This window comes from Amphiura filiformis, chromosome 15, assembly GCF_039555335.1.
Source record: "Amphiura filiformis chromosome 15, Afil_fr2py, whole genome shotgun sequence".
Taxonomy (NCBI): Eukaryota; Metazoa; Echinodermata; class Ophiuroidea; order Amphilepidida; family Amphiuridae; genus Amphiura; species Amphiura filiformis.
The window spans coordinates 3,714,901-3,859,079 of record NC_092642.1 but is presented as its reverse complement, the minus strand read 5'-3'; the positions used below and the strand labels follow the sequence as shown (position 1 = coordinate 3,859,079).

Genomic DNA, 144,179 nt, shown 5'->3' with positions numbered 1-144,179 from the left:
CCAATGGGGGAATAACATAAACGTATAAACGTATAAAGTTAAAAACTCTTTTAACTTTTATACGTTTTGTGTTATTCCCCATTGGAAATCGATGTTGTGTCATATTTTCCCTGTTTTTAATTGTGAAGGGTTACTCATTCTTTCATTTCTCTTGACAATTGTTCATTTGCTCGCCCTATTCCTTTTAAAGGAATTTTTATCTTACTTACCCTGCTGTTACTGCATGAAACGAGGAATCTTGCGATTATTTTATTTTATGATCTGACTTTGCCTTTTGCCTTATTTGGAGGCTAATCCTTGTCGGAAAACTGACCACATATGATTTGAACAGCACGCCATTTTCTATTTTTCATGTAAGGTCAGATTCGATGAGACTTGCTTCTCTATTGGTCAATTTGGTAATTGGGCAAATATTCCAACAATCAAATTTCTTCTTCTATCTTCTTCTATATCGATATACCGCCCCCAATTTGGTTATAAAAATTAGTCTCGTGTACGCTAGTTTATAGCCGTCCTGTGAATGACGACTATCTATAGCTTACGTCCATACGAGTGGACCTGTAAAATTGAAATACGGGAATGAGGTGGGCGGAGCTGACTAATTTATGAATTAATTTTATGCTGATTGACCCGGAAGTGGGAAACAGCTGTTGGATTGTGTTAAAAAAATTCATGATCAATATGTGCCGATCAGACGCTTCTACGTTGCACAATGGAATGAAGAAAGCTTTAAAAACAGCCAGGAAAAGCAGTAACGTCATGTGCGCATAGTCTTTTAAATTAGACTTTACTGTTAATGAAACTAAATATTTAAATATTATGCTGTCAATTAAAAACTCACAAACTTTCAAGTATGGCAAGCCATTCGGTCCAAAAAGCGTTAGTGCAATTGAAAGAGATGAAATTAGCATTTTGGGGAGGAAATTTCCAATGTTATCTGGTTGACCCGATAGCTTTCATCAATATATGACCAAATATTTTTTTTGGAAAACATTATTGGGGTCTTGGAGTCTGCCCATTCCCCCTCCCTTAATAACTCTGATTGAGTTTGGTTTCTGTACCCAAAGGGATTTCCCCTATAGCATACCATAACATACGAACTCTTTCAGCTTGTAAACAAAGTTAAATAATTAATTTAAATTAGTCAGGGCACATCACAATGTACACTTCTTTACACCCACCTTACTTAAGGGAAGGGGTATGAACGTTTGGACAGTATTTATTGTGGGACATTAGAGCACATCAGACATATCGAATTGCATTCTGAATACGAAGAATGTCATTCTGATATCAAATAATTTGATTTTTGAAATTCGCAATGTAATACACATTTTATGGCAAATCATTAAAATTGAATTTTTGATATTTAACAGTACTCGAAGTAAACTTTATAAATCTGATGATTTATACTTAACGTGTATGTAGGTGGGATGAAAAGCCGACGATCAATTGAAAATTGTGACCTTTCGTATTGAAGATATGGATTTTTTCCCAAAACACCAAAAAAATTAGGTCTTTTGGGGAAAAAATCCATATCTTCAATATGAAAGGTCAAAATTTTCAATTGATCGTCGGCTTTTCCTCCCAACTACATACACTTTAAAATATATCATTAGATTTATAAAATTTACTTCGAGGACTGTTATATATCAAAAATTTGAAAAATATCAAATTTTTATATAAAATTTGTATTATATCGTGATTTTCAAAAAATGACAATTCTTTGATATCAGAAAGACATGCTTCGTATTCAAAATGCAATTCGATACGTCTGAGGTGCTCTCATGTTCCATAAAAAATACTGTCGAAACGCTCAAAACGCTCATTCCAGATCCCTTAAGGCGCTTCATTGAAATAAATTGAATGCCCTTGCTGCATCAGAATTTATTAAGGCTGCCAGGTCCATAATGCTTATTCACCGTAGAAGTAGTGATGCAACATGATTAATTACCATGGCAATAGATTAATACAAATTTTGAATGTTTTGCCCTGTGCAACTGCACTCATCGGGCAATTCCCACTTGGTCCAATCCCATTTGGTCCAATCCCACTTAGTCCAATCCCATTTGGTCCAAATCCCACTTTGCCCAGACCCAGTTAGTCCAATATCACTTAGTCCATGTCCCACTTGGGCCATGTCCCACTTAGTCCATGTCCCACTTGGCCATGTCCCACTTAGGTCATTCCCACTAGGGCCATGTCCCACTATGGCCATGTCCCACTAGGGCCATGTCCCACTTTATTCATTCATTCATTCATTCATTCATTCATTCATTCATTCATTCATTCATTCATTCATTCATTCATTCATTCATTCATTCACTCATTCATTCATTCATTCAATCGTTCATTCATTCATTCATTTTTTTATTTTTTCACTCATCATAAAATAGTATAAACAATAAGCCAAAAAAGAAACTTATAATTTTGCACAAGGTCATATCTTAAAATCCTGTCCATCAAAATTAACCAAAATTACATACAGGACTGCCTCGATACTCTACTCTAAACACATGTCAGTAACCAAGCAGTTGTCCAACGGACACAACAGCAAAATGCACTGATATGGAACAGTTTCCTGGACCACATTCACAGCCCAATTGGCATCCAATTGGCATCCAGCAAAAGAACGTCATAATTATTGAATCACAGGTCACAGCAAATAATAATTGTAACAGCATGAAGTTAAAAACATTAAAGAGAGTAAAAAAAAACACATACCAGGATCATCGTGTCACATGTCCAAACAAATAATGAAGTCCTTTTGTAACGGGTATGTCCACCGTGCGCTTGCACTCATGCTGGACCACATTCACAGCCCAATAATTGACACCGAGCATAAGAAATCTGTGAGAATCGTTGAAGAGATGTTTGCTTCAATGACACAAGAGAAATGGGCACTGACATGTGACATGATGATCCTGGTAAGTTTGTTTTGACTTTCGTTAATGTTTTTAACTTAATGTTGTTGAAATTGTTTGATGTGACCTGTAATTCAAGATGCCGTTCTCACAGATTTCTCCCGGGAGATTTCTTTTGCTAGGTGCCAAATGGGCTGTGAATGTGGTCCAGGAAGAATCATCATCATCATCATCATCATCATCATCATCATCATCATCATCATCATCATCATCATCATCATCATCATCATCATCATCATCATCATCATCATCATCATCATCATCGACGTCGTCGTCATCATCATCATATTTTTCTTCATCTGTCTCTGCTGCTACTACTTCATGTGCTTCTTCCGTCACTGTTCTTCTTTTTTTCATATAGTACAATAAATGCACAATAAACGTTCCTTTTCTAAAACCCACATTACAAAGTTATTTCGCTGTAATAACATTTCTTTCTTTTTTTTTTTCTTTTTTTTTTTGTTGGACTTGTTGATTTTTATTCTGGGGTCGGTAACAATAGCGAAACAACGGTGAATATCGTGCGTAATTTTAGATTGATGGGTCTAACGGAATGCGCCATAGCCCCATGTGAGGACCGTTCTACAACAGCAAGAGCCCTCTTTTTATCTATCTCTAAGATAAACCACAACAGAGGGCACGTTGGAAAATCGCTATACAAGTATATAGCCAGGGATCTATACGAAGGGATAAGCATCCTAGGTTACATAACCAAACCGGAAGATGTAGCCTAGGTCTAGACAATAGGCGCCATATTGCAGGAGGGTTAGAGTTCATAGAGGAAACGTTAAAGGTTAGTAGATTTAGGTCACCCAGGCACATCACTAATGTGTTTCACGAGTTGTAATACCGACAGGTAAAAACATTGATTTCTTTAAAATTCTCCCGATTTTTAATTACTAAATATAAGTATAGTACTTAACAAACCATTCTTTGGTGAATCTATGCAATATGACGGTAATTTTTGAAACATCTATGAATCAATCTTAAACATCTTCATGATATTTTTTGCGCATGGTCTTACGCTATCCACAGACTATCCGGTGGAAATTTCAAAGCAACGATCATGCGTTAATATTTACAAAATGGCGAATGATTTATCCTAGGTCGAACAATAGCGTGACGTAGTTTCCGGCATTGTTCCTATGCACTTTCACCCTCCTGATATAGCTATCAGATTCGACAATTTTTAGTTTATAAAAAATGACAGTGAAATAAAATTGATTATAAATTGTATAAAGCAAGTAGGACAATGGGTAAAAGTATGAGCGGGATATTGGTGGTTCGTTTTTACATTTCGTAATACTGGTTTAGGTAATTAGGTATACTCCTAAATATCCCAAACAGATGTTCGTTTGAGAGATATGCGTTTGCTAATTTTCAGAACATTCATTCAAAGTTTGTTTACAATAGCAATTACCAGTCTACTTTTGTTTCATTTATTTATTATGTTAGCTTCACGATAAATGTAAGTATCTTCAAATCTCACATAAAACTCTCTCCTAAATCTACAAAGCATTTGGTTGCATAATTTCACGTACATTTTCGACGGTTTCAAAATTCAAAAACCTGTGAAAAGAAGACCAATTTGACTGCCCACCAAAGTTGTCCCTTTTCAAAATAATTTCCCTTTTTCCAAAATAATCGCATTTTCCGAAAATGCTGTTTTCACGTTGCCCTTTTCACGTCACATAGCAAAACAATCATTGATCTATTTTATACTTCTAAACCTGAGTTATATAGTAATTGTGGTGTTATACAAACATCAATAAGTGACCATTACATGATTTATGCAGTTAGAAATTGTAAACCAGTGAAAGGTGAACATAAATCCATTGAGTATCGGTGTTTTAAATCATTTGATGAGAAAATGTTTGTTGATGATCTAACTAGTGTACCATGGAATGAGATTGAAAAATTTCGTAACGTCAATGGTGCTTTAAAGTTATGGTATGAAATGTTTGAAAGAGTTGTTGATAAACATATTCCTAAAAAGTCTAAGCGTGTAAAAGCTACACCAACACCTTGGTTAAACAAAGATATTAAAAAGAATATGTCAAAAAGGGATTATTTACATCGCAAAGCTTTGAGAAGTAATACTAGTTCTGATTGGGAAGTATATAAGCAGTGTAGAAACGAGGTTACATCAATGATTCGTAAAGCAAAAGAAACTTATTGTAAGCAAAGTGTGTCCCAAAATGCTGGTGATTCTAAGAAGATGTGGAAAGCGCTTAACGATATTTTGCCTCACAAAGCTTCTCCTAGTCCCTCATCAATTACTATTGATGACGAGGTGTGTACAAGTGTTAATGATATTGCTAATGGTTTTAATAAGTACTTTACAGGTGTTGCTGCTAAACTTGTTGATAGCAATGGTACTATTTGCAATGATGAATCTGTTTATGTTGAAGATAAACCAATTGGCGATTCCTCTAAACCCGTACTTGATTTACCATCTATTTCAAGTGAATTTATTTGTAGAGAAATTGACCTCATGAGTGAGAAAAAGGCCACTGGTCTTGATGACATTGGTAGCAAAATTTTAAAATTGGCCAAACCTGCTATTTTGAGCAGCCTTGTGTACATTATGAATTTGTCTTTGAGAACAGGTGTGTTTCCCGATTTATGGAAAGAAGCTAAAGTAGTTCCTCTTCACAAAGGTGGTGATATGTCAATTAACAACTTCAGGCCAATTGCCATCCTTCCTGTTGTGAGCAAAATCATTGAAAAGGCTGTTCATAAACATTTGTATGATTATTTAAGTGAAAACAAGCTGATTAATGAAAATCAATCAGGTTTTAGGCCTTTTCATTCTACTGAAACATGTTTGTTAAATATGGTTAATGATTGGACTAATAGTATAAATTCTGGTAAAATGATTGGTGTTTCGTTTATAGATTTGCGCAAAGCATTCGACACCGTCAATCACGAAATATTGCTCAGTAAACTTAAAAATTTGGGTGCTTCTGCCACTGCACATGAGTGGTTCAGTTCATATTTATCGTGCCGCACCCAGAGAGTGTGTTTTAAAGATACTATGTCAAACTCACGCCCTGTTTCAACAGGTGTCCCCCAGCGCAGTATACTAGGTCCATTGTTTTTCCTTATATTTATCAACAGTATGAACAAAGTAATTTCCCATGGTCAAATATCTATGTATGCTGACGACACAACACTCTCCGTCAGTGGTAAAGACCCCAAGATATATCTGCTAAATTGTCTTCTGATCTTGATTCAATAATGAATTTGTTGAATGTTAATAAATTGTTTTTGAACACTGATAAGACAAATGTTATGTTGATTGGAACTGCGAGTAAGTTAAGGAATGTTAATGAGAAAGATTTTTCTGTATTTGTTAATGGTAAACAACTTGAAAGAGTAAGAAAGGCAAAATGCCTAGGTGTTGTTGTTGATGATCAGTTAAAATGGCATGATCAAGTTAATAGTATTATTCAAAAGGTTTTCTGTAAGATTGGGCTATTAAGACGTCTGAAACCTTTCCTTGAAATTGATACATTAAATGTTATTTTTAAATCGTTTGTTCAGCCTATATTTGACTATTGCAATATCTCATGGTATGGTCGTTTTAAAGATGACAGTTCCAAACTTAATGTTCTTCATAAACGCTGTGCAAGAGTGATTTTGAGCGTGAACAACTTAACTTCATCTGATTTCATGTTTAGAATTCTTGGTTGGGAACGGCTTCACACTCGTAATGATTATTTTAAAGCACTAATGGTTTATAAATCTCTTAATGGCCTGGCGCCACATTATCTTGCAAAATGTTTAACCATGTATGTACAACTCACAATGTTAACACACGACAGGCTGCTGCTGGTCAGTTGGCTTTGCCACCTTCAATTCATGGATATGACTTAGAATGTTTTAAATCATCGTTCAGTTACAGTGGTGTAAAATTATGGAACAACATTGAAAATGATATTAGAAACTCAATAAATGTGCAAACTTTTAAACGGTATTACAAAAATGTATATTTTCACCAGTTTTAATTAAATAGTGTATAATGTAAATAACATCTTGAAATATATATGTTACTGAGTTATTATGTGTTTTATATGATGTTTTTATGGATCAATGTTCATTTAATAATGGCATGTGAGTTTTAATAATTATTGCAAACTGTACAAATGTATTTGAGATTTATATTCTTTTAATGTATCTTTTAATAATGGCTTGAGTTGTAAATTGTATAATTATATTCTTTGTAATTCTCTATAATTATATTCCTTTTATGTATTTTGCAGGGCCCCGTGTTAGACCAGCTTCGGCTGAATCGGGCTACTCTGGGTAAACATGTTGTAAATAAATAAATAAATAAAAATTTTCAACATCCTATACAATGTACTGTCAATGATGATGGACACACTTTTTGATGAACTGTGTCCTTATAATATTATGCATGTCTTAATGTTTTATAGTCTATAATGCATGTTTCTGGGTCTCCCAAACCATGACCTAGGTTTTGTGTACGTTCTTTGTGTGTGGGTGGGTGTGTGTATGTGGGGGTGTGGGGTGTGTGTGGGGGTATGAATAAAGAATGATCGACTTATTGGTGTATTAAAAGACGACTTTATTAATAAAAAATCGGACGAAGAACATTTAAGAAACGAAAGCGACTTGATTGTGTAATTTAAGATTTAGATAATGGAACCCAAAAACATTAATATTACAAGATTACATTTTTTGTCCAAATTGTAGATGAGAAGAACACTTATATGTATTCTGTATTCAGTGAAAATAAGAAGTCAAAAACAAAACGTACTTTCATTTGCTATAAGATTTGAGGTACCAACAATTTTGTTAATTGAAAATGACAAGTATACAATGTATTTAAAAAAATTTACGTATTGCTAAAGTGGTTGTATGAAGAGGTTGGATGCTATTTCTGAAAACATAATTTTTAGAACTTTAAGTTGGAAAAAACATTGTATTTAGGGACTAGTCCGTTTTCGCCTCACTTAAAACATTATCATCATCATCATCATCATCATCATCATCATCATCATCATCATCATCATCATCATCATCATCATCATCATCATCATTATCACCATCGATCATGCCACCCTCATTCACAGACTTCGTACTATGGGTGTCTCTGGACCACCCCTATGGTTTCAATCATACATGTCTAACAGACACAGTCGTGTCAACATCGATGACACTTTTTCTGCTGCTGTCTCCCTTGACTGTGGGCTGGCTCAAGGATCTGTCATGGGACCATTATCTTTTACAATTTATACTTTACCTCTTGGCATGATCATTCGTAAGCACAAACTTTCTTACCATATTTACGCTGACGATACTCAGTTATACACCGCTTTTAACCCTAAACAACCCAGGGATCAAATCGATGCTATCGGCTTCAGAACTGCATCCTTGATATTCAGTGCTGGATGACTCATGCTAAGTTGAAGTTAAACATGGAGAAAACAGAGTTCTTTGTTGTAGGCTCACCTCATAACCTTAAATCTATTAATGCTCTTAGTCTTAAAGTAAGTTCAACTACCGTTAAATCTATTAATAAGGTTCGTAATCTTGGTATTATTTTTGACAGTACTATGTCTATGTCAGATCATGTAAATGGGTTATGCCGTACTCTTAATTTTCAACTCCGAAATATTTCTCGTATAAGGCGGTACCTCAATGAAGAAAACTGTCATCATGTTGTTCGAGCCCTTGTGAGCTCCCGCCTCGATTATGGTAACTCGCTGCTTGCTGGAATCACCGAAGCCCAACTCGCGAAAATTCAACGCATTCAAAACAAAGCTGCTCGCTTGATTTTCGGTATTCGTAGGCGCGATCATATATCACCTTACCTCACCCGTCTCCACTGGCTCCCAGTCAAGCAGCGAGTTAATTTCAAAATCCTTGTTCTCATGTATCAGTGTATTAACAACAGTGCCCCTACCTACTTGTCTGAGCTAATTTCTATGTATAACACCCATTCCAGCAAACGTAATCTTCGCTCATCCAAGGACGTTACCAGACTTGCCATTCCCAAGACCAAAAGATCTGCAGGTGAACCTGGGTTCTCAGTGTACGGTCCTCGCCACTGGAATTCACTGCCCACTTCCATCAGAGAGGCCCCGTCACTGCAGATCTTTAAAAGGCATCTTAAAACCCACCTTTTTGAATTGTTGTAATTTCATTTGTTTTTCTTTGTATCGTGAAGCGCTTTGAACTGCGAAAAAGCGCTATAGAAATATTGTATGTATGTATGTATGTATCATCATCATCATTATTTTCTTCCTCTCTTTCTGCTGCTGCTATTTCATGTGCTTCTTCCGTCACTGTTTTTCTTTTTGTTCTTGACTTCTTGTTCTTCGTTAGATTTGTAAACTCTGCAAAATAAACGGTTTCTTTATTAACACACGTTACAAGGTCATTTCGCTGTAAAAACATTTTCCTTTTCTTTTTGGTTGTTGGACTTGTTAATTTTTTTCCGGGGTCGGTAACAATAGCGAGACAAGGGCGAACCATGCGTAATATTAGATTGAGGGGTTTAACGGAATGCGCCATAGCCCCATTTAAGGACCGTCTAATAACAGCCAGAGCCCTCTTTTTTCTGCCTTTTAGATAAAACACAACAGAGGGCGCTTTGGTAAATCGCTGTTAAAGTATCCATAGGATATATTCGATATTTTTATTTTATAAAACATGATCGTGAAATAAAATTAATTATAAAAATCAGGAAAGAAAGACAATGGGTAAAGTAATGAGGATATTGGTGGTTCGTTTTTACATTCCGTAATACTTAATTATACTTGTTATAGGTATACTCAAAGTAAGGTTGAAATTCGAAACACGACATTCTGAGTAAAAAGACAACAGAAACGACTATGTGTATATGGAAAATGAAAAATATTTAAATTATAACAAGCTGGCATTTAATGTTATTGAAACGCTTTTGGAAAATGTTCTAAAAGCATTTAAAACAGACATTTGTTTGACAGATGTTATTTTTTGCTTACTCATTTTTAGGACATGCATTCAAATGTTTGTTTACGATATCAGTCTATACCACTTACATACCAGTTTATTTTTGTTTCTATTTCAGTCTATTGTTGTTTCATAAGTTTATAACTTACATACCAATCTAGTTTTATTCCGTTTATATATTGTGTTAGCTTCACGAACAATGTAAGTCTCTTCAAATCATAAAACTCTCCCCTAAATTTACAAAGCATTTGGTTGCATAATTTCACTTACATTTCCATGGTTTCAAAAATTCAAAAATTTGTCACGTGAAAAGAAGACAAATTAGACTGCCCACCAAAGTTGTCCCTTTTCAAAATAATTTCCCTTTTCCTTAGATAATCGCATTTTCCAAATATGCACTTTTCAACAATGTACTCTCAATGATGTTTACCCTGTATAGTCTTCCAAACCATGACACGGTTTTGTATACGCTCTTTGTGTGTTTTTTTAGACAAAATCATTTAATGATTGAATTACTATTAATTGGTGAATTACAAGATGACTTTATTTACAAAAAAGAACATTTAAGAAATGAAAACGACTTCTTCGTGTAATTTAAGATTTAGATGAAGAAAACAAAAATTATTATACTCACTACGTGATAAAAAAAAACCATTAACTACAAGATGACTTTTTTGTCCAAATTGAAGATGTTACGAGCGTAAGAACTCTCACTATTTTTTGTTATGCGATTTGTTATGAGATTTGATTAATAAAGTTCTTAATTGAAAATGACAAGTAAATTTTAAAACAAAAAAAATTTGATATCATAAAGTATACGTATTATGAAGAGGTTGGATGCTGAAGGTTTTCTGAAAACATCATTTTTAGAAAATGTAATTAATTTGAAAAAAAAAACAAGCAAACAAAAAAAAAAAAAAAACCTTAAAAAAGGGGAACTTGGGTGCGTAGCCAAATGTATCCTCTTTTCACAAGTTTTTTTTTTAATATCTCAAACAAATTAACAATAGAACTGTACGTGAAGCTATGCAACCAAATGTTTGGTAATTATTTTTAGGGGGCATTTTTGTCGGGATTTTTGTAAAACCTTTATTTGTCGCATCGATGTAGATGTCTAGCAAAAAAGACTAATGTTTCTAATTAATGTTCATTCAATACTTTAAACCACCTTTTAAAACTTCTATCGATCCTGATTGGACCACCCAAGCAACCTCTTCACCAGGGGTCATGTCAACAAAAGTAAGTTTGGATCAAAGGAACCCACCTGTGGCCTTCTAAAATGCTTTTCTTGACGTGACATTTTCGATTAGATTTTTCATGAAGATGACCACGAAAGTGTCATCACACTTAAGCAAAATATGGTGCGAGCAGACAGGTGACATTTCTTTCTTTCATTCTTTTCACATTGACTAAAATGTCACATTTTATACCCTTATCAGGTTGCTTTCGATCAGTATCACTAGACTTCTCCGTATCGTAGTCCACTTGCCCATTGTGCATACTCTGGCTATTGCATTTAAGCTTAAAACTCTGATTTAATTAATTAATGTACACAATTGATAGATTTTCACATCTCAAGTGATTTTTAACTCGGGCTTTCGCGATTTAAACTGGTAGATTTTAAAATCAGAATTGTTCAGTATTGAGGTGCCATTATAATTATGCCATTTATATGTTGCATTCAAAAATACTAATAACTTACTGTCACTAATATAATTAAATAAACTTTTTCATAACCATTTACTAGTATTTTAATGTAATATATATCAGTATAATTTCGAGTTCAACTGAATGCGTTCATCATGATTAATAACATATTTTTCTCTATCAAAAATCGGCTATTGCATAGTCTATATCAATTGAAGGGTATATGTTAGCATCATAGGCCTACACTTCAAACAGACAAAAACTAGATTTATTTATTTTTTATTATTTTCTATGATTTCTTTAATTTAAAAACACTGTACAAATCGGAAATTGCAAAGTCGAAAATGTCATTAAAAGGTGACCACGTGTCAACGAAATTCTTATCATTTTTACGTGTATGTGGTCAAATATTCTTGATGGATTTTTTAAAAGTTGAAGTCGATAAATTCCTTGAGTTTAGGACAGTGCAAGGGCATTCAAAAGTGACAATTAACCGACTTAAGAGGTTTTAGGAAGCCCTTAATACCAAAATATTATTACGCAATTGTGTATGTGACGTTTTATACCCTTGGGGTCTTTTTATCGGTCTTACGATTAGACAGATAATAGATACCTAATTTTCTAATAATATCTGAACAATGATTTGTGTTGATTGTCATTTCATCACTATGTTTACTCAACCACAGAGAGTGTCCAAATATAAAGCGAGCCTCATCAAGCATATAGACCATGATAAGAAGTAAAAACGTGGTGATCCAAAATTCATAGCAGATGCAAATTCAAAACTTGTAGTTTGCTCCATTCGACGATGCCCAATGTGATGTGCTTTATGTGCTTCCCACTGATTGATTAGAACATTAAAATGGGCTATTCCAGAAAATAGATGCACACCCCTATAGAGGAGTTCGGATATCCGGACTTTTTGTCCAATCGAGACTGTTGGAAATCCAGACTTTTAAAGTGTCCAAAGGTAAAAAAATCCGGCAGAAAAATCGTTCAACATCGGAAATCCTCAATTTAAGAGCTCATTTGGGACATTTCCGTGATTTTTCCTTCATTTAATTGGATTTCCAAGCTTTTTCAAGTGATATTGGCAACTGGAATTCCAGTCGTTTTCAGAAAGCAGACTTGGAAATCCGGACATTTCTTTGATTGAAAATTTACTCCTCTATAGGGGGTGTGCAATTATTTTCTGGAATAGCCCAATGCAACTTGCATTCCTTATTTGGGTTTTCAATCACCGAATTCCCAACCGATTTACACAAGCGTAGACGCGGTATTGTTGGTCGAAACAGCCAAAATATCGATTTTCATTATCTAAATCAATATAGGCCTATTAGTGAAAAAATAACACTTAATGTTTTGCAAAAGTTCATTCTACAAATCATATACTTTGGAAACTTGCTTGATTTATTGTTGTTAATGAGTTATGTATACGTTTTACAAAAGTCTTGTTGTTTCAGCCCGCTTATGCTTATGCCATTAATATGTTGCATTCAATAATGTTAATAACTTACTGTCACTAATATCATTATATAAACTTTTTCATAACCATAGTATTTTGCTTACTTACTTGCTTAAGATGATTGGTGTCCTCGAACTACAACAGCACGCCAAATCGTTCTGTCCTGCATGGCCGTTCCCAAATCCATAACATCCAGTCCACATGTATGTTAGAGGGGGTCTACCAGGTTTTCTGTTTCCATGTTTTGGTGTCCAGTGGATCAGCTTGGCTACAGGCTCATTTTTGCTTCTGTATGCGTGCCCAGCGAACGTGTCCTAAAGTTTCGGTAGGTCGCCATGCAGTTCTTTGTTCGTGATGTGCTGCTTCCATTCTTGTGTAGCGACCATCAAGTTCTTTACATAGTCTGGGAGACATGGTCCATGCCTCACATTAATAGGTTAGGACGGATTCGACGGTAGCAGCAAATAAACGGGTCTTGAATTTCCTTGGGAGAGTTGACCTCCAGATTTTGTTGAGGCTGTTACATGCTCTCCATGCAGCTGCTTTGCGTGTTTTTACATCCTTTTCCGTACTAGCCAACCATGCACCCAGATACTTGAAGTCGCTCACCTCATCTAGTTTGGTCCCATTGTTTGTCTGGATAGATATCTGTTGACTTTGAAAGACATGAACTTTGTTTTTGACGCGTTCATTTTAAGGCCAACTTTTCCTCTTGTGCCTGGTGTCTGACAGTAGGGCTATGTCGTCTGCAAAGTCTAAATCCGTTAGCACTTCAGGTCCGATTCGTCTGCTTCTTCTCTTCTCCAGCTGGAATCCAAGCTGCTCTTCTTTGCCTTCAACTGCCTCCCTCAATGCATAGTCCAATACCACCACAAAGAGGTAAGGGGCAAGGGTGTCTCCTTGCAGCACACCAGCAAGTATATCAAAGAGTTCAGTTTCTCCATCTGGTGATCTTTTGCCTTGGTATCTTCATACATTCTTGCTATACCTTCCACAAGTTGATTAGGGATTCCATAGGCTTTGAGAATTTGCAGCATCTTTCCTCTATGAATGGTATCAAAGGCTTTCCTGAAGTCTATGAAAGTTATTATTGCAGGCAGGTTTTTAGCCTTCACTCCTTCAATGATCCTCCCGAGGGCCAGTATGTGGCTTATTGTCGTTCGGCCAACCCTGAAACCATTCTGGTTGATCCTCAGAACTTTGTCTACATCAGGCCTGATCCTGTTGAGAATCATTTTGTTGAATATCTTGGCTAAAACTTAGTATTTTAATGTAATATATATCAGTATAATTTCGAGTTCAACTGAATACGTTCATCATGATTAATAACACATTTTTTATTTATCAAAAAACACAGATGACCACGTGTCAACGAAATTCTTATCATTTTACGTGCATTTGATCAAATATTCTTGATGGATTTTAAGTTGAAGTCGATAAATTCCTGGAGTTTAGGACAGTGTAAGGACATTCAAAAGTGACACTTAACCGACTTAGGAGGTTTTAGGAAGCCCTTAATCATGTTAATACCAAAATATTATTACGCAATTGTGTATGTGACGTTTTATACCCTTAGGGTCTTTTTATCGGTCTTACGATTAGACAGATAATAGATACCTAATTTTCTAATAATACCTGGACAATGATTTGTGTTGATTGTCATTTCATCACTTTGTTTACTCAACCACAGAGGGTGTCGAAATAAAAAGCGAGCCTCATCAAGCATAGACCATATCGTATAAAAATGTGGTGATCCAAAATCCATAACAGATGCAAATTCAAAACTTGTAGTTTGCTCCATTCGACGATGCCCAATGTGCTGTGGTTTATGTGCTTTCCACTGATTGATTAGAACATTAAATTGCAACTTGCGTTCCTTATTTGGGTTTTCAATCACCGAATTCCCAATCGATTTACACAAGTGAAGACGCGGTATTGTTGGTCGAAACAACCAAAATGTCGATTTTCATTATCTAAATCAATATATTATTGAAAAAAATAACACTTATTATAAATGTTTTGCAAAAGTTCATTCTACAAATCATATACTTTGGAAACTTGCTTGATTTATTGTTGTTAATGAGTTATGTACGTTTTACAAAAGTGTTGTTGTTTCAGCCCGCTTTACAACATAACTCAAGAACCAGAGGACCTACAAAAGTGTGATATTTGAATTCTCCTACTCACTCGCTATGAAATGATCAATGCATTTTTTGCCAAAGCTCACTGCCATTCGCAAGATGCTGTGAACTACCAAATTGCAACAGCTTAAAATAGATGCTAACCTTAAATCAGAGCAAAATGGTACTGAGGTATTTTTTTTCCAATTCCAATTGTTTATACCGCAAGATGATTGCATGGGTGACTGTGTTATCGTATACATAAAAATTAGAGAAAACAAAAACACCATTAAGCCTATACATTGTACAGGATGTTGAAAACTTTTTTCTGAAAGTACCATTTTTGGAAAATGTGATTATTTTTGAACAAAAATTTTGTTTTTGGAAATGGGACAACTTTGGAGGGTAGCAAAAGGATTCTTCTAGTCACAGCTTTTTGAATTTTTCAAATCAACAAAATTTACGTCAAGTTATGCAAAGACATATTTTGTAATTTTAGGGGGGTATTTCTTTTGAACCCTGTAGTTTATTTATCCATCACGGTCAGGGCTATTGGACAAAGGGCAAAGTGGTGGATCAAGGGTGCAAAGTACAAAGTAGGAGCAAAAACCTTTCAGCATGTTTAGGACAAAATACTTCTGAATAAAAGTGTCTAACACACTTTCTAGTTAATATCTAAACTTTTGGAGCTGACATCAACAGTAAACCTCAGATACAATTCAGTGTCGTTAATAATAGTGACATTTCCTTGTAAAATTCGGTATGCCCAAACTAGAAGATTAAACCCTCAACTTCACGGAAACAGAGGTGGAAAACCGACAGGTTGTGCAAGACGTTTCAATATCTTGGTTGTTGTACTTATATCATAGGAAAACGCTATTAGCAATTGTGAAGAAAATTAATTTGTATATCACGTTTTCGCCGAAATTGCACTATTCAAGCAACTTTTACTTTTTGCATATTGAAGACAACAAACTTTTTGAAAGAGAAAAGTACCTTGCACCTAAATGAACTTTTTAAATGACAGAGGTCAAATTAAGATGGGTTACTTTTAAGGTGTGTTTGCCTGCTTGTAAGGTGTAGAGTCACAACCTTTGATGTCAATGTGATCCCTAAGGGCCTTGTAAGCATTAGGCCACCGTGGAGAGAAGATGCTTTAAAAGAATGAATGACTTGCTTGTTTAATGTCACCAGTACTTTTAAGAAGGGCAAGACAACGTTAACTTGACTGTATAATTTCTGGTGTGTATATACAGTGAACGTATAAATTGGACTGCCCGCATCTTAACCCACATGGACAAGACAAACAGGCGTACCCATATACAAACACACCCCCACACCTCCGACAGTCCCCACAAACAACCCCCCCCCCACCGGACACACACGATACAATATTACACACCTACATAAACACAAACGAAACTCTCAGATCCACTCATCTCATTTCTCCACAGGTCCCACTATCATGACTATTCCCCATCCGGCCACCTACACATACCCCACAAACTGCCACCCCATGGTATTATTTTTAGTCATCTCAGACTGATGTTCTTACTGGCATTCATTCGTGTCATCGCGTCCTTTCAGATACCCAGGTGGAACTGCATCGTTGTCGCCGTTTGAATCATTTAATTTCATTTATTAAGCAACAAAATACATTCATAAGCAGACGACGGGAAGACCAAAAGGTCTGAAGTTCGTGTAACCCTTCATGGCAGCCTGCAAGTGTTTATTTGTCATGTTTTACAGGTGGAAGTGCTGTGTTCAAGTGCATCAGTATAGACAAACACCTGTTCAATGTCTTGGTCTCGCTATACTGATGTCTTTCTGATGAGCCTATAGATACTAACCGCTTTCTGCAGGCAATAGGCGAGCGGATAGACCAGCTGATATCTGGCCTAGTATTTGCTTTGGCCCACCCTTGGGTGATGACCGGCAAGGATTTTGAAGTCCCTTCCACTCCCTATTTTTGACACCATTTTGGGGTTCAATTGGTCAAGGCGTCAAGCTGGAAAACTTTTCTATTGTTTTTGATAATAAACTTTTGCGCTTGTGTCAAAAAGCATACAATTGGTTGATTGAATATGTTGAAATTTATATTTTTCACGATTTTAACCAGGATACCAATACAAGTACAAGTATAATTTATCTTATCTTGGTAACGTAACGTCGCGTCGGTCACCAAAAGTAACTTTTGTACAATCTCTGTTTTCATGCCCGAAGTATTAAAGGTGGACTACACTTTAAAGGTCCGTCGGGGTTCAAACTGGGGGTATCGTTCTTATACCAATGGGGTCTTTGTACTATGGAACAAGCATTGTTTACGTAGCTGTGACTATGTACAGATTCTGTTTCCCCTTTTATATCTTTCTATTGCATGTTTACTCTGATATTTTCTATGTCATGCCTTTGTTCAGAATGGTTAAGCTGGTGGGTAATCAAGCTTCTTTTTCTCAATCATGTCAATGAAGCATACATGTGTGAGCGTAGCGGCGATATTAAACTTTGTGGCTGATTCACGTAAGAATACACACAAGTGCTTTGAAAGACAAAAAGAAAAAGAGAAAAACAAAAACCTAATAGTAAAAAATAAACAACACAAAACACGAATCGAAATTTTGAGTTACTTTTTAGACCGTTTTATGTAGCTTGATATTAAAGATCAGTGCACACATGATCGCTTTTGACAAGAATGTTTTGAGATTTTAATATTAAAAATACAATATGACATAATAGTATCATCTTTGTGAAAACAATGCAATGGTACAAAGAACCAACTATAGGACATGTATGTAGGCAGGGGCGTAGCCAGCTTTCTTGGTCAGAGGGGGCAAAATAATTTTGTTGGAGCACAGAAAATTGCAGTTGCATCATACAATACATAGGCCTATAACGGTTTTGTTTTTAGAGAGACTGTACAGGCTTTATTGTGACGATGTGCGCAATAATTTTGTATTTTAAATACACTATTTTCGCCCATGATCGGGATATATAGTGACAATATACGCGAGCAGGGCGCAAAAAAATGTATTTTACACTATTTTGGCACATGATCGGGGTGCCCTTGCCCCTTTTCTTTTCTTTTCCTTTGCCCTCCAGTTTTTATTTTTCATTTTTGTCAGAGGGGCACTTTTTTTTGGTTTTAATTATGACACATCTGTCTTTGTGTGTATGATAAACATGGGTTAAAATAACTAGTAACTTAATTGTTTTGTTATCGGTATAATAGATATATCAAAGCAAAACTGGCATAATCATGATAATGCAGGCATTTTCACCAAATTTTGCACCAAGTTGTTCATATAGCTTTTTAATTACGCATTTTGAAGTCCAGATATTTTTAACACAGATGCAGTCAACATGGTTAAACTTAGACCTGTTAGTGTTATCGTTGGGTACAAAAGTGCAAATACCGTGATTTTCAACCCTTTTCCCATCTTATTAACTTCAACTTCCCACAGTTAATTATCTCCTATCCTTATTTCAGATATAATTATTTAACACGTGGATTATCATACCGCCGCGTGCTTTTTTCAACAAATTTAGCATTTGGCTTATTCCAGTTAAAATCCATACACCCTCTATAGCAACATTAGGGCCTACCTTAATTTCCTACAGAGGGGGGACAGATTTCAAATTGAGTCACCCTTTCAGTTAACTCCATTTGGGTTGGAGATCATTAAGGTCATGCTTTCCATAGGGTGTATGGATTTCAACTAGAATAGCCCATTATCTGATTAGGAAAGTGTCTCCTATCTCTTCCACGTTGAACCAAACATGTTCCCGGTGTTTTCATCGCTCTGGATGAATGCCATATATTCTGAGTACGGAGATCGGATGAGCCAAAAAGTTCACAATATTATTATCATCATTGACCTAGTAAACGAGATGCACTTCCTTCTATGATGTGTTTTAATGAATGAGTACTCTTGTGACTTGAACTTTTAAAGAAATGAGTTTTTTGAGATAATTTTAATGATTTTGGTTAATTACATTTTCATTATCATGATTATCAGCTTTAAAAAGCCTGCACCGTAACGTTAAATCATGTTCATCATTTTTATTAAAGTTACGAGGACTTTTTTTTCCTTCAAAGGTTATTGCCTTGAATGATTCATTCCTTTTTAAAGAAGTTTTCTATCATTGTTGTGATAATTCGTTTATGGTAAACAACATCAGGACCCGGCATCAGGAAAATGCCATATCACTTCGTGTCTCGTGACCTGCGTAATTTGAAAACTTATTCGATTAGGGATTCCAAAATTACGCTTTCATCTATAGCTGTGTGGTGAACTGTCTCTTATTTCGTGATAAAGAGAGAGCTGCTGATGATTATCAGAAAAGGTTGACTCCTGCATGAATATAAAGTCCCTGGATATATCCTGTAGCCCCTGGATAATGGCATTGCTATCAAAAATCGATTCTATAGTATTTATAACTTATTGGAAAGATAAAATGGCACCACTGAACTATGTTCAGAGTAATTGGATTTCCCAATGCTATTTATCATGTTTATCGTCAAGTACAGTTTTGTCGTGAATATCAGAAGAATGATGAAATTGTTACGTGATACAATTTCATGTTTTATAATATCGTGCAAATTCACCGAATCAACATGTTCAATAAAAGGGTATTATACACATGTACCATTATTATTAGATTACCATAATAAAGATGGAAGCAAGGAAATATAAGTTGACATTTAAATATATGTCAAATTATGTTTTAAATATATATAAAAGACTTTGCTCTACTTATGCATTTGTGTCATTCCATTGCCAATTCCAGACAAAAATATCGTCTCAACATGCTCAAAGAGTATTACTATTTTGGTGTTTTTTCACTTCAAAGGTACATTGAGATTCAGGTTTCATTTACAAAACGAAAATTAACAAGAAGAACAACGACTACAATAACATCAACAGCAACAATAGCAGGAGCATAGAGCAGCAACAGCAACTTACATGTATAATACCGTGCCTCTATTCACTGTAAAATTTTTGTAACACCATACCGTTCTATATTTTGTTCAAAAGTTTGTTGGAAATATATATGGGTGTGTTCACATCACCAAGTAAAGACTAAATAGTGTGTCTTTAAAATTAAAACTTACGTTTATTAATTATTATTTTGAAAAGACGGGGACTATTTCTAAATTTGGACGTGTCTGTAACACCTTTACGTTTGAACATAACACTCAGCACGTGCTTCTTCAAAACTGAGTGTTCCAAATTCAGGTTAAACACCGATTATCACGCGTGTCATGTGTTCTAAAATCCTAAAAACATGTCACACGCGTGTGTCATATGTTCTAATCTTGTGTAGAACACGTGTCAGGTGTTGTGTTAGTGTACATCGCGTACTGATCAGTGACGAATATTGCGTCCGCGGCGTTCCGATGAATTATAACGCACTGTGATTATTTTCCATGTGCAATAACAAACCAACCATCAAAACCAGGATCAACAGTGATGGCAAACAAATTGTTAATCGTTTTGGTGGTCGAAGGAAACGGCCATTCTCGCAAAACAATATCAGTGAGTGTAGAATGAATCTTATTTTTCAGCTTGTTATTTTCCCTTGCAGCTGCTGTATACATTGTGTATATATTTTGCAGGAAGTGATAACAAAATGAAATGAGATATCTTCGACACTCACCAATATGATCTTGTAGGAAACTTTTTAACCCTCAGCTGGGTATAGCATGTATAGTCTCACATTCGGTAAGACAATATGCTCTCCCAACTTGACGTAATACACAGTATGATCTGTTTAAGGGATCTAGAATGAGCGTTTATTGCGTTTCGACAGTATTTTTTGTGGGACATGAGAGCACCTCAGACCTATCGAATTGCATTCTGAATACGAAGCATGTCTTTCTGATATCAAATAATTTTCATTTTTTGAAAATCACAATATAATACAAATTTTATGACAAATTATACAAATTTGATATTTTTCAAATTTTTGATATATATCAGTCCTCGAAGTAAATTATAGAAATCTAATGATATATTCTTAAAGTGTATGTAGCTGGGAGGAAAAGCCGACGGTCAATTGAAAATTTTGACCTTTCATATTGAAGATATGGATTTTTTTCCCAAAAAGACCTAATTTGTTTTGGTGTTTTTGGAAAAAAAATCCATATATTCAATACGAAAGGTCAAAATTTTCAATTGATCGTCGACTTTTCATCCCACCTACATACACTTTAAGTATAAATCATCAGATTTATAAAGTTTACTTCGAGTACTGTTAAATATCAAAAATATTAATTTTAATGATTTGCCATAAAATGTGTATTAAATTGCGAATTTCAAAAATCAAAATTATTTGATATCAGAAGGACATTCTTCGTATTCAGAATGCAATTCGATATGTCTGATGTGCTCTAATGTCCCAAAATAAATACTGTCCAAACGTTCATACCCCAGCCCTTAATCATATTTATTAATTGCTCTTATTCAAAAACAGTAAATATACCTGTCTCCCAAATGAAATGCAGTAGAAGTTTGTATTGTCCTTTAAGCTCCAAATTCAGTTTAATTTCTATTGTCCTTAAAACTCGTAATTCAAGGTCGGTTGGTAGGTCTGTCGGTTTACATTTTTCTTTACCACGTACAATATTAAATACGCAATTATCTTCTGAAGGAAGACCAAATTTTTTGTTTTCTGTTTCTTGTGTTTTTGATTTTTTCAAAATGGTGTTGTAAGGTATGAATTACAAACAGGCAAAATATTTTTCAAAATCTATACCAAATAATGAAAAAAAACCCTATTTTTCAGATTTTTGGGTCTGTCGGAAAAGGGCAGCACATTTTTTTCAAACAATTTCCAAAAAATTAAATTACTACTTTGTTTCAGTCTGTGGCAAAGATGCATTTAAATAATTATATTTATTATTCTAAATAGTCCGAATTCGTTCACTGCACTATGCAAAATGTTGATAAATATCGAGTCAGTGTAATAACGAATATTTAAGACTCAGACATTTTGTTTGTCCAGGTATACCGGTAGTTTCCATTAAAATTGCAAAACGGGGATGTGTAATTGCGTATACGTACATATTATTCGAATTGTTTTCTTAAAATAAAATTTACCTTTATACACTCATTTGAGGTCTCTATTTCTGGAAACAATATACAGTGGCGTAGCCGGGGGGGACACAGAAATATTCAGCGATAAAAATGGGGACGGCAAAGAATAACGACTTAATATGGAACGAAAAATTGACAAATGCGGACTAAAATTGGGCTTTGCCCCCTCACACTAAAAACCTAGTACTCTGCTGAGTGTTTATCGGTTTTAGGTTTTACCTTTGGGGTCATTGGAAGACAAATAATAATAATATATAGCTGACCAATAACGGATTAAGAAGCAGCGTTGGCCAATATGCATCAATATTATTGATAATATGAAATGAGGGTTAGCTTCATCGATGATCACGCACAATGAAATTATATGTCGTATTCTTAACGCTCAACATACCTTGATAGTTCATTAAATATGTAATCCAATTTTACTCCTGTTCACTTCTATAACTTAAATCCAGCTGATAACATAAGTTTCCAGCTTGAAAAAGGGTGTATTTGACTAAATTCGAAGTGTCAAAATCCATACTTTGACACTTTTGAACATTGGACAACAATTGATCTATTTGGCCGGTTACAATGTTAATTTTCGCGCTACATTTCACTCACTGCATGTAACTACCAGCTGCTGACACGCGCGTCGCTCACATTACGGTTCAAAGCCCTTATGGTCGGTCGGACAGATATATCTTTGCATGGACTCTTAAAATGTTACTTGTAGATATACAAAAATATACTGAATTAAATACATTTATTATATTATTAAAATACTACTTTATTCAAACATACATGCGTTTGTTTTACTGCTCGGGTTTAGTTGTTAATTCGTTTAAAAACGTGTACATAACAACAAAAAAACAACATATAGTTGAGCATTTGAGCTAGTTCCTACGCTAAATAAATGATCAACAGGGCATTACAATGAGTGCGTTTTGTGAACATAATTGAATTAACATATGGATTTCGCCACCTTAGTCTGACGGTTCGATACCCTTTCCCATTCCTAATCAGACTGAAGGGGAATAAATAGTTCATTTAAGGTGCACTCGGGCGGGGTGCCGACGTAGTGAATAGAAAAACTTGTTAACATAGGTAATGCATGGACAATAATAACAAACATGTTCGGAAACAGTAACCATATAATTCAATAAAATTATGAACTTTTTTCTTTTATACCAAATATTATCTTTGTGCATTTTGTAAGACCTATGGTGCACATGGCAGACTGCCACTTGTGTAAAAATTGGGTTTATCAACATTAAGAATTACTTTAGCACGTGTTTAGTGACACCACTGCTTGGGTCACCTGAAGGATCAATACTAGACCCCAACGCATCCTAGACAACACGGAATATTCATTCCTACCACAGTAAGGATGTAGCACCCTCCAGGGCCGTTAAAGCAACAGGTACTCCTAATAGTGGACTCAAAAGGAATTATAACCAACTTTGGAAGCGATTGGACAATGCTTGTTGTAAGTAGTATTTGAATCTTGATTTTTTGATCCCCGTAAGTTATGTATTTAGGTTAGATTACAAATTGAAATACAGCCAAAGAACTGTGCATGTATAACTATACCATGTACATCTTCAATAAAGATCGATCACCCTTTAGGCCTTATAAAGGTAGGCCTATACGCCTAGTTTGATAATTTTGGAACTGTATACGTGTTTTTGCTTGTTTTTCCTGATCATGCTGACCGAGCGAATAGAAACAAGCCTACCTAGGCTGCTGTGTCACCATAATACCACAATTCACTAAGTCTGTAAAACTAATTTTAAAATATTTAGCTCTACTTTGAAACGTGATGTTGCTGTGTCCACGATTTCAATGACATGACTTACTTGAACCATGCATGTAAAAAATGAGAAGAAGCGTGAGAAATATTGACCGATGTGATGTAAAAATCTATAGCCCTGTTACAGGACGCTACACTATTCAAGTCGTATTGGACTGCATTACGGTACTTAACACGCCATTCTACTCGGGGTATATCAAACGATAGGCACATTTTGACTGTTTGTGAAACTTATTCTCCATCAGCATCTACATTTCTTCAGGTTTGATCTTTCAAAACACACACTTTCAATTGATCACCTGTTTCATCATGTTCATGGTCTTCCTTCAGAAGATAAAAGGAACGTCATTATAGTTTCTTTGTCAACTTGATTGGCTCTCTACATAATTTGAACACTTAAATGCGTGGGATGAGGAGCATTTGAATGAGTTCATTTTGATGTCAACATAGATTTTGTGCTTTAATATGGATATGTTATCATGACAATGGGGCTGATTTCAAGCTAGAATCTTACTTTATGATGAACATGCATCAGCACATAATGGAATTACGAAAAACATGCATGTGTTTTCTGTGGAAGACACTGGTCAATGATGTCATTGAGGTAAGTCATGAGAATTAACGGCGGTTAAGATGCTAGACATATAGCTTAAATTGCATTGAGAATGTCTAGAGAGTCTACTAACATGTCCCTACCAAACGTGCTTCTTACAGGTCGCAATAACATTCCTTAATTGATATGCCTACATTTCCCGGCTACATTTAAAGTTTGTGAGAGTATGTCACGGACACATAGGCCCTAGACTTCGTTTTACTTACAACAACATGAACAATGATAACATAATTTTGCGCATCTCCATATTTGTAACTTAGGTCTATAATAATTGTACTTTGAGCGCCACCTTTGCCTGGTTTTAATACGTGTAGCCTACTCGATCTTCTTGGCGATATAAAAATCATTTTTGGTTTAATGATGCATCTTCACTCTGTAAAAACAGTATTGGACATTCTTGGCTTCACTTTATAACATATTTAGAAACTTAACTATGTTAACATTACGTATCAATGGCTAAACATTATCCATCAATACTCTAAACATGTTTAGTATTATTTTAAACACGTTACAAATTAAGTGAAGGTAAGAATGTGTTTAGAAAATTGTTTAAATGCTACACTGTTTTGCAGTGCATTGTTGCATTACATGTTCTTAGTTGTATTATGTGTCATCATAGCATGTGTATATCAGCCCAATAGTCATGTGGGTATATAACAATAGGCAACTGAGTTTATTTTAAAATGGGACTTGATTTTCACCGCTGATTTTATCGTTTTAGCAACACCAATTACACTCAGACGTGGTCAGATTAAAAATGGGAACTTTATAGGCCCTAGCCTTCAACATTTTGGGTCTGTGTGAAAAGGAGAGCAGGGCGGTAGGGGGTGTGTGGGGGTGTGTGCGATGGACTCGGATGGATGTGCCTATGTATATACATGTGATTGAAGGGAAAATATTTCAAAAATGCAGCTTGTCAATAATTTATGATTATTAGGAGCGACTCACCCTGTCTACCCATCCCCTTGTACTCAAATTAGATCAATATGCATGCTGTCAAAATAAGATCTTATAGAAGTTATACCTACAAGGTAAGCGATTCAATGGGCTGTCTCATAGCCATTACACACATAACTTGTAAGGTCAATTGTGTGTTTGCCGAAAATTAATTCAACTACAAAAAGCTTCACCGCGCCCGCTCTTATCGACCACGCTAACAGAAATATCTCGTGTTTTTTAACATTCTGAAAAACCCTGATATTGGTGGGGTTATGGTTATGGCTTGTTATTTGTGGGAGGTAATGGAACATTTTGAGATTTTGGTATTAAACTAATGATAGATAAGGGTTCTAGGAACTCAAATCAAATTGTTACCATTTTTTCCTCCCAGACCCTTGGCAGCCATCTTGAATTTCAAAATGGCCGCCATTTTCTACATATTTTGGACTATAACTTGGCTTCTGAGTTCCACATCAAGCTGAAAGTGGTGACAATACCATGTTTATGATGTCAAGGATTACAATAAAGGCATATGCAATGTTATACGTCATTTCGTTTGGCGACCATCTTGAATTTTAAAATGGCTGTCATCATCAACATATTTTGTGGCTATATCTATATTTAGCCACACAACAAGCTTAAAATGGTGGAAATATCCATGTTTATGATGCAAAAGATTGCAAATAAAGCATATATGTACAAAGGTACAGGGCATTATGTTTGGCAGCTCTCTCAGATTTCAAAATGGCCGCCACTAAATAACGTATTTCAGACTACAATATTTATCTTAAATTCCGAGTTACTTAAACTGGTAGCAATAGTAACACCCATGTTTACAATGGCAAGGATTACAAAAAAGTTCCAAGAAAGTAAAGTTTTGATGGCTACCTTATAGAATTAAAAATGGCCACCATTAGTAAAACATTTTGGCTTGTACTTCTTGACATTTTGTAAGGTGCTGCACAATCGTAGGTTCTACTGTTTCCAATATTGCAAGACTGAGACATAAACTTTAAGTAACCCATTAAGAACTGAAACGTACATTATCTTGACTGGAACACATCATTATTTTACTCTCTCCATTAATCCTCCTCACTTGTTTCTGGCTCTGTCAGTGTGTTGCAACAGTCCTCGCTAGCATTGCACTCATACACAGTTCAGTACATTCAGTTGAAATTAGTGGTTGGTTAAACCCTTATTTTTCTTAATTTGTCTGAGCTAATAGTACATAATCCATCGCTATAAACGGTCGTAACAAATTTCCTTGGAGCTTACTATCGGAAACTAAATCGAAACGGCAAGAAATGATTGCGAAAATACAATCAGTATTATTTTTACCAATTTTATGATCATTTTAATGTCTGTGAGAATAAGATCAATGGGTTATCTTCACAACAGGTGGTTACAGGGCATAGCAGCTTACCGTTATATGACATGATAGAGATTAAAACCACTTATCAACAATGTAATCCCTTAACGAAGTACTCTCATGGAAGACATTTAAGTACAGTTGAGGACTTAACGGTTTCGCTTCAAGTCGATGTTTAAGAAGTTCAACTTTCAATATATTGTTACTTGTTTCGATTATTGGTTTCTGAAATTGATTAAAAGTGGTGAAAAAACTCTCTGAAAAAGACATACAGACAGAAGTCAACCTGGTTACTTGACAAGTAAAGATATTCGGGGTGCTAATCTTATCTTAAGGGGACTCGATCTTTTGTGCGTAATTATAGAGGGCCAGGGGATTCACTCTATCATTTAAAAAATCATTTGAAGAAGTCAAAGAGCCCTAAGAATAAAAACTGTAGTGTAATTCACGCCAGACACAATTTCTTTATAAAATTTATGACAAAAATTAATTTTTGTAATCGATCAAAAACAAACGTTTTATATCAATTTTAAATTTAGCCTGAATCCGTAAATATGGTACCTCTCGCCCTTTTTTTATGTCAAGGCTGTTTTTAACATTATGCAGCAAACCATTGTTGAAGCTATTTCATATACATGTATAAAACATTCTAGAGAAAGAATGATGCCATATACTGTTGAAATATCTTTTGTTGATTTCGAATGATAATGTCATGAAGTCGTAAATTTTAAGGTCAAATTCCTAAAACCAAAACAAAACATTGCGACGCAGATATTTCCCGACTTACGCAATTTCATCATCACATCAGTGTCTTTATTATTTGTTTGAAACCTTTCCCAAACGTTCGTGCTCTTTGTGCATAAAACGGCTAATCTATCTTTACAAAACGCGTCTTTTTTAGTAAACAAAAGGCTAAAGATGGCATTATGAGATTTATCATTTATCATTACACTGCTCCACTCAACTGCCACCGTGGCCGAACGGTAAAGCGCTATACGCGTAATCGAAGGAAGTTTCGAATCGCTGGTTCGAATCCCAGCGAAGCCTGTGGAAACTTTTTTTCTTCAAAATTCATGATCGCATTCCGAAATGAGTCACTTGTCGGTAAATCATGTTTCGTATCCTTAATAGCAGGTCTATTAATAGTAGGCCTGAGTTCGATGCAAACATCTGTCAACATTGATGATATGTTTTATGTTAATTATAATCATGTTAATTTCTCACAATATGTTAATCTAGAATCCCGGACTATTAGTTTGTACCATTATTAAAATCAACATAAATATAGCTTAGGGAGTCTTTTTGGCTATAAGAGGAATGAACGAAGGAAGTAAGGAAGGAATAAAGAAGACCAAGAGGAAAATTTCGTTCTCGGTGTGGTTTTGAACCGGGGATAGCACGCTACGGGCCGGGCCGGCCAATGTTTGCAAGTCGCGTGATGACGGTATTTGATCACGTGGGATGCAGATCATTCTGATCGAATCATGAATATTTTATCGGTAGGAATGTTTGAGCTTATCATACATGTTTTAACAATGCATTTAACCACATTAATAGCTTCCTTTGATTAACAGCAAAATAAAGTAAAACGACTATGTATTCATGTATGAATTCATAAATGTTCTCAATGTTTGTTTGTTTTTTATTTGGCAAGATCATTAGAATACAAAAACAAATTATAGAGACAGAAAAATCATTACAAAGTACATCAATGTGACAAATTATTTAAAGCTTAAATTAATCAGCCACAAAGCCATTTAGGAACAAGGCACACGGACAAAAAAATGACAAGCCGGGATAACCCATTAAGCCCGCAGAAAAGGCAAGCTTATTTCCGATGGGGTCCCAAGAAAAGATGAGAGAACAAATCATCTAGGTTGATAAATATTTGGAATAAATGCTTTGCAAAAACGGTATCGTTGTAAAGAATCTAGCCTTATTCCAACTAAAACAACGTTGAATGAAATTAGTTACTCAGTGACATAAATAAATGTGGCATTAACAAAATTCCTTCAAAACAGTTATCAGAGCGCTTTACATCTTAGTATTCTGCTGCCATTATGATACAGGGTGTCCCCCAAAAAAGAGGCCCCTCATTGCGCTCTCTTTTTCTCCTATTTCTGAAAAGTTGATCAAATATAATTTGGTATGTAAAGAAACCTTGAGTCGTTAACTTTAATAAACCAAAACAATTATATCAATCGGCTCACAAGTTTTGAAGATATGCTCTTTTAAAGAAATGTACCAGTTTTCACTCTGTCCACGGAGAAGGTTTGGCTGCTTCAAAGATTGAAAAGGAGTACACATACCATGCATGAATATCAAACATTCCTCAATGATAACTTTATAAAATAAATTTATTATGGGCTTTACCGGTGGGTTTATGGGCAATGGATTTTGTTAATAGTGTCATTAACTTGTGGGTAAAATGGATGCCGAATGGGACTTCTTTTGCTTTACTTTTTCTTGGTTATTTATGCCTTTTTGTTTTATTATGTTTCTTACTTTGTTGTTTCTTGCTTTCTTTTTTTTATTTACAACATAAGTCATTTCTCTTTTTAGGATAAAAGGTAGCCCTAAAAGGCTGTTTGGTTTGTCTTTGGTTCTTCTGAAGTGAGTTTACTGTGCTGCTCTGCCCTCTACCTGGTTGCCTCCTTGGCAAATACAGGTTTCAGCTGTGGTCCTCATTGCATCAATTGCGTTGCGTACCATCCTTGTGCGCCGGATACTTGCGAATGCATTCAGTAATTCGTTTGTGATGATCTTGGATTTTGCCACAAAGGAAAAAAAAAAAATTAAGTGGTGTGAGGTCTGGTGATCGTGCAGGCCACTCCACAGCATGAGCCATCCCAACCACTCTGTTTGCTATCCGTGGACAGAGTGAAAACGGGTACTTTTATTCAAAGGGCATATCTTCAAAAGTTGTTAGCCGATTGAAATAATTGTTTTGGTTTATTAAAGCTAACGATTAAAGGTTTCTTTACATACCAAAATATATTTGATCAACTTTTCAGAAATAGGAGAAAAAGAGGGCGCAATGAGGGGCCTCTTTTGTTTTGGGACACCCTGTATAACCGTTTGGTAGCCAACAATAACGGCGGCAGTATGCCTATCACTAACAGTTTCCCGTTGGCCAAGACGGGGTTCGAACACACAACCTTGTGATCATGGATCCTAACCGTTTCACCGAAGCCACCCTTACTTGGGTTACCATCAAGCAGTGCACCGGCGGGTTTTGAGAGGGGGGGGGGGGGGGGGGGGCATGGAGATACCTTTTCTCTGTTTGTGTATATCTTTACATCTTTGTAAAGCATGGAAAGAGTAAGACAAAAAATGTTACATTGGCATGTTGGCTCCATTGATATTCCGATGGCAAAACTATGTCTGACAATGTGATCCGTGGTGATGTTACAAAGCCTGTCATACCCAAACAACATACCTCATAGTCAACAGTACAATCAAACTATGGCTCCATCAATATGAATATGTTATTATCTTTAACGATTTAGGAGTGTAATTACACAAGCTTGATCTGAGTTTCTTCCATTGGACGTGGATTATGGGGCAAGAACAACTATGTTCCCCGACAATATGGTTATTGATTTGTAGTGCATGCATCTTGATAAAAGTAAGGTCCATCACTACAAAATATGGAATAGAATCAATAGATATGGTTTGAATTTGCTTAATATAAGTAATGATCATGTTGGTGGGACATTTATCGTCGGAAGATTTTCACCAACGAGTGTAGCGTGAGGTTAAACTTGTAGTCATTATATCGAGTTAAAATGTCCTTGCTTACACCACTGACCATGCTGATTAACCGATATCTAAGCTAAATTATTCCAGCCATTCATTTAATCGATATAGTACCCAATTACTGGTACATTATCACGTCTGAGTAGCTAATTAATATTACAGCTATAAAACCAAAATATCGAATAATTGTAGCTGATCATTTGCTAAACTCTGTTCCTTTCATATTGCGTGTTAATCTGAGTAATCTCATCGGTAATATCTGCAATTTGTCGGTAATTATGTAAAAGCTACATTCACATATATTTTGTTCACGATAACATTATTGTTTGCCAACTGCTCCACGAATTGATCAATTTAAGAGCACCAAATTAGTTCAATTTATAAAGATAATAACTCATGTGTCGGACTAGCGGCGTGTGGGACTAACGCCCTGTTCCCCTTTTGGATAGGCTCAAGTTTTTTGGATTGGCTTAACTGAAATGCTAGAATGCCACAACATTGGCAATCTCAAGAATTTGTCTTACATAACCACTGTAAACGACGCTCAGCTCTTCACTATCAAAGCCAAACCTCTTGAGGGACCTTAGCATAAACAACTTCTCGTTGGCATTTTAAGCATTATCTGCAAATGTCAGGTCATCCACGTATTTCCACCAACTAGATGGATGTGGACTTTTGAGCAGCATCACTTATCATGCTTATGAGAATCTGAAAACCAATGGGACCGAGTTTCGTGCCCTGAGGGACTCCCCCGTGAAGTCTTCATTAGTCTGCTATGGTCCATTTGGCTTCCTCGACGGTAGCATCATGGTATGATATACATGTACGCGCCATCAGAGGTGGTGCATCTGGAACGCATCATGGCGCGGAGTGACTGTGCCTTACAGCTGTATCGGTGCTGTACAGATTCACATCCTTTGATCGCGCGTGTATCACCGCTAATACGCCATTGTCTCAAGGAAGCTAGCCAAATGACTATGTTGAGCCATAGACTCTGTCTTCAGAGTCTATGGTTGAGCATGATTTCCGCATTCAACTTCCTTGTTTGCACATAGTTCCTTGTCCCCAGGGACAAAGACAAACCTGAACTACCAAGATCTCGTGAACATGGTGAATAGAAAACAAAGTTTTTGACTTATTCATTTCAGAGGTCGAATTGTAACATTGTAAATATTTTTAAGTGTGAAGAAAGTGGAATTCGGTAGTGATGTATATCTCTGAATGTCTCTCTAATGTGAATAATAAATGTAGGCCAGTGCCGTCTGTCCTGCACAGAATATCTGTTTATGATCATCTGATGTGAAAAGCCTGGTTTATCTTGTCAATGTTGAGACAAGATGCATTTCCACAGAGGTAATTAGTGGTGTCATTCAAATACAATCTTAAAAGGCCATGTCATGTTAGCGCTGTCTCAATCGTGTATAGGCAATTTCATGATGGTCCTTTGAAAAAACGGCCTGATAATCACGTAGGCAATCATTGCGATGAAGTACAAGAAATATATTATCTAAAACAAAACAAATCCAAATCCAACAAAGAAATGCAACAAACTAAATCATAATTGCTGGTGGTGCGTATCGCGTACAACCGCTTTATCATGTTTTTGTTCGCAATGGTGGACAAAAGACTATATTCTATTTTTTAACTTGTTAAAAGAGGACAAGAAACAGAATGTTGACACTTTCTCCTATCAACTATGTCAACATTAAATATCAAAATTTACCCACCTGGTGATTCCTGACATGCAGAATTCGGAAGTATCCTTGCCCTTTTTATCTTGTCACAGATTAATGTATCTTGATGATACTGCTGGTAGAGTCCCGGGTAGAGTTTGGTTGCAAAAGACAGAAATGCAGAAAGGTGGTACGAGGTGCAAGTCAACGTATTGTTCGGTATCAATTTACTGATAAAGTTTTCAAAAACACTTCCGTTAAATTAATATTACACAGCTGAAATTATAGGAGCAGGTTTGTTCCCAAGGTTTGTTCAGCATGTTCAGGCCAAATCTAGAAAGGAGGGTCATTGTAACAAAATAACCATTATGTTATAGATCTGTTCGTCCAGATCTGATGTGGTAAAGTTGTGATAATAAATATTTGTGTCCAACCAAACGCATATTGTCCATACTTTGGATTTTTCAGACAGCAAAAACAACATCTAAATTCTTCCTACGTGTTTCTGTACGAAGGGCAATTCCGCCGTCACTCTGGGATCTGTAACAGTCCCGGGTAACGGTACCTGTAAATCATTATTTTTATTTTTTTATAAATTTCTACGAATGCTATACTTGAGTGTAATTGACATCAGTGATCTTCTGTAACGACGATGTACAGTGTCATGCATGAAAGATATGATCGGCATTCGGAAACGTCGACTGCTCTCGTCATCAAGGACTTATTAATTTTTCATAATTTTGAAACTACATAATTATAACATTGGCCATTCAAGGAAATCCTTGGACGTGTTGGAAGTTTAAGAGAGTTCATCCTAAAGGTAGATGGCATAGTTTGCTGAGTTTGCTTCAGTGGAGGTTGCTTTATCATGTTTATAGATAACCTATCACAGATGACCGCAATATTCGAAGAAATTAAATGTCATAATTTGTGCGCACGGATGTCCGGCTCATAAATGTATAAACATTTTGTATTCTATATATTCTTATAGTAATACCATATCTCTGACCATTTCCCTTGAATATAATGACTATGTTCATAGAAACTTGCTTGGCAAAAGAAACAAATCTCGCGAGAATTCAACGTAACAAACACGTGCAGCAGACAAAATTTTAACCGCTAAAAATATATGATATCGTCTGCTCTATACGGCATATACGTCGCTTCGCTTGACGTTCTTTAGACTTGTAATAGGTCGTTAACGAAATTATAAAATAATTAAGAAATATGTCAATCGATGGCAATTTGTTGGTAAATAAACAACAATATGGAATAAGTACACTCTTAAAACGATCAACTCGTTTTTGCATAGAATTTTGTCAAATTTGACAAGGGAAACTGTTCCGATGGGGACAAGATTTATCGTCAAACTAAATCTTATCAACGAATCGCCCCTCCCCCATCCCCAAATGCCCCAAAAGTCCATTGTTAATCATAGAAAATCAATACAGAAAAATAATAGTTTGCATTCCTTATATGAGAACCTTACATGCGTAACCATGGTAACATTGCAAAAAAGGGCCATGTCTATATAATTCAATGGACACCAAAGTACCATGACCATTGGTAACGAAATATCTTTAGCTATGGCAAACTATTCTTTTTTTGGTAATTATTTATTAGAAGACGAACAATTTCAGTATTCTTTTTTTGGTGACCGTAGACATTTCCGCTTATAACTCCTGAAGGGAATATCACAGATAAGCCTAGAAAAAAAGTATACTTTTTCTCGATCGCTACGACAAGGGGAATAATTTGGTGAGCTGTTCAACAGCATTTGAGCAGTTTTGTATTTTGACCTCTAGTCTGTACGAACTTTCCCCCTCCATATCTCAAAAATGCTCAATGCTGACAGAGGCCCAGTAAACATAGGCCCTATTTTTGACATTGGTGATCTTGAGAAGCAAAATCTATCAAAAACTAAACTATATAATTATGGACACCAAAACAACGTGAAAGTGGTAGTCGGACTATGACGTTTGCAAGATGTATTTGCTGAACCATGAAATGGTCTCAGCCTATATTAGTCTATCTTACTTCCTTACTTACTCAGCAACTGGTCTTAAATGCCAAGGTATGACCCTGCAAGTGCATCACATGATAGAGGAAGATGTAAGGATTTAATTAAAGCATTTTCCCACCCGGGGTGAAACTCATTATGAGACCTGGGTCAATATGCAAATGGGTCCTTTTTATATCTCGAAATTCCAAGAAGGTATGACCCCCTGAGTGGTGTCAAATGAAAGAGAAAAAAGTAAAAAATAATAATAAAACTAATTTCCTCACCGGGGGTGACACTCCTCATAAGATCCGGGTCAATATTCATATTATGGGTCCTTTTCATATCTCGAAATGCCAAGAAGGTATGATCCCCGAGTGGTGTCATATAAAAGGGAAAACAGTAAAGAATATAATAAAAATATTTCCACACCCGGGGGAGCCATTCATAATAAGACCTGGTTCAATATTCATATTTTGGTTCCTTTTCATATCTCGAAATGCCAAGAAGGTATGACTCCCTGATTAGTGCCAAATGAAAGCGAAAAAAGTAAGAAATATAATACAAAATAATTTCCCCACCGGGGTGACCCTCATCATAAGGCCCGGTCAATAGAATATCAGTCCACCAGGGGTGTCACTTCTCATAAGACCTGGGTCAATATTTCTTTAAAAGACAAGGGTCAATATTCATATTTTGGGTCTTTTCTGTATTAAATATCTCGAAAATTGTGACCCCGGGTGGTGTCATATGAAAGAGAAAAAGTCAGAAATGTGTGACGATGGTTCAGCTAAGGTGCGGTAATCGCTCTAGTTTATAATAGACGACAAATGCTATAATCATGTGAACAACTAGATTTGTATTCTGTTCTGCAGGTGCACAGTTGGGGTGAATGTCCAGATAAATTGTGGTAAATGTCCCCAAAAATGTAACAAAAACAATAGTGGGTAACAAATGTTATGATTGGCCTATTATCATGATGATCGTGATTTGATTATGGTCAAACATGTTTAAATCCATTTGATAAACAGTGCACACCACGTTATACCGCTCTACCACAGATATTTAAAACCTCAAAATACCTCTGTAATATTTGAAATTGTTTGATGGGTACACGTATAATAATTAATCAATGCGCATGCTTAAAGGCCCATTCAGTGATTTCCTCATCCAGACAATCGCAAAAATCATCAAAATTCAGATTTTGGTACCTTTGCCATTGCCCTAAATGTGTTAACATAACCTGCTAGTGATGGTTCAGCCGAAAATAAGGAATTTACATGAATCTGTAATTTGTATAGACTGACAGTATATAAATTAGCTACATGTATTTGAATGGGGCTTCAACTTCGTCAATAATGCTGTCTTCATATTTTGCCAAATTTGTAATTTCAAAAATACCAAATGACAATTTGAATCTCTTATCTTTCAATTTTAAGCAATTTATAAACAATTTTAATTTTTTGGGGCAGCTTATCGATTTTGAGGTTTTTACATAAAGAGCTATTTTGCTCCACAACGCCGTTTTCCTCAACATGCCCAATGAAATCGGACATTCCTAAGCGAAGATATTGAGTTCGTAAGTTATGGTATTACAAAATTGGAAATTGAGATATCGTGGGTAAAAAGTAGAAAAAAACCCCAAAAAACGCAGAACAGAACAGAACAATTTGGAGTAATGAATTAAAGAGTTGACAGGAGATTAGGAGTTAATGTTTTCTGCTGTATTCTGATGGTTTGGTGGACTGTCATGTATCATGGATGTAAGCGTGATCCTAAAAATGCCTTTCACATTGACCAAAACTAATTACAAGACCTCTTGTACATTGAGGCTGGCTTTCCCTTTTAAAGGGAATTTTTATTAATATAATTATTAATATTAGCCGTGCCTCAAGAATCGCTGTCGATCGGGTCACACACCTTTAACTACATTGATTATCATTTTTACCAATAATCAACGACATTGATTATTGGTAAAACAGCAAGATTCAAGGAAAATTAAAATAGATGCATTATGAAAACCGGATGCCTAATTTGCTTCAAACAAAAGACATATTGATCAGCGTACACAATACGGTTTAATACTTGCTTATATGCCTCATGATCCACCTTAAGACTTATTCCATGAAATCTTCTTAACTAGTTTCCCTTTTCAAGGGATATTTTTATTAATGCTTGAGTGTGATGAAGATCATTCAGTGCATCATCATAAATGGTTGAAAAATTCTCAATTTTCAAAAAAAAATCATAAAAAAGCCCGATTTTCGCCAAAATTTCAACTATTGTTGGTGCAAATTTCTCAAAGTTACGGTCAAAATTCAAAAATAAATAAATAAATAAATAAATAAATATTTAAATAAATAAAAAAACGAGTCCTAAATACTTTTATCTAGTTTTTCAAAATTAATGATTTTCTTTTACTCAAGAATTTTATTTGTTACGTGGTCCGAAAAAATGTGGGCAAAAAAAAAAGATTTTTTATTTTTTTTATTTTCTCCAAAAATGAGCATTTTGCCCCCCAAATTAATATGACCTCACAGACGAATTCATCAAATCTTTGCCATTCTAAATGAACTTTTATATACTTTAGACCAACAATTTAGCAGTTATAATTATGAGGCCCAAAAGTTTCCGCAATTCCAGGGTTAAGACCAGCCTTAAGGGATGGGGTATGAACGTTTGGACAGTATTTATTGTGGGACATTAGATTACATCAGACATATCGAATTGCATTCTGAATACAAAGAATGTCCTTCTGATATCAAATAATTTTGATTTTTTGAAATTCGCAATTTAATACACATTTTATAGCAAATGATTAAAAATTGATATTTTTAGGCCTAATATTTAACAGTACTCGAAGTAAACTTTATAAATCTGACGATTTATACTTAAAGTGTATGTAGGTGGAATGAAAAGCCGACGATCAATTTTGACCTTTCGTATTGAAGATATGGATTTTTTTCCCAAAACACTAAAAAAAATGAGGTCTTTTTGGGAAAAAAATCCATATCTTCAATGTGAAAGGTCAAAATTTTCAATTGATCGTTGGCTTTTCCTCCCAGCTACATAGGCCTACACTTTAAGAATATATCATTAGATTTATAAAATTTACTTAGAGGACTGTTACATATCAAAAATGTGAAAAATATCAAATTTTAATAATTTGTCATAAAATTTGTATTATATCGTGAATTTCAAAATATGAAAATTATTTGATATCCGAAAGACATATTTCGTATTCAGAATGCAATTCGATATGTCTGATGTGCTCTCATGTCCCACAAAAAATACTGGCGAAACGCTCAAAACGCTCATTCCAGCTCCCTTAATGTGCCTTATCATTAAAAACAATTCCAAAGTAAATCTTCTCTTTAGACCGACCCTTTCAGTTGCGGAGGAAGCGTTAATGTTTGGAGGGTACGGGCATGCCGGGTTTTTTTTTCTGGGATATTTGCGCGTGCCCGTGATGAAGCTGGCGAAAATTTTCAATTTCAGACCATTTTAGCCCATTTTAGCTCAAAATGAAGGTGACAGTTTATGGTATCTGATGGGCTAGTGAGCGAAGCGAGTACAATTATTGTGCAATTTTACCATATTTTAACTCAAAACTGTGTTTTCGGGAAAAGAAGCAAAACGCAAAAAGCAAGTATTGCTTCATTTTTTTTAATTCTTTTTGATTTTTAGGGGGACGTTCCTCCCGCTTTCGCCACATATGGACCTTTACCTTTGTATATTTGAAGATGATCATTGTATTTCTAATTGTTTGAATATTAGGGCAAGGTAGTTGTCATGGGTCTTTGTCAATACCGATATGGGGAGTGGTGGCGTGTAATATTAAATACAAATCAATTCTAGATATCGATAGCTAGCTTATTGACGTCATTAATGTAGTAACATCATGTATAATATCGCAGGTGTGAGGACGTAATAATAGAGATGAATTTCAAAGTTTGCTTTGTAAACATCCATAAATGGGTATATTGTACATTTCCAATAATGAATAAGATTATAAGTCATAATTTATAATTTTGCAGCCTTACCTCTATTTGGTAGTTTATTTTGATACTCAAAATTTAATCAACACGTTATTATGATGATGTTTAAATATGCAATTTAGGTTATGAATATTTTATTTGACTGGTATAAAGAGAAAATCACGGATTGCGTTTTACGGTTGGCTTGACTTAAAGATACGGGGGCGTTTGGACAATTAAGGTTGGGCGAGATCTGTCGTGGTCAAGTGATGTAGTGTCTACCGATCATTTTGTCGTGGGCGAAATCATTTAAAATGGAATCGATTGATAGTGCTGAAATGTGTATGTCAACGGTTGCAAGTCAACGGGTCGTTAGCAAACATGTACCCTCTAGGCATTTCAAGATTCTCTCATTTGTTTTGTTTTTCACTGGTTGGATAGAATTGTTTTTCTTTAAAGCAAATGCTTGTTAAACTTGTTGACAGATCTGTTGGTGATCTGTGAAAAACCCAACTTGAACCATCTTTTATGATCTGTGTTTACTTATAAATTGTCGTCATACGAGCTCATACGTACCTAGACGAACTGATAAACGCCTCCCTTATTACGTCAAATTGATAATTCTTTATTCAAACATTATTGTCATAAAACAAATGTACAAACATTTCACTGTGTACTTACTTAATTAAGGCTGGACTGTCAATGACAAGATACTAATAATATGAATTTAGAATGAGTCAATTAGCTCAAAAGAGAAAAATAGCACTTTTATCAATGTAGGGCTCTATTATTGGGGTATACGTCTACGGTAGATAGCATAGCGGGCATGCGGAACAATTCGTCAGATCGCGTGTTTTCCAAAATGATTTGCCATTTTCTGACAGATGAACGCAACTTGCAACAACTTATTACAAGACAAACCCGTTCATTATTTAATGGTTCGGCATAAACATGATAAATGCTCTACATTTTACATTCATAATGAAAATAGATTTAAAAATACTCATTATTTTAATAATAATAATAAAACAACTTAATGTTTAGGCCTAAATATAGGTTATTTTCATGTTTGTGTCAGCATGTTATATTATGTATGACCCTTTAAGGATGAGCGATTCCCTCTATAGATCACATCACTCACTGTTTCACATTTAGCATGTTTAGCATTTTCCTTTAGGCAGTCGCTCGTTGACTGATGCTAGCATATACGAGTAGTTCCCACGACGATAGTAACACCAAGTCTTAAATACATCAATATTTTAAAAGTGATTTCTTATGTTTAATAATGATGTTGATGAAGTCAGGCCCGTACACAGGATTTCATTGGTTTGGGGGGGTGCTCATTTTGAAAAAGTGGAGTTTTGTTCCATGGAGGGGAGGGGGCGATTTTGTGAAAAGTGGACTTTCTTCACAAAAGCGTAATAAACCTGAATTTTGACGGAAATCGTACATTATGGCTTTAAAGAAATGATCTGTTTGAAAATTGAAACACTAGCAGGAAGAGGTTGTTTGGTTATGACAGGCAGATTATTAAAAGTTACCACCCCCCTAGAGATAAATTTTCTTTCATCTGAGTTGTTTCTACATAGCATTTGAACCAGATTTGAGCCAGCTCTAGTACTATAAATATGACTGTCAGAAACAAATTTGACCTCAAGCTGTAGAGTATGGGGCTTTTGTTCAGGGGTGTAGCAAGAGCCTCGGGATCCCATGGACAAGGCCATTTTAACGGGTCCCTTTTAACATCTCTTTTATTATCCTTATTGCGATTAAATCCCACGTACACTCGTCGTACGTAGAGGGCTCCTTTTACCATGGACTTTTGCGTTTTAATAATAGTAGTGTTAATATGCGATTTCGGACAAATTTTAAAAGTTACGAATCTTGTGCGAATTGATCCCTTTGACCTATTTTCAATTTAACCATTCATCCATGGCATCGTTCGCAAAGGACCCGCTATTACAAACACTTGGAATAAATGATACCCACGAAAAAGCGAGCAAATATATACCGATATTAAAGAATATTCAATTTAGGATATGCACACACCCGCTACTGTATTACATTTTTTTTAATCATTTTATCACTAGTAGCTTTTATAAAATACATTCTTCCTTCACAATTACAGTTCCGATATCGCTAGGGCAATGCCTTAGGTGTCTGACATTGACCAAAACTAATTACGAGACCTCTTCTACAATGAGGCTGGCTTTCCCTTTTAAAGGGATTTTTTTATTTATCATTTTATCACTTTAGTGTAGCAATACATTTTCACACAAAATGGTTTTACTATACATCAGTCGGAGTATTCCGATATCGCTAGGGCAATGCCTTAGGTGTCTGATAATATCATACGGTCACCTATCACACCTGCATTTGAAGTTCAATTGTTGAATCTCTATCAGGTTATTGACCCTTTGAGACAACGAAGACGACAATGGTGACGATAAAATGCATGACATGATCATTATAGCGCACGTTGTTTCCCAGACATTTCATTTGCATGATGGATACCGTAGTTATATTAACAAGAATTGTGCAGGTTTAAGAATGCATTTTATAAAAGCTACTTTAATGCCTATTTATTTTGACGTGTCTGAAAAGGTTGATGTCTATCAATAAAGCAAATCCCAATGTACCATATTACGCTTTTCCTCATATAACCTACCCTTTAACGACATCTAATTGTCTTTAATTCGCACAAATAGATGGCTTAATTTAAGAACATTCGGTTAGCAAACATAATTAAATCAAAGAAGGAAATTAAAGGAAAGCCCCTGCAACAGACAAGCATACATTACCGTAAGTCAGACGTGGTGTCAAGTCAAAGTACAGACTCAATATCTTGTACTCATTTGTACAACAACAAATTACTTGCACGCGATTTTCTACATTCAAATCAATCCTTTTAATGCAGCTCTCCGTGAACTAGCGTATAGTCTACTGTAAAGTCAAGACCTGGATACCTATTTCAACAATTTGCTTTAAACATCATTACCTACATATCATCGAGTTAGATGAAGCGAACAACCAGATGTCAAACATCACAATCTGTTTAGCTCCTCTTAGCCTTCTCCACGCCGTAGCCCATTCTAAAATGATGTCTTAATCAAATTGTTAACCAAATGTGTCAAATTCATTGAACATTTAGACTGATTAACATAAATAGATTGGAAACTAAAATGGAAGAGGTATCCACATGGTTTGTATTAATAAGTGGTATTTCAGAAATATTACTTCATCAGCATGGAAACTACCAATGCTGTAGATAAAGTTTAGTCTTAATTGATATGTCACAATAGTGCTATCTTCAGTCGACGACATACGCTTGACGTATGTAAAAATATGTAAAAAGGTCAAACAGGAGAATGTGGATTATTTTGCTTTGTGGATTGGTATTTACATGCTTCAGAAGTATCCATCATCGGCAGTAGTAGAATTGCGCCAAGAAAACTTTCAACTATGTTGTAAAAGAAAAACAAAACAACCTGAATGGACTTTGCGGAAAGGAGCTCTCGCCAAGTTTGTCGAAGTGAAGCATGTAATAAGAATAGCACAGGATCGACGAGGTACAATTTGCTTTCCGCTTACATTTCCATTTCAGTCATTAAGGCCGGTGCAAGCCCACTCGATTGGAAAAGATTCGACATTAGAATATAGCAGGTTTCCACCCAGTGAAAAACTTTCACTAGCAATGCTCTTTGTATGAAATAAGTAAATTTAGGCTAATCAATTTGACGGAAGGTGTAATCATACGCGTATTCCAGTGGTTACAATGGGCGCAGAAGACGGAAATCCGTTTAAACATGTTAAATGCACAAACGAAGAAATTTTAGTCCACAAAATGTGATGCTTTTGCAATGGTCGGTATCAGGCAAATGGTAGTGGGAGAATGTCATGAATGTGTTGCCTGGACGACATTAGCAGCCTCGGAAGACAAAGGTCCTTCAAGGTTGGGAAACTCAGAAGCAGGAAATGTCACGTGGCTATCAAACCCAGTCCTTGTAAAGTCTGGCGTCCCACAAGGAACCGTTATGAGCCCGCTTATGTTTCTGGTTTATATTAACGAAATTGCAAATGAAATCGACAGCAGAACAATCATCAGGCTCTTTGCAGATGACTGTTTACTATACCTTGCCATCCATTCAACAAGAGATACAGGCATTCTGCAAAAGGACCTTTCATCCCTTGTGGACTGAAATCGCATATTAACACTACTATTATTAAAACGCCATGCTAACAGGAGCCCTGTACGTACGACGAGTGTACGTGGGATTTAATCGCAATAAGGATAATAAAAGAGATGTTAAAAGGGACCCGTTAAGATGGCTCCTTGTCCATGGGACCCCGAGGCTCTTGCTACGCCCCTGTACAAAAGCCCCATACTCTACAGTTTGAGGTCAATTGAATACACAACTCCAACTGTAGTAAAAGTAACATCATCCCCCCATCGCACCACTTTTTTAGCCCAATATGTCTGTATAATAATTGAATGACCTTTGAATATGTTAGGTATCAAAACTCATATTCCAAAACTTGAGGTTAAATTTGAGCAATGATTGGTATAATGCTCGTGAACGATATTAGTAGCTTTACCGAGATGGTGTCACTGTACCAAGAAATTTACAATATAAACATGTGAGGGACTGTGGTCCTATCTAGGATACCAAAGTATAGCATTTTGATAGATCAGTCACCACTAATTATATCTGAACTTGATTGGGCCGGTAACCTTCTCTGTCCAAACATATTAGGGCGGTATTGTCAGTGCGAGAAAGAAGAGATATCTGAACAGAGTGATCATAGTGCCATATCTTAATTGATAAAATTATATTAACCAGTCAAAAGTCTATATGGAACCAGATTTATGATGGAACAAGTTATACATGATGGGAACCATTCCCTCTAAGGGATTTAAAAAAAATCTTAATTACCAACTATACTCAAGACTCTGATCGCTCAAGAAAGATTAACCACGAAAGTCCACTAATCACCGCGGTCGGTCACATGGACATTCGCGATTCGTCTACTTTGCTCCATGTGAGATAATGATATTCTGAACCAGGCGGCGGATGACATGATCGAGCCGGCAACTCGTGAAACCGCCCGGCCGTATGGCATTTTCCATATACTCGATTAGTTTTGTGGGGTTCATTATCGAACCCCAACGGTTTTAGCTTGCATTTATATTATTTATCAACATAGGCCTATTTGTTTGTGATATTTCAAGCGTTTTAAAATTTCAAAATAATCCCATTCAATTACACGGTTGACGATGAAAATTTACTGAATTTAGGGACTGCACGTCATACACCACCTGTTCTGAACTGAGTCTGGTAACTAAGAAAAAATTAAGTAGACAATTGGGTTACGCATCCCCCACAATAACACATAAACACAATGGGGAACGATCGCTCGCTTCAAGAGGAAACTGAATAACTATACACAATATACCGACCCAAAGTCATGAAAGTGTTACAATTAAACAAGACAACAAATAAACACAACTCACGACCGGCACACAACCCAACTTGAAAAAGCAAGGGAATGTGCCGGCATGGGATTTGAACCCACGACCGTCCGATCTCCCTATCCATTAGGCTACCGACCTTAACCATTGACATGATTTATAAACGGTGGTTAAAACTTGGTACCAATGTGCAAAAGTACACGAGATCATTGCTAATGCTTAATCGTTTCCCCAGCATCGTGGGTTCGAATCCCATGCCGGCACATTCCCTTGCTTTTTCAAGTTGGGTTGTGTGCCGGTCGGGATTTGTGTTTATTTGTTGTCTTGTGTAATTGTAACACTTTGGGTTGATAAACTGTTCTTAAAAATAGGACCTACTCGTCGGAATATTGAACATAGGTGATAATAGTAATAGGTCGCTATTTTGATCCCAACTTTAATAGTTATTTGGACACCAGACTTCGTTAATCCATTTTCCATTAATTTCCATTTCTTTTGTTAAACCTGTCCTGATAATGAAATGTTGTCTTTTATAGTTAGTAACTTGTTTGGAAATCATTATTCAACTTCAGTTCCGGTTGTGATGTTTGATAAAGAGGAATGAAATAAATGCATTGATTTTCTGGAAGAATTGAATAAGTATTCATTTTGTATTGATTGTTAACAATGGTTAAAGGAGGAGAAAGTTGTATTAACTCATAATTCTTGTCTCATATCCCTGGTCTGAATATAGTAATGTTGAAACAAGTTTATCAAAGTATGTTAACAATGGTATTTGGTACTTAATGAGATTTTCGATGATATGATCTTGTGATATCTTCACTGACGTAAAAATCGACAAAGCCATGCTTGGGATTTCTTCTTGGAATCTACGCATACACCACATTCTGCTTGTTAGACCACAGATCCTGGAATGCAAACTCGATTTTCAAACGCGCCACGCTTGATGGATTTTGGCGGGTTTCACAACTGTCTAATTGACATACGTTAACCTTTTGACTTTATCATCGTATATCCACGCGCATGTGCAGTTGCATAACATGCATAATGAGTTCATAAGTACGTTAGGTTTAGCAACTATTTTAAACTGTTGCGATTTGGTAGATCACGACATCTTGTGAATGGTAGTGAGCTTTGGCAAAAATTGCATTGATCATTTCATAACGAGTGTGTAGAAGAATTCAAATATCACAAATATACTTTTGTAGGTCCTGTGGTTCTTGAGTTATGTAAAGAGGGCTGAACAACAACACTTTTGTAGAACGTACATAACTCATTAATAACAATCAATCAAGCAAGTTTTCAAAGTATATTATTTGTAGAATGAACTTGTGCAAAACATTAAAGTGTTATTTGTCAATGATATATTGATTTAGACAATGAAAAACGATATTTTATTTGGTTGCTACGACCAACAAAAGATCAAAATCTATCATTAAGATTGTTGGTAAAATACGGTGTATATAGTTCTACATACATTACTGAACATGTTGATCAGGACTGTTATTGAAAATAGACACGAATTTCATAGTTCTTGTCCAATAAAACAGCACTTACTGTGGACGTTTCGAAATCTGTCAGATCAACACTGATGTTGTTGTGACCACCTTCTGTATACAACTCGTTGTTGCTTAGCATCATTGACTGGGAGGGGGCAAAGAGGCAGACAAATACAAACGATGGATTAAGGAAGCAGTGAACATCCGACAACAGGGTATCACCATGAACAGAGACGAGGGGCAATACAACCTATCTCACGTCTTTGACGATGTCCTGAAGAAACCAACTGGCAACCGCGTTGCTAAGCAACAACGAGTTGTATACAGAAGGTCGTCACAACAACATCAGTGTTGATAAAGAAATCTGACAGATTTCGAAACGTTCACAGTAAGTGCTGTTTTATTGGACTAGAACTAGGAAATTCTATAGTTCTACATACAGCCTAGTCGCGAATCTCGTGTTTGGTACCACGTGTGCACTTCAGTAATTAGTACATAGCCCTTAAAATATTTGGAACTCCCGCAGGTACACCTCTAACTGATGGTATGTGTACCTATTGATTAGTATGTGCACTTACATGGGCTAGCTCACTGCAGGTACATAATTGGTATGCTAATGCATTAGATCTACACAGGTCACCACCTGGAATCTGGCTGAATTCTAACATTTTTAATGGATATTTTCTTATGAAAATAGCCAAAATCACGGGTTTTTTTTTTTTTTTTCTCGTATAGGAAATAGGTCAATAACTGTGTATTACTTGTTGCTCAAAAAGTTGTACAAACAATGTACTTGCACCGAGATGTTAGTGCGTCTAATGTTGTGGGCCGAGTCGTGCATTTGACGCACCAATATCTCAGTACGCGTGCATTACTTAGTACAATTTCATCTCAAGAAGTAATGTGCAGTTATTAACTGAGACGAATATAACTAACCTATAATAATGCACTCATTCATTTGCACTTTTGAGCAACTATACGTCGTATTCTCCTATCTGAAACATACATATATATTTAAGATATAAAATACATAGTTCAACGAGCAAGTGACCATTATAAATAAATTTATTCGATAATGATCAATATTTAATAACAAATGACCTTGGAAGGTCATTGTATATATCTCATCTTTGGTTTGCTTAGCATGATGCAGCATATACTGAATTTCATGTCTCTTTTGAAGGAATACAAGGATCTATCAAAGAGCCTTTCTTTTCAACCGCCCAATCAATTTCAGATACATAATATATATTATTAAGACATATTACCAGGTTTTAATCAATTCAAAATAGATCATATGAGTGATTAAGATTAATGGCCCCTTAACACTTGGTCGTTGATTTTATATTTCATTTGAATATAGTCGATTGTATCTGATTTTCTTTGCTCCAATGAGGACACAGGTCATGTCACCTATAAATGGGCTACCTTTTCCTGGAAGTAAATGTCGTCATGAAATACCAGTCAATGATCAATTTAGATCATTTGACATTTCACGCAAAGCTGCAACCCTGCAACGTTGAACCCATCCATGACTTTCTAAAAATCGCCTCGGAACATAACAACAAACATTTCAGATGTTTGATTGCATACTCTTGAGGATCGCAACGACTCAAGGCCACAAATACCCTTTACCAAGCCAAGAACACTTTAGAATGCACAACAAAACACACTGTTTATATAAGTTAACACAATTTGAATCTTTAATATAGATAAAAAGATATATAGAAGTATAGGCTAGTATGGTTGGACAATGTTCTTGCATATATTCAATGACATAAATGCATACAATCATTGATTTACAATGATAATGTTACAATGTTTACTTATCCGACAGTCTTCTTCTTCTCGTTGATCACAAAGTTAATTCTGTTGCTGTTGCACTCACTGTTCCGGACGACTTCTGTATATCTGCTCTAACGAAGACCACTGTTAACTTGCGTAATATATATAAACACTTCAAATAAAGAAAACCCGCACTTATGTAACCCATCCTACTCTGCAGAATCTTATTACCTCCAATTTGATACCAAATTTGCTACCAAACACTCTAAATTGACAAAGATTGATACCAGTATATGAAAGTTGGTACATTTTCAAAAGATGCGATATGAATCTATTGTTTATGCAAATCACACATTATTGCTTTAACCTGGGCTAGCTCATTGCTGGTACATCATAGGTACATGTATATTATTGCATTAGATCTACATAATTATGTTACCACCACGAATCTGGTTGTGTATTACCAGTGGCTTTGAAGAATTATGTGGCTGGTACACAATACCAGATACAACGTGGTGTATAGGGCTGAGCTAGATAAAGCTTTTGATCAAAGCTGTAAAGGTTGAGACTAGTTTTACTCATATTGTGTTAAGAATTATAACTTGTAAGAGCTGAGTAATATAATCACCAAATCATAGAATAGCTTAATAAACAATACACAATAATTGCACTCATTCTCCTATCTGAAACATGCATTAGATATTTATGATGTAAAATGCAGAGTACAAAGAACATTTATGAAAATGTCTAGTCTATTTTATTCGATAATTATTAATATTTGATAACAAATTTGAAGGTCATTGTATGAATTATCTTATCTTAGGTATACAAAGATCTATTCTTTTTAAGCGTCCAATCATTTTCCGATACATTATTAAGGCATATTACCAGGTTTAAATCAATTTCCAATGGATCATATGGTCCATTAACACTTTGGCGTTGATTTTATATTTCATTTGAATTGTCAAAAAGCGCCTCAGAACATTACAGAAACAATGGCAAGACTTTCAATCTACATTTTTTATGGCCACTTGTATATAGAGCTTACCATCTTTGATTTGAAATACCCACGATAGTTCGTTTTGAAGTAGACACACTGAAAACAAAAACTCGTATTATGTAAGTTGAACTAAGCTTTTGTTTAGTAGGACCACTAGTGTCCCCTGGTAAACTAGTTTTTAATGTCGGACTAAACGTCCATCTAGCATGCTTGGCTAGTACAGCATGCAGTGAGAGAAATTGTTAGTACGGACATGCCGAACTATGCCAAATTATGGTACTTTACTAATAAGTGAAAATTAGTTGCACCGCAAAAGTCGGTCCAACTAACTTTTCTGGCTTTACGAATTGGTAGAACGAATCATGGTTGTGGACCGTACCAAGGGTTGTACTAAAGTTGAATCACATGACATGACTCTTATGACAAATAAAGCTAGTAGAGCTAGTCTGATGCAGCTGTAGACTATATAGCACATCTAGCGTCTTGAGATGGACATTTTAGCCCCGATTCTAGCCCGTTAGAAATGGTCGAAGAAATGGAAAGGTATGTTTTATTGACATTTTTCCCAAGCTTGTTTTTGAATAACTTACAAACCGTTAGAATTTGAAATGAGATTGTAAATCGGAACACAAATGTCATGATCATGGACCGTGGGTTTGTGCATGCATGGTTGAGGCTGCCATGGTTGCCGAATTCGTGGAAACCTTCATCATGCCGTGTGTAGTAGAAAACAGGGCTCGAAAAACGGGGCCAAATCTATTTTTCAAATTCTAACCATGCTAAAACGGTTTGTAAGTTATTAAAAATACAAGGTTGGGAAAAAGGTCAATAAAACGTAAGTTTCCATATCTTCGACCACTTCTACCGGGCTAGAATTGGTCTAGTTCCACAGACTAGTTCAGTCAGCTGAACTAGTCGAACATTAGTACAGAATGCCCTATTAAAAAAAATAGTCGTACTTGACATCGTTTTTGATAGTAGAGCCCATTAGTAGAACACCCCAATATATTAGTAGAGTCCCTAGTAAGCTCTAGTAGGTCTAGTTGAACTAATTTATTATATTAGTAGGTCAAGGTTAAACTAGTATTTTGATAGTTAAGTCCCTAGTGTATCCTGACCTACTAACATATAGTTTAGTCCAGTCCAGCCGTATTAGTTACAGGTTAGTCGTACTTGACATTGTTTTAACTAACTTTTCCTTAGTTAGTCACCCCAAGTTTCGTTTTCAGTGCATGCATGCTAAGTAGTTCTAAGATTGAAGACCTAAGTTTTATATTGGCTCAAAAAAGTTGCAGATTTTTGTTTACCCTGCTCCTATGGAAACGAAGCTAATAATACCGTATCTATTTTGAGACGATGTCGAAGCGATGATCTTTTAAATATTAATATATTAACTAATCAGTTTCATTTCGAGTACCGCAACGACTATGCCCTGCTATGGACTTGGTGATACCTAATTTAGTCAAAGTTATTACTGTAAATGGGAGACACATGCAGCCCAGAATGCATCATACCCAGATCCCATTGTCCCGTTCCAAGCGTTTGTTAAATCAAATGTGGCGCCTTTGTCAGCCTCATCCACCATGTCCAGTGAACGGCTCTGGTATAACGTTCACGAGCCAAGCGCTTATTCTTCTGGGTCTCCGTGTTGTCTGATCCACAGCTTCCGACTTAAACTTCCGTTTTATTGGTGTACAGTTGGTTACTGCTTAACAACCAGGGTAGCTGCATTCAGCCACTTAAACAGTCATCCAGGCCTTCACCTAAGCTGGTTTTAACTCATTGGCTGGCAGCCTTCTCGCCTCATTTGCACAACACGCGTTTTTTCGATGTGGCTTAAATTGTTGGCTTCATATGAGATTATGGTATGGCTAATGCATTATATTCTGTATCTTTTTAGGAAACGGATTAGCACCTAGTGGTTTGTGGGAATGACGCCTTACATTCTATGGAATTATTCAATATCCCGGATCCATTTTACCCTATACTTAATTGCTCTTTTGCGATTGATACCTTGTTGCGTGGATCAAAGTGATGTTGCCTTGTGTGCCTCAAAATTGAAGCAGGAATTCCACCGCTGTAAGTACCCTTAATATTGTATTCTTTATTTAAAGTATCTAGAAGCTGATTATTTATGTAGTAATGGCACTAAATTCGATAAATTACTAACTAATCCTAATTGAAAGCAAAAAACAAAAACAAAAAATGAGATATCTTTGACATTTTGTAGTTGTTGCATTTGGACAATAGAACTGAAATTAATACCATGCTGAATTGCTGATATTGTATGCAAATGTTGAAAGTGTTACCTGAATCAATAGTTCGAATCTCGCATTGATCACAGACCAATAAGTCATGCATGACAATGAGTAAATCAAAAATGAATTTGAGACAGAATCCTGTTTCAACGATATCAACCACTAGAAATGATCGGGCTAATTTTTAATCAGTGTCTAGGCTTGCTGTGATTTTAGATTTTGGTTTTGTCAAGCAAAAATGCCAATTCGTCTACTATGATGAGGTTGCAGGTTAAACCATTTTCATGCCTTTTGTCATACGTATACGTGTTAAAAACAGGATAACATGATAAAACCACTAATGAAAGATTTAATTAGAAAATTACATTGACCATATTAGTGATATTATTGTAAGCAAAATACATGTATATAGGCATTACCAGCATTGTGATGATCAAGACACTTCACTTATCGAAGGAACTTACCTGTTCCTGATCGGGCAAGTCGCTGATGCCGAGTGAAGCGGCTGCCTGTTTGTAATAGTTATGGGGTTTACCCCGGGGTTTTGCCGGGCTTTAAGTGAGCGGACTCTATTGTGTCTATCATAGAGTCACTCTATATCAATTCAACATCAATACCCCTAGCGAAAAAGCAAATATTATTATATCTAAATCCTAAGAGACAAAGTCTAACTTGACATTTCGAAAGTTGTATTGCAACATGGAAGGATTGCAACAATTGCAGACAACAGTGAATGGTCTGTTCAATTTGCAAATTTGAAGTTTGGAGTGTAAATCTCGATGTGATACAGGTCAATTCGGGTCTGCATCATTAAGGTACATGTATTTAGTGTTGTATTTGGGATTAAGTGAGATAGGAAAGATTACGTAAAGACTGTGCCCCCCCCGACAAAAAAAAATGAAAGAAAAAAGTGCCCCTCTGACAAAAATAAAAAGGGAAAATCAGGAGGGCAAAAAGGAAAAGAAAAGGGCAAGGAGCCCTTTTCTACCGAAATTCAGTCCGAAAATACACAATTTTTTCTCGCTACGCGCGCATATTGCAAACATTATAGCCCTTTCCATCCTGATAATGGCCGAAAATAGTGTAAAATACCAATTTTTTTCCGCGCTACGCGCGCACATCGTCCCAATAAAGCCTTTTGTCTCTATACATTGTATTGTGCAACTGTATTTTTTTTTTTCGTCTGTGCCACAAAAATTTTATTTTGCCACCCCTGACCAAAAAAGCTGGCTACGCCCCTGTGTCAATCATCTTCTAGGTTCCTTTTCAGTTCTGTGTTTTGAGGGTCAGTGAATTAGTTACGATATTCGTTCTTCAATGACAGCAAATCATGCCTTTCTGCCTCTGATCCTCATAGGGAAATTCCCATACAACACGACCGGTGCTGTCTCCACGAGTTATCATTGAAGAACTTCGGAAGCATTCTGGTATTGGATATATCCAACACTTTTGCCAGTTTTGGTGTGACAATTTGGTGTGGATTGTTTTAATCGTCTGCGATGTTGCGCTCTTGCGCAACAGGTTTGCAAGTGTTGCAAAGCGTTCTGGGAAGAGAAGCAGCTCCTGGTTCAGACGTAATGGTTAGTCACCTGCTTATTGCCCCTTTGATATACACAGGTGCGTGACGTGAAATTGTGCCTCGGAAACAACCTGCTTATTCTCACCCATTTCTACTCCTTGTCTTCTAACAAGATTATGCACCAATGTTACCAAGCAGCAGATTGAAAAGGGAAACGACTCGTGACTGGGTACTCCTATTACGAAATTTCTCTTCAAATGAAATAATATTGCCTTAGATGTTGACAAATGTGGCTACAATGCTAGTGAAACTGATGAAGGATATAACATGAGTAAAGTAATTAGAAGAAACATTGGCACCGAACTATCCTGGCATACTTGCAACACGCAATGTTCAAAACCTCGATGTCACATGGACTTGCTCTGTACACGATAGTGCTAAATCTTATGTCTCTGAACTCTTGGGAATTTAGTGTTGGGATTTGAAAACTTGCGTCACAGTCGAGCACTAATGCTGCATTGAAAGGCTTTCAGACATTTTGACTAACCTTGGTGTAAAATTTCAACTACATCTACTTCTATTATGTGTATAAACCTTTTTTTTTTATCATTTTCAGAGCTGACAGTCATAGTTTCAGTAAATGTATTTTCAATTTTCGACAAGCAGACAAAGGTTCAGTATTATGTATTTCACTGATAAACTGATAATGTGATTCATATGATATGATCTAATCTAGAGCAGATTGCTATACTCAAACAATAACCAGACACTTTATTTGTTACGGACATTTTGATTGAAAATGTAGGTTAAACCAGTAAAGCACATCACGTGAAAAAAATTCACAAAACTGAACACTGATCTTTCGGGCATTTACAGAAACATGTTTGAATAAAGGATCTTTGGTTTGAATTACTGCTTCATTTTTCGGAATGGACACATCAACTCGAATTTGTTTGTTAGAGATACGATTGTAAAAGTTAAAAATCTAAAAGCTACTTGTAGTAGAGATTTTCTTTTGAACAGCCTATTTTATATCAGAACAATCACCTTTCAGCTTTATCTGTTTATGGAAGGGAAAAAATAAAAATGACGCATGGTCATGATGGAACCGAGCGAGTAACAAAAGTAAAAATCCACTCTTCAAAATTCGATGGCGAGAAAATATCAATCTTTAATGAGCATTATTGGTGGACAATTCCTTGTTTGTAATTGTTTTTTTCGCCCGAAATTCGCTGTCGTAGTTTGACGTCATAGTCGATCATTGTCAAGTCAACTGGTTCGCCCTACCTGTATTCTGAACCAGATCAAAAGCTAACACTAACAGGTGTGCAAACCACGCGCAGACCAATAACGTGAAAGACATGAAGTATTCACTATGACCGTGAATAGAGATGCTGCAATACAATTACAATGTGTCTTTGTGACAATTCATTTCAAACGGGATACTACTTGAAAAGTACTTTAGTGCTACCTTGACATACTGACATTTTCCTGTCAACTTTTTCCTGCTGGTAGAAGCATTTACCTTTGTTTTTTTCTGAAACCTATTTTGGGTCTGTTCGTTTCCGCTCTCAATCGCTATTGCTGTAGGAATCCAGATGTGTTGTAGCTCAGATTTAGGGTCAAAATCTGGATTGTTATAAGTTTGCAAGACGTATTTTATCGACTATAAGTAGCAGTGTTTTTACATCGGAAGACAGACATTATTATGCACAGTTCAGGATGAGAATAGCATTTTATAACAGGTTGTTTGTATCATGTATCATGCCCTTTACTAAAATAAACTTGTGCATGCATTTTCTTTTTATTTCTAGCACGAGCTGACATGTGTAGGAAAAACTAAAGCTTTGCAGCTTTTAATTTCGGACGTTTTCAAAAATTAATACCTATTATTTACGCATTATAATCAGAAAAATGTTGTTCATAATTATGTGCGCATTGTGTCGATTTCACATTGTGTACTAGATGGCAATGTTCGTTGCATATAATTAGTAAGATTATCCACTGTGGTGACACCATTTGCGTATTTTAGTGCTTATAATATCGGAAAGTGGCGGGAAATCCGTTTGGATGCAGAGAGGAAGAAATCGTCCACAAAATGTCAAGATGCTTTTACAATGGTCACCAAATGGTCAAATTGGTTTCTACAAGGTTTCAAGAACATGGTGGTGAGACTAGAGAATGATTCGTGGATGTGTCGGGTGTAAGAAATTACAAGAAGATATACTTTCTTCAAGGTCCGGGAACTCCATAAGGCAGGGAATGACCTTGACTCACACCAAAAACATTGTCTTGTGTTATGGACTAACCACATGACCTTATTATTGGAATTGAAGTTCCTGAGTCCCCAACCTTTACAAGACGTCTATGACGTGCGATCGCTGCCATAAATAGGCAAATTGACATATGTCAATTTCACTGAAAGAAATTGACATATGTTGATTTTTGTCCAATAGGAGAACTTGTAATTGCCATAAGTAAGCTAATGTACATAAAATCGACATATGTCATTTCCAAGGGTGGAAATTGACATATGTCCAGTATTTAAAACCACTTGTGCTGTTTGCATCAATTTTATGTTGTGTAATTGGCTGCGTGACTGCTTCCCTATACCTGATTGGTTAAAATTGTTCTCATTTTAAATCGACATATGTAAATTTCAAGACATGTGATTGGTTGCAGAAAAGAATACTCCCAAAAAGACATCCAATGCGCCCAACATAAGTTGATGCATAATGCTACGGGCTGTCGATATACATGTACGTACGTTGACCGCTTTTGGCCTCCCCAAAAATCTTTGCCACCCCTATAAATCCCTCCCCTTCAAGTACACATCATTATTGCACCACCCCAAGACCTGCACAGCAAATAAGCTTCCATCCATGTAGACTCTTACACTATGTACATGTTATGTCTAGTCGTACATTGTATTTTTAAAAACAAGTCTTATTTAAGCCATTTACTTTCTAACAATACCAGCTAATACTCAATAGGAAACGATATTTACTCATTTTAGAACGGAATACACGTTGAAATAGTTGTAGAATAATATAAGAGAATGTAACAAGCGACCGGTTGTATTAAACATACAAATATACAATGATTGATGAGGGTCATAAACTGTCAAGTGATAGAGCTCGTACTCCGAGGTGTATTTTTGGTGCATTCGTAGCGTAGTGATTTGAAATTGACATATGTCAATTTCTAAATTGGCATATGTCGATTATATTTTGAATTTTTCTGGCGGTAATTTCAGCCAATGAGGCGGAAGGCCGGTTGCAGCAACCAATAAACAGTAATAAATTCGACACTAGTTTTCAAATAATGAGCATATGGCGATTTCTCGCAAGGTAATTGACATATGTACATTTTACGTAAATTAGCTTACTTATGTCGATTACAAGTTCTGCTATTGGATAAAATCAACATATGTCGATTTCACTGAAAGAAATTGACATATGTCAATTTGTCCATTTATGGCAGCGATCGCACGTCATAGACGTCGGCCATCTGTGACTGTTATTTTCGTCCAAGCACCACTTCCGTGCAACTTTCTTCAAGGCATCTGGACATTTTGTGGCCTATAAGCATTAAAAGCGTCTTCATCCGCGTTTAAACTGATTTCCATTATTCCGCCATTGTAAGCACTGGAATACGCACATGATTTCACCACACAGAAAGGCAAAATTAAACCACGTTAAAGTGTGAACATAAAATTTGACCTTTTTTGCTGTTAAATCAATGACATTTTAGTCCACTTTGAATTGTGGGTATTTACTTAATAGGAACTTACAGGGAGACACGTGAAACACAAACGCCCACATGGTTTGTACAAACTCAATTGGGTCAGTCCGCTACTTAGCCGTGTAACCCAAACATGCCAAACGCCAGGACACTCTTTGTATTCACAATCCAAATCTCAATTTGCAATTATGTCACGTTTCAAATGAATTAAGCTTTTCCTATATGTGGTCATGTATCGGTAATATCAAGAACATTCAATGTTTTGTTCTAACATGTTTAAGGAAAGTTTAGCCTGTATTAACCTGAGATAATCTTACAGTTAATCTATGACATTATCCATAAGTAACTTAACTGCCAAATCAGTCAATATACAACAGTGTAGACGGTAAGATCATTTGTACCGCAATATTGTCTGCTAATAAAATTTTAGATACTTCAATATCAATTAAGATAAAATCTTGAAATGTCTAAACCATAGACAAACTTGCCATGAATTTTCATGATTACCTACTATTAATCAAAAGCATCTCTAGGCATATAGAATTGGTGTAGTGGTTCTTTTGATGTTATTTATTTGATGAAATATCATGATGTGCTGATATTAGTACATTCTGTAACCTGTCTTGGCGCGCGCGTGCAAAGGCTTTATCAACTACCGGTCGGGGTTCTCGAGGGGCGCTTGTCCTCGTGGGGTTATAGCTATTACCCTTGCGACTTTGTCATATGAAATGCCCTCATTTCCCCTCTTGTTAACACATCGGTTTTAAATATGGTCATACAGAAAGTACAATGCCGTACCATGACTGGTGCCTCTCTATTGGTGCATACCTAGTATAAATAGTTCAAATTCGAAGTAGAATCGCATAATAAGGCCATGTTACCGTTTTCTTAACGATCTAAATCAGAATTATGATGCTCCTCAGTATCACCTTTACTCTGGTGAATTCATCTTATCTTAAAAGAGCTTTCAGGAAATAACCCAATACAGCGCCATGTGGCCATACCTGTATTTGAACAGGATGGACTAGTGTTATTAATACTTTATCTTATTTAGGACTTATAAATTATGTTATTGAGATTTTAAAACTTAAAGGTTGTGCGGTCGGTATTATTTTGTACAACTTAGCACGCTATACTATCATGTTCTCCGTACGAATAATCCTTTTGATTTGTAGATCTCCCTAATAACCCTTACATGATATTGACCCCTATCTGTGCACATCTTATATCACGCTTGGGTCAGTGCTTCTTGTGCCCAAGTTTGATATAAAAAGATGGATTGAACAATACTACAAATTTATTGGTCGAGCTATGAGTTTTAAAATATTGGACGACTCATCTGAGCTGCTCATAGCGAGACCAATAAATTTGTAATATTGGGTGAAAAAAACATCCAATTCAGAATCTTTACTTGTCTTGAATCTCTTAAGGAAAATTTGTTTGTGTTTATCGTAGAACTGTACTAGGTTCGTAGGCATGCAGCTTCCATGTTCATGGGCAATAAAATACAGTAACATTTGGTGTAGCTGCAATATTTGAAAGATTTACCAATGCTAGTTGTAGAGTCTAGAGAGACTGACATCTGTAGCACTATGCTGGCTGGTTTACAGGTTTCATACTTTCCTGCCGCTTGCCGCTTTGCTGCTCTGACAACGATTTTACTGCACTGTGCAGTCACACCAGAAACCCATACTGTTACCAGCAGCAAAATTTTAAGTCAACTAGGGAGCTGCGCCACTCTGACGTACCGCATGAACGGTGCTGAGCAGCAACATTGGCATTCATATTCATGCCGCTGCCGATCAGCGGGGTGCCGCTCCACTTGCAAAAAAGTAAAAGCGGTACATGAAACGGCAAGCGGCAGAAGGTATGACATTATCATTGGGCTAGGCCTAAGACTAGGCTTTGGCTAAAATTCAGGCCTAGCTGATGAATGCATGAGTTTTATATTCAAGAATTAAATGCTCCCCACATGACATAGTCATAGACCTGGCATCTGCATAGGCTAGCAGTTCTACTACTACTACTACACCTAGCACTAAGAGTCATTGGGCTGATTAAGACATAGGCTAAGCTTTGAGGCTGAGGCTAAGCTTTATGATTTGTGTTGTTTAATCATCTCTAGAAATGAATAGAATAAACATACATTTCTAGCTTCACACAATGCAAATTGCAAGCACATAAGCATGTCTTATGCAACTTCCAAAAAAGCTTACTTTTGTAAGCTTACTTCCCTTGGCCTTGACTTTCTTCTATGCATTCTACTCTAAAAACATGAACAATCTCTGGCTGTTATCCTTTTTTATACTTCAATTACTAAAACAAATGATTTTTGAGTTAGAAATCTGCTGGGATTTATGTCACTGCTGCACACTGCAGTTCATTCAGCCAAACCGTTTTTCAGTTTGGTTGTAGCCAGTGTTGCCAGTTCTTCATGGTGAGTATAGTACCCAATTGAGTGGTTGTAACTCTGTGCAAAGTATATGGACTAAGATTCTGAAAACATAATAATGGTTGAAATCGGTGTAAACCTTTGGCACTAGAAGCATTTTAAAACTGGGTTTGAATCGGAAGGAGAAGAAGCAGAAGATTCGACTCATTTCCAATACTTATTATGTGGTTGCACCACATGAATATCAGGGTGCATGTTGGTCAAAACCCCGGGTCAAAACGATGTGTATTGGTATTACTATTGGTTAATAAAACCAAAAGGCATTATGACACCACTAATACTTAGGACACCGACACAACGGCTGTTAAGGTCCCATATATGGCCGGTTACGTAGTCAGGTATCCGATTATACATCACAACTGCATCAAACCCCCGGTAACCCCATATTTAACTCCTTAATATCGGTGCCTCGCATAGAGGATTATTCCAATTAAAGCGTTTGACTATTGCAATAAAAATCAATACCCCAAATTACACTTTCTTTGGCACCATGGTGGACATATATACATAATGCATACGAGCACATTAATGTACGATGTCATGGATTTTCTGGCAACAGTCGCTTTAATTATTGGAATAATCCTCTATATATGCGAGTCTTATGCGTATACGCGGCACCGATATGATGGAGTTAAATTGGGGGGATTGCTGTGTGTTTGAAGCAGTTGTGGTGTATAACCAGATTCCTCACTACGGAACCGACCATGTATGAGATCTTAACAGCAGTTGTGTCGGTGTTATGTGACCAAGTCAGTCCCAAAAAACCAGGACTATGTCAAATTTCACTTTTGGAGATTTTGATAAAGCTGTTAAGTGCAAAGATAATAGTTTACGCTTAAAATGAGATAAGATTTATTTTTGTACCATTATTTATGAAAATGTGCAATTTTGCGCCAAGCAGCAACTAATTTTCTCGAATGAATGGAAATTGTCAATTCAACATGCCATTATTGATTAACTAATCCTTCGTGTTTTGGTAAGGAATTATGTCAATCATATCCAAAGACACTACAAAGTTACTGTTAATCAATGTTAATGGTATTAGTCTTCTGTTTAAGGCATTTATCTCACAAGAAGATCTGCAGACATAACTAGACATTGAACAGGTCATGTGAACCCATATTCACACACATGACAAACTACATACAGTGTGGTAAATGGTTTCATTTGAGCAATCGATATGATTGTGTTAATACTTATCAATGAACATGAACTAGGCCATGCCTTCTTATTTTTAGCGCGACCTTAGCGATCTAGATATGTAACCGATCTACAATTTCCTGTATATGTTATCGATAGACAAGATACAGAGGGGAAACAACCTGTGAAGGAATCACCATTTGATAGAGGTAGATAAGAATTGGACATTCCAACATATATATTACATTGAGTACCCTACACAATCAGAGAAATGAGTCATTGTCTTAGGGAATTCCTATTAAGTATGTCAAAACTGTCATAGTTTCTTTTTTCTTTACAAAGTCATATCATACAGGCTATATTCATTAAACTATAGCTATACTCATGCCAATGTTCTATCATTATGACAAAATAGTCTTTGATTCACTTAAGCATGCCAAGCAACCGTAAAATCACCCATAGAATTTTTTTTTTTTTTCCTTCCCAACATTCATGAAACATCATAGAGTAGTAAAAGGGCATAGTGGTAAACCAGTAGTATTTAAAAGCGTGATCCCTTGGGAGCACAATTAGCAAAAATGGTCTCATTTCAAATGGCGTTCAGTAATATGTCCATTATTAACTTCCATTCAGAGCTGTCACTGTGTCCTAGCAGTTGAGGTTGTTTGTGGCCCAGGGATGGTAGGGGGGGGGGGCACATAAATGTTTGGTGGGTATAATCCCTCGGAATTTTGAGGTGGTGGGTCTTTGGGAGCTTACGGCGTACCGTGGGTAAAGGGGGTCTTTTTGGAGCTGCGAACAAGTAAGAGGGGATCTTTTGGAGCAACGCACAGTCAAAATCAAGGGTCTTTCTTGGCTTTCTGAGTGAGGCATGAGCAATTTAAGGGTCTAGCTGAAGTTTTCAAAATCAAGGGCCTTTCGAAGCTCTAGGAGAGTCCATCATATCTATCCTGGAAGACTCATTTGAACATTTGAAAGGTTACTACACAACAACGGGAACAGAATGTCCTAATGCGTACAACTACAAGTATCAAAATTACCTGATTTCAAGTATTACATATTGTATATACTATTGGGATTTTTTTGTCGGTTCACCTGCTTCTTCTCAGTTTTTCAGGCTATTTCTGTTGTTGCTGTTGCTAAGCTGTAGAGCTGTTGCTTGTCGTTGCTTACTAGTATGTTGTCACTCTTGCTAGAGGTGTTTTCTTGCTGTTAGTGTTAGTAGCACTTCTCCTACTACGGTTCTTAGTTGACGATCAGCATGATCAGTATGATCAGTCATTCAGTATGATCATATATCCGACCGAGGCTGAGCTTAAACAATGCTCTCAATAGCAAACACAGAAATAAGTTTTAAACACTTTTACTTTTAAATTAACACTGACTTATACAGCAATTGTCTAGGTAGATCCTCCTAAGGTGGTGTCACGTACAGGTAGTGTAGAGCAGCCACAGACTCCACTTTGTGTCCAGAGATTGAATGTGTGTTGATATCAAGATTACACCAACTGACTGTTACTGGAGTGTCCACTTTCGTACCACTGTCGTACAGGTTGGTGCCCAATCTGTCAGGGGTCATAACTATAATCGGTTTTCGCTCTTTTGTTCTTCGTACTCTTTGTAATCTTTGCCACTATACCATGTATACTGTTGTTAGTAAATTGGCAAAAACAGTAATATGTGCGACGTGCGTAAAACCATTAACTCCAATGCCGATTTTGCAAAAGAAAATGCATGAATTTCTTTGAAAACATTAATACAGAAGTGTGTTTCATTAGCCATTAACACTTTCGACAAGTCGTAAGTTTCATTTGAGTTCTGTGATTTGTGAAACCCCCATACAGACACTATATCGAAAATGCTTACAGTTTCTGTAAGCAGGTAAGCTTTAATAAACACAACCAAAATACTGAGCTCGATTATCGATATTTTCATCGAGAAAAGTGCAGTGGCTTCACTTGTGGCTTTATGACCAATTGGCTGATTCTATAGTACAATTTCAGCTCATGTTCTTGTTGATGTCATAAAACAGATAAGAGGGAACGGGAATAGGGGATGAAGATTTTAAACTTGGATCCTAGTATTATTAATGGACTCTTTCAACACTATCAGGCGTGTTGTCTTCAGTGGGTCTCGCTTAAGTCGCAATGACTTGACTCCTTGGCTAGGAAGTCAAAAATCCTAGACAAATCTCGACTAGAATGAGGCGTAACTGCTGTCATGTTTGTTGTTTAGCTCTTAACAAAATCAATAGTGGCAAAGGCAGGTGGAATATAGCGATACGTGTATGGTAGATGATTCCTTGCGCTTCACCTTTAACATGAGAATAACAAAACGTTGAACAAATGCGTATGCCAATCTTATGACATTCTGACTTTTTGCTACACACAATGACCTGTTGCTGAAGTCAAGCATAATTTTATTCCACTCATGTTTTCGTTATATCTTTTGTTTTACTGATATGATAAGAACAGAAAGCGACGCCACATCAAAAATCATGAAACACTTTTTAGAAATGGTTATAGTTGCTTTTACCTTTATTTATCTAAAAATAACCTGATTAAAAAGTTAATATGTGATATTTGTGTGCGTTGTGTGCGCCTGTGGACCAATACTGCAATAGGCAAGTGAGAAATGATACGTAACCGTCAATATTTATGAAACCAATGAATTTTACGACATTGAAAAGTGCACAAACCACACCCAACACCCCTGATCATGTGACAGTGAAACAAATCACAATTGTATTGCAACTATGGATTCTTTTTTTTATGATCATCGAAGTGGTTTCTTTTTAACACGCTTCTTTAATATAGGACTAGCACTAGCAGCCTCTACAAAAACATTGAAACTCCCGTGTGAGTTGTAACACACAACAGTAAGAGGAGAAGGGAAGTCGGAAAGTTGATTTCGGCACGCTATTTTTTAGCTTCTTGGCCACGTCATTGCTGAATGATACCATGCAATAACCGATGTAGCATGCAGTGCATTATAGCGCTTAAACATTCAAACGGTACTCTCTGAAAGTCTCTTTGTTGAAAAAAAACTATTATGGTGTGGCAAACACAGAAATAGTTTCAAACACTTCTAAATTAACACTGACGTATATTGTGATAGAGATTTTCTTAGTAAATCCTCCGAGACAGGTGTGCTGTTACGTGGTCTAAAGCACAGACCCTAGCAAGGTTTTGTGTCTCGGAGTTTAGATGTGTGTTGATTTCGAATGCGCCAACTGACTGTTACCGGGGATTCCCTTTTGGTAGCACTATACGGTATTCGGTACAGGTTGGTGCCCAATCTATCAGCAGGTGTCATTAACTATAAAGGCAAGCGTTTGCACCCTTCTTACTTTTAGTAAGGGCTGTGCAATAATTATTTACCCCCCTCTCGGCCCGCCAAAAATCTTTGCCCCCCCCTTTGAACATACCAAATTTTTTGGATCCCAATTTGCAAACCTTAAATGGTCTAGATGTATGTTGCGAGCGCAGCGAGCAGGAAAATTTGCATATTTAAGCGTTTCCGTACTGTTTTCCTAAGCCTTTTTAGAGCGTTTTATTAAAAAGGTGCCCGATGAATGTGTGCCAAAATTGCTTGCCCCCCTCTCGGCTTGCCAAAATTGCTTGCCTCCCCTTTTGGCTCGCCAAAAATGTCTTGCCCCCCCATTTTACCCTCCCCAGAGCTCATATTTATTGCACAGCCCCTAATATCTAATGTTTTAAATACAATTGGTAAAAACAGAAATATTATACGTGTGTGAAACCATTTTCATTAACTTCAATATTCCAGCAAGTTTCCACCGCCAGCAATTGTCAGTATACCCTGACCATCAGCATGTTCAGTGGGCCACGTTCCCCCTGGCCTTCAGGAGGAGAAGGGTAAAGAATACTACGGGATAAAAGAAGACATTTTTGTCTGATGGAATATAACAGCATTTAGCACGCTCCCTATCTCTCTCTCTCTCTCTCTCTCTGCTTTCTCTCGTCACGATCCGTTGCTTCTATATACCATCATCCGGCACGTTAGTACAAACACCTACAACCTGACCTCACCAGCAATCTTGTTCTTTGCAACTTTCTGACCCCTACCACAAATTTACACACACTTTAGGTGGGTTACCAGGAAATCGACAACGACACAAACCATTTTGAAACCGAGTCCTCCAAACAAGAACCTGACAGATCAATGAAACACAGTACACCTTTGAAAATGACTTAATCCCATACTAGGCCTGTACTTATCCTGTACGTTAACTGCCGACTAGCCCAAGAAATCCCTCATTTCCCTTCTGAGTATCTTCCCATCTTTGTTTCTACAAACCTTCAGTGTGAAGAAGGGCATCCGTAGTTATAACAGGTCGAAAAGTGCATCTCCTCTTGAAACTTTTTAAAGAGGTACTTGAAACAAGTGGATATTTTTAGCAGGTCATTGCTATTGCGGCATTAGGATGTCCGTTGCTACAGCTTACCACATCCATCCTCAGCCTCGTGATGGTACAACAATATTGTCTTAGCAGATGAGCTACAAAATCATGAACATACGTTACTTATTATATTTTACCGGTAAATATTTTTGGATAACATTTTTCCACTCACAACTTAGTTGATCGTGCATCCATTTTGTTTTAACCTTTATGATTTTCAAGAAATCTTTTCACTTGCAACATTAATCTGCCTCTTCTGAACAATAAAGATGGCCCTACTGGCATTTTTCCTCTTCATTTGTTCTTTTTAAGTACCATGATATTTTACCTTAAACATATTCACATTTTGAAGTGATATTATTAAACAACTTCAAGATTCCAAAAAGATTTTTAAGCGGTTATAAGATTTACAATCGATGGTGTAATTTTGATCTTTACATGATACGGTTGGTAAAGAATTTAACATCTTACTGTTCTTACATACGGCAGCTATGTAACTCAAACCATTGGAGATGCTGGTTATATTTCCATCCATTGTAAAAGGCAGCTATACGCAGTCAGTTCAGTTGACCAAGTAAGAGGTGAATGTCACACACCTTAAGTGCAATAACCGGCTGTATCTTGAGCGTGTCTCATCACTTACAGTTCGCCTATACTACTCCTGAAACTTCCGTTAATCACGAGTGGCGAAAGACTTCAATATTATTTTCATGACTTTATACAATGCTTTCATATTTGACCCAGTTTTGGTTGTCTTCAAATTTCATTCAATGTAATTTCAGAATATCAAATGTAATTGGCTGTACTTTTTATTGCAATTGCTACTTTAAAAGATAAATAATTGTTGTAATTATTGGTCGGATTTAGGACTGTTAAAATAGGAATGGTACTAATATTTTTTGACATGCAGACTTTATAGTGAAAATTGACTTGATTTCCATTATTGTTTCCCTGGCTGGCTGTAGTTTGCTGATTCCTCTTAATGTAACAGCAAAAATATGTTTTCTTATAAAATTGTACTCAAAATGACATTAAATTTCATGACAGTGCTGGTTTTGTTTTGCACTGCTAAATAGTGCATCGACCACTTGCATCATTACATGGTTAGATTGTAGGGACTCCACTACTCGGTTTAAGTATTTGCCTCAAAGCTTCGCACAATTTATTTCATTGTTCACATTCCATAACGGAATATCAAGCACTAATTCCGCGTCCAGAATAGAGAGCTGTCAATCAAATGCGAGAATTAAACAAAAGGAGTTATATAATAGTCTAAGCACCTGTTTTGCGAAACAGTTACAAAATCTGATTGGTATCCAAACTGAAAGGCTGTTCTAATTGTGAGCCTCCTCAGATAATTAGACTCGTCAGATTCACTGATGGGAATTTAGGTAGATGTAATTAGGGTTAGGGGTTTACTCTAACCCTAATTAACATAACCGACCCAGTGACCCTAATTAACATTTCGTGATGGTCTGTCTTAAAATTAAATGAGATATTTACCAGAATTTAGCACATTTATACGTAACATATTAATTAAGTGGTATCATATGACAGTAAACACTGCATGCTGGCTATTCTGCCCGCTGGAGTACACCATTGGGTTTATTCAGTAGAGTATATGGGAAGATATTAGCTGTGTGTGTATTTGTGTGGGGGAGGTGAGAGGGGTGTATAGTGTAGCTCTAGCTGGAGTAGCTTATCCTTAAAGGCATCACAGAAAAAGTGTGATGGTTAACATCTTTTCTGAAAATTCAATGTACTTTGGTAGCTTATATCGGGTTTTCATCCAGGAATTACGACATCTAAACATTTTCAAAAGTAGGCGATAATAGCTCATGGCTTTCTTTTCATATATATACAAATATGATTGACGACTGAAGAAACATTTTAATCTGATGCTAAGGGAAATGGGAAATCCACCAATACATCGAATCCGGAAAGCCAGATTGAACATGCTATAGGAGAAAACTCATGATATTAATGAATATGAGGAATAACAGTGTAAAATAGGAAATTCATGTTATCCAATGTTGCATGCAACCTTAGTCAAGGTCATAAGTACTTTTGCATTTCTGTTCATGATATAATAAAGTAACAACTTTCGTTAAGATGATATCCAGTTTGACATAATTTTTTTGCTGTTCTAGAAATAAACTTTTGGATGCAAGCATGTGTTTACCATGCTTAGTGTTACAATTGTGAATATCTGCAAAGGCGTAGAGATTATCGAATCTATTTGCTTCCATTAATTACAATATATGATTAATATAATTATATAGTGCATTTTTGTGTCTGCATTCCTTCAACATATTGTAATTTTTCATCCACCACAAAATTTATGAGTTCTCAATTTATCAAATGGCTATTATTTAAACTATGTCATATTTTATGACTATTTTCCTTAAGGCATTACATAGCACAATTTTAATTACAGACAAAATGTATAGCAACGTTTTAAAGTACGATTTTGAATACATTTCTTTCTTTGGTAGTGGAATATTTAGCATATTAGCAATATTGCTCATAAATTACTATACTAAAATTTATGTGACTAGTATTAATATTGTAAGAAATGTATGACTATTATACTTTAATCACGGACCTTTCAGCATGTTCAACATCTAGCAAGAGTCAACTTGACTAGAATTAAATTAGCACAAAGCATCACGCACCTTGGTGCCACTCAATTCATTACGGTAATGTACCCGTCCATTCTGTTACGGCCATCGCTCCTTAAGTTAAGTTAACAAGGGTTACTTAGGGTTACTAGTCAGTCATCAGCGGTTAAACCTAAACCTCACTACAACATTTTGGTGTGAAATAAATTGACACATTTATGTTGAGATGTTCTGTGCAAGTTGGCTACTGCAAGCATTAGGTATTCCGTGCATTCGCCGTAAAGGTAGTGATATGATTAATTACCATAGCGATATTCAAATGTAAAAGCAATTTTTGATTCAGTCTATCGGTTGCTATCAGTGTTGCGTCATGTCGTTTGGAGAAAATAAATCCCTTTACGTAATGGGACGCGAACCGTGGACCTACTTTCAATCAGTGTAAACAAAACTTTTAAGAACTAAAATTGTGGCTAAATTGCCCATGGAAATTCATTTGAACCCCAAAGCTGAAGCTGAAGTCAACTTGGGAAACTGATATCATTTTCAATACATAAAACGTCGCAATACCTTGTTGGCTTTATCAATGTAAAGACCCGAGTTGGTGTTTTTGAGATCAGTTTGATGCTGATGTAACGTTTGTCTGATTAAGTATTGCAACTGAACATGCAGGATAGAGAAGACAGCGACAATGAGAAGTTTATAATACCATGAATACTAGAGACTGGTAATACAAACATGAGAGAATTAACAAGTCATCAAATTTGGCCAAATCTGGCTAAAATATCATCCAAGTTTAAGTTCATTCGTATAGGAAACATGACAAATGCGTCTCATGCCTATGGAAAATACATTTGAATGAATCATGTACAGATGTATGACCAGATGTAAAGCTATCGTATGCCGATGAAATGTTGCTATCAAAGTACGATGGCCCTGCTTCTGTGTATCAGCTATGTAGAACTATCATTTCTATCTGAAAGTTGATAGACATGTTACAAAAATTGAATATAATTTTGACAAGTATCGTAACAGCCACCTGTGCTCTCCAATGTGCCCACGACTGTGATGTTATCTATCAATATTTGCGATATCAAGTTCATCACACACCGCAGTTTATTGTTACTTCGGAAATACGGCAAAGCTTACTTAAAGTCCCATTCAGTGATCCCATCAGTGAAAGTGTAAAAAAAAATACAATTGTTTATATATTGCTTAAAAGTGAAGGATAAGTCATTCAAATTGTCATTTGGTATTTTTGAAATGAAAAAATTGGCAAAAAACGAAGAAAACAGCAGTATTGACGAAGTTGAAACCCAATTCAAATACTGAGTACATGGATAGCTATTTATAATAATGTCAGTATATAAATTACAGATTCATGTAAATGTCTTATTGTGTCTTAAATACGCAGCTTTCGGCTGAACCACTAGCAATCTATTGTAGCACATTTATGACAATGACAAAGGTACCAAAATCTGAATTTTTATCATTTTTGTGATCGTCTGGATGAGCAAATCACTGATCGGCCTTTAAGATTTGAGAATTAAAATGTTATACTTTTATGCAGTTGAAAGCTAAGTAAAAGTGTACTTTTAATGACTTTGTAAAAAACAAATGATGTTATCATCACATTAACAGTATCCAAGTATAGTATCAAATTTTCTTGTATGATGGGATTTTTTACCGTTGCTTTGTATGTGGGAAGGAATCATCAGCATGCTGACAACGAAGCAACGTATAACATTAATTGCAATTATACTGACTTTGTCTCAAGACTCGATCGAAGCAACATTTTGGATCTTTAAAAGTCAATTACGAAAGACTTGGTGATTTCGATTCGTAATAAGCTTTTGACAACGTCGATGACTCTTTTACCAGCATCTTTGTTTTACAGGCTGTATCAAAATGATTAGTACCCAACTACCAATTGATTTTGGTGTTTGAAAAACCAGCTTCATTCCAAATGCTATTATACAAGATTGTCTCAAGATTTATAGTTATGTGACCTTTTATAACATTAATCTGCAATTTTTTGTGGGGGTTTATGTTGCATCTTGATGCCAGATTAACTAATCATTTTGATACAGCCTATAATTGGTACGATTATAGTGATATCTTGTCCCCTATAGGTTAGTGTCAGGGATAACTTAAAATAATATTATATTTCAGTTAAGCTGTAGGGTAATACCCTGAACACGCAATGAAGTTGAATCACAATGTTGCGTTTTACCGTTTCCAATGACAAAAGTACAGTTAGTATAGCTAATGTACTTTTTAAGATGCTTTTCCCATCCTTCATCAGTCTTGCAACACACACACCCTTTTCAAAAGGAATAGTCCTCCAAGAAGCTTTGTAAATTTTTGCGTCTCCTCACTGGACCACAAGAAAGTACAAATAAGAGGTAAAATCGGTCTCGTATAGCCTGGTCATGAATTTAGCCAAAAATTCTAAGAATAAATATTAAAAGGATTACCACTTCAGTCGTGTTAGTTGATCAGGAGTTCACGTCCTCTTCTTACAAGCAGTTTATAATGAATTCCATCATACTCATGGTTTATTTAGTTGACGGTTCAAATTCTCTCGGAAATTTGAATTAAAAAGATTTTGATCCTGTCGTGGCTGTAATTAAGTTAGTATGTGCTATTGTCTTAATTCAATTGTAATGTAAACTGCCATGTTCCATATCGTGTCAATTAGCATTTTTGCTGATCGGCCACACTCGAGCCTCCGTATTGTCACCTGAGATTATAACACACAGTCTCGGGGGCTAATTTTAGCTTTAAAATGTCGTTAGATTTAGCTAAATCATACCGCATTTTCCCCTTTGTATTTGTTATAGTCAGTGTCATAAAATGAGTAAACATTATAGCAAAGAAGTAGGTCGAAATATTTAATAACATGCGCAATTAAACACTTTTGACTTCATTCGCAATTCGCTTTGGCAAATTTGCCAAAAGCATTGACAGACTAGTTATGCAGTTTGATTTCCACGGGATTTGGCCAGGCCTCGGAGAAAGCCTTTCGATTACGCTTCTTGATCAGAGGCATACAAAAATGTTGACTAAGTACAGGCCCAAAATTGGAAATAAGAATAGGTGATTAAGCATGAGACACTGTTCAAAATAAATATCTTGACTTTTAAAAACAAACAGTAACGGAGCCATGATGTTTTTTCTGAGGGCAATGGGGAACTAATTTGAGGGGGTGCTAAAATTGGGCGATCATGGCCCAAATTAGTGCATTTTTGGTGTTTTGGGGGAGGGCTTTGGCAATAAGGGGTCCCGGGAAAGAGGTGGGGGCAAAGAAAGAGGTTGGGGGATAGCCCCCTCCAGTGCCCTTCAGTGGCACCACCACCCTTTGTCCCGCAGTGGCACCGCCACAGCAAGGAAAGCGAGTTTCATATTAAATAAAACGAATATTATACTGTGCAAATGATTCCATCCATGTAGCAAGTTCAAGTTTTACCTGATTTTACATATAAATTCACTGTTAAGAGAAAGAAAAGTTTAGTTCCAATGGCCTTTCCGAAAGTACATTGCCCCTATTGGCATGAGATTGACTTTAGTGATTTAGGAGATGACTTCGTAGTGATAGATTGCAAATAACCATGGTAACGCAAGCATAATCACTCACGATCTTGCTTTAAGGTCAAAGTCTTTATCAATTTGATATAAATATCCTACAGATAACATCAGGTCTTAAACGATACAGGTATAACATAATCCAGGCAGTTGACATATTTCACAAGACAAGAGATCAAATTAATCACTTAAGTTATAATAGTAGAAAGAAACTGCTTTCTAAAACCGCAAATAATATAAATGCACAGACTATCTATTTGTGATGCGATCAAGCAAAATCAGTCGGAACTCGGAAATATTGAATTTTCAGTTTCTTGTAGGATAGTAAAAAACATTTTCAAAGCTACATTTTGCAGATAACCCCATTGAAATTGAACAACCAGTTCTAAAGATACGAGCAATTAAAGTGTTTGCAAAATAAGAGGAAACAAAAGGAAATACTTCCTTTGTTTGGCTATATCTCAAAATCAATATTTCCGAGTTCCGACTGATTTTGCTTGTTCGCATCACATTTGACTAATTATTACTCAACATGTATAAGATGGGTATGTTCCCGCTCAGTATACGTCAAAATGACTGGACTGGTTATCTGTCAATCATTATCAGTGTAAACTCGTGTAAACTGTCCTCAACAACTTCGATGTTTCACAGATAATAATGTTGTTACAGGCATTACATGTGTACATAGCAATGCGAGATATCGACACTAGTACCAAAACTATGACGTCATAAGGTTGATCTGATTCATGGTATTTAATTTCAAACATGATAATTGTTTTGGTCGATTTCTTAATCCTAAGAATGATCTATCTATAAAGAGGATACATGCACAAAAGGCGGACAATTAAACAGCTAACAATTAAAATCAGTTAAATGTTTTAGCATGTATGATTTGTTCAGCAAAATATATGCAAAAATAACGTTCTCATCAGCACTTGAACCAATTTATTCACAGGAGCTCCTTAATCATGGTAATTATTGGAAAGGTTAAAACAATAAAATGAAATCAGAAATGACAAGAATGCGATATGAAATCGGTAAGACCATGGAAGTCGAAAACATTAGTTCAAATGAAGGAAATTGTGCATCTAACAGTGTGTTTTACAAATTAACCCAGCAAATACAAAACGTATTCGACATTATTCGCAAAAGGTTAGAAAAAGTTGCCAGAAACCGGTAAATGTCGGGTTACAGGCATAAAGGGTATGAAACTTAACATTCAAATTATTGAAAACCTACTGCAAAATATTATGAACATAATGTTATTTAACTGTTGACGAAAATTTGGCAAAAATGTTTGCAAAAAATATTTATAAATCATGACAACATTTTAAAAATGTTGTTGTCGTGTATTTTCATACAAAACTTTTTAAAAACGTTCTCATGACCTTTATAAAACCCGACACTTAATATTATAAAAACGGTTTTACCAAAACCAAACCCCAAAATATAAACAGTTTTAAACGTTCTGTTTGCTCGGTAGTCAAATTAATTAATCACAAAATAGAATACTTTGGAAATCGTTTATTTCGGACCACTTCGTATGCATTAACAAATAATTTGATTTATATCAAAATTGTATTTTCTCACATTAAGATATAATTCCTCAGAGAGAAAAAAGGTCAATGTCAGCTTTCGTCAAGAAAAAAATTATGTTGATCAACGCATCTATGGTTTGCTAATGAATAACAAACTTATTACTCAGTCAACAGGTCATATTTTAAAATAAAACTTACAATAACATTAATAAAAGTTTTATTCCATTAATACAAATGATTAGTAACAATGGCCGTCCGTTTAGTTCTGATTAAAAAATTTATTTACCGGTAATAGTAATTTATTATTTTCATTTATCAATTTCATAGAGTAAAAGGAGAAGTTGCATTTTCATACGTTCGTGATCTATCATGTCTATCTAAACAATGCAACAATGCTAAAAGATTTTTTTTAAATGTAAGCTACATTAATACCGTAAAACCTCGTCTACAAGCATAGCATGTATAGTGTTTTTGATGAAATCTAAATTAATACGACATGCGTAAATATGGCAACACAATAGATTGGTCTTACAATAATACTTGTTTGTATATATGCTTGGATCTGTAATTTATTTGCTCAAACTCCATAATGGTGCCTGGATTAATTTAGCTTCCATCAGAAGCACTCTATATGCTTGTAGACAAGGTTTTACGGTATTTGTCTTAAAATTATATATAGACTTGAAAGTAGGACAGTTTTATGGTTTTGTTTTTTCTATGCCAATACCTGAGTATCACCTGCCAGCTGTCTAGGAAACATCACACTTTTAGAAAATGCTGAAATCATTCAAGAGATCATTTTCAAATTAACACCTTTCACTCGTATCAATAAAAATATAGTTAGAAGTGGATATGGCTTTGATTTTGAAGAAGCATGATTATTACCATTTCTGTAAGAAAACCTTTAGATACTAATTTAACACCTGAAATACGTTTCCAGACGCCACTTACTCATTCCTTTCACGTAAAGCTAACTTAATAAAGCGATGATATAATATCAATTTGAAATGTAGAGCAACATTATTGAAATGCGCTTCAAAATAATTATCTAAAGCGCTTTGTCATGTAAGGTATAACCATTGTACTTTCTGGATTATATGAATATGAAAAATGAAGGGAAAAACTTCAGACATGTCTTTCAAAAGTCTTCCAATAATGCATTCCTTAAGTGATATTTCACAAAAGCATTAGATGAAGACCAAGTAGCTGTAATACGCGGATTTAGGATTTCTCTACCTGAAGTCAATTTGTGCCGAAATTCCTTCCCACAATGCAATATGCGTATTGCATAACAAAGGAGATGGATTAACCTCCGAACTGTATCTATTGTTATGCAAAACGCTTATTGCATTGTGGGAAGGAATTTCGGCACAAATTGACTTCCGGTAGAGAAATCCTAAATCCGCGTATTGTCTCACCCGGAGACGACATCTTCTCTGGTCTCACAGATGGTACACTGCTCCAAACCAGAATCTTGTCCTTAATGTTGCATGTTTATTATGCTGATAAAAGAACATTAAAATCACACAGCTGAGATGAGATGTTTTCGTCGTGTGAACTAATTATACGGTTCTATGCACATTACAGTGATAACCTGATAACCAGAATTTACAGTGTAATACAAGGTTACTTAGACAATCAATAGAGGCGAGTTAAGGGAACGTTCATAAATACCTTGGTGGGGGGCTGGAAAATGTGTAGGGGGTCAAAAAGTTTTGACCTTCCAAAAGGGGGGTCAAAAAGTTTTGACATGGCAAAAGGGGGGTCAAGAAAGTTTTGACACCCATAAAGGGGGGGTCCAAAAAGTTAAATACAAATTTGTGCCCGCTACGCGCGCACATTGTCACAATAAAGCTCTTTTCATGCCGATCATAGGCGTAAATAGAGTAAAATACAAAATTTTTGCACTTTACGCGCGCAGTAAAGCATCTTTTTAAAGCTCCGGTATGTATGTAAAGCAACTGCAATTGTTTTTCGTCTGTGCCGCAAAATGTCATCCCCCCACACCAAGAAAGCTGGATACACCCCTGATACATCCATGCAATAACTTTTGAGACCTTATTTGAAAGCAATTTATTTATATTTTATGATGTCCTGACAATTTAGGCCTAATAAGGCCTGTAAGAGTGACACTGATAAATGATTAATTTATTGCGGATCTGTTTGCTTGAATTTGTAACAAGGTTGAAACTGTATAAGTTTAATCCACTGTACTAGTAAAATAAAGCATTAGGCCGTGTAAAATTAATAATTTGGTTCTCGTCCCTTCCCTCCTCAATTTTTGGGATTTGTCAGATTTTTTTTTTTTTTTTAGATTTTTCAATTTTTTAAGACTTTGGAATGATTTATGAAATCTTCATACATATAAATAAGTTTATTAGAGAACAAGCATCACTTCCAAGTCTTTTTGTGGTACTCTAGGGGTTTATCCTCAGAATCTCACATTTGAAAAAAAAGGGCCTCATCGTTTCCTCGAGCACTGTTGGAGAAGACCGAAAACTACTGACAATGCTAATTTTACATTGAAAAAAAAAAAAAAAAAACACCTCCCTCCCTCATCAATTCATGAAAATCCTCTGGACGAGAACCAAAACATTAATTTTATACGGCCTTACCTATAGTGGAAACAAGAGTGGAGTATTTTAAGTACTAGTATACCTTCATTATGTGTGTGTGTGTGTGGGGGGGGGTAAAAAGTTTGGGTGTTTACAAAGGGGGGTCAAAAAGTTTTCAGTCCATAAAGAGGGTGGTTCTAAAAGTTTAACATACAGACAGAGGGGGGGTCAAAAAAGTTTTGACATACCGAAATCAAAATTTTCCAGCCCCCCCTACCAAAGTATTTATGAACGTTCCCTAACATACATAAATTTAAAAAAATACAAATTCAAGCACACTTTTGTTAAGTTATACTAGTCACAGATGAAAGATATTATAGGGTATACACAGATGAAGGAACTATATTCGTTTCCTCAAGCAAGTCTTGCAGATAATGGGTAGTTAATCTTGACTTTTAGTTTTACCGTATCAATAAGACCGTAATTACATCCAAATTGAGACGATTCGTTAAATCGTTAGGAACGTATATATTTCATGACACGTCAATAAGTTCCATGAGTTTTCTCATGCTCCAATAGAGCAATCACCAATTCTTAGAAGACCCTGGAACCGGCCCTGGACATGGACATGGTATACATAGGCCCTATGCCCCCGGTATATGCCCTTAAATCCGCTCTTTTTTATTTCTTCTTTAAAATACTAATTGGATGAAATGCAATCGAATTTGACTCTTGTCATTCTACAGTCAGGCGATATATGTGTCCAAATTTATTCATCGACGACGATTGAATTGTTATCCCTAATTTCTTGCCATCTTCGTGTGTCAGGCGCCGACCAGACTGAAACAAGTCAGAAAAGACATTTCTATTCTGTCACGTGACTAATATTCACGATGTCTGTGTTTCAAAAGGGATATTTACAGATAAACGTGTAGAATAAAAGCAAACTATTATTGTCTATAAAAGAAATTTTCCAGACACTCGAAAAAATTACCGCTCTAGGTAAAAATATAAAAAAATAAATTAAAAATAGGAATACCTATTTTAATGTCTGTACATTTTCTTTTGACGGTCTTACATTAAAGTCTGATCTGTGTCACATCACATGTATTAATATGGACCTATATGGTCCTGCAGTAATATGTAAACACAAGTAATTTCATTGCCAAGCGACAGCTGTCTTGTTATCTAGCCTGCACAATTATATTAAAAGTCCATTAGTAGGGTCGGGACAAACTCAGTCTCATCCAGCTAGCCTGCCTGCCATATACATTGGTTCTGCCGTCCCATCCATTTCCCAGGTCTGTTGGCGAAGGTGAGCGAGCGCGACACAAAAAAGGCAAGGAAGCTATACTGGATTCCTATTATATTATGGGGATGAGGTTGGATGGGATGTTCGACAGTTCAACCACTTCCCAGGTTCAACTCTACCGAGTCGTTTCTTTTTCTACCAGTCAGCTGCCTGCCAAAGAGCTAGTTGGGGTAACGCTGCCGTAGTGTAGAGTTAATGTAGATGTCCATTATCTTCAACTCTTTCTGACTCTAGCCGGGATTCTAGCTGACTTTTACAATCTGCTGTCGCCTATATACGCCAAAAAAGATTTATTATCAATTATTTATGTATCTCGAGCAAAAATGACAATATTGATTTATTTTTTATGTTACAGAACCAAAAGGCAGTAGAGTTCGTCAATTTGTATCATCGAGAAGATAGGGAATTTCTGAAGCCATCACCATGCACCTGCAGAAGGCTACATCATCATTTATAACAACCAATTGCAACATATCACCGTGTAACCTACCAACCATATCAGCAACTTGATCAGATAGCTGTGAATTAGCTTGGAAAAGGAAGAAATTAAGCATCGCTTCATTTGTCATTTTTGTTTATTCGGAAACGTTTTAGAAACCAGACAAACGCCTGCGGAATATTTACGCTACTGAGCCGGGAACATACAGAGGATTTATATGTGTTCATTTTTCAACATTTCATGATTTGTGGAATACTTTCTTGATTTTGAGCCAAAATAATTCGAACCACGTTTTGGAATTATATAGCTGTACTTGCGGATGTAAAGTGTTGTCTTTCGGAAACGGTAAGTTGTCATTTTATGTGAGATTCTTTAGTTCCCGTTATGCATGTATAATACTTGTGATTGGTGATATTCGTTTTTAATCATTAATATAACTTGTGCTGTTTTGCAAAATGATTGGTGCATATATTAAAAATACACCAGTAGTGAGGGTATCTATAATATAGTCTGTATATCTACCTCGAGTCACCGGCATTAGCTTTGAAGTGCAGCGTGTGCTGCGTGTTAGCTTAGTTTCTTGTGTGTACATATGCGGCACGTTGATCGCGCGCGTAAAAGTATGTACACACACCAAGTCTGAACTTCAAAGCTAGTGCCGTTGACTCGAGGTAGATATACAGACTATATATGAGCACATACCGAAAGTAAGACAAACACACCCCGACATCCCCCCCCCACACATCCCCGCATGGAATACCCGCGTATCCCATCCTTTACCACCCCCCCCCCCCCCATCCACATTTTATACAAACCCTTTATACTCAAAACTCTGATAAACAACTAACTATTCGTGATGACTATGTTTTATTGCCCAGACAATTTTGGCAGTTCGGAAAATATCAAAGAGTCTGGAATCTGTAACGAATATGACCATGAGTAAAAATGCAGCTCTCAAAAATAGTGTGAAAACTGAAACTAAAATAAAATACAGGATTTCCACTATTACATCTGATTGCAAAAACATGATGTAGGTCTATACTTGGTATATGTATACACAAAATATAAGAAGGGCAAATTGAAGTTATATTTTGTCCAAAAAAAATGATTTCCTTTGGTAATAAAAGTACCTTGTTCAGAGCTTTTCAAATTATAAATGCATGCTTTTCAGTTCTAAGTTATGATACACATAAGCATTATAATTATGAAGAACTTAAAAAAACCCAAAATAATGTCATCTTTTGCCAAATGAAACATAGAAAGATTCGAGCCAGGTATACTAACTTGGTGTGGGGAACAAGACAAAGACAAGATAAAAACTAATGCAGTATGTAAACCATGAGTGTACATTGTTGCTGCGCTAGTAAAAATCCAAAACCACAGGGACCAAATTTTTGTTTGAGTTTGTCTACTACCCCTGTGGTTTTGGATTTTTACTAGTGCAGCAACAGTGTACACTCATGGTTTACATACTGCATTAGTTTTTATCTTGTCTTTGTCTTGTTCCCCACACCAAGTTAGTATACCTGGCTCGAATCTTTCTATTTTTATATATTCTAGGTATCCTCTTGTATCATCCTTTGATCCTTGGTGTGTTTTGTACCTTGTCCGTTGGAGGCACCATTACCTACTTTGTAAATGAAACATAGTAAATAAATCCCAATCTTAATTTACTGCTAACTGGTAAAACAGGTCAAATTCTATAAATAAGGTCCAAAAGCGTACGTTAACATGGTTAAGGTATTTTTCGTATTACCAATAAACCCAAAAACTTGTACAACGGCTTATTTAAGGTTCATTCAAATTTTTTAATAATACCTAAAATAATTATATTAAAATGATGAGCACAATCTTAATAGTCTTAGCCTATACTCAACTCGTGTATTGAATGCAAGTAGACTTGCGCCAAGTCTTTGAATTCTGTAACTGCACTAAGAAATTACACTGTTAGAACACTGGGTGAAAAAACCCGTTGGGTAACTTTTTACCCAAATTGGTTAAAGTGCCACCTTATCCAACCTTTCACCCTAATTGGCTGGGTAAGGTACCCAATGTTGTGTAAATATTTAACCAATTGGGTAAATAATTACTAAAAATAGCCCAACTTTGGGTAAAATTTACCCAATGTTGGGGGTTTTACCCAGTGTTCTGAGAGGAAAACGTGCAAAATTGCATGTTTTTGGCTCATTTTGCTTCAAATTGCAGAACTACTTAAAGTTGACTTACTTTGCTATAACTAAAGGTTTAGTTAAAGTATTCTACTTTGGATTAGGGTTGATCGACTGAACTATGATTTTGTTTAATCAACACAATAGTGCTGTATCTTCTGGCATCGGGATTCGGGAGTAGCACCACAAACGCTATATTTAAAATATTAAAGATTGACTATACAATGTAAGACTATGTGCTTTTATTTCTTTATTATTTTTCACATAAAAATACAACGAAAACGATTTATGTAAGAAAAACACCTAAACACAACATAAGCATAATCATTTTTAACGGTGCAGCAGACCATGAAAACCATAATTTCTTATTATTCTGACATATCACAATTATTATTGTTTATTTTGCATGTTCGGGAATGTGAATTATCAAAAGACATCATGAAAGTTGACTTAACAATGAGATATCCCACCTGTATATTATTATATAGTTTGAACGACATTATGACAAACGTTTATGCCTGTAAAAGTAAACCCATTGTCTACATCGAATGGAAATGTTTATACGATGGGATCTTATAAATAGGAAAGAATAAAAACAATAAATTTAAACAATTTTCTTACTCTAATGCCACACGTGGATTTCTTTATGATATCCTCAACATACTGCTTTGTGGATGACTGGTCTTTGTCATCTGAAAAGGTATAATTGATTCTATTTCTGGAAAGCAGAATTGATGTAAATCTTTGGAAGGTTATGTTATAGCTACTATTACCTGATATGCTCTCAGACAATCTTGGCGAACAGTATATCCTCTGCGTTGTTGCGGATTGGCAGCTAATGTTTGTACAAATCCATGGCCTATAATAGAGGATAAAAAGATCACTTGGATGCAAAAGTAATAGCAGTATTAAATATTGGCGCTATTTTTACATTGTATATAGACCACGCGCCACTTGTATCATGCTTTTATTGGTCAGTTGGTAGACCTTTATTACAAGTCGCACTATATTGTATTGTAATGTAAACATGGTAAACGATCTAGAATTTCACTATGAAGCTTTCAAATGACACTGCCTTTCCAGGCTAGAAACATCTCTTTACATTGATAAACATTGACTGACATAGCCTTACAATTAATTAACTTTGCATTAACACCTTTTCAGTCAATAGTCATGATTGTGTTGTTCCATTTTTAATGCCTACTCCACTCTGTCATAAACAGTTGTTGATGTTGTTCAGGATGAATATGTTCATCCCCATACTGGTTTGTGTCATGTCTTGACTGTCTCATCCCTCCTCCCAAATAGGAAACAGTGGATATGATAAAATAATGAATGAAGAATATTACAAGTGTGTCACAATTTCTTCTCCAATCATACAAAGTAAATCATAATCAAAAATACACCTGCTTTTTATACGGAAATTATGTCTTTCTTAATCACTTTGTCGGGGCCTAATTTTTGATAATAAATCTTCCCTCCCATTTTTGCAATCTATATATCTGTAACATAGTTAGGGGAAAAAGTTCACTTTGGTGACCACTCTCTGGCTAGTAAGGTTTGACGATCGATGTCAATCTTAATCTTTAGTCACCTACTTTTACTTACAATAATTACTTTCCTTGTTTTTATCATGTCATTGATTTATTGTTTTCTTGTTCGTATTGTGTCGCCAGACAATAACATACTTCAACACTTGCCACCTACTTTCTGCAATTTTATCATTCTCAGTTTGCCTTTTTTATCGATTGCATTTTATTAAATATTTCTTTTTCGTATTCTGTAACCATCAAAGCACATCCTAAGCCACCTACTTTTTTACAATAATTATTTTTCTTATCAAACACTTTCACGGGAAACTGAAAACTGGTCCATAGAGATGAACTCCTTTGCGTTTGTTGTTATTGAACCAGAATAAGGAGAATCTCACTGTGATTATTGCATTACCCTACCTGAGGGAACTAAAGCAGACAAATCCGAGTTGATAAAGTGTCTATAGAGAGAAGGCTGTAGACATCTAGGAATCCGGGATGCTATAATTGAATCAGAAAACAGCACCTTTTGCAATGAGATACTGTCATTATTAATATGTGGGTTTGTGGGTTACCCTTAACTAAATACAGATTTGGCTTTACCTGTACAATGTGTATAGAAATACACATGTAAAGAAATATTACTTTAAGCTTTTACTGTGTCATGTTATTGTAATGAGAAATCGCCTAGATGACTAGACGTTATTTAGAGGCATGCAATAATACCTTAAAGTACCAGTATGTGATGATATTAATGTGTTTAAATGTGATTATCTAACCATAATACGTACAATTTAGTATTTAGATTATAATCGCCCCATTGGCCGTCACAGAATACCATCCATTCATATTTGGATGTCATTTTGATTAAAAACACATTTTAAATTTAGCTTTCATCGTGAAAATGCTTTATTTCACGGTATTTTCCATTGTGTCCTTGGTGGTCTTTAGTTTTTCCCAATCGGTAAATAATTTAAACACACATCATCATAAAATACCTGCATCCCAGGCACGTATCAATGCAAAATTATGAAACAAGCATGATCTTCATCCGTAGCGGTGTCTTTTTAAAAGACAGTTCTTGTTTGGACTCGAGCCATTTGATGCAGTGGGAAGTTCAGAATAATAAACGATGAATACAGACATTTTCCTAGATGGAAACATTTGTTCCAATTTCGAAGTAATTTAGCAATATTTACCATTAAATTGGAAATAGTCTAATACTGTAGATAATAATATAAATGTATGACGCAAATGTTGTATTTATAAACAATGACAATTTGTATAAAGATTTTTCCAGTGTCGATGTCGTTGAATCAAGAGGACCCGTCAATTTCAACACACACAGATTATACATGTAGGCCCCTGGATGATGTCAGGTATGAAATCAGCTATAGATCTTGCTTCAATTTGCTTTTGCATTAAATTAAAGTGCTGCCGAAGACCTTTCAAATTCTTAAAAATGTAAGTTTGAATTATAAGCTGACTATATAGTATTCACAAAAAGATTGCCTATTGCATGTCGTTGGAAAAGCCCGCCAAATTGGATAAAGTCACATGGTGACACCATTTTTGGCTCCTTTAGCATTAAAGTTTGTTCGTCTATCCGATCACATAATATTTTGCAACAAAAATGTCTGTCTTTTGTCTCGAAATGGGTACACGAAATTGACGGGATTATCATGCCTCAGTATTAAAGGGTATGAGGCCAAGGGGTCCATTGGATGCTTTTGAATAATTTGGCCTTCTTACATAATGATCGAGATTCGAGAACAAGTATTTTACAGGTATGATTTATGATTAGATAATTATTTAGCATCCATCCGCGTTGTCTTGTCAGATGATTTCAGAGAATCACTGGCTGGGTACCTCTTGACTGATGCATTTCATATCTATACCAGAGTGCTTCGAATATTAATAGGCCCTAATATGTTTCAGTTCTACTCTAGTCTTAGCTTGAACCTATGTTGATATCTTTTTTGATTTTACATTGTCTTGCTTAGTGCATTGTCTATACTTAGTGTCGTTCTTTTTTTATATTTATTTATTTATTTATTTATTTATTTATTTATTTATTTATTTATTTATTTATAATGATTTATTTATTAATTATTTATCTATTTATCTATCTATTTATTTATTTATTTATTTATTTATTTATTTATTTATTTATTTATTTATTTATTTATATTTATTTATTTATTTATTTATTTATTTATTTATTTATTATGATTTATTTATTTATTTAGGCCTATTTATTTATTTATTATTTTTTATGCTTTCATTCATTCTTTCTTTCATTCTCGCTTCCGTTCTCTCTTTCTTTCTTGCTTGCTTTTTATGGTTTATACTGCATTAGTTTTTATCTAATTTTGTCCTGTTCCCCACATCAAGTTGGTATATACTGCCTCGAATCTTTAATAATAACAATGAAGGAGTAAAATACTCGTACTTGCAAAATCATTACCTTCACAGTTTGGTTTCCCTCGCATGCTTTCAAAATGTGCAGTTTCAATTGACATCAACGAGTTTTTCCAGATGAGTTTTCAGTTTTACAGCAACAACAACCTTGCATCTATTTTCATGAGGTGTCATATCGGCGGGACCAATTTTCTTCTGGTCATAAGAAACTTCCGGTATAGTGGTAATTGACTTGAACAATAAACTTCATATATTTTAAACAATACAGTATTTTCGCCATCAAAATATTGTTATTATTAGTTTTCCACAAGGTCTATTAATCATTTTTACACATTTTTTAGTGGTTGTTACGGTTTTTTGAGCAAATTCCACGATATTTAATGTCGTCAAACCCCTCGTGTGCAAGATCCTGGAATTTTTCCACATGTTCTTCTGCGTAACACATGTGCACCCGTAGTTCAAGTTCGTAGACTTTGTACATCCAAAATAAAAAAAAAAAATGGCCCAAAGGGTGCTTAATTCTTTCATATTTTTAAAAATATTTGTCTTATGGTATACAATTTCTGAGCCCCTTGGTACATTTCACAGCTTCCAAAAGTGTAATTTGCTGTTGAATGAAATTCTAGCCTCATTTTGTTCTATAAAATGTTTTCGAGCCGTTGCAGTTTGTATCATCACACATATTCAGTGAAAGAGAGATTTATTTCTTTCACATCATTACGGTAATCTGTTTACAGTAATTCGGGTGAGTCAATTACCCCATTCATCTGTCACGGTGTATCTATGCGTACACTTCGGGGGATCATCACCTCTGATGCCAGTGATAAACCTATTTACCTGACAATGTGAATGATGCATCGAATTCTTTCACCACAAATTGTCGAAGTGCTTGTAATGTCTTTTTCGTCCCGAAGTTTGGTTAAAAAGTAAAGTGTTATAATTTTTGGAGATGTAAAGCATACATTCAGATTTGTATTGCATATATACATGAGTCATGACGTACAAGCACAGCCACGTAATTACACCAATTACTAATAGCCGAGTAACGTCACTTTGAACTGTGTGCTCTTTTAATATGCAGTGCTTGTTTGTTTGTAGAACCACTGTAAAGAAGGCCATTATTGTCAGGCTGCTTCATGCATTTAAACGGGGTGTCCCCGATAGTATAGCCTGAGGGCATTTAATACTGATAAAAAACACAGTGGATAAAAAATTAAATCACTATTAGGAAAATGTCATAACATATAGCTTGACCGATAACAAATTGAAATAAATGACAAGTCAAGGACGAAATCAGCCGAGGAGAGATAAAAGGAGCTTTTGTAATTTTACTTAACAATGAACAGTGATAATGGTGATGAACATTCCGACGTTCCCGCCATTTTTTGGTCTGAATGCTTTATGTTGATGGATTCCGTTTGTTATGTCTATTGTGTGTCAAATGTTCACTATCATTATATCATTACTGCATCTTTATCGTTAATTTATCAGCTTATGTTTGAGTTATTTCATGGTATTAATCTGTAATATTGAATAAAACAACTCATCTTCATAATCAGCATAGGTAAAGTTCATTGACATCAAAGAGTGATTGAGCGAGATTGAGCGCGAAAAAGTTTTACAGAACTACCATGTGGGTGTGAGCTATAAACGATTCTGATCTTTTTCACCAGTTTACTTGGAACAGAGTAGGCTACACAGCCAAAATTTCCAAAATATTGCCATTGTAATAATATATGAATGATTATTGTAAAGGCTTATAAAATCGTAACCTTTTCGGATCACAGCGGATTTGACAAAAACAGCGCAAAACTTATTCTCATTTGGTTCATCATCTTAAACATTGAAATAAGCACACTATGACGTATCTATGACTGGACTATACACAATCCAGGACTGAGATCATTGAGATGTACAAAGCAGTATCATTGCTACTGAACCAGTCTAAGCCAATAATTGACCACAAAAATCCCCTACGTGTACTTTTACATTATAAAGAGTTCAAGTGCACTACACGCAGCTTATTTGCTGTCAAACTAATCATTTTCATAATTCAATACATATACAGGACATGCGTGCGACTAGGTGTATTAAATCATAATAGAATCATTATAAAAACACATACTATTTGACAATTTTTTATTTCGGGAAGAAAGGATGCCCCGGTCTACATCGTGAACTTAGGGGTGAATAGAGGGAAAAGTGCATGCTAGACGATGACTAGCAATTTAAATGTTTATCAAATTATCATAACATGTTAAATGGATTTATCCCGGGGGGGCACTCAACTTTGGAGGTGACGCGTATGTAGGGCTGTTAAGACCCCTTTTTCAGCATCGCTGTCACCCAAAGACCCCATATTTTTTACGAACACATGCTCGCTCCGCGCTCTGTCACCCACAGACCCCCTATTTTTCCATTTGATCTGTCACCCAAAGACCCTTACAAGTTCAATTTGAACAGCAACTTTCATTTATCACTGATTTTGTTACTTATTTTGAAAAAATAAAGAAATTTGAAGCCATTTAGAACTAGAAATTCGATTTTCGAGGTTTTTGTGGCGCTGTTTTGGTTCTCACCCAAAGATTCCATTTAAAAAAAAGGTCATGTTCTCACCCAATGACCCCATATTTTTTACATTTTGCTCTCACCGAATGCCAAAAATCATGCTCTCACCCAATGACCCCATATTATTTACATGTTGCTCTCACCGAATGCCCCTTAGTGCGAAAGCGCCAGCCCTACACCTATATCCATTTCAAATTGAAGTGCCCCTTCGGGGATTTATATGAGTAATATAAATACTTTATTATAAGTAAGTTGGCCTTTCTTTTCCAGAGTTCTTTTCCATAAAAGTAAGGGCCCTTCCAGCTCGATGTTCAACCTGTTACTTTGAAAGGTTTGGGAAAATATGGGACTCCAGCTGATTTTGCACACCTTGAGAATTCCCATGAATCGAGGATGTGATTTTGCACACTGATTTGAGATGTAACTTGAGTCGTAAAAGTGTGAGAATTTGGTTTCCCTTACAAAATAGCTAATGTCACAAATACATTCATCTATTAGGCCTCAAAATTTTCCGTAAGTAATACACGTCACCATTATATGATCATCAAAGACCTTTATGTTTATCAATTATCAGTATCAAGTCAATTTTGGTCTCTCCAAATGAGAGATATACTTACAATTAAGTATATGTGTTTAAAATGCGCACTTATAAAATACGATATGAACAATATTACGAAGGCATCCCAACTTTTCTCTTTTTGATGACATCCATAAAAATAAAATATCCATAAACTTTTGGTCGTATATTTTTGATATAGTAAGTCACGTTCCTATTCTGACATATTTTTGGCAACAATGAGAATGTGAATACTTGTGCAATGCACTTGCAACGAACTTTGTCAGACTTGTTTATATCAAGATTAATGTAAAACATCTTGCAATACCGTCTAAACATTTCTTAGTAGAGCCTGGGACTATGGACTGATCAGCTGATGAAGCTTATATTAAAGTAGTAGAGGCCTAGGCCCTATATCAAACCATATCAAAACTGGACTCGAACTTATTTCTGTGCAGTGTGGTACTGATGCACACCCCTTAGACATGATAGAGGAGTTCGGATGTCCGGATGTGCAGGACGGCGTGATTTGTTAGAAATCCAGTGTCCAAAGGTGACAAAATCCAACAGAAAAATAATTCAAATTCGGGAATCCTCAATTTATGAGCTCATTTTGGACAATTCCGTGAATTTTCTTTCATTTAATTGCATTTCCAGCTTTTTCAGTAACATTGGCATCTGAAATTCCAGTCGTTTTCAGAAAAAGAAATTTTCTGGAATAGCCCATTATGGTTATACGATGTATTGCTGGTCGAAGCAGCAGAAAAAAAAGTAGTTCACAGCATCTTGCGAATGGTAGTGAGCTTTAGCAAAAATTGCATTGCTCAATTCATAGCGAGCGTGTAGAAGAATTCAAATATCACAGATAGCCTATACTTTTGTAGGTCATGGTTCTTGAGTTATGTTGTAAAGAGGGCTGAATAACAACACTTTTGTAAAACGTACATAACTCATTAACAGCAATCAATTAAGCAAGTTTTCAAAGTATACGATTTGTAGAATGAACTTTTGCAAAACACCAAAGTGTTATTTTTCAATAATATATTGATTATTTTACTATTAATTTAGTTTGAAATTTATTTTACAAAATTGTAATTAAAGTGATTATGCGGCACAGAAATATTTTAAGAGTGAATTCGACAAACTTGCTTTAAGTGCTTTTCCTCGACGCGTCATAAAAGGAAAGCAGTTATAATTAAACAAGCTATACATTTTATAGCGATGTGGAGTATGCATCGGGCTTTACATTGCACGTCCCTAACATGTTAAACAACTTCAAACGTATGATACAAAATATTGAATTGTAGACTATAGAGATATACAGGATTAACAAGATTGTTATCATTTTTTCAGTCAAAATGACGTTGTCCAGATCATCGCTTCGTCAATTCATCGTCATTCTTTGACAGTTCACAGCTCTCTAAAAATGTATCAAAGAACTCAGACTACCTTTTGCAATAATTTTATCTGCCCCATAAAGCACAATACCTACATATAATATATATAGGTGAATAAACGTGATAGGAGTGAAGCACGGGTACTGAGATGTTGGTGCGTCGGGGGAGTAATACGCATTGATTAACCTATTTAACAAAAGTATCACTAAAAATGTTGGAAAATAGAACCAAATATAAATGTATCAACCTGCCCGAAAAGTGAATCAATCCTACGTGACATAAACGCGTGCGAAAGCATTGCGCGTATATGTACACGAAGTGTTATCCATGCACTCCGCGTAATTTTCTAATCGCTTTTCTGATTGGCTGCTTTGATATAGGAGTGTATGAAAAAATTAATCATTTCTAATTCAGGTACATGTTTCCACAGACATCCTATAGCCATTGTGAACCAATCAGCTTTATTTCAATATGTGACTCTCTAAATCCAAAGCATCACTCACTCGCTTTTTGTTAATCCATTTATTTACATCATTATCCTAAAACCTATAATTTCCTTTTATTTTATATACATTTTCTTTGGCATATTTCCGTTATCATTTGATGTGAAAGTGGTGTCTGCCAAATTGAAATGTTCCATCAGTCAAGCTGTAATGGAACAGGTGATGCCTTGCGTGAGCATATATCTTCATGACAGATCACATTCGCTTACAGTTTGATATCTAGACGATGTCAATGGAAACCCGGTTACACACACCATTGGATTTATGATAGTAACATGGTTGGTAGCCTATTTTTGGTTGGCTCAAGACGAGATTACAAAGTGTTCCAAAAATACTATCCATTTTGGGGTATGAACTCTGAAACAAGCCCGGGAAACAAGACAACGCAGAGTCGCAGACCTATCCGTGTCAAAGATGTGTGGTATATCATGTTTCAGAGCATCATCATGATCATTGAACAGATTCGAGGGACAAAGCTCTATCTCAGTCTTTTGGCTGCGAATCGTATTCTGAATCTTTTAATATCCGCGGGCATGGGCGACAGGGCACATACCCCTATTTTTTGGGAAAGGGTGGGGGACGTCCCACCCCCTAAAAATCAAAATAGAAGAAAAAATAAAGGAATAATTCCGGGAATAAATCAGTGCCATTTGCATCTTCCTATTTAGCACGAAAAACAACATGTTTTGCAGGCCCAAATACAGGGTAAAATTGTACAATCATACTTCGCGCGCATTGACAGCACATGTAGAAGTGACGTCATAATCGGATTAACTACCATAGCAATAGATGAATACAATTTTTGAATAGACCGCCCTGCACTACAAGCAGATTGCACTAATCACCTGTGTATGTCAGCAAACATAGATTGAATACAACTTACAATACCGCTCTTTTCAAAGATCTTACAGGTGCGAGTGATCAGCCTTTCTTTGACATCTATGGTTCATCGGTACCGCGCAAAGATGTTGTAGTGCAGGGCGGTATAGTCAAAATTGTATTCGTTTATTGCTATGGTAGTTAATCCGATTAACTACGTCACTTCTACGGCGTATATTTTAAACAAGAAGTAGAAGCCCTATACGGCAGCGCAAATATAGATGGTTGAATAAATTATGCATGGATTTGATAGAAAGTAGATCTTCCCGGAGAAATTATTATTCTCATTGACCCTGACCTCTTCTGAACTATCCAAATCAAATAATTTCCGGGTATATTAGTACTTCTAATTGGCGGTGTTACGATAAATGGTGGTTCTCGACCTTCATCTAGGCCAATTCCCTTGGGTAGGGAAAGGAAGACCTACTCAATATTTTGAAACCATCACAATTGTGTCAGGCGCCCAATCTGCAAAACCGGAACCACTTACACCTAGTCCAACGAGTAGGACTATTTTTTCTTAGTTAATCACTATCGCGGTTAATCTTGAGCATGTTGAGAGATTACCCGAGTCTGAGTGTAGTTAGTAAACTACGAAAAAAATATGTCCTATTCTTCGGACTACTTGCACCGGTCACCGAGTGGACCTTGCTTCCTTTAAATCTGCGTATTTGTGATTCACTTGATGTTTTCAAAAAGACTTTAAAAACTCATCTGTTTAAGATTGCTTATGACATGTATGATAATTGACTTCTACAAATATGTGACTGTTTTTATAATTGTGTGTTAATTTTTAATTGTTCAATGTTTGTGCCTCGGAATAGGTTGTCTAGCTAGATGGCGCATTATAAATGCATTATTATTTATGAAATGTAGTTTTGCCGACAGAGAATATTGTTATAAGCAAACAAACAAATAAAAGATTCGGTGGTACACTGCACGGTCGCATCAACACCCCAAAATGAACTTTTAACTGAAGCGCTAAAGCGGGTGTTTATCAATCATGTTTCTACTAAACCATACATGTAAATTGGAAAGTTCATTGTGAGTGTAATGATGCGACCGTGAGCCGCTGTTTTTTGCACCGTTTATTACGTAAATATTTTCTGTGTGTAAAAAACGAGTAATTAAAGCAACTTATTCAAAAGAATTCAAACTTTTGTCAAAATATTGGATCATTATCAGGTTTATCACGTACATGTAGGCGTATAGAAGCTTCGAGATGGGTATTTCTTAAAACAATCGTATAAGAAACAGCCGAGTTTGGGACTACCTGGCTAGTGCTTGGCGGTTATGCCTCGACTGTTTTCAGTGCTGTTATTGTTTTTAAGCCATGAGATTGACAACAAATAATCCATATGACAAAGGTTAACCTATACTTCCGAATTCCCATCTTCAATTTGTTTGGTTTATCTGTAAGGGCCAAAGTGTCATCTCATCTGCCTCTCTCACGTCTTACGTGCCTGTAATTTGTCTCAATCGTGTTTATTGTACTTTCTAGCACCCCCTCTGGCCAACGTGGAGGTTTCCATTGACCGTGTGGTAACCTGAGCGGAATTTCCTATTCTCAAGCACCCCGGGGGTGGTCATTTTAAGTCAAAGCAATTTGCTGCACTTGACATTGATATGTCTCTCTCAGCGGTTTGTATGGGCTCATCCACGTGTCGAAAAGTTCATCACATACGTTGTCATCTTTTAACCGCAAATTTTTCAACTTTTGAACTGTTTTTGAAATTGTTTGTTGGCCTATCTGTTTTCTAGATATTTTGAAATAAAACTTTTTATGTAAAAGAATGATTAGGCCAAGTAAAATAAAAAACATGTTTCACGTCTGGGGCCTTTTTATTTTGTATTTTTCATCGCAAAATCGGTGTAAATACCCAAAATTAGAGCTGTTTTAGCGTATACAATAATGCCTGGAAAAAGGAGGAGGCCTCTTTTTATTTGTTGTTCTGAGAGATAGGCCCCGCTAACTATCACAAAACCTTGTAAAAGTGTTCCTTGTATATTAGCAAGACTATAGAAAGCATCTCTACTTCCTAGACATATTTTTTTGAAAAGTTATAACTGAATTTCAAAAATTAAAAATTAAATTGAAGAAACCTCAAAAAAGGAAGCGGGAGGGGACGTGAAACATGTTTATTTTTTTATTTGGCCTTACATTAACAATGATACTGCTTTGTACATCTCAATGATCTCATCTCAGTCCTGGATTGTGTACAGCCCAGTCATAGATAAGTCATAGTGTGCTGATTTCAATGTTTAAGAAGATGAACCAATTGAGAATAAGTTTTGTGCCGTTTTTATTTTGTCAAGAATCATCAATGATTGAATGTTGGGTGGTAAACATGAGCTGTTTGAGATCTATAAGTGTATACGTGCAACATAAAAATCTGCGACCAACTTCTCACTTTTCACTTTGCTATTAAAATAAAAAATGAAAACAAGTTCTGAAGACAATAGAGCCTAGTATAAAAAGTGAAACTTCTAAAAGTTTGTGAATATGCAATTAATATAATTCATGAAATGATGAAAACCTGTTAATAATATGATAAGAAATAAGAAAATTAAATCTAATCCCAGGCGGAAAAAAACAGATAGATATGAAGAGTTTTGTTGCAAAATCCATCCAGTTTTTGGCTTTTTGAGAAAAACAACTTTTTTTATTGTGCAAGAGTTAACCTGAAGTAAGGTTTAAACAATTAACGTAACAACCTGAGTTGTTTGAAAAATTTAAACAGTTGTTTAAAATATTTTTGCAGTGTACTGTGTAGCCTGGGCTTGACATAGGCCTACATGTATAAGGAAATGGGTTCAGAGGAGTGTAAAATGAAGGTGCCAATTTCCTTCATAGTTCAATGACCTATTTTTAAATCATTGTTTACACCTTACATCGAAAACAAGAAAGGTCAGTTTTAAAGTAGGTCTACTCAATACCAGTGAGTGAAGGTAGTTGTCAGATTACAAAGTACATGAATATTTCCCAAACGTCTTATTTAACATGTTTAAATGTTTTCTGGCCACTTTTATTCTCATATTTCCATTTGAAAAGGTTACGAAAATGTTTTGTGTTTGCTGATATTGATAAATGATGAAGAGCTCAATTTTGTATGATTAATTCAACCTGAGCTTGCACGAAATAAAAACCATTCGATATTTAAGAATTTGAAAGCAGGCGAAAATATGAAACGCGGATGGGGTCATTACACTACGATTCATGAGATCATATTTTGCATGTAATTTGTGGTATAGGCCGCATCGTGTCATTTCATTAATTATATGGACGGTGACACGGAAAGAAATTTCCGCCTTTTACTATAATATGATCTTGAAATGTTGGATGAAACCCATCACGATGAGAGGACATCCGTGTGTGGTAAAATGTTTATATACTGGCAGTATTATTTTCATCATGATTATAATCAAAATCTATTTTTATACATACATTTATTTATTTATTTATTTATTTATTTATTTATTTATTTATTTATTTATTTATTTATTTTCAATTATTGATTTATTTATATTTATTTATTTATTCATTTATTTATTAATTTTTATTTATTTATTTATTTATTTATTTATATTCATTTATTTATTTATTTGTTATTTATTTTTATTTATTTATTCATTTATTTATTTATTTTTATTTATTTATTTATTTATTTTTATTTATTTATTTATTTATTTATTTTTATTTATTCATTTATTTATTTATTTTTATTTATTCATTTATTTATTTATTTTTATTTATTTATTTTATTTATTTATTTATTTATTTGTTTGTTTATTTATTTATGTATTTATCTATTTATTTATTTATTTATTTATTTATTTATTTATTTATTTATTTATTTATTTATTTATTATTTTGCGCCCAAATTTGGGTGCCCTTAATGCCATTTTCCTTGAGATGATGCAAACTTATAATTTACATCTTACGGTTTCTCTATTAATTGTGCATTTAATATGTGATATCTGAAAAGAAGTCACATAGAAAGTTTTCTGTGAAAAAATAGTTTTGGACTTTACCAGAAATGCCTCTTGGTTTTGCCCAAGTGCTACGAATCACACGCTCTGTTGGGGTGACGTTGCCCAGTAGTAGATACAGCAATTAATTTATTGCTAAGACAAGGAAAAACACTTAATTAGCCAAAGTACCAGATAAACCATTTTCTAACGGAAGTAGTATGTGTGAATTAAAGTTGCATTCACTTAGGTGCTGGCTATAATGATCTTAGAATAGCAGGACAATTCCCACGGAAGTCCATCAGTTCTCAAGACAAAAGCCATTTTAAGCGGGCAACACGCGCCTTAATTGTATCCAATTTGGGACACGAGAGTTAATGTTAACTTGGTTATGGATTTAAACATTGATGAACAGACGGACCGAAGATTTTATGTAATTAAACACTTTGCTATATGGAGTTCTGTCTGAAGAGTGGAAGGATATGAATATGTACCTCATCGCGGAACCATATAATATAATAATAATATTGTCAGTTGGCGTTGGAATACCAGGGTTGGAATAATTTGCTTTCTCTTGTTCTTGGAATATAATTAAGCTCTGGAATTTAGTTCAGCTCCCGGACAACTATAGGCCTATAGGCTAAGTTTGTGTTGCATAATTGGTAAGTTATTTGCTGATTTTAGGTGTTTTTTGCGTGTTTTTATGACACGTGCTTTTGCATGTTTGTTTATAATATGCGCGTGCATAGAAGTTCGATTTGAAAATTTCACTCAAACCTAAATATATATTTTCCACTTTGTCGTTCATCTTACGGGATTAAAAAGTATGTGATACCTCGTTGTCAATTTATAAGCAAAAAGGTCATTTTATTTTAAATGGTACATGGTCTCATCGTTTTAGTCTTCGAAACCTATAATCATTAATACGGTAGTTTGTTCTGGCCCGGCCCTGTGGGAAAGAGATTAATCCATGCAAGTTGAACTCTATGGACCTTGACCTATTTTGTGATGCTACCTGTAACTTTTCGACTGTGCAAACTATTCTTTATTTGAGTTGTTTTTGCAAGAGGAACAATTTGACACATGTTTGCATGGTAAAAAGCTGAGTACTAGTATTGTAGGTTTTGACGCCTATAGAACACAAAAATCTGACATGTGAACTTTTTGCTATATAGGCCTAACCAATTTTACTAGCTTTATTTTTTGACTGTGTAGTCCTATACCAGGATATAGGGTAAAAGTAGTCCGACAGGGCAAATTTGTTTTATTGTGACAGTCGGCCTGACTTTTGACCCTTGTGTGGTTTTGAGACCCTTTTGGCCCAAACGGCTGCCCATACAGTACACCTAACATACAGTGGGTTTTTTTACAGTCAATTTAATATGTACATGTAGTCCTACTCCTACGGGGCGAAGGAGATTTTACAGTTTACATTTTTTACTTTTAAAATTTTACATTTTTTTAGTAACTGTGCAGTTGTACGTGGGACTTTTATTCTTTTAAAATGGGGAGCCAAGGAGGCTTACTCCCCTCACGCCTTCAGCCATTTCATCTTCCAATGACCATAGAGTGCAAAGAAATCTAGTACTGAAACTTACTAACAATCAAGTTCAAACTCTGTGCATTTACAAGCCGCGAAATATCACACTCAAAATAGCCTTTGGAATCAATCTGCGTGTTTCTACTGAGGGTACAATTCCGGGCCATGCCGTGCCGTGCCGTGCCGTGCCGGGTAACGAGCCCAGTAGAAACGACTTGGGGTAATCGGTTGCCGTGTCATGCCGGGTCATGTGCTCGCCTTTCGTGATCCACCTCTTGAGGTGGATCATGCCAAATCAAAGCGTGTAATCTGCGCAGTAGAAACGAGCCGTGTCATCGGTTGCCGGGTCGAGGTCATGCGTGTTGCAAAAATAACGCGATTTATATTCTACTTGTATAGTCTAGCTTAGGCCTATGATGTAGTATAGGTTCCTTCTTTCCGATATTATATACACTGGACACATGTGTGACTCGCATGAACTTGATGAAGTAAAATGGATATGACTTTACTTAGTCTAGGCCTACTTCTCTATAGGCCCCCTAGTTAATGAGTTGGTTATATCTTTATAATTAATGAGTTGGTTATATATGAGCTGTAAATTAATTATCATAATAGCCAATTACTAGATCCACTGGTAAATTAATGCAATTTGGATTTTACGAAAATACTAAATTGTGATTGTAGGTCATATGCCATGAGCTGCCATCCGTAGACATTTAAATTTAGGATATAATTAACCGTCAAATCTGTTTTCCGTACTTCCGGTTTACAGGAAAAAAATGCCGTGCATCGTGCGAGACACGGCTTTCTGGTCTCAGTAGAAACAAGCTGGGTAACGGTGGCCGGATTATGATCGGTATTTTGTGCCCGGAAAATAGCGGGTCAAAAAGCCGTACGCTCAGTATAAACACGCTGAATGAGCATGATCATGATCCCAAGTTAAATGGTGTGGAGCCGGGGGTGGAAAGGTGCATTTATAAACCTTTGCTATCAAATCTTGCGCAGTAATAATAATTCCAATCACCTTATCGCCAAGTCAAAATAAATTAGATGAACTACGTATCATGTAGGCGCAATTAGTGTATATTATAATCAAACGAAATGACGTAGTTTTGAATTCGAACTCGATAAACGTTGTGGCACGTGCCTGCTAGTTTTGATAGGTGTCAATCACAGCATGCCATCATGCATTCCCATGATGCTTCAATGTAACTGCACAAACTTAACAGGAACCTTGTTATATATACTTGGCTAAAAGGATGGTAAGAATAATGCACTATGGGAAGGCTAGGTTGTCTTCTGTGGGTGTCAATATTCATGAAAGAGTTTGTGGGGTGCTAATCCACATCACATTGGCATAGCACTGAGGATAACCACAAAATAAACATAATAACCTAACCCTGTACCCTCATGGGTAATATTATGTTCACATTACCTGGTGCTTGGGGGCTTCCATGAACAACCTCAGGTGGCCATTCCTATGCTGTCGAAAACAAAAGAGGTTTAAGGCGACATTGATCTTTTCATTTATGATATCTAAAAACAATACAAAAATTGAATCACACGTATAGGTCTTTGTATGCCAATTGACACTAAATTAAAATTATTAACTGCAAGCAGGACATAGGCCTATTGTGATCAAAATACCGGCGATATTTTACTTAGACCTATATTAATATTTAAATCAACTCATCTATAGATCCAGTATTCCTTATACTGAAATACTCAGTGGACTAAATATCATTCATTCGCTTATAAATATCATAGGTTTTACCTTTTTATAGGAGCTACATATTTGTATGAGTTGCAAGAAAATTGAAAATAACTCTTCAAACAATAATAACATTGGCATTGTCACCTTAATGCCCTCCAGGTTTTCAAGCCGTTATCACACGAATTTTAAAACAAAAGCTTGCTAAACTTGACATTCATTGAGAGTGAAAAGAGGATGCATAAAAATTCCCTTTAAAAGGGAAAGCCAGCAATGTAGAAGAGGTCTTGTAATTAGTTTTGGTCAATGTGAAAGGCATTTTTAGGATCACGGCTTACATCCATGTTACATGATAGTCCACCAAACCATCAACGATGAGAACATGTACACTGAAACTGCAGAAAACATTAACTCCTATGTCTGCGATAGGCACTATCCTCCAATATTAAATCGTTTACAATATAAAGTGAGGCACCTCACTATTTGCTTTCCTAGCCTCTCGGCTCGTGATAGGCCATGTATCTTCGTAAATTAATGAAGAGGCGCCCAATACAGGTAGTACTAAATGTCAGGAATATGGCAATTTGTGTGAAACGTTTCATAACATTCAAACTTTATTCAATAAAGTGTTGACGAAATCAAAAATTGTTTGCAAAATATATAGGCCTATTTCACAATAAGATTTTGACAACAAATACATTTTAAAATGTTGCTGTAGTCTGTGTTCATACAAACGATTAAAACGTTTTCATAACCTTTATATAATCCAACATTAGCAGTGTTATAAAACATTTTTACCACCAAAACCAAAACCCAAAATGTAACAATGCAAGTGTAAAACATTTTAAACACTTATGTATTTGCTGGGTATTACACATTTAATACATGGGGGTGGGGTGGGGTGGGGGGTGGGTGGTCGCTATCTGAAATGCGCTGGTCATCGTTGTTCCGTTGAGAATACAGGATATCCTCGTTGGATTCTATGGGACGCTGGTTATCTGACATCTGGTGTACAACATCCCGTGTAAGAATGTTGTTTATTTCATATGATTATAAACATGGGATAATCAGTGGTCAATATGTATGTGCAGTGCATTAGAAGTGGGATGGACTGGATCATAAGGGAATGCTTACGATTAACGATTTAAACATTTCATCTCGCAACGCAGATTTAAGGTTATACGATTTTCATTATCTGAATCAATATATTATTGAAAAATAACACTTTGGTGTTTTGCAAGTTCATATAGGCCTACTTTGAACAACATAACTCTAAGAACCACAGGACCTACAAAAGTATATCTTTGATATTTGAATTATTCTACACGCTCGCTATGAATTGAGCAATGCAATTTTTGCTAAAGCTCACTACCATTCGCAAGATGCTGTGAACTACATTTTTTTTTGCTGCTTCGATCAACAATACATCGTATACCCTTAAATAGTATAGGACAAGGACAACTTATTGACTAGACATAATTATCATCATGTGAATCATTGCCATTTACTACTTTTTCATAGGAATCTTCGACAGGACAAAACAAGTGAAGACCGCCCTCCAACACTTCCCCACACGCCCACATACATAATAGTACCCCACAACCCCGACCCCCACACACAGGGCTGCATGATAGCTCATGATATGCCCTACTAATAATGCACCACTTGTGATCCCTGCATTTGTGTCTGAACATTAGAAGATGGCCTGACCTAGTTGGACTACGTCAACTACTGTAATTTCAGTGTAGATGTGATGTCACTTTTTGACAGCTTTTGACAGGTCCACGCGTGACCAGCATCCCCCGGTCACGTCCGAGGTCAACTATGATGACTTCCTGGTATTTCTGGTTTCCTTGCACTTTGCTGCTTTACCACTAGGCCTACACTTCAGCAGGTACATGTAGTGTTATATAGAAAAATAGGGCGGTCTTAGGCATAATATTAATATAATATCAATACAACAGTCCGTCCTATTTTTTGAAGGAAAAAACAAAACAAAAGTAGGTTAATAATTGGTATAGGCCTAGATTACAATTAAAAAAGAAGAAGAACAAAAATTTATGTTCTGTATAGGTGTCAGATTTAGTCAAACAAACAAAATATATCTTTCATGAGTGTACATGTAGTGTACCACATTTTGGCTAAGTAATAGGATATAAGAGCATTAAGGTTATACGAGGTATTGTTGGTCGAAGCAGCCAAAAAAATCGATTGTCATGTCATTATCTTAATCAATATATTATTGAAAAATAACACTTTGGTGTTTTGCAAAAGTTCACTCTACAAATCATATACTTTGAAAACTTGCTTTATTGTTGTTAATGAGTTATGTACGTTTTACAAAAGTGTTGTTGTTTCAGCCCTCTTTACAACATAACTCAAGAACCACAGGACCTACAAAAGTATATCTGTGATATTTGATTTCTTCTACACGCTCGCTATGAATTGAGCAATGCAATTTTTGCTAAAGCTCACTACCATTCGCAAGATGCTGTGAACTACATTTTTTTTGTTGCTGCTTCGACCAACAATACATCGTATTACCTTAAAGCTTTGGAACCAGTGATCAATGATTGACAGCTTGGGTTGTTATTACTAAATATAAGAGTACTGCCATTGTGTCATTTTGTGACTACGTGGTGATTGAAAAAATTAATTTGAGCTTTATTCTTTTTATTTGAAACAGTCGTCTTGTATCCCATGCATGCAGTACCATTTTTACACCTCTCTCCTGCACTGCAATAGCAGTAATTTACAAACACAGTATTTTTAAATAATTTGTAAGGAGATCTTAAAAGAATTATAAGAAGATCTCCTTTTTGTTTCATTTTTGTCATCGTATAAACTTTTGTATGATAACTTTAGACATCTTTCTCTCACAACATGTCACCAAAGGGGACCCCTCATAGGCACATTATATTTTCCAACGTGACATTTAAAAATGATCTCTACTCCGGCATGTCTTCCAAGAAAACAATGTCGTGTTTAAAAGAGTATTCTAAACTCTTTTCCATGACTTTCTCACATAGGCTACATTCGTGAGACTCCTGATTTTGTGAGATAACCTTTTCTGTCAATTATGCTCATGTTCATGGAAAGAGGGGTAAAACATTTTGGAAAGTACTGCTGCCACTTTAGGTAATATACGTAATCGTTCAAGTTCTGATATCCGGGTTCGGCCTTCACACAAGCCTATAGTTATACTTATAGAAAAGAACGTCATTTTGGTACCCCAGTGCAGTCCAGCTTTAGTATAGTATTCCCCTTGACATGTGGTTTATCAATAAACTTCTTTTAGATGGAAATTTTAAAAAAGATACAGAAATATTTAGAAATATATTAATCATATATCTCATCGTAGCTGAAGGCCGTATAGATAATAATTATTTGATCACGCAAAGTAAAAAAACACATTTAATTTCACCTTCAGCCTAGCATATCAAACAGCAATACGTTTGCGTGCGACCTTTTATCCAAAGTACAGCCATGCAGTAGCTTAGGAAGGCTTTTTTTATTTCGAGATATATTCAATATTGGACCTAATTTTTCCTATAGGCTAAACCTCCTATACGACATGATACGAGGAAAATCTGAGAATTCCGCAAAGGAAACAATGAAAATCACATAAAACGCCACCATTAAGCATGTTAAGGGCCCCAGCAAACACAAAACGTTTTCGACATCATTCGCAAAAGGTTATAAAAGGTTGTCAGAAAACGTTTAAATGTCGGGTTATATAAAGGGTATAAAAACGTTTTCATAACCTTAAAAACATTTTTGATAATCTACTGCTCAGCAAACAAAAATGTTTTACAGAAAACGTTTAAATGTCGGGTTATATAAAGGGTATAAAAACGTTTTAATAACATTCCAAAAACATTCTTGAAAACTTGATACAAAACATTCTAAACAGAATGTTATTTTGGGGTTGACAAAATATTTTGCGAAAAATGTTTGCCCAAAATATTTTCAATAACGTTTTAAAAACGTTTTCATAACCTTTATATAACCCGACATTTAAATGATATTAAAAAGTTTTGAGAAAAACATTTTAAGAACATTTCTGTGTTTCCTGGGTTCAAATATTTTAACATAATGTTATTTAAGTATTGACACAATATTAGGCAAAAATGTTTGCAAAAATAGTTTACAATAACATTTTTTGAAAACATTTAAAAATATTGCTGTAGTGTGTTTTCATACAAAACGTTTTAAAACGTTATCATGACCTTTATATAACCCGACATTTTAATGTTATTAAAACGTTTTTATCTAAACCAAAAGCCAAAATATAACTTATTTGAAACGTTTTTAAAACGTTTTTGTGTTTGCTGGGGGTAGACGAAGTACTGTACGATTTTCATAAATTTATCTAAATCAATATATAGAAAAATAACACTTTGATGTTTTGCAAAAGTTAATTCTACAAATAATATACTTTGAAAACTTGCTTGATTTATTGTTGTGAATGAGTTATGTACGTTTGACAAAAGTGTTGTTGTTTCAGCCCTCTTTACATCATAAATCAAGAACCATAGGACCTATACAAGTAGGTCTATATCTGTGATCATGGTGATATTTGAATTCTTCTACACACTCGCTATGAAATGTTCAATGCAATTTTTGCCAAAGCTCACTACCATTTGCAAGATGCTGTAAACATGGTGGTAATTCACATCTATGACTATATGCCTTCATAAATTTGTCACCTTTCGCTTTGATAATTTGGAGTATCATTCAATCTCATCCATCTATGTTCACACATGGCACTACTAGTAATGTATTCCAGGAACATACCTTGAACAGATGAAATTGAGGACAACGAAGTGCGTCTGGGGTCGCGTCCCCGTCGGACACGGCTTGTCAAAGCTAACGGAAGTCACCTCCGTCAATGGTTACGGCTTGTCAATATCATTTTGTTTTGATGCATGTCATAAGCCATGTATACTGTCATTCAAAAATTGTTCCTAAAATAATATTTGTCTCGTATGTGATCAGGATTGGGCCTTTCGTATAACAGATTCAGATTAGTACAGTAGACTGGCCTAGTTTACGTTGGAACAATTTATTGAAAGCCAAGAAGGTTAATGTACATGCATATTGGAACCCAACGAGTGCTTGTATGCCCTTGTATGCCGTATTATGGTATAGGAAAATGGGGCTTACTTCCCGAGTTCGTCTTCTTAAAGTCATAATGTACGATCTTTTTTCAGAATTTACCTTTATTTTTTTCAAAACCGATTTTTTGGCATATTTGTAATACTTACACATGTTCTAACTTAAATCTATGAGCAAACTGTCAAATTCGTCCTATTTGTAGTAAAACAGGACGATTTTCTGTTGGTCCGACATAAAGTCATAATTTTAAGATTATGACTTTATGTCGGCCACGATCGCAAACCGTAGTCTCGTACAAAACTAGCTTGGTTACGCTCCCTCCACATGTGGAGGGAGCGTAACCAAACTGGCCGCGTAGGAGACTAACTCTGAGGCCGCAATCGCTGTCCTAATCCAAATAGTGCGAGATGTTTCGAGTGATAGAGGTGAAGTTTGTGATGTTGTTTCTTTGCAAATTCGCGTTTTTCGCGTCCAAATGTATTGGGAACTTTCATAATGATTGCATATTATCATTTTAGAAGAAAAAAAGAAAAATCTAAAAATTTAAAAAGATCGTACATTAAGGCTTTAATACCAAAGGCTTCCAAATAAAGTTTGTTCCCGGGAACAAACTTGCTTTGGAAGCCTAAAGAAGAAGAGCCCTGGGAGTAAACATTATGGTAACAATCGGGGTGCAAATGTGTCATCCATCCAAAATATTGACATCTCGTAATATATATCTTATCAAACTTGCGTATTTCAAAGTGAAGATTGTTCTACAGAGCCCTAAGACCATGAAGACTAAGGCTATGATGGTCTACTAAGTTGGGCAAATCACAGTGTTTCAACAGAAGATAGATAGTGAATGAGATCAGAAGAACGCACCGGAGAAGGTTGTTTTCATTATTCACTGTGCAAATGCAGGGGCAAATGTATACAATTAAAAAGATCGTGGACGTCGCAATTATGATTGGCATCCAACAAAAAAATTCGTTGTAACGGTTTGAAACCGCCATCCCAGCAAACACAAAAACGTTTTTAAAACGTTTTAAATAAGTTATATTTTGGGTTTTGGTTAATAGGTAAAAACGTTTTAATAACATTAAAATGTCGCGTTATATAAAGGTCATGAAATCGTTTTAAAACGTTTTGTATGAAAACACACTACAACAATATTTTTTTAAATGTTTTCGAAATGTAATTGTAAACTATTTTTGCAAACATTTTTGGCCAAATATTTTGTCAACAGTAAAATAACATTATGTTAAAATATTTGCATCCAGCAAACACAGAAATGTTCTTAAAATGTTTTTTACAAAACGTTTTAATAACATTTAAATGTCGGGTTATAAAAGGTCGTGAAAACATTTTAAAAACGTTATTGTAAATATTTTGGGCAAACATTTTTTGCAAAATATTTTTTCAACCCGAATATAACATTCTGTTTAGAATGATTTGTACCAAGTTTTCAAAAATGTTTTTGCAATGTTATTAAAATGTTTTCATACCCTTTATATAACCCGACATTTAAATGTTTTCTGTAAAACATTTGTGTTTGCTGTGCAGTAAATTACCAAAAAAGTTTATTCAATGTTATGAAAACGTTTTATACCATTAATGTACCCTTTATATAACCCGACATTTAAACGTTTTCTGACAACCTTTTATAACCTTTTGCGAATGATGTCGAAAACGTTTTGTGTTTGCTGGGATTGTGTGCTATTTTAAACTGTTCCGATTTGGCAGTTCACAGCATCTTGCGAATGGTAGTGAGCTTTGTCAAAAATTGCATTGATCATTTCATTGCGAGTATGTAGAAGAATTCAAATATCACAGTGGGTCCTGTGGTTCTTGAGTTATGTTGTAAAGAGGGCTGAAACAACAACACTTTTGTAAAACGTACATAACTTATTCACAACAATAAATCAAGCAAGTTTTCCAAGTATATGATTTGTAGAATGAACTTTTGCAAAACATCAAAGTGTAAATTTTTCAATATATATTGATTTTGATCAATCGATTTTTGGCTGCTTCGACCAACAATATATGATCGTGTGCCGTAAGTGTTTTCTTTGCCCATGTTGACCATTATTAATTAAAGCACACCACACACGGTAACACACAACCCCCATATACCCATATTTCTATGTAGCCTTTTAAATGCCCTTTTCACAATTTATTGCTGAAATAACTCCTTGCCTACCGATTGGTCGTTCCATATGGGCCTAGTCAAAAAGATCAAACGCCTTCGATAAATCCATAAGTACCACACTTTTCTATTGGCTAACTTTTCAATTCATATCTTTTAAATATAGTCCACACGGTATTTGTATGATCTACATGTATTTTAGTGATAATTGTACTTAAAGTGAAATTCTTTGCACTCCGACCCACTACCACTATGGTTGGTCGTTTTAATACAGTATGGTCTACACCATGTACACATGATGCAAATTTATACGAGGATACCCACCCATCAGTCATAGGGCGCTAAATTGGGCAACAACTTTAGATCCCACGGGAATGAGTATAGTACATCATCTGGTATCGTACTTATAAACAGGTGCTAGGAGCACGGCGATGTTCAAGTTCATGTCACCTCAGATGTCGGCTGCGAGCTGACTGCTAGATCCTATTCTGTTTTCCACACAATTTCGACTATGTTTTATGCCGATTTGACATATTGCATTGCATTCGGACTCTTGTTTTGTCGACTCTTGTCCATAGATTACATAAAACTAAATGACACATAATTATGTACTCAATTGTTTGACGCGATGTGTTATTTTGTTGGGAAACTTAATTTCTGTTACAAAATCATGACACAATTTTTTTGCTCAAACAGCATTGATATGATAAGCCCGGGGGGGTTCTACCTGGTTGAAGGTATACGGGGATGTGCCACGGTTTTGGGGTACCTTTTCAGCGATTTTGGTATATCGATGGGTGGGTTTTCAGTGGAGACCAATGCGCCCAATTGGGCGCATTTTGGACAAAGTGCCCGTAAAGCACCCAATTATGGCAAATTTGGGTGCTTTTTGTTGAAAATTGGTATACTGATGGGTAGCAAAAACAGCAAAAAGTAGGTATAGAGAAAGTCAGCATCCGAAAGTCTGCGTGGCACACCTCCGTACAAAATTGTTCGAAGAACCCCCCCGGATGATAAGTTGTTTGAGGTGTAATAAAAGTAATGTCTTACAGTTAGAAAATGTCATCTTGGATGGAAAAGCTTGAAAGGTGGTTGATATCTGAGGGAAATCTAAATGAGCACAAGAGCCATCAGAGACTGTATGAGTAGGGACACGTTAAGGTCGATGGAATTTGTTTGTTTTTTTCAGTGTGGAAATTATTGGTAAACAGAACAACCAAGACAACTATCGTTGGCCATAACTACCACATTTCTCCTAGGAGAAATTGTGGTAGTTATGACTCGTATGGCCAATGATAGATAACTGGCTGTATGAAAATGTCTGGTGTCCATCACATTTGATTATTTATCACCCGCTTTTCCAATTTGAAACGTCTTGAAATGAATAGAATGTGTAGTTTTCTGACTGGCTTCAAACATTAATCTGGATCTTATGTTGGCATTTTGATGTGGTAGTATTGTCCGCAGCCACTGCGGGAAACTGGTTGGTACCAATCATTTTGATACGGCCTGTACATATACTAGGCCAAGATCAATAATTTTCAGGCAGAATCTATATGACAGGATGTATGCTTTATCATCTACCTTTAATTTTGTGGTTACATTTATACACTTCAGTGGGTAAGGGTACATTAGAAATGTAGACTAAGAAATATTTCTGACATCACTACCGGTTGCTCTCAACTGCTGTCCTTCAAAAAACAAACCAGTTTTGTTTAACTCATCTTATCTGTTTTGTCCTCGTCACACTGACAGCAGCATCAGCTAGCATCCCAGGGCACAGGTCGTTTATATAGGGCTTAACCTATAGAGTTCATCTCAAGTATGTTCAGACTAAATGATATAAGACTATTCCCCTCTAGCAGGAAAATACCGTTTAGTTTAGGCGTATTGGAGTTTATTTTGAAAAACGTACTATCAACATACTACCAAGCACTCGGGCAAGCTCTACCAATCCAATTCGATTTCAAAGGTCATAGAAAGTCGTTCGTGCAAAGATATCAGAAGGGTGATTTCCGTTGCATATTTACGCGTTTCACAGATTGTTCGTAAATCCCCAGATCTGTATACACTTTTTCCTATGAGAGGAGGGTTACATAGCCATGGCGGATCCACCACCCGCGGGCGGGCCGCGGGGTCTTGGCCGCGTAGCAACGGGAAAAAATCCGCAGATAGGCGACTAAATGACGGTACGTGTGGACCAGGAATCTACGCTCTGTCTCATGCACGAAACTGACAAGGAAACCTGCGATACGCAGTCAATGTGGACCACTTACGGAGAACCAAATTGGACATGACAAGCATTAGGGAGGTGGTCAATTAAAAACTAGTAGGTTTCCTGGTATATCTATCCCGGGATATCTATTCTTCTATAAATCCCCTCATTTCTCAATATTTATATAAAAATACTAAACGCATAAGATGACAACAGAAAAGTTGAATGTAAAACATGATGTACGAACATCGACGAAGATTGAGTAAAATCGTGAAGAGCGTTGTCAAAATGAGGGAATGACGCCTTGACCAAGTTGACAGACATTATGCCCTAGGTGGGCGGGGTCATACGCAGGAGGATTCCTGTTCCGCACGTGGAGAGTCGTGGTAACGACTGTCCTTTCAATTTAAGAATGCAATAGTTGATATGTAAGGCCTGTTTCCATGATGCTGGCCACTATGATATATTTAAAAGTTAATTAAAGAATTATCAAGTATTTCCTAAGATAGTAATTACCATTATGTTAGCGATGATTATACTGAATTCAAATGTAATGATCATAATGATGTGATCCAATCAGACCAAAGGTGCCAGGCAATTCTGCAAACCGGATAAGGGCAACAATAGAGAACTAACAACAAAAATACAGAAGAAAAGACAGTAGACAGTCGTGGCTCATATTAAACTTTGATACCAAAACATTAGCCTAGACTTGATTTATACCATGTATACTGGGTAAGTTGCTCATGAAAATGCATTTCATAATGGTCTCCTTTGGTTTGGTCCCGGGTTTGGTATTCGTGTGTAAGACTTGAAGAGCTCAATGATCAGTGCGTTAATTTAGACACTAAATGAATATGTATTACTGTTTGATGGTTTTATGTTACCAGGGATGACAGGTACACCCATCATTTAGACTCCCCATATTCCATACAACCACTGTTTTTTGTTCCCAAGAAATTATGATTGCTCTTGTAATCTCATAAATACGCCTAGGGGGTTGTAGGAAGGATAGTTTTCACCCAGCCTCCTTCCAAATTTATCTAGCCCATGCGCTTCTGGGTGGATTTCTTATGGCAAGACACTATTGGCTAATTTTTCTTCTCTCGCCTCTAGCATATACAGACTGGCTTACAGATCACTTGTCTTGATCATGTTGATAGCTGTATGTACTTTTTCTGTGCGGTGGTCACTGTTGAACCAAACTGCAGCTGCTCAACAGCCTAAAATCTCAGGCCACTACATAAGACCACATCATTCCACGGCAAGCCGTTCACTAGACCACACGCCGGATTTCTCCTATAATACAACGACAACCCATAGTAGATGGATATTACCTTGCACAGTGCTCTTTTTTCTACAGTTTGATACTACTACGAGTTTCTATATTTCTGTTAAACCAAAGGAACTATATTACTACTGTTCAATTTTTCAGCTGTTTCTATAATACAGATTGGATAGTTTATTCATCTCAGCTCATCATTGCAAAAATGTGCTCCGCGCGTGTGGCGTGACTTTACAGTACTTCGTCTAGAAACGTCAGTGCAATATAAATATTAGTTTTATCCTACTCATCATCTTTCGCTTGTGTGATCTTCTTCTCCATATCACGAACGGATTGAATAAAACGCGTGGGTTTGCTGTAGCATTTGTATATTATGTACGAATGGGATGAAACGGATTTCATTTACAAGTACTGTATTACAACAAACACATCAGATTGAATAGGAATGACATTACGTTGTCTGCCTTGAGTTCGCTAGTGCTGCCTTTTCCTGTGTGCAGTGTTTCTATAAATTCACACTATACCCACGTGGGATTACTATTTCCAGATTGCACAACTCGAGTGTCGTCTGCTAATGATGTCGTCTGCTAGTTGAACTATTTTCTTGTTGCCAATGTATGGATTAATGCTACTTGCTGTATAAAAAAGTATTTGAAATTGTAATAAAAGAATAATTATCAGTATCTTGGATATTATATCTCTGTATTGGATTTATCATTTCGGATTATTTATATTTAAGGTAAGCAAAATCTGTGGGTGGGGTGGGCATGGTGGGTGTGTGGATTTTACCGATTTTAAATTTGCAAAGGAAACCATTTGTATTGATGAAAAGAATTATGATTTTGCACTTTGCGGCCTTTGACTATGATAACTCCACTCGTTAAATCGTTGCTAACTTGCTATATATAGGCTATCAATATTGAAGAAATAGCTGTAACAACAATTGATTTTAAATCAACACCAATGTGCGTATTAATAATATTATTAATGTTGCATGTTGAGTACACGGGCAGATTCTCCTTGAAGGTAACATGAAGTGCATACAGTGGGAAACACCCATATGTACCTGTTTCGGCGCCCTGATCATCACCAATTCAGTCATGATCACTGTTTTGTTGCACTAGTGGTACAGGTCCCGAGTACAACTCCGGTGTCTTGAAACATGAACAATGTGACATATGTGTATCTCACAAAATGTTACAATCCACAGAAACATTTTTAAAATATAAGGGTCATAATGTCAGTAAAAAGCAGCATAATTGCAACACAATGGCTTTTTACCCATCCCTACCCACCAAGCGTCCAAACATAATTGTGATTTACAAAAAGTATATGTGGACACCCACTTTTCCCTATACTACGCGTGGCGTGATCAATACTTGTTGAATTGCTTATAGCTCAATGTAAAGAAATCAGACAGGTGAATTTTCACATGCCCCAGTAAATTAGGAAAATGCTCTCACGCACAAAAATTCTGAATTAACTATGCTACATACCACAAACGAAACATCCTTTTTAGCCTAGTCGATCAAAATTATTTAAAATTGCAACATTTTGATGCATCCTGTATTTTGCAAAGTACATGTTTAATCGCAATATCTACGGTGTAGCCAGTATGGAAATAGGAGGATGAAAAAAATCAGGACGCAGGCACCTTACTGTGTAAAATGAAAAATGAATACTTGAAATGGATAAAAAAAATGAAATATGACAAATGCTGTCACATAACATTATGATAGCGAGACAAAACAATGCTTTTGTTTAGTCTCAAGAATGTAAGGATATGTCATTATTTAGACTAGTCATTATTGAGTCGTTAATATATATTCGTTTCCGATACGCCCGTTGAACTTTTAATGATTAAGGACAATTTTTGTGTGGGAACTAACATGACTAAAGTTAGAGTGGCATGTTACATACAGTCAAATAGATTTAGCACGTTTCATACAGTTAATGTATCCTAAATTATACTTGGATTTAAAAAAAAACGAAATAGGGAGATATATAGAGTTAATAATGGCATATGCCATGCACTACATGTAGGGTCCACACCATGCTCCTCTATCAACATGATCAATGGACAGTTTTTTTAACCCCAATACATTTGCACATTCATTGAATGACCTTTGAAAATTTGGGTACAAAAACTTATATTCTGAAACTTGAGGTCAAATTTTGCCATATGATTGTTTAATTTGAGGTTATTGAACTATGCCATTGGGATGATGCCATTGTGATCCATAGTGGTGATCATTGCACATATGGACGGTTCACTATAGAGTATCACCCATTTTCATGATTTCCAACTTGTTCGACTAGAAGAAAATGTGATATCTAAAACATTCGCTGTCTGTATATAGCATGATGCAAGCTAAGTCAGGAGATTTTGTATAATGTGATTTAGAGCTTTTGTTTTGAAGTGATACTCAATTTTACTGCAGCGTGTCATAATTCGCCTGGTCAAATTTCTACACATTGCGCAGTAAGCAATTGAAGAAGTATTGATCACAACGGCAAAGTATAGGGAAAAGAGGACGTCCTTTACTTCCATGTCTTTATGTAGATCATCACATTCACATCTGCGGGTGTGGGTGCTTAAATGGGATGGGATAAAAGCCATTGTGTTGAGTAATTAGTCTGCTTTCTACTGATATTCATATATGAGTTGGGCTAACTACGAGAACCTATTATTTATAATATTATTTCTTTGGATTGTAACATTTTTAGAGCTATGCAACCATTATTTATAATAGGGTCTAGTTGTTGATGCTTCATCTAAATCATCTTCTATGATATAATCTTATGTGCTTATCACGATATATTGGAATAGGTAGACACATAAAAAAAACCCAGAAATGTGATTAATGGTGTATTTTTCATATTAGATTCCCATACATTGGTATTTTGTAATTAATGACATACTGTCGATGTCCGATATGTATATCATAAATCCTGTATATGCATTGCTGGAATGGATTTCACACGATATTCCAATTCAGCTGTTAATTAATGATGACATCTATATCTATCAATTATATCCCTTTTTTGTATAATTTGTCATTAAAATTAATTATTTTGTGGTGCTATGCAACTTGGAATTAGTGCAGCTTTTGTCTCTAAATACCTTGATATGATTCATGCAAAAATTACTCAACAATTCACATCCATTATTAGAGTTGATGTCGTTATTGGATGATATATATCATATATGGCTACACCTTGATTATACTTTTAGTTAAAGCGTTCATATGAATATACGTCGGATTTACGGCAACTTGCGTAGCCAGTTCGTCCAGATATTATCGAGTTGTCTGACATAGGCGTACTTGTAAATAATAGTAAACATCTATTAACCATCTTCTTGTTGATAATGGAATGGACGTGGTTTATCTGCCTACGACTTAAATTTTATGGGGTGTTCATCTCTCCCATAATATTTAATATCATACTATCATAAAACGTGTCAATTCTCTATTAATTATTAATACTTAATAATTGAATTCAAGATTAATTCAAGATTAATTGATATTTAATACTTTAATTTTAAATATCGATGTCATTCTTTTATTTACAGCTCATCAAGTAACACCTGGACGATTGTAACAGTTTTTCTTATTTCTTTTTTTATGGATATCTTTGCAGGGGTAACTTATAACGCTTAACACAATGACACTACCATCTGCAGTTTCGTTCCTTCTACCACTGGTCATCCTTATAGTCTCAATTATAACAAAAGCACAAAGACTTCCTACAAGAGACGAGGAATTATTTCTGCATCAAATGAGAAACCCAGAAGCTTTTCATCTCTCTAGTCTTCTACCAGATGGTGCTGAAGTAAGGGTCTCCATAGCTGGGGATAATTCACACATGTAAGTTGCTAAATGAGGGTCAGTGAGCTGGGTATCATTTTAACTAGTTAACACAGTTCGATATTACCCACATTAAATAATCATAAATAGCTCAAAATTTGATCTCAATTTGTAGAATTTCGTACCAATGCATAGAAAGTTATTCCAAGAGTGTAAAATCAATGTATACATGTAGAGAACTATGGCAATATAGCCTACATAATAATGTATGGTTGATTGTTTAGTGACAGAAGGAGGGGTGGAAGGTGTATGAAAAGTTGCGAGAGACATGTTTTAATTACATACCTGATGGTCGCACTGGACTACGTTCAGCCAATCTTCATCTTCTTGACTTCTAAACTAAGATCAAGCAACTCTTTTGGCAACCGTTCTTTTGTCATTGTGCTGCCAAACTTTGGAACCATCTTCCTACTCATATTAAAAACTGTACTACTTTGGACTCTACACATCTGTTTAATATCGCTTTTACTAATTAGTGTATAGAATGTTATTCTCAATTTTGTATTGTGTATATTAATTTTTGCTCTGTTCGTCGTGTTTTTCTATCATATTGAAATAATGGCTCTGTCGCTCTTCGCATCTGTGCCATTAAAATGATAAGTTACGACCAGATAAATTTTGGAAGATTTAAAGAAAATAACTATCATTTGGATTATGTACATATCAAGATACACGAAGAAAAAGAACTTTGCAACAAGAATAAGATCCACCTAGATGATGGCTAAATTAAAAAAATTTTAAAATAATTAAAACTGTTTCATATACAAACCTGTCTGTAAACATTTGGTACTCAGCTTCTATCTGTAATTTCGATCAATGCTTACTTGAAAGGGTTTCGATAAATAATATTTTATTACACTTTGAGATTCTACTCTAGTCCAAGTTCAAGTTCTTTCTAAAGTTATACGCAATTACTTCTCTTATAGATTGAAAGTCTGTCTGGTAATTTCTAGGATTACTTCATGAGGTTATGCAAAAGTTGTGTTTGTCAATGTTCAAGTTCAAGGCGATAACACATCCGACACCTAGTGTGTTGTAATTTACTGTGGGTAACTGAAAACCTTTTGTAACTCGGAATTCAACATTCCTGCTGTTGTCGTCTGCTATTAACATGGTTAAGTTGCTATTGTGCGCCAAAAAAATGAACACACAAGTTGCAGACGATCGATTCCGATTTCATCTGAGAACAAATAAAGCAACTTTACATATGGAGTAAACAACATAAGAATTAATTTCAAAGTTAACAGTATGACTTCTTATGTCTGAACTTGAGTAGCAAAAGTTGCATAAGTTTTACCTAATCACGCAATGTACTTTTAATCAAACTAAAGTTGCCTCGTTTTTAATCGAAAGAATGGTTTTTACAAATGGAACACGCGTTTTTAATATTAAGTTAATTAAAGTTATGCTTTTTGCCGTTCAAAATTTAATTACCATTTTCAGTAATTCTACATATAAATAAAACTACCTTCCATTATGCATGCCTCTTCTAGATTTTATCATTTTGATAATCATGGTTAACAAACGACACAAATTTATCATTTTTCCAGTATATCTGCCATATTACTAGATCCTTTAATAGGCGACATGCTTTCAATATGGTTCTTTGTTTCTACCCTTAAAGTAATTAAGGGTTCAGTTACCTCTCCTTTTTAATCAATAACAACTACTCTCTTAATTAACTCCATCCAACGATTTATTTCCAATATGGACCATGTGTAAATATCAATATTTTAATAATTTTGACTTAACTTGGCTGTGAATGGGACACAAAGATCATCAACATATTAAATGAGTTCATCTGTTTTTCAATTAACCGCGCGATTCACTTTCAATTTGTTGCATTCTATGATCTATAGCATTTCAACCATTCGTGTAATTACATCCCCAAATAAAACCCACAAACACGAAAATAACTAATTTGTTTGCCTTTCCCATGTTTCCAGAACTAATTATATCTGAATTACGTTTAATGTGGGTCGTTTTCCGACTTTAAAATTTTGATAATATGGCTTAATTTGTTATTAAAAGACATATTTTATTGCAATTAATTCTAACTAATCACGCTAATGAATGGGAATCCGGGGGCTATATTATGACCACTACTTAACCCGTTATAATGATGGCTTGCTGGTTTCAAGATCCGTATTTCCTGTATAGTAAGGCGATTTATCCCATTGTTTCCTCTTATACTAGGCCTATTTTGTACAAACCTGAGAAATAAAAAGAGAACAGATTGAACACTATTAAATTACCAAGTTTTTGAACTTCGAATTTTTTTACGCCACCACGCGAAAATTTTCAACAAATGGATGGAAACGAATTCGATACTTTGACTAATAATGAATTTAAATATGGCCAAATTTTACTGGGACTCTATTTGTTGGTTATCTCATTACCCCATTGTCGACGATTAAAAGTTAAAAGTTAACACTAACTTGTTATTTTTATGTGGTCAAACAACATCAAACCACAGTACAGGTAACTTAAATTCAAGATGTTAATTCACCTAACATATCAACAGGATCATTATAAATGTGTTTAAAAACGTAGTATTTAATGGTCCCTAAGATATACACCTCATCACTGTGATTAGATCGTAACAGACTGGTACACTTATGGTTTTTCATTGTTTCTAAACAATTGTGCGAACATTTACCACTACTATAACGCAGTTCACAAATAGTATAGGCAAGTTAGGAATCAGTACACCAATAACTACTCAAAAATGGGATTTTGTATGAGCAAAGATGAGGAAGCAACAACTGGGCTCAGCAAACCCCTCACATTTTGACAATCCTATTTGAATTGACAGCCTTCTACAAGGTGTCCCAGAATGATTTATACCGTGTTTGAACAAAATATCAAAAATATATAGTCAACAGTGTATCTAATCTTAATGTTGCAATACAATGACACACATGTCTCCTACTTATTCTGTGACTTTCATGGAAATAACTTTTTTGCGTGGCATTGGCTATTACTGAAAATGGACGAAAATTGCATGTGTGTAATTTACATTAACACATGAATCCTTTATCACCATCGTTCAGCCGCACTGTGCAATACGGTATATTGGAAAAATCCTACATTCTTCAAGTAAGAACAGGACACAACAAATATACTGCATGACATTTTCCAAATAACTTTGTGCTGAACGGTTAGTAATTTTACAGATTTGCAAAATAGGTTCACCATTCACCATTTGTACGCAATCCTCTCTAACTTCTACTAGAAACGTCCAATTTTTAAAATCTAAAAAATCTGAGAAAGCTAAATATATGTAAAACCTAAAATGCAAAACAATATGACAAATAGAAATACCGTTCATACCTAAACAATTCAATCTTTCCCGGTATAAATCATTCTGGGACACCCTGTATTAATGTGGACTCGGGAATGATTGATATCCCGTTTGTGCAAACGGCATCAATTGCGAACAGTTTTGTAAAAGACAAATTACGAAACACTTGAATCGAGCCTTGCCTTTGAATAAAACATACCATCGACCATTGCACACTGACCATAATACAGTAGCAAACGCATATCAAATTATAAAATAACATTAATTTATCAACATGTTATACATTTGCAACATGTACTCCATCAAGTCACATCAATTACTATCAAAATAAATTTGTTATTCTTTCACATTTTGCAAGTACTGCACATTCATTCATACCACTTCACCAAACTCAAATGTTGTTGTTGCATAGCTACAACCAAAATATTCTAGCCATAATTTGCTACAACCACTTGATGTACTCAAAGACTCGTGTTTTTTATAGGGGCCTATACGACTCATCACATTTCAAGTTGAGTGGTTATCGGTGTACTGATTCCTAACTTGTCTATTTGTGAACTGCGTTATAGTAGTGGTAAATGTTCGCCAATTGTTTAGAAACAGTGAAAACCATAAGTGTACCAGCCTGTTAAGATCTAATCACTGTGCTGACATGGCTGAGGTGTATATCTTAGAGACAATTAAATACTACGTTTTTAAACACATTTATAATTATGATCCTGTTGATATGTTAGGTGAATTAACATCTTGAATCTAAGTTACCCGTGCTGTGGTTTGATGGTGTTTAACCACATAAAAATAACAAGTTAGTGTTACCTTTTAACTTTTAATAGTCGACAAGGGGGGTAATGAGATAACCAACAAATAGAGTCCCACTAAAATTTTGCTATATTTAAATTAATTACTAGTCAAAGTATCGAATTCGTTATTTGGAACTCGTATTGGAATTGCAAATTTGATTGACAGCTTGCGTTTGTGGCTTGCTAACCCTTCTGTGGAAAATGAAAAAAATAAATGCAAGAGACAAAGTACCAAAGACATGAAAGATATGAACTGATTTTAACATCATTGGTTAAACAGAGTATGTATCTTGTTGATTTGCGTTTAGCCTTTGATAGGGATTTTATAACTTCCTCAGATGGCTCCTGGCTATTTACCCTAATCATTATGAACTTGAACTTGCAATTGGATAATATGAATAATTTATACAACAATTGTTTTCCATTTTACTCTTTGACAAGTTTACTCTGGGGATCACCTCATGTTTGTCAAAAAGCAAAATATTTCTATTAAAGTGCTATTAAAGTTCAATGTTATTTACTGAGAGACTCTTGTTTGTCGATTGGTTCTATGTTTTACAAAATATCATTTATACATGTGTACATGAATTTGAATATAATGTATACTGCATTATTGCTCTCCATTTTAATAACTCATTAGCAATTCCACATTGGGACACTTCGTGTTGGTCAAGGTATTATAATAATCACTAGTTGTGTAGCCAGGATTTTAGTGTGAGAGGGAAAACATATTTCCGTCCCCATCTTCATTTTTGTCCCATTTTTAGTCATTTTAAGGACTTATTAGTATTACCGTGTTCTTTTAATCCCTACAAATTTCTGGTTCAATTTACTCCCCGGCTTCCCCAGAATAACACATTTCATACAAATGAACATCTTATAACAGTGTTAAAGTTCAATGTTATTGGCTGAGAGGGTCTGGTGGAATGGTTTCATTCTTCTGATACTTTTAAAAATATGAATTGGAACTTGCAATTGGACTTTAAAGTGTTGTGTACAAAAAATATACATATTGTATCTGTATGATCACTTGACCAATATGAAGTTTTTATAATGAACTTTTGACCGTTGATTACTATGATTACTACTCAGACCATCGCAGTCACTGGGTCTCAACCCCTTCACGAATCACTCAACTAATCATAACCACATTCAATAATGTTGTCAGCTACAATCATTGATAATTTGAATTCCTGAAGGCATGCAAGAGAAATTGAGAGTAATAGGAAGGCACCGCCGTTGAAGACTTCGTGCTAGAGGGGCAATGCACCTCAACCATTGTACAATGCAATTCATTGCCCAGTACTATCATTATTGTGATCGGTGGATGGGCAAACAAGTTAATCATGTGAAATTAGTGCAGATTTAAACATACGTTTGCAATTGTTTTAAAGAAGAATGATGCAATGGTGATATTATAGTTTTGCTTAAAATATTTAACTTTGAATACACTCTGAAGCAGTAAAGTTCAGCTACATCTGATTAATAGATCAAGAGACAGTCCAGATTTACATTTTACTTTTAAAAAAAAGCGCATTAAATATTTGCATATATGGGTTCCTGAGCAAATCTCGTATAAAGCTAAAATTATGTTCATGCCTACCGGTTGTATAAATTAAAGAAAGCATATCCGATATCTTCATGATGTCTATTGCAATTATAACAGTACTTGAAGTCGTACATTGCAAATTGTGTAAAACTTGTAATGGCCAATAGTCTAAATTATTACACAAATTTTACCTACAGACCGCCTATTTGGTTCAATTTTTCTTAATTTAGTATCTATGATTTAACCAATTTTGGAATATTAAACTGCATGTTCTGCATTATAAATTATTAACTTTTGTTATTTAACCCAATGTTGGGTGATCTTTGCCCAAAGGTTTTACAATGCAACTTCAAACCATAACGGTAAATCTAGTAGCAAGTGACCATTATATTATCATCTGTGAGACGGCAGTAGATGGACCATGCATTGACCTATTAGTGCGGTCAGATCAGCACCATTTCCATTCTCATGTAGTTTTCAACTCCATTTAATCCATCCAAAGACCCCGTTGAGACTTATAATAAGTATGCCTTCACTATCAATTACCGGAGAGTTTGTCTTGACTAATTTTGTCTATGGCTTTTGTGCATTTCATTACTGCAGGTACTTCTTTATGGTGGAAGAAGATAGTACACCAGTTGCAATATCAGTGACACCCTGTCAAGCGCAGCTTCAGTGGAAATTGTCCCTACACGAGTTACCGGAAGATGGCAGCGGATCAAGTACGTATTTTTGGTTACCACAATTTTGTGGTCCTAATGTGATGCCCAATTTACTACTATTACCGCATACACGAAGTGTGCTTGGGATCTTGTGGGTTTGGCAACATGTCACACATAGTCCTGATTCACGGTCTTTGGTAATTCGCAATTTTATTTAAATTCCCACAATCTGTCAATCCTCCTAGTGGCACTTCCATGGTGTAACTTCCATGGTGTTTCAAAACAAGCCTAAGTGTAATCTGAGATGATGTTTCATTCATTATTCATCCAAGTACTTCAATTCGCTGTAGATGTAGTGCTGTAACAGGATCATTAGGAAATGAATTTGGAGAAAACCTTCTGACAATAAAATACTATGCTGAGCCATCAGCCTGGGTGGCTCACGCTCCAGTAATTTCAGATGATTGAGCTCAGTAATAAATTTTACATCAAAGAATGTCTTCCAATTCATGAAAACAAATAGATAATCAGCTTATCGGATTAAAAGCTTAGAGGAAGGTCTTGCTGCTCAGCGAGTGTTTGTAATTATCAGAAGGTTTTCTCCAATTTCATTCTCTAATGATTAATTACCAGAGCGATCTACAGGTGAAAACAATTTTTGAATGTATTACCCATCACCAGATGTACGTTGTAACTCTGCATCGCACTATTGATTATCAAAGAATAGGCATGAGACATGGATCGTAATATATGCAAATTTCAGTGAGATTGCGATTTCCAAACGTAGTATCAAACGCCCGTGCAATCTATTCAAATTGCCGTCACAGGAGAGTGATTTTGAATAGATTCCACGGGCGTACGATACGTACGTTTGGAAATCGCAATCTCTCTATTATATAGAGTCAATGTACGTTTCACTCGCACCTGTACGCTTATTGTCTTCGAAAAGAGCGGTATTGTATTCAATCTATGATTGCAGACAAACGCAGACATGACAGGTGATGAGTGCAGCCTACTTATAATGCACACCAATACATTCAAAAATTCAAAATTCCATCGCTATGGTAATTAATCCTGTTACATCATTACACGGCGAATACCGTCTGGCAAGCAAGTTACATTACAAAAACTAACTATCATCATGGTTATGCAATTCTTAACTCCTCGACCAATTTCCTAGTAGGATCAATGTATTGAAGAAGCAGTGCAGTTGTTTTAGTTAATGGCAAATTGGACAAATATGGCTTCTGCCATCTGATCGACCTTAAAGCAGACACATATTTCAAGCACCTCTTCGATCCATTTATTTCATTGTTCATCAGTGATGATTTATTACAACAAATATACACAGGTATAAAATGATTCCAATGACCCCACGTGTCCTTTTAAATCAGCTGTTTTTTCTAGGGTTCAGCATAGACAAGACAAATCGGAATTGATAACATGCATCATTCTTCTCACAACCTGACAAACCACAAAAATAGCCTCACTTTAACCCACTTCACGCGGAATGGAATTGAAAGGAAAACCAAATTAACCACACTTTTTTTTTAAAGTTTGACATTTTATTATTTTACGGCTATTATTATCTTTAGATATTCAAATAAGTACAAACATGCTGAGCATTTAGCGGTTCTTGTGATTGCACATTTTAATTTGAGAAATTGCATCAACAGTTGTGATTATCTATTGTGGTCTGAATACCATTAATAATGACATCAAGCCATTGCACTATATACGGGGTGAATGACATCAGTCCAGGAAAAATCGGGTCTTGGTTATAGCAGTTATAGGCTACTGATACGCAGGTGCATTAGAAACATAAATTTAAAAAAACAAAATAACATATTTAATGTGATTTTGGCATAGGTCAATCATATTTTTATTAATCAAGTTATTTCTTACTGTGATAAAAATGTTTCTCGATTGATGACAAATTTATCGTCAGTAAACATATTTTAAATCTGTTTGACTTTCTAAAACTATGTTCTGCATATAAAAGCGACACATTGAAATGATTCGACATGATAGAAAGACACCGATATTTAAATAACAACTTTGGTGAATTATCACATTATTCTGAAGTGTTTTGGTAACATTTGTCAGTGGTGGTCAATGCTATTAAAATATTGGTTTTTAAGAGTGCTTTTCAAAGTGCGTTTATTGATTTATCAATGCTGAAATGTTAAGATGCACTTTCTTAGTATTCATATATTCAATACTATTTTATTGATACTTTTAGATATGTTATACGGCTACTGTCAAGAAAAGAATATCATGCAGACTAAGATTAATAAAGGGGTCGGTCACACAGTATTTATGTTGGACCTGAGAGCACATTAGACACATCAAATTTCATTCTGAATACGAGGAATGTCCTTTTGATTTTTGTTGAATTCGCGATTTCATGGCAAATTATTAAAAATTTGACATTTTTGACGTTTAACAGTCCTCGAAGTAAACTTTATAAATCTAATGATATGTATTTAAAGTGTATGTAGTTGGGATAAAAAGACGACCATCAATTGAAAATGTGGACCTTTCGTATTAGAGACAAAGTTTCCACAAAGTTGTAGGTATTTTATGAAATTTTATGTATAATACGAAAATTCAAAATTTGTAATTGATGGTCGGCATTTCATCCCAGCTACATACACTTTAAGTACATATCATTAGATTTATAAACTTTACTTCGAGAACTGTTAAAATGTCAATATTTTATCATTTGCCATAAAATTTGTATTATATCGCCGTATTCAGAATGTAATTTGGCGTGTCTGATATGCTCACAAGTCCCACTATCTGAGTCCTTTAGTTCCTTTGGAAATCAAAGATTAGAGGAAGAGAGATTCTTTGTGAGACATTTTCTTTCCGCGATAAAATAATTCGACTGCGCTAAAAAGCTCAGTTTTGGGAGAAAAGAGTTGACAATGCAATTGCCGCGTGCAAAGCGCACAAAAATACCAAGAAGCAACGGCAAGTATTACAAAATGGTTTATATAAAAACCTACAAAGATATTGTTCGTGGTCATTCTCAAGGCTGTGGAACCATATCCGATATATGACATTTTTTGATATTATTATCTATTTATGATTGAAAAGGGGGTCAATTCGAATTTTCTCACGAATTCTTCCCATGTGTGTTCTATTACTTTCGAAATTTGATAAAGAGGTAGACCTAAGGTTAGACATCCGGAATTGAAGAATAGAGGTTAGGTTCGATATCAGCAAGCTCGACAATGTTACCCTAAGTCATATAACCTTTTGTGTCTCAACCAATTGTATTAAAATTTGAGAGTTATCGTACGTTCTTGGGATAGTTGTTGAGATGGGACCACCATTGATATAACAGTGGATTATTTTCATTGATAGGTCGTTAGAAGCAGAGCAATGATATGCATTATCACATAAAATAATTTTATCTCTATGTACCTTCTACACGCGGTCTAGACGAAATGTTATCACGTTGTTAATAAGAAACAAATGTTTCCAATTCCATTTTAACCTCCGCCATTACGAAAAAAAGATATGCACTCAAATTAAATTAAACTCTTTCTATAATGTGTCTAAATTTGACACAGATTGTGCCAAAGAAGCCTGCAATTATAAAAGCATAATTCAAGTAGCTTGTGCAATATCAGTTAATGAGGGCCACATTATAGGAAATGCCCTAGTTTAGGTTTTTGTGCCAAGAATATAATTGAAGAAAAAGAGATCACAGCATGTCCAGAATGTCTGGCAAATGCAATTTCACATCATATTCTTTCTCAAATTGAAATTTGGTTAGTTAAGGTAGAATTATAAAAAAATAATAATGTAACACAACAAGCAAGAAGTTCTATTAGGCTATTCCATGTTGTGTGATGTGATCATTTATTAATTTTTCTAACAAAACATTATTTGATTTTCAATTCTATGTACACGTGTATTTTTAATCTATTTTAAACATAGATTTTCCTTTCTTTTTCTGCCATTTTATGGGAAATTTTATTATAAATTGTATATCATTTTGTGTGCAAATTGAGGGCGTTATTTACATATATTCTAAGTTTAATTTAGCCCAATAATATGAGATATACCTTTCATTTCATGATGAAAAATCTTTTTAAAATTCGTTTCTATTTGTTACTCATTTTTCTCATGTTTTAATGTCATTATACAAATGTCTACCCCTGGTAAAGATGCAAACAAAATTTAAGAATAGCGCCATCGGTGTTCAACGTTACTTTAAAATTAATACAGTGGCACGGATATCTGGATATCCAGAAAATACTAAATAGGGGGTGTGCATTTATGTTTTGGAAAAACCCATTGCGTTTGCCCCTTAGTTTATACTTATTTTCTTTTGTCTCTGGGTTATATCGTGGAATTAATTAGACACTTTTTTGTTCTATCATTGCTGCAGGTGAAGAAGACCAGCTCAGCGAACAAAGACCACAAAAGAAGCCACCAAATTCCAAACTAGGTACAGTGATAAAGACGTACATTGGTCACGACGTCGCCACATATCTGACGTATAATTCACCAGCTGGAATCTACATTCTAGAAGTCAGAAGTCCTGAAGACTATGCAAGTTTTCGAATTTACTCAACGACGACACCAGAGTCCGATCATGTATACCCAGAATTGCCAACAGATCCTAGACTCGATATCACATCAGCAAAAAGAAATAAAGTCTCTTTAGCATGGAAGGCAAGTCCGTCAGACACTTTATATGGTCAACCAATCAAATACTGTGTTGCTATGAGTACAAGAAAGAATTACCACACATGGTGTAGTGTGGAGGCACTTGTTTATGGTGAGGAGCCTGATGTTATACCGACACATTCTGGGTTTGGTTTTGAAGGTGAAAGAGAAAACAGACGGAACTTAAGAAAACGCAAACGTAAGAATAAAAAGAATCGAGATCGTAAAGCACGGAGAGGAGAAAATGGCAAAGAGGATGACAACCTTGTCGTAGAATGTGTTGGGAGCAAAACTTTGCACACATTCACAAATCTGGAACCGGATACGAAATATTATTTCGATTTATTTGCAGTACATGAGAGTACGAATAGGAGCGCGACATACTTGGGTACGTCAATTATAACGCGAGAGAAAAAGCCAAAACAGAAGACGAAGATATTAAAGGACGCAAAATTAATAACTTCAGCAGTGCGCAGAACACAACCTATTAAAAGTTTCACTTTTAACGTTGGTGCAGAAATGAGTGACGTACTAATAACAATACAGCCTTGTACGTGGCCTGTAACACTAGAAGTTTACAGAGCTGAAGAACAGATCCGCTCTTCAAGAGTCAGAAATCTTAAGAATTTCTCTGTCAAAAATGTAGAAGGTGAACTTACAATTGCAGTGAAAGGTGTACAGAAAAGGACCTCACATTTCCGCTTATTTGCAACTACAAAAGCATCTAAGTATCCTTTCCCAAGTTTACCAGACGATCATAGGATAAAGGTGTTTGAAAATTTGCGTGAATGTACATCAATTACCTTAGCGTGGTTAACAACAAGTGAAGTATCACAGTACTGTCTTTATATGAGAAAGGACCTAGATCAGTCATCAAGACAAGAAACGTCAGCGGAATTAATAGAGACTGATAACTACTGTCAAGCGCCAGAAATGAGAAAGAAAACTGAAAAAGTTGTATGTCGTACTGTTAATGGCGCAGATGCCGAAATGGACGTATTGACTGAAACGGTTAGAGGTTTAACAGAAAATACAAAATATGTTTTTGATGTGTATGTAAGTAGTTATGGCAAACAAACTCTTGCTTACAGAAGTGCAAAAGCTAAAACGAAGAAGAGGTGCTGACACTGAACTGATGGACTCGTATACCATGACATAGAAACACTGGTTAACGCCATTGCTTCATGCAGGAACTATATCATGTTGTAGCGACGAAGTCAGTGTCATAAGTAGACCTGTACTGTGTGGAGAGTCTCCAAGATCTGCGGTCCTGGGACGTAGCACATATAGCTTTGTGTTACATAGCTGCAGGTTGGTGTTCATTATGTTGATGATTATTTTATTCATCTCTTCGAACACCCAAGTTGTTTAGCAGAAATAGTACATACATCGTTTAAACATCGCCCGTGTTTCTTTCAAGCATGATTTAACTAATAATTATGTAGCTGTGAGCAAGATGTATGTGCCCTAAATGGCATCGCAGCATTATTGTCCTTGGTGATCTTCACCAAGAGCAGGTTTGTTACCGGTACCGAGTGCAACTGGTGTCAGCTGTCAGCGGTAAGACTGAGGTATCACTGAATCTGAAACGTAATGCGTTGCAGTGTTAGTACCTGAAGTGAGGTGAGGCGAGGGTTTATAACTTAAACGCAATCACAAGTGAATCTGACCATGGTTACCATGGTTACATTGATCATGAATTGAACCCTCAGAACCTCAAGCTCCAGGAGTGTATCTTTGAAGACGTCGATCTGCTTTCAAGAAGTTGAAGTGAATGTATGGGAAAAGAGGTTTGTTTCTATGTGATTTCACATAAGGGAAACAAAGTTTCGGCTTGAACATGTTTGAAGCCGTTTTTAAACCAACCGTGTCTAGTCTTTCAACACTTTTACTGACGTGGTTAACAACTGCGTAATTTCGGTAATGGAAATGTCGTCTTCTCAACAAAGTGCGACTACTGTTTGTTACCATTGTTTAAAGCTCATCTAGTATGTGGAAATTGTGATCACGGTCTAGAGCCGGTCCCTTATTTTGATGTAATATTAAATATATAGTTATTTTATTTTTGTGTCAAAAAAACCGAGATGTAAATAATATTATTACGTGCACAGTGCGCACTTGCATAATCTGATGAAACAATGCCTCGATGTTTGAAACATTTGAGAATTTGTATTATTGGGTTTTGTTTTTTATGAGAATAATTGTTGCTTTGAAGTAATAGCTTACTGTTTTTACAACTGACAAACATAAACATGAGGAGATACTGCTTTTATTTATTTTTCTCGTCTTCATGTTTACTGTGAAGTAGCGATTTACTGAACGGGATGTGAACCATTTTAAATAACTTTAATGCTATTGTAAGTAGCTATATTGCTTGCTCCCTCAAGCCAGTCTCTTTTATGATATCACATGTCATGTCATGTACTGGACATAAATACCCGCATTAGCCTTTTCGAGATATGGCGGACACAATATGATGGCGCTGCACAAAGTGCGTAAAGTCTTTTGAATTTGCCGGGTTTACCCAGATTGAAGACTGCCCTCCTTTTGTGTACGCCATACTTCAAAAAAGGCTAATTGTGGTTATCCTGCAAACATACTCACCAACAAGAGAGTAGATATGCAACATCACAATTGTTATGTGTCACTGGCTTGAGTAATGCAAGCAAGTTTGAAAAAATGTTAATGTAAATGTCTTATTTTAATATCAATTTGTACTACCTGCACTGCCTCTTCAATAGTTATAAAAATTATAATACAAATATTCAAAAGAGCTGTTCGTACAATGTCGTATGTTCTCAAATTGCAAATATTGACGATCTGCGAACTAACCAAAATAATGTTCCAATAAGGTATGTAGTGGCCTGAGTTAAATATAAAGCTTCTAAAGCATTAGAATCGCCCTCACTAAGAGGGACGTATACTTGACACGAAATCCACTTGGTCCATTCTTTACCACAGTATTATGAAAACAGTTGTTGCACGTAAATGCCTGGTCATGAAATGCGTAACGGATTTGTGCCTTACGCGTTGTATTGGGAGTCCATTGCCTGTTACGCATTTACCGCGCATTCTTTATGGCACAATACAAGCTAATACAGACCACAGATATTGCATAGATTGTAGACTGAATCCGCGAGTCCTCAATACGTACGGTCACTGTATTGTGCTGCCTGCTGGCTGGTGAGAAACGGCCATTTTGATGTTTGCCAGTTTCGAGAGAGGGGCCGGGGGAGTAGGGATATTATATTGCCCCCATTCTCTAAATAGTATAATAGTGACCTGATCTTAAGGTGGCCGCATCATCTTTTTCAAAGGCATTATAAGCACCTTCGGTAAATAGTATGCTATAAGAGAGAATGATCATAATAATTAATATAAATGTCAATAGTTTTTCAAACAGGTTTGACGTGTTGGTCTATGTGTGAACAGCTTTGTTTTTGTTTCAACTTTATTTTGGGTAAAAACACATCATCACTTCTGCTGATGAATAATAAACAAATTCGCATTTTCTTACAGAGGTATGCACAATCGTATCTCAACCTTGTTGTATTTGTTGAATTGACGATGAAAGTTTGAAATCTATAAATTTATTGTTGAATTGACATATTTGTGATTTCCGTATAATGACGACTATGACTATAAACCGTCCCTCCCTAACATCTGAAGTGCCATACGCGATTCGCCGAGCGCGAGTAGCGACCAAGACAAAAATGGTTTGCACTGCAACGTCGCCCTCTGCCGTCAGAATAATTCAAAGGAATGAGGGCGGTTTATAGTTGCTATTCGTCAGTTTACGGTAATCATACCGATATGTACTGTGATATGAAAATGTACAATTGTACCTCTTATATTATGCCAATATTATGCCAATTTTTCACACTGCGCACCAAATGTGACATTGTAACGGCTATTGTGTATATTTCATTGAATGAAGCCCATTTACATATAACAATGCGCAGTGTGAAATATTTTTGTATTATCATAATTATTATAAGTCTGACACCAAATGGTTTAAAAACCATTTGCATAATAAACGTAAACCTATTGTTTAAGGTGTCGGCATCATCTAGCTGAGTCTGTCTTTGTAATCTCAGCGTTATCGATGGTTAAATGTTAGAATCTATTCGCTATAGGCCTAATGAAAGACAGACATAAAAAGACTAGTTCGCGTCTGCAATTCTTTCAACTAGATAGAAAATGCCGTACTGCGCAGGTCAGCAATCAATCACGGCGCGCCTTTGCCCTGACGTCAGACGCGATTTAGTCTTTTTTTATCTAGAAGTCTGTCTTTCATTATAATCGATAAGTTTTTTTGTATTTAATTTTCAATTACCAAAGGACACATATAATGACCCGTTCCTACAAAAGCTTCTTGACATTTTGATATACATTGTAGCTGTAAAGATATATGCTTTTAAATGACACCGAATTTGTATTTGTACCATGTATAGACCATTCCCATAGTTGGCACCTTCTTGCCGTTGATGGGGTGAATGGTCAGAAGAAGATGTGACCAATCGTTGTTTGGATGTAAATGTAATTCGGACTGAAAATAAGGCAAATAATATATCTAATTACACAGCACTGAATGGGATCCAAAATGATTCAAGAGCCATTAAGGGTCAGTCACCCACCTTTGTACAGTATTTTTTGTGGGGCCTGAGAGCACATATCGAATTGCATTCTGAATACGAAGCATGTCTTTCTGATATCAAATAATTTTGATTTTTTTAAATTCGCGATATAATACACATTTTATGGCAAATTATTAAAAATTGATATTTTTGATACTAATAATAGTCGTCGAAGTAAAATTGATCTATCTAATGATATTTACTTAAAGTGTAGCTGGGAGGAAAAGCCGACGATCATTTTAAAAGTTTGACTTTTCGTATTAAAGATATTCATTTTGTTCCCAAAAAGATCTAAAAATATTTGGGTCTTTTTGGGAAAAAATGTGTATCTTCAATACGAAAAGTCAACATTTTCAAATGATCGTCGGCTTTTCCTCGATATATCTGATGTGCACCCATGTACCACAAAAAATACTGTGCAAACGTTGCTATCCGATCCCTTAAAAAAACCTCTTTGTCTGAAATACGTTTGTGGTTTATAAGTTGGTCTATTACAGGTTCCACGGCCAATGGACGTAATACTGAAAAAAATTATTTCAATTAATGATATATATCTTTTAAAGGTGTGCGGGAATAATTTCGTTTTGCCGACATATTTCATATTTTGTAGAGTTGGGTATACGCTCGTAGATAAATTCAAGATAAAACTAGCCCTACTGTAGGGCCTTTTAAACGCACTATACCCCGAGAACCGCAGTTCTCTGGATATAGCCAGGGTCTATATAGCGTAGTTTTTTTGATTGCCACGGTCTAAAGGCCCTATAGTAGAGTAGAGTAGAGCTAGATAAAACCTTCTTGAAAAATCCAACATAATCTGTTTAAGTTGCAATGTTATTTGACCACTATAGGCCTAAATGTCGTAATTAAGGACCGTATTGATAAAGCACAATAATAATGTATAGCATTTTTAATTACTGGCTTCAATTCAAGATCAAAAGGATGCGGGTTCGAACCTCGGCGACGTCGTCGTGTTGTTTTCCTAGGCAAGACGTTTTTCCATGTATTGCTCCTCTACACCCTGCCCCGGCCTATGTATACTGGTAAACAGACTTGTTGTGCAGAAGTAATGATGAACCCCAGTAAGATATAAAAACACAGCAAAACAAAAGCTAATTAAATTATTTACAAAAATACATTGTATTTAATAATCAGACAATGTAAACCCATGCAATGTCATAGTATTACCTTATGTGTGCTTTGTGAATATGAAAACATGTCTTAAACGTTGTACATCTTTCTGAAAGGGTACAAAATCTATCAAATTTAAATTATAATCCTTATCCTTATTAACCTGATATAATTTAAAAGTTTACAAATTTAAAAGTTAAAATTGGTATACTTAGTTCTCTGAGTTGATACGATAAACAAATTTGAATCTTTAACCAGAGCAGCCAGTTAAACGTTGAAAAAACCCTTCGTTCATTCAATCAATCAATCGTCCGCTCTTCTCCAGTGTGTCTCTGTGGCTCAGTTGGTTAGAGCGTCGTGCTATAGACGAATCCAACGAGCCAAGTGATGGTCAGAATTCAGTCGGCCATTACTGGGTCCCGTCTGCACCAAACTGGTGTTGTTACTGTCCAATTGGGTGGATTCCGCTTAAAATTGATGTTGAATTGTATTGTGTTGTAAACTTTCATCATTCTTTTGTCTACGTGTAACACGGATGATAGAATGCAGTTTAATATCCTCGCCAAGGCCACATTATTTCACATTTCAGGTGGAATAGTCTAGACCTAAGGGGGGACCCAGCTATGGCTGCCATTGAGGTGTAGGATTTTGGATGTATTGGATTCGTCTATAGTATTACAGGTGTCGAATATGGCCATACGTGCTGTTTTTTGTGTTGTTTATGTGCATTGGCTGCTCTGGGTAAAGATTAGAATTAAGTTGTTGCTCATTCAAGTTGTTCAATTTCAGCTTTCAAATTGATCAAGAAACTAAATTTAACCTCGGTGATCCTTCATCGATATCATGAATATCAACTATAATAATTTCCATGTAACTGCGAGTATTACACCTATGCTGAAAGAGAAATATTTGTGTTTGTACGCCATCTACCAGTCACAATGTGTCAGGATACCATGCTTCACTGACCGTTACATTGAGGGCAATCATACATTGTTCATAATGTACAGAACAAAGTAAAAAATAATGCATTTTACCCGCTAACTTTGCGATTTATTCTTAAAATTCCACTTTAAGCAAAATAGAAAGGGACTGAATCATTTAATTTTTGTATAACATGGTATTTATTATTTTGGAAGGTAGTTAAGCAACTAATTGCTATACCTTTTGCTCGTTGGCAAGACCTTTATGGGTGCACACCAGTAAATAGCTCCCATTGACTTGCTGTACAAACAGGGTCCAGGAAAACGTCATTTTCTTGACTCCAGAGCGACTCAGTTCTTCAAAACTTACCCTTTCTGCAAGTCGAAGGTCAGATGAAGTCATCTATTGTAGAAATTATATACGGAGTCCAGCATTTTTTTCCAGAAAAATGCCGACTAGATCACCCTATAGCCCATACAGCGTACGCCACCTTACGAATAGCTTGGTGTTTCTGAAATGTAACACATTTTGAAAGTTTAGCCAAATTGTAATAATAAGTCAGATCCTGCTCATTTTTCACAGACAATCTATTTCCCAGGCCTAAATGAGGATTAAATATGAATCGGGGCCTAATAGTTGGGTTTTAAGCCTTTTCTAATGGATTTAATTCAGTCACTGATTTTTTTCTCCCAGGGTGTAGGAGACTTTTATTTACTGGTGTGCACTCTTATACGTGTGCTATACACATTAGAAATGAAAACATAAGTAAATAAAATTATGTACGTGTTGTTTCAAAGTTGTTTATCGTAGTGTTTATATTACGAAAAATATATTGAAGAAATTTTCTACGTCTGGTCTTAAGTCTTCACAGTGACCAATTACATATTTGTATCACTGAGTGTAAAGTATTCATTAAAAATTGTTTCTAAAGTTGATAATAAACAGCTACGTATTCATACCAGTATTTGATTGTGTGTCGTCTGACAGTTTTGTTATTGAGTCGTCAAATGTTCAATTAAAGATAATGTCAAAACTAAAGCCATATTACCATATTATTTGCTGAGGAGGACCATATTATAACATTTGCTGAGGAGGACGCCCTCAATATTCTTCAAAACTTTGTTTTTTTACACAATTATAATTATTGTACTTTATTAAACCAACATACCCTGCAAAAATCATGACCCTAGGTGCTGTAGTTTTGTCAAAATCTGAGATTTTGAATAAAACGCAGGAACCGTCGTTTTATTATTACGATGGAAATATTAGTCGAACGCATACGCGATGTTCATAACACAGTACGTACATGGCGTGCGGACGGTGAACACGACCGTATTGGCGACATCGGCACTGGTCTTTGCTCAGTTGTTCGGGTCAAAATTAAAAGTGGTTATATCTGACAGTAAAAGCTAACATTTTATGCATGAAAATGTTATAATATAACTTTAATAGTCACTACCGAAGAATTTCAGAGAGACGGGAAATCCCGGGCAGGGTGGAGGTAGTGAGGTACTTAACACTAAATGATCATACGGGTATGCTCTCCCTCGGAAAGACCCCTGTTTTTGGACAGCAGCTAAGTTCCGAAAAATCTTCAATTTTACCAAAACATAGCACTGATTCAGAAAGACACTTGAATTTCAGCTTTCAAAGACCGAATGGCCCCCTTTTACCATGTTTACTGATATACACCGTCAACTCCCTCAGGTTCTTATTGTCAACATTGTAACATATCTAAAAAGATTTATTACTAGCAGTCAGTGGAGGGCGGCAGTCTATTTCAAGATATGGTCAGGAGATGAATAGGCGTATAATCAGCCTGGTTTCGAAATTTACTATTAGGTCCCTTCAAAACAAAAAGACTAGTTCGCGTCTGCAATTCTTTCAACTAGATAGAAAATGCCGTACTGCGCAGGTCAGCAACCAATCACGGCGCGCCTTTGCCCTGACGTCAGACGTGATTTAGTCTTTTTTTTTTATCTAGAAGTCTGTCTTTCATTATAATCGATAAGTTTGTTTGTATTTAATTTTCAATTACCAAAGGACACATATGATGACCCGTTCCTACAAAAGCTTCTTGACATTTTGATATACATTGTAGCTGTAAAGATATGTGCTTTTAAATGACACCGAATGTGTATTTGTACCATGTATAGACCATTCCCATAGTTGGCACCTACTTGCCGTTGATGGGGTGAATGGTCAGAAGAAGATGTGACCAATCGTTGTTTGGATGTAAATGTAATTCGGACTGAAAATAAAGCAAATAATATATCTAATTACACAGCACTGAATGGGATCCAAAAATGATTCAAGAGCCATTAAGGGGTCGATCACCCACCTTTGTACAGTATTTTTGTGGGACCTGAGAGCACATATCGAATTGCATTCTGAATACGAAGCATGTCTTTCTGATATCAAACAATTTTGATTTTTTTTAAATTCGCGATATAATACACATTTTATGGCAAATTATTAAAAATTGATATTTTTGATACTAATAATAGTCGTCGAAGTAAAATAGATCTATCTTATGATATTTACTTAAAGTGTATGTAGCTGGGAGGAAAAGCCGACGATCATTTTAAAAGTTTGATTTTTCGTATTATGTTCCCAAAAAGATCTAAAAAATGTGGGTCTTTTTGGGAAAAAATGTGTATCTTCAATATGAAAAGTCAACATTTTCAAATGATCGTCGGCTTTTCCTCGATATATCTGATGTGCACCCATGTACCACAAAAATACTGTGCAAACGTTGCTATCCGATCCCTTAAAAAACCGTCTTTGTCTGAAATACGTTTGTGGTTTATAAGTTGGTCTATTAGGCTTCGTATCCATAGGCTTTTCCCTTGTGGCTTGTGCCCTTGTTCCGTGTTCACTTTTTCCCATGTGACCTGCCACACAGACAACTTTTGTTTTGCTTAGTGGCCGCTACGGTTCGTTGTCTGTGTGGCAGGTCACATGGGAAAAAGTGAACACGGAACAAGGGCATACGGCACAAGGAACAGCCTATGGATACGAACCTTACAGGTTCCACGGCCAATGGACGTAATACTTAGAAAATTTATTTCAATTAATGATATATATCATTTAACGGTGTGCGGAATAATTCGTTTTGCCGACATGTTTCATATTTTGTAGAGTTGGGTATACGCTCGTAGATAAATTCAAGATAAAACTAGCCCTACTGTAGGGCCTTTTAAACGCACTATACCTCGAGAACCGCAGTTCTCTGGATATAGCCAGGGTCTATATAGCGTAGTTTTTGGATTGCCACGGTCTAAAGGCCCTATAGTAGAGTAGAGCTAGATAAAACCTTCTTGAAAAATCCAACATAATCTGTTTACAGTTGCAATGTTATTTGACCACTATAGGCCTAAATGTCGTAATTAAGGACCGTATTGATAAAGCACAATAATAATGTATAGCAATTCAAGATCAAAAGGATGCGGGTTCGAACCTCGGCGACGTCGTCGTGTTGTTTTCCAAGGGAAGACGTTTTTCCATGTATTGCTCCTCTACACCCTGACCGGCCTATGTATACTGGTAAACAGACTTGTTGTGCAGAAGTAATGATGAACCCCAGTAAGATTATAAAAACACAGCAAAACAAAAGCTAATTAAATTATTTAAAAAAAATACATTGTATTTAATAATCCGACAATGTAAACCTATGCTATGTCATAGTATTACCTTAGTGTGCTTTGTGAATAGGAAAACATGTCTTAAACGTTGTACATCTTTCTGAAAGGGTACAAAAATCTATCAAATTTAAATTATAATCCTTATCCTTATTAACCTGATATAATTTAAAAGTTTACAAATTTAAAAGTTAAAATTGGTATACTTAGTTCTCTGAGTTGATACGATAAACAAATTTGAATCTTTAACCAGAGCAGCCAGTTAAACGTTGAAAAAAGCCTTCGTTCATTCAATCAATCAATCGTCCGCTCTTCTCCAGTGTGTCTCTGTGGCTCAGTTGGTTAGAGCGTCGTGCTATAGACGAATCCAACGAGCCAAGTGATGGTCAGAATTCAGTCGGCCATTACTGGGTCCCGTCTGCACCAAACTGGTGTTGTTACTGTCCAATTGGGTGGATTCCGCTTAAAATTGATGTTGAATTGTATTGTGTTGTAAACTTTCATCATTCTTTTGTCTACGTGTAACACGGATGATAGAATGCAGTTTAATATCCTCGCCAAGGCCACATTATTTCACATTTCAGGTGGAATAGTCTAGACCTAAGGGGGGGGGGACCCAGCTATGGCTGCCATTGAGGTGTAGGATTTTGGATGTATTGGATTCGTCTATAGTATTACAGGTGTCGAATATGGCCATACGTGCTGTTTTTTGTGTTGTTTATGTGCATTGGCTGCTCTGGGTAAAGATTAGAATTAAGTTGTTGCTCATTCAAGTTGTTCAATTTCAGCTTTCAAATTGATCAAGAAACTAAATTTAACCTCGGTGATCCTTCATCGATATCATGAATATCAACTATAATAATTTCCATGTAACTGCGAGTATTACACCTATGCTGAAAGAGAAATATTTGTGTTTGTACGCCATCTACCAGTCACAATGTGTCAGGATACCATGCTTCACTGACCGTTACATTGAGGGCAATCATACATTGTTCATAATGTACAGAACAAAAAAAAAATAATGCATTTTACCCGCTAACTTTGCGATTTATTCTTAAAATTCCACATTAAGCAAAATAGAAAGGACTGAATCATTTAATTTTGTATAACATGGTATTTATTATTTTGGAAGGTAGTTAAGCAACTAATTGCTATACCTTTTGCTCGTTGGCAAGACCTTTATGGGTGCACACCAGTAAATAGCTCCCATTGACTTGCTGTACAAACAGGGTCCAGGAAAACGTCATTTTCTTGACTCCAGAGCGACTCAGTTCTTCAAAACTTACCCTTTCTGCAAGTCGAAGGTCAGATGAAGTCATCTATTGTAGAAATTATATACGGAGTCCAGCATTTTTTCCAGAAAATGCCGACTAGATCACCCTATAGCCCATACAGCGTACGCCACCTTACGAATAGCTTGGTGTTTCTGAAATGTAACACATTTTGAAAGTTTAGCCAAATTGTAATAATAAGTCAGATCCTGCTCATTTTTCACAGACAATCTATTTCCCAGGCCTAAATGAGGATTAAATATGAATCGGGGCCTAATAGTTGGGTTTTAAGCCTTTTCTAATGGATTTAATTCAGTCACTGATTTTTTTTTCCCAGGGTGTAGGAGACTTTTATTTACTGGTGTGCACTCTTATACGTGTGCTATACACATTAGAAATGAAAACATAAGTAAATAAAATTATGTACGTGTTGTTTCAAAGTTGTTTATCGTAGTGTTTATATTACGAAAAATATATTGAAGAAATTTTCTACGTCTGGTCTTAAGTCTTCACAGTGACCAATTACATATTTGTATCACTGAGTGTAAAGTATTCATTAAAAATTGTTTCTAAAGTTGATAATAAACAGCTACGTATTCATACTAGTATTTGATTGTGTGTCGTCTGACAGTTTTGTTATTGAGTCGTCAAATGTTCAATTAAAGATAATGTCAAAACTAAAGCCATATTACCATATTATTTGCTGAGGAGGACCATATTATAACATTTGCTGAGGAGGACGCCCTCAATATTCTTCAAAACTTTGTTTTTTTACACAATTATAATTATTGTACTTTATTAAACCAACATACCCTGCAAAAATCATGACCCTAGGTGCTGTAGTTTTGTCAAAATCTGAGATTTTGAATAAAACGCAGGAACCGTCGTTTTATTATTACGATGGAAATATTAGTCGAACGCATACGCGATGTTCATAACACAGTACGTACATGGCGTGCGGACGGTGAACACGACCGTATTGGCGACATCGGCACTGGTCTTTGCTCAGTTGTTCGGGTCAAAATTAAAAGTGGTTATATCTGACAGTAAAAGCTAACATTTTATGCATGAAAATGTTATAATATGGCTTTAATAGTCACTACCGAAGAATTTCAGAGAGACGGGAAATCCCGGGCAGGGTGGAGGTAGTGAGGTACTTAACACTAAATGATCATACGGGTATGCTCTCCCTCGGAAAGACCCCTGTTCTTGGACAGCAGCTAAGTTCCGAAAAATCTTCAATTTTACCAAAACATAGCACTGATTCAGAAAGACACTTGAATTTCAGCTTTAAAAGACCGAATGGCCCGCTTTTACCATGTTTACTGATATACACCGTCAACTCCCTCAGGTTCTTATTGTCAACATTGTAACATATCTAAAAAGATTTATTACTAGCAGTCAGTGGAGGGCGGCAGTCTATTTCAAGATATGGTCAGGAGATGAATAGGCGTATAATCAGCCTGGTTTCGAAATTTACTATTAGGTCCCTTCAAAACAAAAAGACTAGTTCGCGTCTGCAATTCTTTCAACTAGATAGAAAATGCCGTACTGCGCAGGTCAGCAACCAATCACGGCGCGCCTTTGCCCTGACGTCAGACGTGATTTAGTCTTTTTTTTTTATCTAGAAGTCTGTCTTTCATTATAATCGATAAGTTTGTTTGTATTTAATTTTCAATTACCAAAGGACACATATGATGACCCGTTCCTACAAAAGCTTCTTGACATTTTGATATACATTGTAGCTGTAAAGATATGTGCTTTTAAATGACACCGAATGTGTATTTGTACCATGTATAGAACATTCCCATAGTTGGCACCTACTTGCCGTTGATGGGGTGAATGGTCAGAAGAAGATGTGACCAATCGTTGTTTGGATGTAAATGTAATTCGGACTGAAAATAAAGCAAATAATATATCTAATTACACAGCACTGAATGGGATCCAAAAATGATTCAAGAGCCATTAAGGGGTCGATCACCCACCTTTGTACAGTATTTTTTGTGGGACCTGAGAGCACATATCGAATTGCATTCTGAATACGAAGCATGTCTTTCTGATATCAAACAATTTTGATTTTTTTTTAATTCGCGATATAATACACATTTTATGGCAAATTATTAAAAATTGATATTTTTGATACTAATAATAGTCGTCGAAGTAAAATAGATCTATCTTATGATATTTACTTAAAGTGTATGTAGCTGGGAGGAAAAGCCGACGATCATTTTAAAAGTTTGATTTTTCGTATTATGTTCCCAAAAGATCTAAAAATGTGGGTCTTTTGGGAAAAAATGTATCTTCAATATGAAAAGTCAACATTTTCAAATGATCGTCGGCTTTTCCTCGATATATCTGATGTGCACCCATGTACCACAAAAAATACTGTGCAAACGTTGCTATCCGATCCCTTAAAAAACCGTCTTTGTCTGAAATACGTTTGTGGTTTATAAGTTGGTCTATTAGGCTTCGTATCCATAGGCTTTTCCCTTGTGGCTTGTGCCCTTGTTCCGTGTTCACTTTTTCCCATGTGACCTGCCACACAGACAACTTTTGTTTTGCTTAGTGGCCGCTACGGTTCGTTGTCTGTGTGGCAGGTCACATGGGAAAAAGTGAACACGGAACAAGGGCATACGGCACAAGGGAACAGCCTATGGATACGAGGCCTTACAGGTTCCACGGCCAATGGACGTAATACTTAGAAAATTTATTTCAATTAATGATATATATCATTTAACGGTGTGCGGGAATAATTCGTTTTGCCGACATGTTTCATATTTTGTAGAGTTGGGTATACGCTCGTAGATAAATTCAAGATAAAACTAGCCCTACTGTAGGGCCTTTTAAACGCACTATACCTCGAGAACCGCAGTTCTCTGGATATAGCCAGGGTCTATATAGCGTAGTTTTTGGATTGCCACGGTCTAAAGGCCCTATAGTAGAGTAGAGCTAGATAAAACCTTCTTGAAAAATCCAACATAATCTGTTTACAGTTGCAATGTTATTTGACCACTATAGGCCTAAATGTCGTAATTAAGGACCGTATTGATAAAGCACAATAATAATGTATAGCAATTCAAGATCAAAAGGATGCGGGTTCGAACCTCGGCGACGTCGTCGTGTTGTTTTCAAGGAAGACGTTTTTCCATGTATTGCACCTCTACACCCTGACCGGCCTATGTATACTGGTAAACAGACTTGTTGTGCAGAAGTAATGATGAACCCCAGTAAGATTATAAAAACACAGCAAAACAAAAGCTAATTAAATTATTTAAAAAAAATACATTGTATTTAATAATCCGACAATGTAAACCTATGCTATGTCATAGTATTACCTTAGTGTGCTTTGTGAATAGGAAAACATGTCTTAAACGTTGTACATCTTTCTGAAAGGGTACAAAAATCTATCAAATTTAAATTATAATCCTTATCCTTATTAACCTGATATAATTTAAAAGTTTACAAATTTAAAAGTTAAAATTGGTATACTTAGTTCTCTGAGTTGATACGATAAACAAATTTGAATCTTTAACCAGAGCAGCCAGTTAAACGTTGAAAAAACCCTTCGTTCATTCAATCAATCAATCGTCCGCTCTTCTCCAGTGTGTCTCTGTGGCTCAGTTGGTTAGAGCGTCGTGCTATAGACGAATCCAACGAGCCAAGTGATGGTCAGAATTCAGTCGGCCATTACTGGGTCCCGTCTGCCCCAAACTGGTGTTGTTACTGTCCAATTGGGTGGATTCCGCTTAAAAATCGATGTTGAATTGTATTGTGTTGTAAACTTTCATCATTCTTTTGTCTACGTGTAACACGGATGATAGAATGCAGTTTAATATCCTCGCCAAGGCCACATTATTTCACATTTCAGGTGGAATAGTCTAGACCTAAGGGGGACCCAGCTATGGCTGCCATTGAGGTGTAGGATTTTGGATGTATTGGATTCGTCTATAGTATTACAGGTGTCGAATATGGCCATACGTGCTGTTTTTTGTGTTGTTTATGTGCATTGGCTGCTCTGGGTAAAGATTAGAATTAAGTTGTTGCTCATTCAAGTTGTTCAATTTCAGCTTTCAAATTGATCAAGAAACTAAATTTAACCTCGGTGATCCTTCATCGATATCATGAATATCAACTATAATAATTTCCATGTAACTGCGAGTATTACACCTATGCTGAAAGAGAAATATTTGTGTTTGTACGCCATCTACCAGTCACAATGTGTCAGGATACCATGCTTCACTGACCGTTACATTGAGGGCAATCATACATTGTTCATAATGTACAGAACAAAGTAAAAAATAATGCATTTTACCCGCTAACTTTGCGATTTATTCTTAAAATTCCACTTTAAGCAAAGTAGAAAGGGACTGAATCATTTAATTTTTGTATAACATGGTATTTATTATTTTGGAAGGTAGTTAAGCAACTAATTGCTATACCTTTTGCTCGTTGGCAAGACCTTTATGGGTGCACACCAGTAAATAGCTCCCATTGACTTGCTGTACAAACAGGGTCCAGGAAAACGTCATTTTCTTGACTCCAGAGCGACTCAGTTCTTCAAAACTTACCCTTTCTGCAAATCGAAGGTCAGATGAAGTCATCTATTGTAGAAACCGACTAGATCACCCTATAGCCCATACAGCGTACGCCACCTTACGAATAGCTTGGTGTTTCTGAAATGTAACACATTTTGAAAGTTTAGCCAAATTGTAATAATAAGTCAGATCCTGCTCATTTTTCACAGACAATCTATTTCCCAGGCCTAAATGAGGATTAAATATGAATCAGGGCCTAATAGTTGGGTTTTAAGCCTTTTCTAATGGATTTAATTCAGTCACTGATTTTTTCTCCCAGGGTGTAGGAGACTTTTATTTACTGGTGTGCACTCTTATACGTGTGCTATACACATTAGAAATGAAAACATAAGTAAATAAAATTATGTACGTGTTGTTTCAAAGTTGTTTATCGTAGTGTTTATATTACGAAAAATATATTGAAGAAATTTTCTACGTCTGGTCTTAAGTCTTCACAGTGACCAATTACATATTTGTATCACTGAGTGTAAAGTATTCATTAAAATTGTTTCTAAAGTTGATAATAAACAGCTACGTATTCATACCAGTATTTGATTGTGTGTCGTCTGACAGTTTTGTTATTGAGTCGTCAAATGTAATTGTGGACGTGTTCAATTAAAGATAATGTCAAAACTAAAGCCATATTACCATATTATTTGCTGAGGAGGACCATATTATAACATTTGCTGAGGAGGACGCCCTCAATATTCTTCAAAACTTTGTTTTTTTACACAATTATAATTATTGTACTTTATTAAACCAACATATCCTGCAAAAATCATGACTCTAGGTGCTGTAGTTTTGTCAAAATCCGAGATTTTGAATAAAACGCAGGAACCGTCGTTTTATTATTACGATGGAAATATTAGTCGAACGCATACGCGATGTTCATAACACAGTACGTACGGACGGTGAACACAACCGTATTGGCGACATCGGCACTGGTCTTTGCTCAGTTGTTCGGGTCAAAATTAAAAGTGGTTATATCTGACAGTAAAAGCTAACATTTTATGCATGAAAATGTTATATTATGGCTTTAATAGTCACTACCGAAGAAATTAAGAGAGACCCCGGTTTTTGGACATCAGCACAGTTCCGAAAACTCTTCAATTTTACCAAAACAGAGCACTAATTCAGAAAGACTCTTGAATTTCAGCTTTCAGACGTAAAATTGCTTTGTTTTTCAACCAGAACGGCAATAAAAACCCTTTGACAGTTTGCAGCTCCGAATGGCCCCCTTTTACCGATATACACCGTCAACTCCCTCAGGTTCTTATTGTCAACATTGAAACATAATTATCTAAAAAGATTTGTTACTAGCAGTCAGTGGAGGGCGGCAGTCCATTTCAAGATATGGTCAGGAGATGAATTGGTGTATCATCAGCCTGGTTTCGAAATTTACTATTAGGTCCCTTCAAATAGGCCTAAATTAATTGTATAAAAAACAAAGAATTTGATAGTTTATAGGGACAACAATATTCGTGCATTTAATTTTATCGTGAGTACTTTCCGTCGTTTTATCTTTTCTGTTTCTGTTTTAGTTTTCGGTTTTGGATCTTATTGTTATTTTGAAGTGTTAGCATGGTACGTGTGAACAATCCTTTTTATGTTTCATTCAGTGAGTTTGATCTTTTGGGCGAGGAGGACGTTCTGAAAGCCCTTAACAAAGCTTCCGCAAAGTCTTGCTTGCTCGACCCTGTGCCGACATGGTTTCTAAAACAAAATATTCATGTTTTTGTTCCTGTTATCACACGTATCATCAATGAATCCCTTCATTCTGGTGTTTTCTATTCTTTTGTCACACCCATTATCAAAAAATCATCTCTCAACTCAAATGATCTGAGCAATTTCAGACCTGTGTCCAATATTCAATTCATATCAAAACTTATTGAAAAACAGGCTGTTAAGTCTTTGAATGATCATATGGAAAGAAACAACCTGGGTGAAAAATTACAATCTGCTTATAAAAAGCACACAGCACAGAAACAGCATTAATGAGAGTTAAGAATGATAGCATGAAGTATATTTCCAACCACAAAAAATTAAAGGTGTTTTTCTAGTACTCCTCGATTTGAGCAGTGCTTTCGATACTGTAAATCACAACATGTTGATCAACAGATTACAGAGTGAAATTGGAATACAAGGTAAAGCTTTACAATGGTTCAGATCCTACCTGTCTGAGAGAACCAGCAGAGTTTGCATTGATTACTTTTTCTGACCTTGTTGAGCTCAAATTTGGCCTACCTCAAGGTTCAATCATTGGACCTCAGGGTTTTCTCTGTACATTTTACCTGTTGGTCGTATTATCAAATCATTCAACTTATCTTACCACCTGTATGCAGATGATGTACAGCTGTACACCAGCTTTAGATAATCTCGTTGTATTGATGCTCTTAAGGCTTGGATAACTTTAATAGCAAAAATTAGATTTTTGTGACCACTACTCCACACCTGAAGGGCTCAATGATACCGGTTGCTTTGAGGGTTGGTGACAAATCCATCTGTCCTTCAGATTCTGTGCGTAACTTAGGGGTTATATTTGACTGTCAAATGTCTATGTCCATTCACGTCAAGACCCTTTGTTATAACCTATTATTACGTACCAGCTTCGCAACATTTCCCGGATACGTCGGTACTTGGATTATGACACTTGTCATCTGGTCATAAGAGCCCTTGTCCTTTCCAAGATCGATTATGGCAATGGGCTCATACTGCAGTTACTGTCCGTTTTCCTATACACAATACACAGTGCTCTCACCATTGACGCGTGACCTGTACAAATGATGTATGTTGGGAGAATGGACACTTACCTAGTTAACATCACTGTGTGAAAAATAACCAGCCAATATTTTATTTATTCTCCAAAACTTCTAGCAAATATATTTCTCTAACATGACCTAAAATTACAGCTAGGTTAGATCACTGGTTAGCAAATGTTCTCAGTACAGATCCAAATAAGTAAAATTAGGTACTCACTAGAAATATTTCGATTCCTTCCAAAGGATAAGCGAGACCCACTCCAGACAGCAGAGGCGGTTTATGAAATTCCGTGTAAGAGCTGCCCAAAAACATACATAGGAGAAACGGGTCGCCTTTTGTATACGAGACTAAAAGAACATAAATCGGAAGCAGATAAAGCTAGTGAGAAAACTTTCACCAGAGCACAGAGGAAGGCGTCAACCACAGAAACCTACAAATCAGCCATAGCTGAACACACAGCAACTAATAATCACGTGATTGGGTGGGAGGAGGCCAAAGTCATCGACCAAGAGGCAAACAAAACTACCCGTTGGCTCAAAGAGGCCATCTGGATTAGGAGCAGAGGCAACACCACCATGAACAAGGACGAGGGGGCGTACAGACTTGATCGAATCTACGATCAGATCATCAATCGGCAAGCAACCCATGTGACGTCATCAAGATCAGTCACAAAGATTGCCGATAACAACTAGAAACACCACCACTCACCAAACCAGAGTGAACAAGATTCCTGATAGGAATATTTCTAGTGAGTACCTAATTTTACTTATTTGGATCTGTACTGAGAACATTTGCTAACCAGTGATTTATGAACGATCCTGATGAATTTGTTCAGAGCTAGGTTAGATGTTCAGAAATGGTCGCACTTTTGTAAAATATGAGTGAGGGCAAGGCATAGCTAGCCAACTCCCCGTGTTAATTGAATGGAGATTTGACCGAAAATATTGGTATCGGACCGCTCACTTCTGAAGGATGCCACAAAAAACGGTAAAAGCTACATTTAAATTATTCTAAATAGGTTCTAGAAAATAAAGTTTTGTAACATGTCCTAAATTTTTAGCTAATTTAGATGTTTGGAGAGGGTCGCACTTTTGTGTTTTGGGAAGGATATGTAAACGACAGATAACACCAAAAATATGAAGAAATTATTTCCAAACCGTGTTAAGTCAACAATCATTATGTTGCTCATTTTGAAGAATGCTGGTTAACAAAAAGCAGGTCTTTGTCTCATTTCGTGAACAAAAGTACACATACCATTGTTTCCTTTCGTTTCCTTTATAATCGGTTACCCAACTGAAGCTATAATACGCAAACTTTATTGCGATATCGCACATGAAAACAGTCACATGTGCACAGCCAGAGAAGATCCGATTTAATCAGTTGAGCTGTTTCAATGAGTGTTATCTTGGTTTAATAGCTTTTAATGGGGTTAAGTCCTGCAAAGGTCGAGATGAATTCTACTGTAGACATGACTGCATCATGTGCTTCTTGGTTGTTGTAAAACAGACATACAAAGACTAAAACGGATCCAAAATTGGTCTGCGAAGCTGATATGTAAAGCCCTCAAATATGATCATGCCACACCGTATACGTATTTTTAATTTGTAACATAATTAATTAATAACCCTAACTCTAAACCCTAACCATAAACCCTAATCCTAAACCGTAACCCTAATATAAGCCCTAACCCTAACTCTATTTTTTTCTGTTACTTTTTACCTCATAATTTCTCTCCTTCTTCAAGCCCTGCCCTCTTTCGGGGGCTAATTTATAGTTTGAGCTTATTGGATATCAATATTCGCGGATAGTGGTTCTTTTTACCTACCCCATCATTTCCCTCATTCTTCAAGCCCTGCCCTCTTCCCGGGGCTAATTTATAGTTTAAGCTTGTTGGATATCAATATTTCGCGGATAGTGTTTCTTTGTAGCCCTGCGGGGCAAACTAGTTGGATATCCACATTTCGCGATTAATGGTTCTTTTTACCCCCTAATTTCCCTCATTCTTCAAGCCCTGGCCTCTTTCAGGGGCTAACTTATAGTTAAGCTTATTGGATATTGATATTTCGCGGATAGTGCTCCTTTGTAGCCCTGCGGGGCAAACTAGTTGGATATCCACATTTCGCGGTTAGTGGTTCTTTTACCCCATAATTTCCCTCATTCTTCAAGCCCTGCCCTCTTTCGGGGGCTAATTTATAGTTTAAGCTTATTGGATATCAATATTTCGCGGATAGTGCATCTTTGTAGCCCTGCGGGGCAAACTAGTTGGATATCCATATTTCGCGTTCTTTTTACCCCATAATTTCCCTCATTCTTCAAGCCCTGCCCTCTTTCGGGGGCTAAGTTATAGTAGGTATGTCACAGTGGCTGCACAATAATTCTGCTACACTGTGCATGCAAGCATAACAGTGAATTGAAAAGGGCGCGCTTCAAATTTGGCCAATTTTAGAAAACATCCATGTCGATAAATGAATTTACTCATATGCTTCATTCATCCAAATTGTTTAAATTTTTAATATAATAAGCCTTTCCGAGGCTAACATCGGGTCCTCAAAAATTAAAAATTGTTTTGTTTAAGAGCTACTGCCTGTTTTTATGGATTTTTGAAGATCGCTCATAAATCAGTAAATATATGCCTATTGAAGTAAAGGGACCTACCACCATTTAGCTGAAATACTAATCTTTCTTAGCATGTAAATTATTTCCGTCGACAACGAATGAAGCACTCCCCTAAAACTAGTTAAAGCAAAACATTAATCAATGATATTTTTAGGGAGTAATTTTCCAAACCACAATAGCTCTAAGCCATTGTGTGTGTCCAAGGCCATACTATTTTTGTATACGCGGTACAGTAAGTTGGATGTTCCTTTTACCGATTGTCCTCCCATGTTAATACAGATGACAAAAAGTTAACTTAAAGTCTCATTGCAACTGAATTTTTATTTTTACTTTTCGGACTTGGTTTTGAGTTATGGTGACACATACCATGTTTACAGTAAAAATGAAAATTAAATTCAGACACCGTCAAAATGTCAAACTTTTATTTTTTTGTATTGTTTTTAAATAATTCTCGCTATTCACAATAAGGGCGCCGCCAGCGGTTTGCGATGTAATCGTGATGTATCATGGGAAAATCGTGATGTATCATGGGAAAAGGTCGACATCCAAGTCCGCGCAATACGAATATTACCATGCTATTACATAGGAACACGTGACAATATTTTTTAGTTTGTCAATATAACCGTATTACACGCAAATCGATAGAGAAAAAAATCAATTGTACACATTTCAAATCACATTATTAAGTATTATTGAGTATCGATTCGCGTGTAACACCTTTATTTTGACAAACTAAAAAATATTGTCACGTGTTCCTATGTAATAGCATGGTAATATTCGTATTGCGCGGACTTGGATGTCGACCTTTTCCCATGATACATCACGATTACATCGCAAACCGCTGGCGGCGCCCTTATTGTGAATAGCGAGAATTAACTGCAGTTCATTTATTCAACCTCATAACAGGATCATACTTAAAAGATTTATGATGAATGAACAGACGTTCATTAAATATTGAAAAAAAACCAAAATTACTCATGCCTAATTTGCATAATAATATCATAAATACATAATTAGCTGTAATTACCTAATTTGCATAATTAATCACTTTTTGTGTATTTTTTGTCATCAATTGAAAGAACTTTGTATACATATGTGTGCAAAAAAACCGCACCTTTACATCATGTACGGTTTTCTATTGGCATCAATTTTGCATATTAAGTAGCTGAACTTAGTCATTTTTTTAGATTTAATTTGTCTGCAGATTGGCCGAAATGGCTAAAATAGTATATTTGATTAATTTATTATAATTATTCAATGATGGATTTTTAAATTTTGGTTTCTGTAACGAAGTCAGGAAAGAGGCATTTAACATGTGCTATTTAAATTAACGCTGCTTTTTCAAGCAAGCGTCCAAATAAACCTTCAAAATCTCGAAATGTGCCAATTTTGTCATTACAGCCATTTGTGGCAGGATTTCATTCCATCTACGAGCATCTTTAAATTGACATTACATCACAATGCATTGACCGATTTCAATTCTGTTTTTTGATTTTTGATGCTTTAATAAAGCTTAATAATGTAGGAACATTAAATAACGCGTTTCTGCTGCGATTATTTTTGAGGTGATATACCTATTTATAGTTAAGCTTGTTGGATATCATTTCGCGGATAGTGCTCCTTTGTAGTCCTGCGGGGCAAACTAGTTGGATATCCACATTTCGCGGTTAGTAGTTCTTTTTACCCCATAATTTCCCCCATTCTTCAAGTCCTGCCCTTTTTCGGGGGCTAATTTATAGCTTAAGGGACCGTTCATTATTTCCACCGGAGGGGGGGCCGGGAGAATACATGGGGGGGTCAGATGGTTTTTGTCAGGCAAAAAGGGGGGGTCAGATGGTTTTTTAGTTATTGAAAGGGGGGGTCAGATGGTTTTGCATCTCAAAAATCCTGGAGCTTCCGGGGCTTCGCCCCTGGACCCCATCTGGAACATTGCCCTGGATCCCTGACCATTAGATTTGCGCTTTGCATGTCGGCCGACACTTTGGTCCTAGTCCGGACCTCACCTGTTTTTCACCTGCCACGGTGTGAATTGACATAAATTTGCACCAAAAGTAAGTAATTTATAATAACATTTTGAAAAAATGGGTCATTGGGTAAAACATT

At 35.8% G+C, this 144,179-nt stretch overlaps 2 protein-coding genes across 4 annotated transcripts; both read left to right on the top strand.

Annotated features, from left to right (window-relative positions):
- The first annotated feature begins 4,791 nt into the window (after positions 1 to 4,791).
- Positions 4,792 to 7,233, top strand: LOC140172080 (uncharacterized). Its single transcript, XM_072195427.1, has 3 exons — positions 4,792 to 5,631; positions 6,042 to 6,051; positions 7,187 to 7,233. Exons 1-3 carry the CDS (start codon positions 4,792 to 4,794, stop codon positions 7,231 to 7,233), a joined length of 897 nt encoding a protein of 298 aa, XP_072051528.1.
- Positions 7,234 to 23,585: 16,352 nt separating this feature from the next.
- On the top strand, positions 23,586 to 128,178 carry LOC140171160 (protein NDNF-like). Of its 3 annotated transcripts, XM_072194349.1 has the most exons (6): positions 23,586 to 23,681; positions 49,989 to 50,167; positions 75,585 to 76,013; positions 109,301 to 109,527; positions 115,784 to 115,902; positions 120,248 to 128,178. In XM_072194349.1, the coding sequence occupies exons 4-6, from the start codon at positions 109,325 to 109,327 to the stop codon at positions 121,651 to 121,653; spliced, it is 1,728 nt and encodes a 575-aa protein (XP_072050450.1). In that variant the 5' UTR covers positions 23,586 to 23,681; positions 49,989 to 50,167; positions 75,585 to 76,013; positions 109,301 to 109,324; the 3' UTR covers positions 121,654 to 128,178. The 3 variants fall into 3 exon arrangements, with proteins under 3 accessions (XP_072050450.1, XP_072050451.1, XP_072050452.1); XM_072194350.1 differs by lacking the exons at positions 23,586 to 23,681; positions 49,989 to 50,167; positions 75,585 to 76,013 and adding an exon at positions 92,295 to 92,323; XM_072194351.1 differs by lacking the exons at positions 23,586 to 23,681; positions 49,989 to 50,167; positions 75,585 to 76,013 and adding an exon at positions 105,540 to 106,397.
- The last annotated feature ends 16,001 nt before the right edge of the window (positions 128,179 to 144,179 follow it).

Coding starts and splice junctions, on each gene's coding strand:
- LOC140172080 (XM_072195427.1), top strand. CDS start 4,792: ATGTTTGTTGATGATCTAACTAGTGTACCATGGAATGAGATTGAAAAA.
- LOC140171160 (XM_072194349.1), top strand. CDS start 109,325: ATGACACTACCATCTGCAGTTTCGTTCCTTCTACCACTGGTCATCCTT. Junction 109,528..115,783: donor GCTGGGGATAATTCACACAT/GTAAGTTGCTAA, acceptor TCATTACTGCAG/GTACTTCTTTATGGTGGAAG. Junction 115,903..120,247: donor GGAAGATGGCAGCGGATCAA/GTACGTATTTTT, acceptor TCATTGCTGCAG/GTGAAGAAGACCAGCTCAGC.